The 121,896-nt window shown below is 44.7% G+C and overlaps 1 protein-coding gene across 2 annotated transcripts; it reads left to right on the plus strand.

Annotated features, from left to right (window-relative positions):
- The first annotated feature begins 39,438 nt into the window (after nt 1–39,438).
- FAM149A (family with sequence similarity 149 member A) lies at nt 39,439–116,901 on the plus strand. 2 transcript variants are annotated; one of them, XM_073578775.1, is made up of 14 exons: nt 39,440–40,047; nt 56,087–56,197; nt 57,282–57,414; nt 61,825–61,967; nt 66,232–66,366; nt 67,935–68,114; nt 68,565–68,752; nt 69,811–69,965; nt 70,075–70,169; nt 79,470–79,694; nt 87,394–87,517; nt 90,245–90,373; nt 107,417–107,495; nt 113,453–116,901. In XM_073578775.1, exons 1-14 carry the CDS (start codon nt 39,947–39,949, stop codon nt 113,524–113,526), a joined length of 1,872 nt encoding a protein of 623 aa, XP_073434876.1. In that variant the 5' UTR covers nt 39,440–39,946; the 3' UTR covers nt 113,527–116,901. The 2 variants fall into 2 exon arrangements, with proteins under 2 accessions (XP_073434884.1, XP_073434876.1); XM_073578783.1 differs by lacking the exon at nt 107,417–107,495 and having other exon boundaries at nt 39,439–40,047.
- Nucleotides 116,902–121,896: the final 4,995 nt, after the last annotated feature.

Raw genomic sequence — 121,896 nt, forward strand, 5'->3', positions numbered from 1 at the left:
TCATCAGCCGGAACAAAGTATATTGAAAGGCTGCAGGACAGCCAATCAACAATTGTTTCCAGTGTGGGCACTTCTGGCTCAATCACAGCAATGACAATTATTGGCATGGCTGTGACTGGCCTGCACACTGAATGTAAAAAAAAAAGAAAGAAAGATGTGTGGTCCCCTCTATTCTTGCTAATCAGAGCAGGTAAAGCTGACAGCTGTGGGCTGAAGCCCCTAGCTGTCAACTTTATCTTGGCTGGTTATAAAAAATAGAGGAGTCCCATGCTGATTTTCAAATTATTTACATAAATAATGTAAAAAAATGTCATGGACCACCCCCTTTTTTGATAACTAGCCAAACTAAAACCGACTGCTGGGGGCTGGCACTCTCGACTGAGATGTTGACCTTCATCAACTTTAAAGTAGCAGCCCACAGCCGCCCCAGAAAAGGTACATCCATTAGATGCGCTAATTCTAGAAGTTTGCTCGATTCTTCCCACTTGACCTGGTGCGGTGGAAAGTGAAGTAATAGTTTTCTGATTGATGTCAGCTGTTTATGCCCGCTAATACTAATCCCAGGGGTTAGTAATGGAGAAGCGTCCTTTAGACACCGACATTACCACCGTTGCTAAATCCGTTGTCAAAAGTAAGAAAGGCACAGACACGGGAAACAGTCCTTTAATTGAAATAAAATAATAATGTAAAAATAAAAAAAAAATCACAGTTTTCCCTCACCTGACTGCCAATAATCCATATGTCTCACAACATGCTCCAACTTTGCTACATCTGAAAGCATTGCTGAGCAGTGGCATGATGTGACCGCTGAGCCCTGTACCCAGAAAACACTAAGCTGAGCATGAAAATCACTGCCTGTGACCAGTGGTAATCTTAATGATATCCCCACCAGTCACACGCAACCGCGACAGCATCAGCATGAGACATCAGCAGTATGGATTATCGGTGGAAAGGTTAGGAATACTGTGATATTTAATTTTTTTTTTTGTTAATAAATAGGTAAAAGAGGATTATTGTAGTAGAGTGTTTTTTTCAAATAAAGGAATTTTCTTTGTATGTGTATTTATTACTTTTGACTAAGAGATTAGTAATGGGGGTATCATATACTGTAGATATTTCTCCATTACTTACCCCTGGTCTTGATGTCGGCTGAGGGAAGAGCTGAGTGTTATGCGCAAGCAAAGAGACCCAGCAAGACTGGCACCAAACCAGCAAAGGCACAGCCACAGACGCACTTGGAGCAAGGTGCTCAGTTAGGCGGGCCCTTGAGGGCCAGTAATGCTCTTCACCCTGCTCCATGAGATGGAAGTGGGACTTTGGAAGATCCCATCCCAGGCTCACTGTCACCTGTCAGCTGCCATCTGTGATGAAGCCGGTACCTAGTCAAGAACCAGGTGGGTACCTATACATGAACACCTTGGAATGAAGCGCAAAAGAGACAAGGAGAAGAACCCTAAGGAAAACTCAGAAAGGATAGATACCATTATTACCAGCAATATTCACCTCCAAAGCACATAGGAAATGCAATAAGCAGCAATAAATAGCAAATGCTTGAGCAGGGAGCAGGGTTACATAGTCCGCCTGATGCTGTAGAAGTTAATCAAGCTGTTGCCTACCTCCCAATCATCCCCAAATTCCCTGATAACTTGCACAGCAGAATGAAAACAATACCACCACTGCCTAGTCCCAGATACAGCAGCATTCTGCATTGCCTGGCAAACGGGGAACACAACTGGGCAGAGAAATCTGTGGGAGATAGTGTCCAGCATCCTCATACATCCAACTACTCCAGAATGCAACGCTTCAAGAGATTAGATTGCTTTCCCTGCACGCGTGGTAGCTCTGCTTCCAGGGTCAGGACAATGGTGGTGCTAGAGAATGTAGCAGCGTAGCACCATATCTGAATCATTCCCAGGTGGGTGCACAGAACCACAATTCCTAACACCAAGGCTAAGCGCCAAATTTTGCGCATCTAATGAATGCACTAATTTTAGGACTTGTGTTTTAAGTCTATGAGGGGACCAATATCTATGGCCTCACAGCCCTTTGAGTGGCAGTAACTATTTTACTGATGATCAGAACCAGTGTTTCCCGCACTGTCACACAGATGATAGCATGTGAAAAGCTGAATGTTCAAGCCCTTCATTCACTTGAATGGGGTCCGGGTTCTGGTTTAAGTTCAATTTCGAGTTTGCGCAGCGTTCTCGTACCTGAACCAAACTTTTTTCAAACTTTGTCTGAACTCGACAAACCCAAACGTCCACGAGTCCACCACTAATGTCAATTCTTTCTGCATTTTTACAGTGTTTTTTCACCCAGTGACTTCAATGAAGTCAGTCAAAATTGCTAAAAAATGCAGGTCAAAAAATGAGCAGGATTGCCGCATCACTTCAGCCTCTGGCCTCCTGAAGCAGCAACCCTGCACACGGTGACAGGCTCCCCTGCTGCTGTCTCACAGGTAAACTACCATTAAAATGGATATTTTAAGATGCACCACCATTTTATTTAAAAAATTTTATTGGTATTTTCCACCCCAATATCTTGGGTGCCTCTTTTAGTCCGATGTGTCTAATGTGCAAAATATGGTACATGGTTTATCTATTTACTTTCAAGTCTGCGGCCACCTCCGATTCTCCTTTGATTGCCGTCGATGATGTTACATAGTTTGGTCGCAGAAGAAACTTGTGAGAGTAGATTATATGGTGTAATTCAACTTTTATCTTCACAGAACATGAGGTACATGCATCAGCTTCTTAATACAGTATAACAGGAAGTCTGAAAGGCTTTTTTTTTTTACCAGAGAGAAAATGAAACCAAAAGTACAAGTATATGCATTACATTCAACTAAGCATAAAACAGTAACAACATCGCCATCTACTGTCAGAAAAGCATAAACTTCTCCTGCATACAAATAAGTTTGTATCTGTTCCATATCTGCCAACACCCTTTCTCAACAGTAAGGACTTATTCAGTTAAGCCTAATTTCTTCATTAGTCTCTGATGTCTTTCAGCATTCAATGCCTTTATGAAAATATCTGCTGTCATATCTTCAGTTGAGCAGTACTCCAAATTTAGGATTCCTTGTTCTTGGTGATCTCTCAAGAAGTGAAACTTCACATCAATGTGTTTAGTTCTTGGATTAACTCTTTCCATTCGAGCAAGAACTAGATATCCTTGATTGTCCTCATACATCTTTGCTGGTCCCAATTGTTCTTGTCCTAAGTCTGATATTGGTTGTCTTAACCATAGAACTTATTGACTGGCATGTGCTGCGGTGACATATTGTATTTCTGTCGACGACAGTGTTACTATAGATTGTTTCTTACTAGTCCAACTAATTGGTCTGCCTGAGAGCAAGAAAAGATAGCCACTGGGAGATTTCCTGTCAATTGGATCTCCAGCCCAGTCTGCATCAATGTATCTGGTTAAACTGCATATCTCAATTGCAGGTAGTTTCAGTTTAACACTGCTAGTCCCTTTCAAATAATGGATTACTCTCTTCACTGCATTCCAATTTATTTTGTTTGACTTTGACACCTTCTTGTTCAAAATTCCCACTGCTGCTGCAATGTCTGGCCTTGCAACAGTTGCAAGATATAATAATTTTCCCATTGCCTTTCTGTATTGTTCATTATTCGGTAACAGATTCTGTTCACTATTTATTTCCTTCAGATAGTTGGTTTCCATTGGAGACTTTACTGGTTTTGCATCTTTCAATCCAAATGTTTCGATTATGTCTTGAATCATGTGATTTTGATTAACCCCTTTATGACATGAGACGTACTAATCCGTCCATGTCACGGGGGAAGCGCGGCCGAGTGTCAGCTGATTAAGCCCCGAAATACTGCTATCTAACAAGATCGCAGCATTGGGGAGCCGGCACAGGGGCTGACAGCCCCTCTGCCTTTAGATCGGACACCCCGCAGTGTGATGCGTGGTCCTGATCATTACCATGGTGAGCCAGATGTTGTCATAATGACATCCAGGTCACCAGAGCTAAGTAAACATGCTGATAATGCACAGTGTATGATTAGCAAGTCTCTCTCTGTCAGTGCAGACAGCTTATATGACATGTAGGTGCTGCTTCATCTGCATGCAATAAAAGCGATCAGCCTGCAAAAAATGATTGTCCCATAGTGGGACTAAGGCTAGTTTCACACTAGTGTATTGCAATGGCAGAGCTGCGGAGAGATGCAGACTTCCTCCATGAAGCGCTCCCCACTGCCGCGCCTCCTCCGTTCAGCTCCGCCTACAGTGCGGCGACCGCAACAAAATCCAACACGTTGCATTTGGCGCAGGTCACCACACTGTCAAAACGACGCATGCGTAGGCATTCGCATACATCGGCATGGCGTGCGTACCCAATGCTAAAGATAGGGTATGCAGGCCGCATGCCGACGTAGGCGGAGCTGAATGGAGGAAATGCGGCAGTGGGCGAAGCTTCACGGAGGAAGTTTGCAGCTCTGCCATATGCTAGTGTGAAACTAGCCTAAATAAAAAAGTTAGGAAAAAGTAAAAAAAAAAAATTTTTTATAAATAATTGTAAAAGTATTTTTAAAAAAATAAAAAATAATAATAAAAAAAATCAATATATATTCTATCTCTAAATAAATATTTGAATGGAAAAAAAACACAATAAAAGTACACAATACATATTTGGACCCGACATATTATACTGTCCCATTAGTTAACTCCTTTAGTGAACACCATCAAAAAAGGCAAAAAACAATGCTTTATCATCATACTGCCGAAAAAAAGTGGAATAACACGCGATCAAAAAGACGGATATAAATAAACATGGTACCGTTGAAAACGTCATCTTGTCTCACAAAAAATAAACCCCCATACAGCACCATCAGTGGAAAATCAAAAAAGTTATAGCTCTCAGAATAAAGTGATGCAAAAACAATTATTTTTTCTATAAAATAGTTTTTATTGTATAAAGCGCCAAAATTTAAAAAATGATATAAATGATATATTGCTGTAATCGTACTGACCCGAAGAATAAAACTGCCTTATCAATTTTACCACACACCGAATGGTATCAAACCCCCAAAAAAGAAATTCATGAGTAGCAGGTTCTTGCTCATTCTGTCTCCCAAAAATCAGAATAGAAAGCGATCAAAAAAATATCATGTGCCCGAAAATGGTACCAATAAAAACGTCATCTTGTCCCGCAAAAAAAGACCTCCCATGACTCTGGGCCAAAATATGGAAAAATTATAACTCTCAAAATGTGGTGATGCAAAAACTATTTTTTGCAATAAAAAGCGTGTTTTTGTGACAGCAGCCAAACATAAAAACATTAGTTTTCAACCTGGACAGTGCCAAGATGCGACCATCCACGCTGAGAATGACTGGTGAATGAGCTGCTGGGAATACATCATCAGTAACCGGGAGCTGCGGTGAGATCCCCACTAGCTCACGGCTCACGGTGCTAGCGGGGATTTCACTGAAGTCACCGCAGTTACATTCTGTCACTGGGCTCTGTTCCCAGCCGTGCTGAGCTGCAGTGAGATACGGGATCACTTATAAAATTCACATACCTGGAAACAATAGATTAGCTCCAAAAAGGGGGCACTTGTTAAGCAGTGCCACTGTTAAGGAACATCTAGATAAGTTCCCTGTTGAGTCTAGTTTCCAAAATGGGGTGAAACGGAACATGACGCCCGCAGACTATCCTACCAAAGTCTGCCTTCCAAAACGTCACTACTTCCCTTCTGAGCCCCCACGTGTGCCCAAGCAGTAATTTTCTCCCACAAATGGGGTACCAGCGTACTCAGGACAAATTGGACAACTTTTGGGGTCCAATTTCTCCTGTTACCCTTGGGAAAATAAAAACTTGGGGAATAAAAAAATATTTTTGTGGAGAAAAAAAAGTTTGTTTTTTCAGGCTGGGCATTATAAACTTTAGTGAAACATTTGAGGGTTCGAAGTTCTCACCACACATAGATAAGTTCCTTAGCGGGTCTAGTTTCCCAAATGGAGTCACTTGTGGGGGGTTTCCACTGTTTAGGCATTTCAGGGGCTCTGCAAATGGAACATGACTCCCGCAGACCATTCCATCAAAGTCTGCATTCCAAAACGTCACTACTCCCCTTCCGAGCCCCGATGTGTGCCCAAACAGTAGTTTTCTCCCACATATGGGGTACCAGCATACTCAGGACAAATTGAACAACAACTTTTGGAGTCCATTTTCTCCTGTTACCCTTGGGAAAATAAGAAATTGGCGACTAAAACATAATTTTTGTGGAAAAAATGATTTTTTATTTTCACGCCCGGGTGTTATAAACTTTTGTGAAACACCTGGGGGTTCAAAGTTCTCAGCACACATCTACATAAGTTCCTTGGGGGGGTCTAGTTTCCAAAATTGGGTCACTTGTGGGGGGTTTCCTCTGTTTAGGCACATCAGGGGCTCTCCAAAGGCGACATGGCGTCTGATCTCAATTCCAGACAATTTTGCATTGAAAAGTCAAATGGCGCTCCTTCCCTTACAAGCTCTGCCATGTGCCCAACCAGTGGTTCCCCCCACATATGGGGTATCAGCGTACTCAGGACAAATTGCAAAATAACTTTTGGGGTCCAATTTCTTCTGTTTCCCTTGGGAAAATGAAAACAAATTTGTATCTGAAATAATTTTTTTGTGAAAAAAAAAGTTAAATGTTCATTTTTTTTTTAAACATTCCAAAAATTCCTGTGAAGCACCAGAAGGGATAATAAACTTCTTAAATGTAGTTTTGAGCCCATTGTGGGGTGCAGTTTTTAGAATGGTGTCACTTTTTGGTATTTTCTATCATATAGACCCCTCAAAGTGACTTCAAAATGTGTGATGTGGTCCCTAAAAATAAAATGGTGTTGTAAAAATGAGAAATCGCTGGTCAACTTTTAACCCTTATAACTTCCTTACAAAAAAAATTTTGGTTCCAAAATTGTGCTGATGTTAAGTAGACATGTGGGAAATGTTACTTATTAAGTATTTTGTGTGAAATATCTGTGTGATTTAAGGACATGAAAATTCAAAGTTGGAAAATTGTGAAATTTTCACAAATAAACAGAAGTCATATCAAAGAAATTTTATGACTATCATGAAATACAATATGTCACGAGAAAACAGTGTCAGAATCACCAGGATCCATGGAAGCTTTCCAGAGTTATTACCTCATAAAGGGACAGTGGTCAGAATTGTAAAAATTGGCCCGGTCATTAACAAGCAAACCACCTTCAGGGGTAAAGGGATTAAGAAGGAAACCCCCATCTTCTTCTCTTTCTATCTGTATTCCTAAGTACTGTTTCACATTTCCCAGATCTTTGATCTCGAAGTGTTGATCCAAAATTTTCACTATCTCCGCATCATCCCTTTATCAAAATAAACTAAAATATCGTCCACATATATCAGCACCTAGTTTCATTTGTCTGTCAGTCTCTTTGTATATAGACAAGGATCCGCTTTGCTTCTTTGAAAATGTTCATTTATGAGTTCTTCTGTGATTAAAACATTCCACGCTTTAGCGACTTGTTTTAAACCATATATACTTTTCTGTAGCTTATGTAGGTAGGGTGGCCGACAGGGGGGGTGGTCCGTTACTGGCCGCAGACAGACTCGAGACAGAGACAGGATTGTGTCCAACAGTTCTTTATTGATCGTAATCTTCCACGACCCACAGCTCCACACAGCAGCTGTAAAATATGCTCCACAGCTCTACACAACAGCTGCTCGACAGGCCCCGCAGCTTCACACAACAGCTGCTCAATTAGCGGCTTCACACAGCAGCTGCTCGACTATCTCCGCAGCTCCACACAGCAGCTGCTCGACTATCTCCGCAGCTTCACACAGCAGCTGCTCGACTATCTCCGCAGCTTCACACAGCAGCTGCTCGACTATCTCCGCAGCTTCACACAGCAGCTGCTCGACTATCTCCGCAGCTTCACACAGCAGCTGCTCGACTATCTCCGCAGCTTCACACAGCAGCTGCTCGACTATCTCCGCAGCTTCACACAGCAGCTGCTCGACTATCTCCGCAGCTTCACACAGCAGCTGCTCGACTATCTCCGCAGCTCCACACAGCAGCTGCTCGACTATGTCCGCAGCTTCACACAGCAGCTGCTCGACTATGTCCGCAGCTTCACACAGCAGCTGCTCGACTATGTCCGCAGCTTCACACAGCAGCTGCTTGACTATCTCCGCAGCTTCACACAGCAGCTACTCGACTATCTCCGCAGCTTCACACAGCAGCTGCTCGACTATCTCTGCAGCTTCACACAGCAGCTGCTCGACTATCTCCGCAGCTTCACACAGCAGCTGCTCGACTCCGCACACAGGCCTGGGTACCTTCACTCTCTTCCTTTAGTTACATAACGTCCCTCGCGGTTCTTCCACTTTGGCTGCCCTAAGCCCACCACCACAGTGGTTTACCAGTCCGAGTCCGTTCTTTTTATGGTACCCCAGTCTGTTCCTGTCTGTGTCCTCTCCTGTCCGGGGCACCCCCCGTGACCTATTTCAGCTATCAGTCCTCTCCGGAGGTTTGCCTTAGTCCTCTCTGCTCAGCGTAGTTCCTGTCTCATGGGCTCCCATCGCTGACTGACTTTTCCAGAACCTTCCATCTGACTTATCACCTTATGCTCTGATAACCCCGCCCTCCATGACTCAACGATTTTCTTAGCCAATGGCTGATGTTCCGTCCTAACCTACAACTCTCCACTGCCCTCTAATGGTCAAACTTCAAATCTACACCTTCCAGCTGTTTTCCCTCTTTCTCCACAACAGTCCACCCACAATACTCCAGACCTTTGCCTTTCCACTGCAGACAGGTCTATCCGTCCGTCCACCTTCCCTTCACTTACAAACCATGTTTGGTTTCCTTTTATCCTTGAATCCTGGGAGTTGTTCTGTGTAAATGTCTTCTGTTAAGTCTCCATACAGAAATGCTACTTTTACATCCAGATGTTTCAATTGCATTTATTTAATTGCTGCAACTGCAAACAAAGTTCTGATTGTGGTGTGTTTGACAACTGGAGCAAATGTCTCATCATAGTCTTATCCATATTTCTGAGAATAGCCTTTAGCTACGAGTCTTGCTCGGTATCGATCAGCTGTGCCTCCTGCTTGTTATTTTACTTTAAAAACCCATTTACATCCTATAACCTTTTTTTCTTTGAATCATGCATGGATTTTATTTCTGTTTCTGCAACCTTTATCCATTTGTTGGCCTATTCTTCTGAAATTTGAGATATAGTATGTCCTCCCAGGATGTAGGTTCATAAATTTTATTTGTACTTGCCTTATATGAAAGACGTTGAGGTGGTCTTCCCTTGTTTTCCCTTATTGAGCGTCTTGGTTCTGTGTCTGTATGGAGATGTATCTCTTGACTTTCAGTATTTTGATTTCCATTGATTTCCACTAGGGATGAGCGAGTACTGAAGTATTTGGACTCGCTATACTCGTACCGAGTATACCCTAATACTTGGGTATTCGGTACGAATAGCGAGTCCAATGATAGTCAATGGAAAATGCGAGTAATTGTCTGCTGGACCCTTCAAAGTGGTCTGGGGGCTGAGGAAAACGCTAAAAATGTGTAAATGTATGCTGTAAACAAATGTATATAACATGGGGGCACCTGGTCAGGGGCTACATGATTGTACATTCTAGTGAAGCAGTGGGGTAAAAACAAACACTAATTTTAAGTCCTTTTGTTTTTTTGCCGGAAGAGCGGGACTCGTACGCCACTTACGCAGTGCCAGTGATATATCAGAAGTGCCGTTAGAGCGAGTGATGATGGAGGCAATCTGCCCTAGGGGTAGGGGCTGTGTTATGGTTAACGCAGGAAGAAGCCACCCATCATCATCATCATCAATCGGGATTCACAATTATAAAGCTTGGACTACTGTCCTTGTTGTGCCACTGCCCAGTGTCCAGGCATAGCCATAGTGTCTCCAAAAATTAGCCCAAGGGGCTGTATCATGGTTGATAAAGGAAGCAAGGCAGGTCTGAAGGACCAAACAATTATGATGAAGCTAGGAGTCGGACTACTAGCATAGAGGTGGCCGTGCCCAGTGTCCAGGTATAGCAATAGTGTCTCCAAAAATTAGCCCAAGGGGCATGATAGCATGGTTGATGAAGGAAGAAGGGTCTCACTCTCATCACAAGTGCCTCCGATGGGAAATATTAACGTAACATTGTTTTTAGCTTATTGACCATGAGGTACATGTGTCAGAAGCAGGTTTTGAAAACATGTGTAAGAAGAAGAAAAGGGGCTTGTATGGGAATGGAATGGGATGGATGTGATCACCAATTTTTAAAAAAAACATGTTGGGTGACTTTAGGGTGGGATACTGTCATCTGGAGGGCTTAAATACTGTTGCGAAATCCAGTCCTAGTTAAATTTTATCAGAGTCAGCCTGTCTGCATTCTCTGTAGTCAACCGTGTGCGTGTATCTGTAATGATTGCCCCAGTGGCACTGAAAACATGCTCTGACATCACACTAGCAGCAGGGCAGGCCAGCACCTCCAAGGCATAGAAGGAGAGTTCGGGCCAACTATGCAGCTTGGATACCCAGTAATTAAACGGTACAGATGCGTCAGGAAGGACGCAGGTATGGTCACTTAGATAGTCGTTGACCATCTTGTTCAACTTCTCCCTCCTTGACATTGCTACTGTTGCAGCTAGTCCTTGGTGATGAGTCGGTTTATTGAAGATTGCCCAGTTTGTGGACATTTTACCACCACCTCTTTTGGACCTGCTTGGCGTACCTCTACCCATTAATGCATGCTATTGCCACCAAATTATCGACAACGGCCTTCTTGAAGGATTCCATTGTGAAACCCTTGGTGATTGCAACAGTAACGAAGGAAATTTGTCCTTGTACCGTGGGTCTAGAAAGGAGGCCAACCAATATAGGTTGCTATTAAAAATGTGAATTACGCGAGGGTCTTGGTACAGACAGTCAGATATGAAGTGTGCCATGTGTGCCAAGCTGCATCGAGGCAAATTTTCTGTGACCCCTGAAGGAGGAACAGTACCCATCCTCTCCTCACACTGACTCTCCTCCTCCACCTCCTCTTCAGCCCACCCATGATGGACAGACATGAAGCTGGGGTTTGGATTCCCCTTTGTAGCATGACGTGTCCCCTCGGTACCACTGAAAAAGAAGTCCTCTCCCTCCTCATTTTCATCATCATCTTCATCCCCCAATGTTACCTGATGATATTGGCTGGGCTGGGTAGGATCACCCATTGTGAAATCTTGCTCCATACTCAGCTGCTGGGCATGCAAAGATTCCATTTTTTGATTCTGCAGAGATTTTATCAGCAGACATAGCATAGGGATGGTTACACTGATAATAGTCTGATCACCGCTCACAAGCTTGGTGCAGTACTCAAAGTTATCAAGCACCTCACAAATATTAGCGATCCACACCCACTCGACAGTTGTTATGTGTCTTGGCTGAGTCTCAGTGTGACAGGCATGTTTAAGCTGGTATTCAGAAAGTGCCCTCTGCTGCTCACTTACACTTGCCAACATATGATATGTTGAGTTCCACCGTGTAGGCAGGTCACAAATCAGTCTGTGGTTTGGCAAATTAAGTTGCTTTTGAAGTGCTGCAAGACCGGCAACAGTGGTTGAGGAGTGGTGGAAATGGGTGCAAATATGGCGCACCTTCTCAAGTAGGTACAGCAAGTCAGAGTATGTTTTTATAAATTTCTGCACCACCAGGTTCAGCACGTGAGCCATGCATGGTCTGTTGTTTTATTCCTTGCCACAGCTCTGCTGCAGTGTGTGGCATTTCACCTAAGCAGATCAGTTTCAGCAGAGCATTTTTCCGCTTTGCCGATGTGCTGCTGCACAGCTCCCAACTTGGGAGTGATGTGGAGGGTAATTCAGCATAGGATGACAAGGCGGAGGAGGAGGAAGAGGGGAGACTGGACGTATATGATGAGGCGGAAACCCTGATTGAGGTTGGGCCCGCTATTCGTGGCATGGTAGGATATGTGTTGATAGTCCAGTTTGAGACTTTGTCCCAGCCTCCACCAGGTTCAGCCAGTGTGCCGCGACAGAGATGTATCATCCCTGGCCACAATTACTTGTCCACGTGTCTGTTGTAAGATGGACCTTCCCGGTTACGGCGTTAGTGAGAGCACGCTTTAGATTGTTTAAGACATGCTGGTGTAACGCGGGGACAGCATAGCGGGAAAAATAGTGCCGGATGGGAACTGAGTATCGTGGGGCAGCCACAGCCAAAAGATCGCGGAAAGACTGTGTTTCTGCATACTGGTGGTGCTTTGGTTGCCTTTCCCTGGCCTCTGCTCAGCTTCTTATGGCAGATGCTACAGATGACAACATTTGGTTCAGAAGGACTATCGAAAAAAATTTCCAGACAGCGGCTGAACGCACCCTTGCCTTGACGTGGGGCACAGAGGGATTGCTCTTGGCAACTGTTGAGACACTTCACACTCTGCTCAAACCAGTAGCCCTTGGTGCCTTTGTTAGTACTACGTATCCACCTTCATCCTCTGTGCTGCTGTGCTGGCTATGCATGCCAACGGCCCAGGTCGGATCAGTGGTCTCATCGACCACCTCGTCGTCCATGTCATCCTCCTTCCGTGTTGATATTGGCGACTGGAAAGATGGCCACTGTGTGTCATCACCATCAGCCTCCACCTCTTCACCCGGTATATCATGTGGATGAAAGTGGCTTTCTTCTGGACGTGGGGTTTCAAATAACTGGCAATCTTCAACAGACGATACCCCCTCACGTTCCTCTTCAATGTCGCGCGGTTAGAGGCCAGAGGCAACGAAAGAAAATGGACCAAAGAGATCCTCGGAGTGACCAAGGTTGGGGTCAAATGTTTGCTGTGACTCCTGACCAGGTGATGAATTAGGAACAGGTTGAGAAGAGGATGACCCAGCGTTATCTGTATGGACAGTAGACTGTTTTGTCATGGACGATTGGGTGCTGCTAGAACATTTCGTGGAGGCCTTGTCAGCCATCCAAGACAGTATCTGCTCTTGTTCTTCTGGCTTCCAGGCCCATATATGTTCCAGACTGGGAAATTTCGCCAGGAAACTAGATGCATCAACTTTCTTCGGTCTCCCAGATTCTGTACCTTGTTGGGCACCAATGACAACCCCACGTCCACATCCCTGTCCCTTCACAACAGCCTTTTTAGGAATTTTGGATTTTCCTGCCATAGTTGCTGATGTTCAGATGCAGATATTGGGGAACAAGGAGCAGTTAGTGCTTTGTGGAAGGTAGCACTACAGCCTAATACTGCTTTGTGTTTTACAAACAGCACCGCAGCAGCTGAAAAAAATTGCCCCGAGGTCTAAGGTGAGATCGCACACCCCAGTCACCACACAAGACAGCGGTGCTGCCACTAAAAAATTGCCCTGAGGTTTAATGCAAGAATACGCACCCCATACACCACACAAGACAGTGGTGCTGCCTGCGTGTCAATTGTGCAGTACCGTGCGTGCGTACTATTTGCTGTTATTATGTGAACGCAGCACAAAAAACTGCCCTGAGGTTTATGGCAAGAATACGCACCCCAGACATCACACAAGACAGTGGTGCTGTCTGCGTGTTAGTTGTGCAGTACCGTGTGTGCTATTTGCTGTGAATGCAGCACGGCAGCAGCACAAAAAACCTGCCCTGCAGGGGTAAATGTGAACTAAAAAAAGCTGGGAAAGCGGTCACTACTCGGTCCCTGACCTTATACGTTAGCTCTGAAAAGAGCTTTTGGGTTTCACAGAGGATTTCTGGCTGATTTGAACCAAAAAACACAACTCTCCCTAGCAGCTGCTCACACTCTCCCTACACTAGCTGTGTTCTGCATGCAATATGCAGATAATGGCGGCGGCAGGCAGGGCTTTGTGCCAGGCTATGAATGATGACTCATAGGAAGCTGGGCGGCCAGCCAATCATAGTAATGCCGCCCACAACCAAGAAGGTTGCGGCATTACTGTGATTGGCAAATGCTGGGCGGGAGAATCGAATAGCGAGGTGAGTAGTGAAATACTCGCTTTGGTTCGAGTACTGCGAGTACCGCAAAACTCACCGAGTACCGAATACCCACGAATATGCTCATCCCTAATTTCCACTTCTTTCTCACCTGATGTTCCTGCAGTTATATCACTGTCATTTCTCTCATTTTTCGTTTCTAGTGATGCCATTATGTCATCATTTAGATCTTCAATGAATGTTACACTGTTACTCACTGTGATTACAAGGACCTTATTATGGGTTGCAGTTTCATCTATCTGCCTTAGTAGTAGACTTTCCATGATTTCTGTTATTTGGGGGTTTGTAACAGACCCCAATGAGAATTTTGTTACTATTTTTCCCTCCATGTATTTTGACCCATATGGACTCGACATCCTCATTCCCTTCACTAATATCCTCCCTTAAAGTGGACTTTAGACAAGATTTTACATAAAGACAAACCCCGCCTCCCCTCCGATTTTTACGATCCTTTCTAAACAGACTGTAACCCTGTAAGTTAACTGCCCAGTAATAGCTTTCATCTAACCATGTCTCGGTTATTCCCACTATGTCATAGTTACCTGTAGATATTTCTACTTCTAGTTCTTCCATCTTCTTTGTTATAGTTACCTGTTGATATTTCTGCTTCTAGTTCTTCCATCTTGTTTGTCAGACTTCTGGCATTTGCGAGCATACTGTTTAGAGGATTCTGCTTTATTCCAATCTCCTCCATATGGATTGTTTTACAAATTTTTTTACCTCCCTTAGGAGTAGGTTGTCTTTGGTCTTCTTTGCCGCACCTCATATCCTTCATCAGTATATTTTCTGGCTTCATGTTTGAGTCTAATGTTTTTCTTCCCGTCCCCTCTTCTTCTAGTAAATATCTACAATCAACAAAATCAGAAAAGTATATTTATTTATGTTAGAATATGCTATATGTACAATGACCTTCAGTCTTGTTTTTCTGAAATCACTAAGGGCACAGGATATCCATGTTTGCTTGGTTAGCATCTGTTCCTTTTCTCTAGAGACTTCTACAGGACATTTCAGCAATTAGTTCCTTCTGTAAATGTCTCCAGACACATTCTGTATTCTCACTAGTGTAATTGAGGGTTACCCAGCATTTCAAGAAAACTGCAATCTCATCTCTTCCCACTACTAAGCCTAAAAAAAAAAAAAATCATCCAGGGCAATTTACAGTGGTAATTCTTAGTATTTGTACATAATACACATTAGATTGGTTGTTGGGAGTGCAAGAGCTGGGGAGATGTTATTGTAATTTGGGAAGATCCTAACATTTACTTAGTACAGTGTAGTAAAATGACCATTGGGTTGCACGCTTAAGTTGAGTCTTGCAGGGAATGTGTTGCAATTTTTACTTGAATAATTATTGATTATATATCAATTATTTTTTATAAAAAAGGAAACATTTTGTTTTAATATTTATTTACTATTTACTATTTTTTCCTGTAGCCATTGGGGGCTGCAATTTTTACTTTCTGGGGTGTAACTGTCTAAGGCCGGGATGAAACATGCGAGAAACACGGCCGAGTCTCGCATGTTAATACCCAAAGTGGAAAAAAAAAAAAAAAAAATCCAAAGTGGAAAAAAAGAGCCGGGCTGAATAAACCGCGCTGACCAGAAAAAAAAACGCACCTTCGGCAGTCATGCAACATGCCCTGATGAAGTGGCTGGTTTTGCCACGAAATGCGTAGGCTCATTAAAGAAGTTTTTTATTATATGGACTGCCGAAGGTGCGTTTTTTTCTGGTCAGCGCGGTTTATTCAGGACGGCTCTTTTTTTCCACTTTGGATTTGTTTCATTCACTACCAGCGGGATACCAGCGACGACTGGACTTTTATGAGTGATTCCCAGTTTGTTGTGACTCACACAACTTCAGCAGGTGAGTCTAACTGATTGGGCTTGCTTGCTATTGTGGTTCTTCTAGACGATACACCCTATGTGCGCTTTCCATCTTTGCTTTTTCTAGCATGTTAAAACCCGGCACTGCCGCCGGCACTCGGGAGTGGAGAGTGCGGCCGCTTAGCAATACATGGAGCCGCGCGCTCCGCTCCTGAATGTCGGCGGCAGTGCCGGGTATTAACATGCGAGACTTGGCCGTGTTTCTCGCATGTGTGATCTCGCCCAAAGCATGACACTATATGGCAGCCCCTGGCCATATGTGACTGCAGTCAGTATCCACCTCTCATATACTGTTGCTGCCTCAGGTGTAAACTGGGCACACCTGCTGGGCTGTTTAATTCACAGCTGTAGGGGGGGGCAGTCAGATGCCATTTTATTGTAGCCCAGAGTTTTGTTCTGAGCTACAGCTTTCATCTGTCACCTCTTGTGCTGTGTTCAGCATCGAGCAATGACAGATGGTCTGAGCAGTGGCGGTAGTATGAGCACCAGGGCGATAGCAGTGGGGCATAGCTCGACAGCCTAGCATTGTACTACTACTACTACCAATCTACCAAGCTGCAGTGAAATCATCACACTGGTGCTCTCAGCACTGACTCAGCTCTGTTTAGTCAATGTAATGCCTCCGCTGAGCCATGTATCTAATCCTATCATGTGCGATACAGTCTGCTGAGCCATGTATTTAATCCCATGTTACACTGTCCACTGAGCTGTTTAGCTAATCCCATCATATATGATACAGTCCACTGAATGATGTATCTAATCCCATCGCGAAATACAGCCACTGAGCCATGTATCTAATCACATTCCGCAGAATAGTCTGCTAAGACGTGTATCTAATTCCATCATGTGTGATACAGTGCACTGAGCTGTGTATCTAATCCAATCACATGTGATACAGTCTATGTACAGTATCTAATCCTATTATATGTGATACAGTCCATGTAGCTAATCGTACTCTGTGTGACAGTTTGTGTATCTAATCGTATACAGTGCACTGAACTATGTATCTAATCCTATTCTATAGGGGCTCTCCAATCACAACATGATGTCAGCTATCAATTTCAGCATTCCAAAAGTCAAAAAGTGCTCTTTTCCTTTTGTGCCCTGTCGTGCACCCAAATAGTAGCTTTCAACAACATATATGATATCAAAGTATTCAGGAGATATTGCACAACAAACTATCATACATTTTCTCTTTTTACCCTTGTCAAAATGAAAAAATTGCTGCTAAAACAACATTTTTGTGGGAAAAATATGATTTTAAGTTTCTCGGCTTAACGTTATAAATTCTGGGAAGCACCTCGGTATTCAAGGTGCTCATCACATATTTGGATAAATTCCTTGAAGTGTCTAGTTTCCAAAATGTGGGGGGGCTTACACTGTTTAGGTACCTCAGGGGATCTCCAAACGAAACATGGTATCCACTACCGATTCCAGACAATTTTGAGTTTGAAAAGTCAAATGGCGCTCCTTCCCTTCCAAGCTCTGCCATGCACCCAAAAAATAGAATTCCCCCAAATATGGGGTATCAGCATACTCAGGAGAAATCGCACAACATATTGTATAGTCCATTTTTTCCAGTTAACATTGTGAAAATGCAAAATTTGGGGCTAAAGTAAATTTTTTTGTGAGAAAAAATAAAATATTCATTTTTTGGGTTCATATTGAGTTTGTTTCTGTGAAGCAATTGAAGGGTTAATAAACTTCTTGAATGTGGTTTTGAGCAGTTTGAGGGATGCAGTTTTTAGAATGTCACTTTTAGGTATTTTCAGTCATATAGACCTCTCAAAGTCACTTCAAATGTGATGTGGTCCCAAAAAAATGCTTTTGTAAATTTTGTTGGAAATTGAGAAATTGCTGATCAACTTTAAATGCTTCTAACTTCCTAACAAAAAAAATTATGTTTAAAAAATTATGCTCTTGTAAAGTAGACTTGAGCTAAATGTTATTTTTTAACTATATTGTGTGGTATAACTATCTGATTTAAGGGCATAAAAATTCAAAATTTGAAAACTGACATTTTCTATTTGTTTTCCAAATTTTTGATATTTTCATAAACACAAATAATACTGACCAAACTTTACTACAGTCCTGAAGTACAGCATGTCATGAAAGAAAAAAATTCTCAGAATTACTGGGATATGTTGAAGCATTTCAGAGTTACTATCTCATAAAGTGACGCTGGTCAGATTTTAAAAATAAGGCTTGGTCATTACCGTACAAAGTGACTTGGTCCAATGTAAAACATCTTAAAAGAGAACCTGTCAGATTTATTCATGCTAACCAAACCGCATAAAATAAGCCAGGTATAGTAACACTGGAGCGTTTCACAGAAGATATAGCTTAATGATATTAAGACGAGGTGGGTGAGGGAGCGGTGTAAGCCTTCTTTGCTGGGAACTCCGATACCTCATAACAAGAGCGCAAACTGTTTTTTAAAAATATCAGCTTGGTGGAACACTAAAGTTGGAAAAATGTATGGATAGTAACACATGTAGTTACCTGAAAGTGTGCTGTTCCGTCTAAGTTATGCTTATATGGTTTGTATAATTGTCTTGCATTTGTTCTGCTGCCACCTGCTGGTCTTTTTTCTTTATGGCAGCCTGCAGCTAATTAATTCTTGTACATGCCTTTCACTTCCGGTTCAGAGGTTACACCTTCTCTTCCTCTTTCCAACCATTTGTTAGTTTCACTTTCTCTGGGAGAGACATGCTTGTACCAAGTGGTGAAAGGCATCAGTTTATCGACCACACTTCGTTGCTCACATCTTGTTGTTAAAACTCTGCATTTCTGGAGAACCTATTGTATTACCAATTGTACGCTGTGTGTCCAGATTTCCAATTAAACAAGTCTGGACTTCACAATCCCTGGTATGCATTGTCTCTCTGGACGCTGAGCAACATGGTCCTGTCTGCCCTGCATTAAGGAAACGAAGGTAGGACCTCTCCCAGCCCCTAGTCACCAGCCACATCTTCATTCGCCTCATGCGGGGACAGAACACTCGAAAAACTGCCTTGAGCCCGGCCAGAATTACCCTTATTTTCCTATCCACATGCCTGCACTCTGCCTGCTCACATACTGCAACCCTGCTCTGCTAAGAAATTGTCTACATTGTCACCCCAGACCGCATGGTGTATAGAGACTCTCTGTATATTATACCACATTGCTGCAGAATGTCGGACTGCAAAACCCTACAATTCTCCACCAAAAACACCTTGGGAATCTTGTCAGGACATCTTAACTAAGCTGCACTGCGATTTCCAGCTTCCAATTCAAAGGTTCAGTTTCTTAAAGAGACAGCACAGCTTAAATCAAAAATGGCCAAAAAAAACTCTGCATTGTTCCCCAGTGTCGAAACAGAGCAAGTACAACCCGATACTGTCCATTATGAAGAGCAGGAAACAGAGCCAGCTTCACAAACAGACCATGGCTCACGACCAGTACTCTCCCTTAAGCCAACGTTAAAGGTCCTCGAGAACTACCGTTCCACGAAGGATGAGTTCAATGACAACCTGGACGACCTATGGGAACGAGTCACCTCTCTCATGTCAAGCATCCAACGCTACAAAAATGATGTAGCAAGTCTACAGGACACTATAAAATGGCTAGACATGGCCCACAGAAGATACAAGAGACTGTTCGCAAGGTATGTTGCCTTCCTAAAAGACTCTAATATTGATGAAGCCTCATCAGAATTAAGCAAAGTGGATTCCACAGAAAGAGAATGGGCCGCCACCGTGCAAGACGCCAAAAATAAAATGGAGCTCCGTATTGCTCATCTGCAAGAATCAAGATCCCACAGGTCATGCTCATCCAGACACTCTTCTCGGTCCTACAAATCATCCTGCTCAAGGTCTTCAACCCTCAGCGACAAAATCCTAGAGGCCCGTTTAAACGCAGAGCGATCCAAACTAAGACGCTCCTACACAGAAAAGAAAGCAGAAGCAGGGGCAGAAGCCAAGAAAGCAGAAGCAGAGGCAGAAGCCAAGAAAGCAGAGGCAGAAAGCAAGAAAGCAGAGCCAGAGGTCCATGCAAAGATCCTTCAAACAGAAGCAGAGGCTCGGGCAAAGATTCTTCAAACAGAAATGGAGGGGGGGAAAAAAAAAAAAAAAAAAAATCGCATTAGCTGAAGTAAAAATACTCGCGCAAGCACTGAAGCAAAACCTCAACCCGATTTGCCTACCACCACTGGAAGAAGAGGACCCAGCTGTCCATACCAGTGATTATGTGCAGAAACAGATATCTGCAGCACACACCTTCTCCAGCGACGTTCAACCCAACAATGTGGAAACATCCAAGTCAGCCCAACTTACGGTGCCAGTGTTACCCACAGCATCTGCAGAGACCCAAGTCCAGCGCCATAATGTGTCCCCTCAGAAGCAGCAACCACCACAAGACGCACTCCAGTCCATCTCCACAGTTCAAGCCGCAGTCATCGAAATCTCCAGTGGTTAAACCACAGCTCAACCCTGCAGCAACATCATTCTACCCGGGAACAATTCACCCTTACACACCACACAGCTTATATGCCCGAGGGGCACCACAAGCTAACACGGTAGCAAGGAGTGTAGGATCAGACATGTCTGAGTTTGCCAGGTTTATGGTGAGCAAAGAGCTAATCAGCACCAGCCTCTCAAAGTTTGACGACTGTGCAGAGAACTACAGAGCCTGGAAAGCAACCTTCAAGGCCGCCATTGCTGACCTCAACCTATCCGTGGAACAGGAGCTCGACCTCATGGTTAAATGGTTGGATCCTGACTCCACAAACCGTATCAAGAGACTTCGGACTGTCTACGTGGGGAAAGCTGAAGCAGGCCTCGCTGCTGCCTGGCTGAGACTCGAAAGAACCTATGGCAGCGCTGAAGCCATAGAAAAGTCCCTATTCAAGAGACTGCAGAATGTTCCAAGGATCATCCTTAAGGAAGCCCACAAGCTTCTGGACTTAAGTGATCTGCTTATGGAGCTGGAACTTGCAAAAAGAGACCCTCGTCTGTCTGGATTATGCTACCTGGACACTGCCTATGGGGTGAACCCAATCATCTCAAAGCTGCCGCAAAGTCTGCAAGAGAAGTGGGCAGTATGTGTTTCCAGGTACAAAAGATCACATGATGTCACCTATCCTCCGGTCAATCAGTTCTGCAAGTTAGTTGACGAACAGGCCCAAATGAGGAATGACCCTACCATTTTACAACTCTGGACCTCACAAAAGTTTATTGGCAGGTACCCCTAACAGAGGCGGCGAAGGGAAAGACGGCGTTTATAACACCTGAGGGGCTGTTCCAGTAGAAGGTGTTACCCTTTGGGTTGCATGGCACTCCAGCAACGTTACAGCGGTTAATGGATATTGTTCTCCGTCCCCATCGCCGCTATGCCTCAGCCTATCTAGAAGATATTATTGGGAAAGCCACTTAGCAAAAGTACAGGCAGTGGTAGATTCCCTGCGACAAGCAGGACTAACTGCCAACCCAAACAAGTGTTTCATAGGGTTGGCGGAAGCCCGGTACTTGGGTTATGTCATTGGGAGGGGAGTTCTCAAGCCCCAAGTGAACAAGGTCGAGGCAATTCAGAACTGGCCCCGTCCCCTCACAACAAAGCAGGTAAAGGCCTTTTTGGGTTTGGTGGGATATTGGTGGGATATTACAGGCGATTCATTCCCAACCCTGTCCGCGCCTTTAACAGATTGTTTAAAAGGAAAAAAAATCTGTGATGGTCCACTGGAATGATCAGTTAGAGGAGGCCTTTACAAAATTAAAAGGGGTACTGTGTGGTACACCAGTCCTGATCACTCCAAATTTCAAAAAAAGAGTTCGTGGTGCAGACTGATGCCTCTAAGATAGGCCTCGGTGCCGTGCTGTCTCAGGAAGTTAACGGGAAAGAGCATCCCGTTAGTTTCCTAAGCTGGAAGCTTACCCCAGCTGAAACCCGGTACAGTATTGTGGAGAGAGAGTGCCTGGACATCAAGTGGGCACTGGAATCGTTGCGCTACTATTTGCTGGGGAGAACACTTTGGTTGGTGAGAGATCATTCCCCTCTTACGTGGATGAGTCAAGCTAAGGAGAGGAATACCCGAGTCACCAGGTGGTTCCTGTCCCTGCAAAACTTTAAATTTTCAGTAGAACATCGCGCAGGCAGACTAAAGGGGAATGCAGATGCCCTGTCCAGAGTTCACTGTATGTCACGTGTCCACCCCTCTAGGGTTGAACATAGGGGGGAGGTATGTGGTACAGTAAAGGGTGTTTTACTGGATGGAAGATATGTTTCTCCTAGCAGATTAATGTTTGGCCGGGTTTTTCCTTAAAGACGGGACCTGTGATGTCAGGGTCACGTGATCAGCCCATGTGATGTCTACCTCACTGGTGGGAGGGGTCAGGCCCTATGTAATGGAGGTTGGTAAATGCCACAGTGTGAGTGTGTTTCTGGAAACTACAGGGACTTGTGTGGACGCAGCCTGCAACTTGTATATAGGATTCCCGTGCTGCAGGACTGTTGCAGCAAGACTTGGAAGAACCCCGGGAATGGCACCATGCGGATGCCGCAGGACCTGGCAGACGCTTAGTTACACCCGTCCCGTGCAAGGGGGGAGTCTGGGACCAGTGGGTCTCCAAGCAGGAGTATGTGTTTTATTTCCCTTATGTTTTGTTAAGCTGCTGGTTACTGAGTGACATTAAAACCACTGAAATTGGACTTTATGCCTGTGTGTTGCCTCGTTACTGCCGCCCAGCTATTGCCTACCAGAGCGAATCCCTACAATATATATATATTAAAAAATGTATAGATATACAGTATATTATATATACACACAGAATGATACAGATAAGGAGAATTACCCCCAGTACACAGGACAGGAAAAATGGTACTGCGCAGTGTATATACAGAATAAGGTCTCTTTCACACGTCCGTTTATCTCCGGTACCAGAGATATCTGTGTCCATGTGTGGCAACTGTGTGCCACCCGTGTGCCGCATCAGTACCACACTGACAGCCGCCGGGGAAGAAGCACTACAGTAAGCGCTGTTACCCGGTGGCAGGTGCTGAAGCCGGCTTTCATCATTCTCCCCTGCTCTGCCAGCGAGCAGAGGAGAATGATGAGCGCTATATTAAAGTCCTAACGACAGCAGGTGGGGGCTGTTGAATACCCCAATCATCTGCATCTATTGTCACTGTTATTAGAGGCAGCAGGTGTCGGATGACGGGGGTAAGAGTCCCAAAAAACCCCACCTGCTGTCGTGTGGACTTAAATATAACGCTCATTATTGTCCTCTGCTCGCTGGCAGAGCAGGGGAGAATGAAGAGAGCCGGCTTCAGCACCTGCCACCGGGGAACAGCGCTTACTGTAGCGCTTCTTTCCCGGTGCCAATGCATGACACACGGAGAACATCAGTGTGTGTTCTCCGTGTGCGGGACGTTGTGCCATCCATGTTGACCGCAAAAAACGGACATGTCAGCATGTTTTGCCCATGGACACACGGTCCGTGGAAACACACTGACATGTGCAAAGACCCATTCATTTGAATAGGTCTACGTGAGTACGTGTCTCCGGTAAGTGTGAAAACTGTCACCACACGTACCGAAGACACAGATGTGTGAAAGAGGCCTAATACAGATACTGAGAATTACATCCAGTATACAGGACAGGAAGAGTGGTACTGTGCAGTGTATATATACAGAATAATACAGATACTAATAATTATACCCAGTATAGAGAACAGGAGAAGTGATATTGTGCAGAGTATATACAGAACATACGTGGATAGTGAGGGCATGGCCAAATTGCCCACATTATAACGTCTTGTGTAACCCGACAGGGAAGTTTCCTGGAGCTCTGCTACTGACTATACAGAATGGCAGCGTAGCTCCAGGGGAGCTCCCGTCGCCTTTGCTGTGATGTGCCAGCCTGATGATGTACGTGCTGGCCACAAGTAGCTTGCCCTCCTGCGGGAGGAGGTGGTGGTCCCAGCGGAAGAGGTGGAAGAAGAGTAGGAAGCCGAAGGGATAATAATATCTCTAAGTTCCGGACTGTCGTCGCACAGGCGCGTGCCATGGGAGGGTGGATTATAGTGATCAAGGGGTAGCTCTAGCTCATAGTACCAGACAAACTGTAACTAAAGGTGAAGGAGCCGAGGAACAAATGGAGGAGGATGAGGAGGAAGAGGTGATGGGCTCACAACAGTGAGGAGATGAAGAGGATAATCTCCGCTATGTTGTCCGTGGTTGGCGGGAGGGGATTGAGGAAGCAACCTTGACTGTTACCCCGCCACCAACAAACCATGGACTTGGACCTCATGGAAGTGTCCAACACATGAGCGTCTTCTTGCTGCACTATCTTTAACATGATGGCCGTATTCTTAGGGTTAGAAATAGTGCCGACTACTGGGTTTCCACTCTGTTAGATCCATGGTACAAGAGTGAATTTTGCCAGAAAGGAACGTGTTAATGTTGGAATATCGAAACCCGCTTGTAGACAATCTTAAGAGTGGTTTTCCCCAAGATAGCAGTGAGGCACACAGTGTGCATCACAGTTATAAGGCTCATTCCCACTTGCGATGAAATCGGACCAATGCAATCCGATTAAAAATCAGATTGCATTCAGACCAATGTTATTCTATCATTGTGTGTTCATCTGCCTTTTTTTTCCAGCTCGGATTGAATCACGATGGGACTCTAAAAAACTCGCAGCATGCAGAGATTGTAATGGGAAATCGGATTGCATCCTGCAATAGAAGTCAATGGGTGTGAGAAAAAAATTTCACAACACTCAACCATGTGAGTGCTGTCCGATTTTTACACATCTCCTTGAAAAAGCCAGCAATTCATGTGCCGTGTACAGTAAAATAACAGAGTGACAGGTTAGAATAGAATAGATAGAATAGATATATACACATATGATAGGTAGATATATAGATGTCAGTGACACACACACACATATGTATATATATTGCACAGAAGAAAAGTCGGCAATTCATCTGCCGCGTACAGTATAGTCACAGCGTAACAGGTTAGTATATATATATATATATATACACACACACACACACACCCACACAGAGTATATAGATGTCAGTGGCACACATATATATATATATATATATATATATATATATATATATACACTCACTGGCCACTTTATTAGGTACACCTGTCCAACTGTGTGTTAAGACTTAATTTCTAATCAGCCAATCACATGGCGGCAACTCAGTGCATTTAGGCATGTAGACATGGTCAAGACAATCTCCTGCAGTTCAACCCGAGCATCAGTATGGGGAAGAAAGGTGATTTGAGTGCCTTTGAACGTGGCATGATTGTTGGTGCCAGAAGGGCTGGTCTGAGAATTTCAGAAACTGCTGATCTACTGGGATTTTCACGCACAACCATCTCTAGGGTTTACAGAAAATGGTCCGAAAAAGAAAAAAAATCCAGTGAGCGGCAGTTCTGTGGCCGGAAATGCCATGTTGATGCCAGAGGTCAGAGGAGAATGGGCAGACTGGTTCGAGCTGATAGAAAGGCAACAGTGACTCAAATTGCCACCCGTTACAACCAAGGTAGGCAGAAGAGCATCTCTGAACGCACAGTGCGTCGAACTTTGAGGCAGATGGGCTACAGCAGCAGAAGACCACACTGGGTACCACTCCTCTCAGCTAAGAACAGGAAACTGAGGCTACAATTTGCACAAGCTCATCGAAATTGGACAGTAGAAGATTGGAAAAACGTTGCCTGGTCTGATGAGTCTCGATTTCTGCTGCGACATTCGGATGGTAGGGCCAGAATTTGGCGTAAACAACATGAAAGCATGGATCCATCCTGCCTTGTATCAACGGTTCAGGCTGGTGGTGGTGGTGTCATGGTGTGGGGAATTTTTTCTGGGCACTCTTTGGGCCCCTTGGTACCAATTGAGCATCGTTGCAACGCCACAGCCTACCTGAGTATTGTTGCTGACCATGTCCATCCCTTTATGACCACAATGTACCCAACATCTGATGGCTACTTTCAGCAGGATAATGCGCCATGTCATAAAGCTTGAATCATCTCAGATTGGTTTCTTGAACATGACAATGAGTTTACTGTACTCAAATGGCCTCCTCAGTCACCAGATCTCAATCCAATAGAGCATCTTTGGGATGTGGTGGAACGGGAGATTCGCATCAGGGATGTGCAGCCGACAAATCTGCGCCAACTGTGTGATGCCATCATGTCAATATGGTCCAAAATCTCTGAGGAATGCTTCCAGCACCTTGTTGAATCTCTGCCACGAAGAATTGAGGCAGTTCTGAAGGCAAAAGGGGGTCCAACCCCTTACTAGCATGGTGTACCTAATAAAGTGGCCAGTGAGTGTATATATATATATATATATATTACATACTGTGCGTAGAAGAAAAGATGGCAATTCATCCGCCGTATACTGTGAAATCCCTGCAGGAGCCGACAAGATAGAAGAGATGGATTACATACAGTAAATACACATAGAATAGATAGTTATACAGATGTGAGGGACATACACATTTAGTACATTGTGTGCAGCTTACTGTGCATGTATTTAATTAATAAAAGATTATTTTTCTGAGAAAAATGGAATGGGCTCCCTCGTAATTTTTTTAACCAGTAGAGGGAAAGCCGACGACTGGAGGGCAGATGTTTATAGTCTGGGAAAGGAGTAATACCCATGGAGCTTCCCAGGCTATTAATATCAGCTCACAGCTGTATAATTAGCCTTTACTAGCTATTAAAATGGGGGATCCCCAAAAAAGATGACGTGGGGTCCTCCTATAATTAATAACCAGCAAGGCTATGCAGACAGCTGCGGGCTGATATTAATAGCCTAGGAAGGGGCCATGGATACTGCCCCCATACAGTAAATGATGGGCCCCATATATTGCTCCATACAGAATAAGATGAATATAATGCTCCATACAGAATAGGCCCCATATAATTCTCCATATGTAATTAGCCCCATATACTGCTCCATATATAATGGGCCACATGTACTGCTACATATGCAATTGGCCCCATATACTGCTCCATTTATAATTGATCCCATATATTGCTCCAAACATAATAAGAAAAAATTGAAATACCTGTCCTCGCTGGCCCCTGCACTGCTCTGGACTCCTCGGAGTCTTCTGGCTCTCTGTGGTGTGACTACTCAGTCAGAGGGTGCACACTAGTCACACCATCGCGCCCTCTGCGTGAATGTCACAGAGGACAGAAGACGCCGCAGCGGTGGAACAGGGAGAGGTGAGTATCTCAAGCACTGGGGCCCGGACCAAGCGGGGGGAGGGCCACTTGGGGCCCCCATAGTGCGCCAGTGTCTCCGGCGGTAAGTGAGCCCCCCTCCTGCTCAGGGCCCCGGCACTTGCCCAGGTTCTGACACCGGCCCTGCCTGCAGCTAGCATTCTCTCAGAACGGGTCATCAGCGCTGTTGGTGGTGTCCTGACGGTTAAGCGCATTCGACTGTCCCCTGAAAGTGTAGACTGTCTAACTTTCATCATAATGAACAAGTCATGGATCTCCAATGACTTTTGCAACCCAGTCCCAGACTGGGCACACTAGGCGATATAGTTTTTAGTGTCATGCATTGATCTTGTGATATTGCAGACTGTGCCAACTTTGTTGTGGCTTCTGTGCCTGCTGTTGCTATGGCTGCTGATGTTGCAAACAATTTTTTGAAATGTGGAGACTCAAAGTTGGGTCTCCATCTGTTGAGTTGACTGCAGTGGAATGTGTGGCAGAGACCAATTATACAGTTTCGACTCAAGGGAAAATTGATGTCACATTAGTAGTGTATGACAATGATTTTTTTTAAATGTGGAGACTCCAAGTTGGGTTTCCATCTGGTGGGTTGCATGTGGTGGAAGGAGTGTCAGAGCCCCATTATACTATTTCTACTGTGGGGTAATTGATACCACTTTAGTGGTGCGTGACAATAATTTTTTTGAAATGTGGAGACTCCAAGTTGGGTCTCCATCTGGTGGGTTGCCTGTTGTGGAAGGGGTGTCAGAGATACAATTGTACTGTTTCTACTCTGTGGAACTGATGCCACTTTACTAGAGTGTGGCAATATTTTTTTTTAAATGTTTGCACTCCAAGTTGGGTCTCCTTCATGTGTGTGTTGCCTGTAGAAGTAGGGCTCCCAGATGGCAGGCCTGCACTTACTTTCTTTTCTGTCCCTGCATGAGGCGAATGAAGATGTGGCTGGTGACTAGGGGCTTGTTCTACCTTTGTTTCCTTAATGCAGGGCAGACAGGACCATGTTGCTCAGCATCCGGAGAGATATTGCACACCAGGGATCGTGAAGTCCAGACTTGTTTAATTGGAAATCTGGACATACAGCGTATGATTGGTAATACAATAGGTTCTCCAGAAATGCAGAGTCTTAACAACAAGGTGTGAGCATCGAAGTGTGGTCGAAAAACTGATGCCTTTCACAGCTCGGTACAAGCATGTCTTTCCCAGAGAAAGTGAAACGAACAAATGGCTGGAAAGAGGAAGAGAAGGAGTAACCTCTGAACCGGAAGTGAAAGGCATGTACAAGACTTAATTAGCTGCAGGCTGCCATACAGAAAAAAGACCAGCAGGTGGCAGCAGAGCAAATGCAAGGCAATTATACAAACCATAAGCATAACTTAGACAGAACAGCACACTCCTTGTCTGAAATTCCATAAGGGATTTCACTATATTGATGTTTTTTTGTTTGGTTTTTTTAAATAAAGTTCAATAACCTAGAAACAAACACAAATATGCATGCAATAACAACTTCAAAAACGATGTAGATGACAGACAGTTTCCTGGGACGAGCCAAAGATTCCCGTCTTCGGATCGGAGGAGCCGCACTAGGCCAAACTGTCTCCGACCCAACGGTAATCCAATGGACGAAGTACTAGGGCAGTGTTCTGTTCATGGTTCATCCTACCGGAATGTCCTCAATTAGTAGTATCAATACGAGCTTGTGGATTGGCCTCTGAAATGTCTTAGGCTCACCTTTCCTAAAGACTTTCAGCTCCACCTTCCGGACCTTACCGTCTTGACTAGGGAAAGTCTTTGTAACGATTCCCATAGGCCAGTCGATCCTTTGGGCTTGTTGTTCTTTCATTAGCACCTTGTCTCCTTCTTTCAAGTTCGGTTTCCTCTGTCGCCATTTTCTTCTTCCTTGGAGAATCAAAACATATTCCTTTCTCCACTGGTTCCAGAAGTAATCAGCGAGGTACTGCACACGTTTCCACTGTTTCTGGTAGGTGATTGCATGAGTAAACTCTCCACTGACTGTTAGTGGGTTCCCGGTCTTTTGGGTGAGAAGAGTAGCTGGCGTAAGAATTGTCGGCATTTGAGGATACATTGACACTGGGACAAGTGGTCTTTAGTTGATTATGGCAGAAACTTCGGCCAGAAGAGTAACCAAGGTCTCATGCGTAAGCCTTGAAGAGTTTATGTCCATAAACATAGAGTTCAGGATGTTGCATGAGATCCCGATCATCCTTTCCCAGGAACCTCCCATGTGAGAACTATGCGGAGGATTGAAGATCCAGGTGCAACCTCTTTCTACCAGTTGATCCTGAATTGGCTTGATGTTGATATCCAGATCTCGACATGCACCAATGAAGTTGCTTCCGCGGTCGGACCTTAACTGTCTCACTGGTCTTCTGGTAGCTAGAAAACGCCAGAGAGCGTTGATCAGACTGGATGTGTCCATAGATTCTATCACCTCGATGTGGACGGCACGGACACTCATGCAAGTGAATAGTACGGCCAAACGTTTGCTGCTGGCATAGCCACCTCGAGTTTTGCGTGCAGATATCATCCTTGGACCAAAGACGTCTAGGCCAACGTAGGTGAAAGGCAGTTCGGCACTCAGTCTGTCAGGGGACAGGTCAGCCATTTGTTGATGCACCTGTTTTTCCCTTGTTTTGCGACATTGCACACAGCTATGTAGTGATCCTGCTACACGTCTTTTCATACCTATGATCCAAAGTCCTGCAGACCGTAACTTGCCTTCTGTGATCTGCCTGCCTTGGTATTCAGTTTTTTCATGAAAGTGCCGGATCAGTAGATCAGTGATGTGATGTTTACTGGGAATGATGCAAGGATGTGGCTCTGAAACCACAATCTTGGCTCGATCTAAACGACCACCGACTCTCAGCAAACCAAAGCTGTCCATTACTGGATTCAAATGGGCAATGGGGCTTTTCAGGGGGATCTGCTGTTTGTGGTATAGGCATTCCCATTCAGTACTGAATACGCTCTGCTGGACGTAACGTATTATAAGGGACTCACAGTGAGAAATGTCCTCAGCAGAGAGTGGTTTATGGCAGACGTGCCAACCGTGACAGTCTTTGTCTTCACGTGAGCTGTGATAAGATCTCGCAATGTGGACTAACCTTGCTATAGTCTTGACAAGTTTCATCCAATTGGAGAAGCGCTCGAAGCGCTGGGAACCGAGGCTGGAGGTTGGTTTAGTGTTTGTGGCCTAAGCACTGACCTCGGAGCGGACTTCTGGATCGCCATCCGGATCCTGGATGCTGAAAACTTCCTGGACAGGACATATTCACCCATTGTGTTCCACCAGAAACTTAGGACCTGAAAGCCAAGAAGAGTTAGCAAAGGACCTTATAGACATAGGTCTAGTGGCATGGTCAGCTGGATTAAGTTCAGACGGGATATAGTGCCATTGTTCAGGCTTGGAAGACCTCCTTATTCTCTCGATGCGGTTACTGACGTACACGTAGAAGCGCCTTGTTTGGTTGTAGATGTAACCTAAGACAACCTTACTGTCACTGTAGTATTGTATGTTGGTGTCCAGCTCGTGCTGTATAAAGTCTGCGAGTTCTACTGCAAGCACGGTCCCACAGAGTTCAAGCCTGGGAATAGTGTGATCAGGCTTGGGAGCCAACTTAGCCTTGCCGAAGACGAACCCAACGTGATCTTGATTGTCGGGTCCCGTCACCTACAAGTAGGCAACAGCTGCAATGGCTTCTGTGGATGCGTCTGAGAACACATGGAGTTCCTTCCTAGTGCTAGCAGCAAGTGAGGTTCTGGTGTAGCATCTTGGTATGTGGATCTCATCCAAGGCACACAAGGACTGCTTCCAGGTTTCCCATTTTGGTTCCTTATCAGGAGGGAGTGGGGCATCGCAGTCCTTGACGATTTCGGAAAGCTGTCTCAGAAGGGATTTACCTTGTATGGTTATTGGTGCTACAAATCCCAGTGGGTCGTATAAGCTAGTGACCACTGACAGGACACCACGTTTAGTGAATCGTTTGTCTTCACAGTTGATTTGGAAACTGAAGGTGTTGACTGACAGGTTCCATCTCAAGCCTAAGCTTCTCTGCACAGGCGGACAGTCTGGTTCCAGGTCTATTAACTTGAATCCTGGTGCGAGGTCACTTGACTCAAAGGCTCTCATGACAGCCTGGCTGTTTGAAGCAATTTTGTGCATTCTAAGCTTAGCTCGGTACAGCATACCTTGGGTCATCTTGAGTAGGTCGATCGCCGCTTCTTTTGTGGGCAGAGATTTTAGTCCATCATCTACGTAGAAGTCTTTCTCTACAAAGTCTCTGGCGTCTGTTCCATATTCGGACTCTCCTTCTTGAGCGGTTCCCCACAGGCCATAGGTTGACACAGCGGGAGAAGGGCTGTTCCCGAATACGTGCACCCTCATGCGATACTCCACCATCTCTTTGCTGGGGTCATTGTCCTTGTACCACAGGAACCTGAGGAAATTCCTATGGTCCTAACTGACTAAGAAACAGTGGAACATCTGTTCAATTTCGGCGGTGATGGCGATGGGCTCTTTCCAGAACCTCATCAACACTCCTACTAGGTTGTTTGTAAGATTAGGACCGGTGAGGAGGACATCGTTGAGAGATACGCCTTGATGTTTGGCGCTTGAATCAAAGACAACTCTAATTTGCTTAGGTTTCCATGGGTGATATACTCCGAATGAGGGTAGGTACCAGCACTCCTCGTTTTCATTTAAGGGAGGCGCTGGCTCCGCATGGTTATTATGGAATATCTTGCTCATAAAAAGGTGACAATGTGTTCTTTCATCTCCGGTTTGTTGCTAAGTGTGCGCTGGAGAGAGTTGAATCTGGACAAAAGTTTGTTCACGATTGTTCGGGAGTCTTACCCTGGTAGGGTAAAGGAAAAACCCAGTGATTAGTCTCGTCCTTAAGGAACTCATTGTCCATTATCCTGACAAATTCCTTGTCTTCCATTGACAGGGCTACCTTGTTGTCATCCTTAGTTGTATGAAACACTAATCTTCCCAAGTCGTCTTCATAGGGAGAAGGAATTACATCAGGCAGCTGTACGGGATCTGGAGGCTTCTCTTTCACCTCATAGTGATGAGGGCATGGTTTGCAGAAATTAGTTTGTCCGTCTCGGCGTACGTAGGTCTTAAAGGAATCGACTCTTGTTCAGTCCAAGCACACATTTCGTATGATTACCCACCCCAAGTCGAGTCTCTGTGCGTAGGGGGCATAGTCAGGACCATTGCACAGTTGGCGGACCTTATGTATCCTTAAATTGTCCCTGCCGAGCAGAAGTAGGATTTCAGCATCTGTGTCCATAGGTGGGATAACGCTGACTAGGTGCCTTAGGTGTGGTTGATGGGACGCAGCTTCTGGGGTAGGAGTCTCATCCCTTTGGCTGGGTATTTGATCGCATTTGATTAGCGTAGGTAGGGGTATTTCTACGCCTCCGTTGACAGGCGAAGCAATGAAACCTTGCCGCTAGTCTCCATGCGACCTGAGCAAGTATTCAGAGTATAGGGCGTTGCTGGTTCCTTGATTCCAAAGACTTCAAAGAACTTAGGTCCAGCTTGGGATCGATTGCTTGCCCAAAGCACTCTATCAACTCGTCAACCCGGGGCATGGGGTAGGCGTCAAACTTTGAAATGTCATTGAGTTTTCTAAAATCATTACAGAATCTTAGAGACCCATCAGGCTTGGGTATTAGAACTATTGGGCTGGCCCACTCACTCTGAGACTCTTCTATGACCCCTAACTGTAGCATCATTTTTACCTCTTCCAAGATGGTTTGTCGCTGGGCCTCAGGCACTCGATATGGCTTTAATCAGACCTTGGCCTGTGGCTCTGCGACAATGTCATGTTGGATTAGGGAGGTGCGTCCAGGGAGCTCCGAAAAAACATCTGTATTTCGGCTGATGAACTCCCGGACCTCCTGAACCTGTTTAGGAGACAAAGTATCTGCAATTTTGACCGCGGGTTGGGCTTCTCCTGCCTCGCACCAAGGTAACGGAGCCTTTTCCATCTGAAACGCTGGCAGCAGACTATCCCCACCAAGGTGCTCTCTATCTTTCCAGGGTTTAAGCAAATTAATATGGTAAACCTGTTCTGGCTTTCTCCGACCTGGTTGGTGTACCTTGTAGTCTACTGGTCCCACCTTCTCCATGATCTCGTAGGGTCCCTGTCACCTTGCGAGAAATTTGCTATCTACGGTAGGCACAAGCACCAAAACTCAATCCCCAGGGCTAAAGGTTCTTACCCGAGCCTCCCGGTTATAGACCTGACTCTGTGACCATTGTGCTGCCTCCATATGTTCCCGGACCAAAGGTAGGACTGTCTCCATTCTCTCTTGCATTTTTGCAACATGTTCTATCACACTTTTGTGGGGAGTAGGTTGGTTCTCCCAGGCCTCTTTGGCTATATCTAGTAAGCCCCTTGGATGTCTGCCGTACAATAGTTCAAAGGGCGAGAACCCCGTAGATGCCTGAGGTACCTCCCGCACTGCAAATAACAGATATGGCAATAACAGATCCCAGTCCTTCCCATCTTTGGAAACTGCCTTTTTTAACATGCTCTTGAGTGTCTTATTGAATCTTTCTATCAGACCATCTGTTTGGGGATGATAGACAGAGGTACGCAACTGTTTAACATTTAACAACCGGCAGAGTTCCTTCATAATTTTTGACATAAAGGGGGTTCCCTGGTCTGTTAAAATCTCTTGCGGAATTCCCACCCGTGAAAACATACCCATGAGTTCCTTTGCTATAAGCTTAGCTGATGTGTGGCGCAGAGGAATGGTCTCAGGATATCGGGTAGCATAGTCTAGAACTACAAGAATGTGTTGTGTCCCCTTGATGACTTATTAAAAGGCCCCACCAGGTCCATAGCCACTCTTTCCGAAAGTGAGGCTGGGGACTGGTTACCTGGCATACTGGACAGGAGCTACAGTACCGTTTAACTTCTTCATGAACCCCTGGCCAGTAAAATCGCTGCAGAATTCGGCCGAGGGTCTTCTTTTGGCCCAAATGCCCCCCAAGTACATGCGCATGCGCTAAATCCATTACCAGCCTTCGATATGTCTGAGATACCAGTAACTGTTCTACCATTTCCCCACTCGGTACAACAAATCCTGATTCAACTCAAAGCGTGGGAACACCGTATCTGCCCCAGGTTGTTGGGGTTCCCCATTGACAAACAGTACATTTTCTCTGGCCCTGGCTAAAGTGAGGTCTCGGAGTTGCGCTGTACCAAAATTATCACCTGATACATTCAAGTCTGACAACTCGGGTCCCAGCGGCAAGTCTTCCACCTCTCCAGCCAATACTTCTAGGGGAGAACTCTCCCCCTCCTCCACCGAAGGGAAGGTTATTCCTACCGCCAGCACTTCTTCCTCCGGGCCACCAGGCTCATGCCCCCCTTCCGGAGAATGTAACCTGGTTGCCTCCGGTGCCGGCAGTTGCTCAGTGGACGGGACAAGCAACGGCCACAGCACAGAAAACAACGGAAAGTCTCTTCCAATTATCACTTCATAATGTAAATTAGTCACCACCCCCACCTCATGGCACCGCCTCCCTGCTGGCGTGCCGATTACCACTAGTGCTGTGGGATAGTCTTTTAAGTCTCCATGTATACACAACACCCAAATTTTCCGACCCGTATACTCGCTGGTGTGTATCCAGCTGGCTCGTACCAGGTTTACAAGACTCCCTGAGTCCAATAGGGCCACAGCCAGGGTGCCCTCCACTTCCACCTGACACAAATATTCCATATTGGGGCCTTTCGGGGTGCCCACTGCACACATTGGTTCGGCATAATGGGACTGGCGGTACCCAAAATTGGTGTCCATGGGCTCAGTCATGTGGGGGCAATCAGCTCTCATATGACCTGGTTCCTGGCACCGCCAGCAGATTATTGGGCTCCTTACTTCCCCAGATAAGTCCTGAGCGGCCTTCCTGGGCTCCGCTCGCTGAACCAGGGGCGGGAACTTGGGAACCTTCCGGTTACCTTTCGAGGGGTCCCTCCCTGTAACTCTTTGGTAGCCCCATACCTTTCTATGAGGTCTATCATCTGCATGGCTTTAGTAATGGATGCCTGACCGACCCATGCCTGGAGGGAGTGGGGCAAAGCTCTCCAAAATTTATCAGTCACTATGCGGTCCAGCATGGCTGTGGGGGACAACACCTCAGGCTGCAACCACTTTTGTAACAGGTGCAACAGGTCGTAATACTGGGACCGGGCCGGCTTGGAGGGGGTAAACTCCCACTGGTGTACCCGCTGGGTCCGCACTAACACATTTACCCCAAGACGAGCCAGTATCTCACCCTTGACGACCGTGTAGCCCGCCCTTTGCTCGGTGGGTATGTCCTGATACGCCTTCAAAGGTCCTGGGGTCAGAAACGGAGCGAAGGCATCCGCCCAATGGTCCCGGGGTAGCTTCTCTCTCTCAGCGACTCCTTTGAACATCTCCAGGTATGCCTCCACATCGTCCGATTTCTCCATCTTGGGAATCGCTATACGAACTGCTTTCCGCACCTCATGGATTCCCCAGTCAGCTCCTTTTGTCTGCGCTGCCGTGATATGCTGTATCAACAGCTGATTGGTTTCCTGCTGCTGCATAGCCTGCTGCTGCATAGCCTGCTGTCGCATGGCCTCCTGTTGCTGCTGCCGCATGGCCTCCTGTTGCTGCTGCATAGCCTGCTGCTGCTGTGTAGCTTGCTACTGCATAGCCTGCTACTGCTGTCGCATGGCCTCTATGAGCGTTTTTACCGTGGCCTCCATTTCTGGAAAGTTCCCCGCCTGGGTCTCTGCCACTCGTTTCACCCAGGACACAGGCTGGGGTGCAAATCAAAAATAACAACAGCCTGGCCTCACTGCTTGTGCCCGCATTCAGTCCACCAATTGTAGGGATTCGCTCTGGTAGGCAATAGCAGGGCGGCAGTAATGAGGCAACACACAGGCATAAAGTCCAATTTCTGTGGTTTTAATGTCACTCAGTAACCAGCAGCTTAACAAAACATAAGGGAAATAAAACACATACTCCTGCTTGGAGAACCACTGGTCCCAGACTCCCCCCTTGCACAGGATGGGTGTAACTAAGCGGCTGCCAGATCCTGCGGCATCCGCCAGGTGCCATTCCCAGGGTTCTTCCGAGTCTTGCTGCAACAGTCCTGCAGCATAGGGATCCTATATACAAGTGTCAGGCTGCATCCACACAAGTTCCTGTAGCTTCCAGAAACACACTCACACTGTGGCATTTACCAACCTCCATTACATAGGGCCCAACCCCTCCCACCAGTGAGGTAGACATCACATGGGCTGATCACGTGACCCTGACATCATCGCAGGTCCCGTCTTTAAGGAAAAACCCAGTCAAACATTAATCTGCTAGGAGAAACATATCTTCCATCCAATAAAACACCCTTTAGTCACACCACTCTATGTATATATATATATATATATATATATATATTACCACTACCTGTATATCTGGGATAATATTATCATTACTTGTATATCTGGGATATTATCATTCCCAGTATATATGGGATAATATTATTACCTGTATATCTGGGATAATTTTACCGAGCCCTATATATACAGGATAATATTATTGTTACATGTATATGTGGGTTAATATTATTATTACCTGTATATGTACAATAATATTATATTTCCTGTGTATATGGGATAATATAATCATGCCCTGTATATATAGGATATTATCATTACATGTATATAAGGGATTATATTATTATGTCTTGTCCCTGTAAGATTCATCTTTCTCGTAGGATACTAGCCATCTTTTACCTTTTGTACAGGAACCACCGCATCTTGCACAGTAAATACTTCCCTCCCCAGTAGATCCATGTGCACAGCCTGCAGTGCATCTAGTAGATGCATGTGCACACCCTGCAGTGTATTTAGTAGATCCATGTGCACACCCTGCAGTGTATCTAGTAGATCCATGTGCACACCCTGCAGTGTATCCGGTAGACCCTTGTGCACACCCTGCAATGTATCTAGTAGATCCATATGCACACCCTGCAGTGTATCCAGTAGACCCTTGTGCACACCCTGCAATGTATCAAGTAGACCCTTGTGCACACCCTGCAGTGTATCAAGTAGACCCTTGTGCACACCCTGCAGTGTATCTAGTAGACCCTTGTGCACACCCTGCAGTGTATCTAGTAGACCCATGCTCACACCCTGCAGTGTATCCAGTAGACCCTTGTGCACACCCTGCAGTGTATCTAGTAGACTCTTGTGCACACCCTGCAGTGTATCCAGTAGACCCGTGTGCACACCCTGCAGTGTATCAAGTAGACCCTTGTGCACACCCTGCAGTGTATCCATTAGACCCTTGTGCACACCCTGCAGTGCATCTAGTAGATCCATGTGCACACCCTGCAGTGTATCTAGTAGATCCATGTGCACACCCTGCAGTGTATCTAGTAGATCCATGTGCACACCCTGCAGTGTATCCAGTAGATCAAGTGCACAACCTGCAGTATATCTAGTAGATCCATGTGCACACCCTGCAGTGTATCTAGCAGATCAAGTGCACACCCTGCAGTGTATCTAGTAGATCCATGTGCACACCCTGCAGCGTATCCAGTAGACCCTTGTGCACACACTGCAGTGTATCTAGTAGATCCATCTGCACACCCTGCAGTGTATCCAGTAGACCCTTGTGCACACCCTGCAGTGTATCTAGTAGATCATTGTGCACACCCTGCAGTGTATCTAGTAGATGAAGTGCACACTCTGCAGTGTATCCAGTACACCCTTGTGCACACCCTGCAGTATATCTAGTAGTGCCATGTGCACACCCTGTAGTGTATCCAGTATACCCTTGTGCACACCCTGCAGTGTATCTAGTAGATCATTGTGCACACCCTGCAGTGTATCTAGTAGATGAAGTGCACACTCTGCAGTGTATCCAGTACACCCTTGTGCACACCCTGCAGTATATCTAGTAGTGCCATGTGCACACCCTGCAGTGTATCCAGTAGACCCTTGTGCACACCCTGCAGTTTATCTAGTAGATCCTTGTGCACACCCTGCAGTGTATCTAGTAGATCCATGTGCACACCCTGCAGTGTATCTAGTAGATCATTGTGCACACCCTGTAGTGTATCCAGTATACCCTTGTGCACACCCTGCAGTGTATCTAGTAGATCCATGTGCACACCCTGCAGTGTATCTAGTAGATCCATGTGCACACCCTGCAGTGTATCCGGTAGACCCTTGTGCACACCCTGCAATGTATCTAGTAGATCCATATGCACACCCTGCAGTGTATCCAGTAGACCCTTGTGCACACCCTGCAGTGTATCAAGTAGACCCATGTGCACACCCTGCAGTGTATCTAGTAGATCCATGTGCACACCCTGCAGTGTATCTAGTAGATCCATGTGCACACCCTGCAGTGTATCCAGTAGATCAAGTGCACAACCTGCAGTATATCTAGTAGATCCATGTGCACACCCTGCAGTGTATCTAGCAGATCAAGTGCACACCCTGCAGTGTATCTAGTAGATGAAGTGCACACTCTGCAGTGTATCCAGTACACCCTTGTGCACACCCTGCAGTATATCTAGTAGTGCCATGTGCACACCCTGTAGTGTATCCAGTATACCCTTGTGCACACCCTGCAGTGTATCTAGTAGATCCATCTGCACACCCTGCAGTGTATCCAGTAGACCCTTGTGCACACCCTGCAGTTTATCTAGTAGATCCTTGTGCACACCCTGCAGTGTATCTAGTAGATCCATGTGCACACCCTGCAGTGTATCTAGTAGATCATTGTGCACACCCTGTAGTGTATCCAGTATACCCTTGTGCACACACTGCAGTGTATCTAGTAGATCCATGTGCACATCCTACAGTGTATCCTGTAGATCTGTGTGCACACCCTGCAGTGTATCAAGTAGACTCTTGTGAACACCCTGCAGTGTATCTAGTAGATCCATGTGCACACCCTGCAGTGTATCTAGTAGATCCATGTGCACACCCTGCAGTGTACCTAGTAGATCCTTGTGCACACCCTGCAGTGTATCTAGTAGATCCTTGTGCACACCCTGCAGTGTATCCTGTAGATCCGTGTGCACACCCTGCAGTGTATCTAGTAGATCCATGTGCACACCCTGCACTGTATCTAGTCGATCCTTGTGCACACCCTGCAGTGTATCCAGTAGATCCATGTGCACACCCTGCAGTGTATCTAGTAGATCCTTGTGCACACCCTGCAGTGTATCCTGTAGACCCTTGTGCACACCCTGCAGTGTATCCTGTAGATCCATGTGCACACCCTGCAGTGTATCCTGTAGATCCTTGTGCACACCCTGCAGTGTATCTAATAGATCCATGTGCACACCCTGCAGTGTATCTAGTAGACCCTTGTGCACACCCTGCAGTGTATCCTGTAGATCCATGTGCACACCCTGCAGTGTATCCATACGGTCTGTCAGACACTGTCACCCGGGCCTGGTCTGTCATCCACAGACTGAGGGTGGGACCAGCTAACACCCCGGTGCGTTCTGCGTCCATGTTGGCTCTGGCACACTCCCTGTGGATGGGTGGTGCAGGAGGGGGCTGCTGCTGATGCCTGAGTGCCCGGAGAGAACCTCAGCACAGGTAACCACCTCCTTCCTGACGGGGGGATCCAGAGGACCATCAGCCTCTGTCATCACAGGCGGCATTAACCCCTTCCCCCCTGCAGCCCTGGCTCCGGGAGTGGCAGCCGATCACATCACATAGAGGGACATGAGCGCTGCCTTCCATTGTGCCCGGGCGGGGACCTGTGTGTATCAATGCCCTCAGCTGCCCACGGCTCATCCTCCGGCAGAGTGAAGGGGGCACATCGCCAGCGGCCGCACAATCTCAGTCCTGACACTCAGCTGGTGGTCATTGGGTAAGTGACGGCACCGTGTGCACAGCGCCCGAGGGCTGAGCTCTGCGCCTTGTGCTCCTGGATTACAAGTGTATTGCTGTTATCTATGAGCAGACATTGCCTGGCATTGCTCCTGGTGTCAGATCTCTGCCATATTCATATCATGGAGCCATGTACAGTGGGAGAAAGAGAAATCACCTGATTGCTTATTATTCGTTACAATAGTTTTTTTCATGCATAAAATCCGCATTCCCACAGATCAATGGGAATTGTTGGCATTTGGGGTTTTTCCTATGCAGATGCATTGGCACATGCACGCCAAGTGTAAGGGCTTGTTCACACGGCTTGGGTTGCAGCTTTTCCATCGTGATGTTCTGCATGAAGGATTCCCTGCGCATTGTGGTGCCAGCTGTGTGAAAGAGACGTCTGCAGATTTAGGATATTTCCCGACATTCGCACTGCGGATCGGCTGTGGAAATTGTATATCCTATACGCCCGGTGTGAACACGAGATTTACACATGCAGTTTTTCAGCCCAACACTGCGTAATGTGCATTAGAGACCGATTTTGTCTGCAATGTGTGTGAGCAGGGCTGAATGCTGCTGGCTTCTGTTCTCCAGGAAAATAAAGGACACCGTGACGCAAAACACAGGGATTCCGTAATGGCCGTCAGGTGTCACCGCCGTCAGTCTGATGATGGATTTTTATTTTTAACACTTCTTGCGCATCAAGCTCTGTGTAACGTCATTTTTACTTCTATTTATGACAGGAAAATACCGAAAAATACCCATGTGAATTAAACATGCCAAAAAGCTTACCAAAACATAGGTGACGTGTCTGTTTCCGAGGTTCTTTGACAGTGGCTTCTATGAGACCAGTAATATTGCCACAATAGTCTATAAAATCAGGGCACCGTATAGCACGATTGTCTGAGAAATGTAAATGCCCCCCATGACTATTATTATTATTGCACGCCGTGTTATTGTATCATTGAGTCTTCCACGTGCTGACGGCAGTGGTTAGTGGAACGATTCGGCCACTAATCTCTTATTGTTCCTCTCATTTTACGTTATATAGTAAGATACATGAGGTTCAACATAAAGGGGTTTTCTTGTCTAGGGCAATATTGGGCCAGGACTGAATCCTAAGGCCAGTTTCACACCTCAGTGGCTCCGGTACGTGTAGTGACAGTTTCCTCACATACTGGAGACACTGACACACATAGACACATTCTAATGAATGTGTCTATGCAGATGTCAGCGTGTTTTCATGGACCGTGTGTCCGTGTGCAAAACACGCTGACATGTCCGTTTTTGTGCAACGGCACGGATCACACGGACCCATACAAGTCAATGGGTCCGTGTAAACACGTACCGCACACGGATGCTGTCCGTGTGCGATCCGTGTGCATTTTTAAAAGTCAAAGGGTTAACATTGAAACAAAATTTTCAAATACACGGACACACGGACAGCACACGGAGAGCACACGGACAGGGATGGCCTCCGTATGCACACGGACACGGATAGCTCCGGCACCGGTTTTTCCGTTACCGGAATTGTCTGGACGTATGAAACTGCCCTAACAGTGTGTGTTCCACACACCATTAGGATGCAGCTCCGCACCCTGGACTGAGTGGTCTTCGATTTGTAAATTTGAGGTTGATGTACATTGAGAGAAGCAGGAAGGAAAGCTCGCAGGCAAATGACAAGAAGCATGCAAATCTCATACTTGCGCTCATGTAACGACCACTCAATCTGGCAAGCACAGCCCAATCCTAACATTGTGTATGTCTGTTACGTACTGCTAGGATTCGGCGTACTGCAGTGCTTGCTTTACCCCCTTCAAGACCTTGCCCTTTTTCATTTTTGCGTTTCTGTTTGTCACTCCCCTTTTTCCTCGAGCCATAACTTTTTTATTTTTTCATTAATATGGCCGTGTGAGGGCTTGTTTTTTTTTTTGCAGGACAAGTTGTACTTTTGAACGACACCATTGTTTTTTTACCATAGTGTGTGCTCAAAAATGGGAAAAAAATTCCAAGTGCGGTGAAATTTTTGCCATGTTCACCAAATGCTAAAACTGACCTCCCATTATGATTCTCCAGGTCTTTACTAGTTCATAAACACCAAACATGTCTAGGTTCTTTTTTATTTAAGTGGTGAATAAAAAATCCAAAGTTTGTTAAAAGAAAAAAAAAAGCCATTTTTCGAGACCCTTAGTGTCTTCATTTTTCGTGATCTTGGGATAGGTGAGGGATTATTTTTTGCGTGTCGGGCTGATGTTTTTATTGATACCATTTTGGTGCAGATCTTTTGATCACCCGTTATTGCATTTTAATGCAATGTCGCAGCGACCAAAGAAACGTAATTGTTGCGTTTTGATTTTTTTTCTCGCTACGCCGTTTAGTGATCATTTTAATCCTTTTTTTTATTGATAGATCGGGCGATTCTGAATGCAGCGATACTAAATATGTGTATGTCTGATTTTTTTATTGTTTTATTTTGAATGGGGTGAAGGGGGGGGTGATTTAAACTTTTATGTTTTTTTATTTTTTTTAATATTTAAAAAAATTTTTTTTTACTTTTGGCATGCTTCAATAGTCTCCATGAGAGACTAGAAGCTGCATTTGTCCGATCGACTCTGCTACCTACAGGCAATGGTCAGATCGCCTCTATGTAGCAGAATTGCTGACTTGTTATGAGCGCCGACCACTGAGTGGCGCTCATAGCAATCTGGCACTGACAACCATAGAGGTCTCCAGGAGACTTCTGTCTGGTTGTTATGCCAACCCAATTAAAATGGTCTCCTCAGTGCTCCCAAACAGTAACATTTCACACTTGCGAGAAACTTGCACGAGTTTTGCGTCTCAATACCCGGTACTGCCGCCGGCACTTGGGACTGGAGTGTTCGGCTGCATTTATTTCTAGACAGCTGAGCGCTCCGGTCCCGAGTGCTGGTGGTAGTGCCGGATATTGAGACGCGAGACTCGTGCGAGTTTCTCCCAAGTGTGACCCTGGCCTAACAAAGGTGCTCCTCACTCTTTTAGCTAATTAAGGCTGTGTGCCCACGTAGCGATTTTTAAGCGGTTTTGCCACGATTTTCAGCGCGAAAACGTTTAAAAATCGTGTACAGAACGCCCCCCATGCATTCCTATGGCATTCCGCACATGCTGTGCTAATGCTGCGCTTTTTTCTGCGGCGGAATCGCATCGCGGAAAAATCGCAAAAAATCGCAGCATGCTCATTCTTTTGTGCAGAATCGCAAAGAATTGCCGCGATTCCGCACCCATAGGAATGCTTGAGAATCGCTTACTTCCCGCATGTGGCTATGCCCACCATGCGGGAAGTTAAGCGTCTCATGTGCGGTTGGTACCCACGGTGTGGAGGAGAGGAGACTGTCCTCCAGGCCCTGGGTACCATCCCCCTGTAAGAAAAGAATAAAAAATAAAAAATCGGGGTATATTTACCTTCCGACGTCCCGCACTGCATTCTCGGCCTAGCGTTCCCAGTAATGCCTTGCGGCACGGTCCTGTGAGACGTAGTCTCACTTGACTCTAGCAGTCTCGCAAGATCGCTATAGCAACGCGAGACCAACGTCATCACAGGTCTCGCAAGGCATTACTGGGAACGCTGAGGCCCGGGATGGCAGCGCGGGACGCCGGAAGGTAAATATACCCCGATTTTTTTATTTTTTTTTAGCATTTTAACTATGTTTGACGAGTGTGACCAACCTGTCAATCACTTCCCATGCGATGCTTCAAATCGCTTGGAAAGTGCTTGAATATCGCACGTGAAAATCGCTGCAAAATCGCGAACATAATCGCAGTGAAATCGCGCGGAAAAAACGCGCGATTTCTGGGAAGGAGTCCGGTTTTTAGTGTCCGGAATAAAACGCTACGTGGGTACATAGCCTTAGACCATTAGTGTTGCGCTGTTGTTCATCAGTGTTTCGCTCCGATGGAGCTCGAGTTGAGGCCACACTTTTCTCTCTGCTCCATATGCCAAGAAGCTTGGTTTTCCTAGGAATTGAGGATGTCCTGCTGCAAGAGACCCAAGTACATCTCATCATAGCGATACTGCTCCAATGGAGAGCAGCACAATGGTCGTATTGGTTGGTGGGCATACCAAGGAGCCAATGTCTCCCTGCTTCTTCGATGTATTCAGCTGTATCGACATCCTGAAGATGTGGATACAGTTGAAATGGACCCAAGAAGTTGTTGTATCTGGATCCTATATACGACCAAGGAACATGATTAAACTTGATGAGTTATTTAGTGCCACAGCTCAGTGTCAAATTGTCCAGGACTGGTGCTTTTGATTTTCATGACTATACCAACCAACACATTCATCATATGTGTTCATTAGTTTTACATCACAATGGACGGCGGTCTTTCATCTTCAAGTTGTTATTTAATACACCTTTATTGTAGACATCTGTAACTTTTTCAAGTTCCAAGTTCTTCTTACAGGATTTCCTTAATTAATATAACCTTCATTATTTATTAACGCTAAGGATCCTGGCAGCTATTGACATGTAGGACATCTGTCTAACAACAAGATACTGCCCTTGGGCAATTTAGGACAATGGGGGACTAACTGTAACATGAATACACATATGTAGTTATTTATTACCATCCAATTTTTTTTCCAAATTGTGTCCGATCTGTGAATTTTAGGGATTCCATGAGTCATAATGTGACAGTAACATTGGGAAAAAACACTAAAACACAGCTCTGAGTCACAGAAGTTGTTATAGAAACTAGTGATATCATTAATGAAATCATAGGAGGGGAGGTCAAGAGGTAAACTGGGAAAATATGACCGGTGGACTTCTCAGCTTGCTCACTGGTCTGTATTCCGCTACTCTGAACATTGGTGTAAAACTTTAAAGAACAAATGAAAAGAAGAAAAAAATCAATAACAAAATGTCACTTCTCTCATTCCATACATACCAATGTTCACTTGAATAAAATGGAGAAAAAACTAAAGACACAGTCACATATTTAAACGCACCAGGTTAAAGGGAACCTGTCACCATAAAAATGGCGTCTAATCTGTAGGCTCCATGTTATAGAGCAGGAGGAGCTTGCCACACTGATCTATAGTTTTGTGAGAACAGATTCAGTAAAACCTGTGTTTTAATCGTTTAAACTTCTGCTTTCTTGGGGGGAGATTTTCAGTCCAGCTGGCGGTCCTATCAGTGACTGACAGCTTTGTCTTTGTATAAGTGTGCATGCAGATATAGCTGTTAGGCCGGAGTCACACACAATGATAAAAAAATCGGTACGATTTTTACGGACCAAAATCGCACAAAGGTTTCTTGACCAGGGATCCGTCTGTCATCCGAATTTCCTGCGATTATCCAATTTTATTCGCATCTAAGCATCCGTTTGTCATCCATCTGCCGATATTTTCTCGGAGGCTTGCAAAATGGACAAATAACGGTTTTTAGGCCTGAAACTAATTTAAATCATCATCCCGCCCTATATTTATGGGCTGTCCAGCAGGTGTGAGCCTGCTACCTTTGCCATACAGTCAGTGCTTGGATTTGGTTATCTCTGCTTTGTGGTAAACATGACAGACAGGCTGACTTTTAACACCACTGAGCATGTTCTTTTCTGTTGGGTTATATCCTGACGTTTTGGTGAGCCATACCTTGTGATTGTCGATCCGAGGAGGAGTAGACGAATGTGGGTCCATCCGCTTTTGTTGCGCAGGATATCTAAAGGCCATTTCCACCATCTCTATACATCTCTGCGTAGCCATCCGAAGAAGTTCTTTCAATATTATCGGATGAGCCTTGATACATTTGATCTTTAGCTGGAGATTGTGCGCCCTGGGATCACGTTTCAGGACACGAGGATGCGCAAAGCTATTTCTGCAGAGGAGCGGCTTCTCCTCACCTTACGGTATGTCTTAAAACAATATGTTGATGATGTGTGAAGCAGCGTATTTCATTTCCAGACCTTGAATCTTATAGTTTTTTGGCATGTAATATTATATATTTACAAGCACATTTCCCAAGATACATGATATGCTTGTGTATTACTGAACCAAGCCATGGCATGTAATTTAATGTTGACCATGCATACTTTAAAATTGATAAACTATAAATTTGATTTAAGCTTTATCTGTTGTTTGTTGGGCTGTGTACTCATTGGTTTTTTTTTTTAGCTTCCTTTCAACTGGCCTTTCATATGTTGGTCTGGTCAGGAAATCAACAATCTCTGGCACTGTCCGGTCTACATGCTCAGAAATCTGGTCCAGACTCCATCATGTGGTAATGCCGGATCACAAAATGGCAGACTGGTTGCATATCTCCCATGGATTTGAGGCCACGTGCCAGTTTCCACAATGTTGTGGAGCCCTGGATGGGAAGCACATCCGTGTGCGTAAGCCGCCGAACTCAGGGTCCCAGTTCTATAATTACAAACAATATTTTTCTGTAGTATTGTTGTCACTGGTCGACACTCACTACAGGTTTATAATTGTAGATATTGGGGCCTATGGAAGAACTGGAGACTCCAGAGTCTTCAATTCTTCCATTATGGGTCGGCGGCTGCGTAATAATCAGCTGGACCTACCACCACCACGTCAGCTTCCAGACTCAAATCTTAACCGGTGCCTTATGTTCTTGTACCAGATGAGGTGTTTCAATTGAGTCGACATGTCATGAGGCCATATCCAAGAAGAAACCTTGACCACGGGCTTCGAATATTTAACTTGCGCCTATCACGTGCTCGGCGACTGGTGGAGTGCGCCTATGGTATTCTTTCGGCCAAATGGAGGGTCCTACAGTCCGCCATTCAGCTGAGTGAAGCTAATGTAAATGAAGTTATTAAAGCCTGTGTGGTCCTACATAACTTCACACGAATTCATGATTGCCCCTCACATGATGATGCTGAAGTTGAGTCTGGCAATGTGTCTAGGCCTAGGACACATGTAATCCCACCCCGTCGTCCAATCTCGGGACTCAAAGTACGTGATGTGTTCACTACTTATTTTCTTACACCTCAGGGTGCTGCTCCCTGGCAAGATGATGCCTTATCTAAGTAGTGTTTTGGTTGTGTTGTGTTGTCATAAAGATTTTTTGCTTGCCCTTTTGTGTGTTTTTGTGACCAGTTTAGTGTTATAGATGTATCTAACACAGTACAGAACATATCCGAACATGAACAAGCACACATTGTGATTTAACAAGTTTATTACTTGTTTTTTTTTTTGGTAATGCCAAAAGAAAATAACCATATAAGTAACATATGGCATAATGTTAGCAGCATATTATGATGTCAAAATTTTTGCAAATAATATACATACTGTATAAAAAAACAATGAGGACCAAAGGCAAACCTACAAGTCATGGTAGGTTGGGGGTGGTGAAGGTGGGGGTCCTGCTTGGACATTTGGCCTTGGTTGCTGGGCCAAATAACTGTCCCCCTGTGCGCTGCCAGTTGGCTCTGGCATCTGTTGCATCCTGGCAGGATCAATTTGGGGGTTTGGGTAGGGGTAATTAGGAAATTGCTAGGGGTAGTCCTGATGGTAGGGCTGCCCAAATTGCCCATATCCCCCAATATTGCCATGTCTAACATACCCAAGTTGGGGCCACCCTCCAACATTGGGTAAGTTAAAGTGGCCATATTGTGCATGTGCGCTCTGGCCCATACATTGGACCTGTGGAGCCACATTCTGGATGTGTGCAGGCTGAGGCGGAGGCACCCGTGGTGGAGGTGTTGGCACCCGTGGCGCAGGAGGAGGAGGAAGAGGTTCCAAGGATGGTTGACTTGCCACTTCAAGTCCAACTAGCCTATCTATTTGATTTTCCTCCGACAGCTGCCACCATTCCAAAAATTGAAACACAGTGCGAGGATTATTGGGTGGTGTGCTGGCATCCAGAACTATTTGTAGAGCTCCTCTGGTACGCAGCCTGTACCCATGGGGAATTGCCCTCAAGTACTGTGCCAGACTGCACCCATAAGCCTCCTCCCCATCATCATGAGCAGCTGTGGACAAGTAGTCCAAGACACCTCAGTCAACCTGCCTCCTTGTTCCCAAAGCTGCTCCTTCTCTCCTGCGCCGGCCTCGTCGTGGCAGGGCAGAAGGCTGTGGAGAGGTATCCAGTGGCATGGTGGGGCTGCCACTATTGCCCTGGTCGTCATGTTGTGCTGCCTGGCTACCAGATTCTGGTGGTGGTGATCATTGTGGTGGGGATGTGGCTCTGGGAAGTTCTGCAGATGGGCCTGACCCTGCAGCAACATCAGACACTGGATCTATCACGACCTCAGAGTCTGAACCCGTCTCCCTCTCTGTAACGTTTGACTCAGTGCTACAATGTTAAAAATAAAAAAAAAACATTAATATTTTGCATTGAAAAAACACAAATTCCAAAATTTAACCCTGCACTTACAGTCTCAGATCCATCACAGGAGCAAGGAAATCTAGGCGGTCGAAGTAGAGGTTTTTCCTCTTCGTGGTTCCGGCTGCTCTACTACGGGTCCTCAGCTGTCTCTCCCTCCTATATGTGTCCCTACAGCTGCGCCAACGCCTCGTCACATCAGTCACTACAATGTAAAACAAAACACAGGATTTAATAAGACCACACATATGGCTATGTTATCAATGGTTTAAATATGCTTAGGCAACCATATTTAAAATTATATGAATTCGATTTCTGATGGCTCTACACCAATACTCCAAAAATGAGTAACGGGTTCAGGCCTACTACAAAGAACCTTCTAACCAACCTACTTTAAACCAAAATGTAGAAAAACATGAGGTAATGATGTATGGATGCGAACATCTTTTATTTTTGGAATTAAAACAAAAAAATATATACTGTCTAAGATATGGACCAAAAAACAAGGAGAGCACTGCATTTGGTGGAAGAAAAATTAGCTAAGGATTGCAATATTTGTCCGAAAATATTAATGGGGCCACCAGTCAGGGATGTGTACCGTATTTTTCCGGACTATAAGACGCACCGGACCATAAGACGCACCCCTATTTTCAGAAGGAAAATAGGGAAAAAAAATAATAATGTGTCAAATGGGGGTCTGTCTTACAGTCCGAATTCAGCTTACCTGGGGAGGGATCTGGCACAGGTGGAGAAGTAGTCACAGGGGTCATTCAGTGGTCCAGGCTCGTGCGGTGGCGGCGGCTCTGTGCTGGGGCAGCTGCGCTGGGGCTGGGGTGGGTGGGCTGTGCTGGGGTAGGGGCAGCTGTGCTGGGGCAGCTGTGGCAGGGGCAGCTGTGCTGGGGCAGGGGCAGCTGTGCTGGGGCAGGTGGGCTGGGGCAAGGGCAGCTGTGCTGGGGCAGGGGCAGCTGTGCTGGGGCAGGGGCAGCTGTGCTGGGGCAGGTGGGCTCTGTGGTGGCGGCAGCGGGCGGCGCTCTGCGGTGCGGTGGTGGCAGCGGGCTGTGCTCCGGTGCAGGGGTCGGCGGCTCCGCTGGAGTTTCTTCGCAGCCCGGAGGCCCCCGCACACCCCTTGCTGGGCGCCGCCATGTTGCGGTGGACTCCGGGAGCATGGACGCCGGCAAGATGGCCGCTGGTCCGGGGACGGCGCATGCGCAGCTTCACATCTCGTGCCGAGATCTCGGGGGACGAGATTCAAATCTCGGCAACATTTGGCCAAGGAGGCCACATATTGTAACTTACATTGAGCATATTACATTTGCCTTTTTAATTATGTGGCCACATTTTTACAGTGCAATTGAATTTTTGGGGGTATATTTAACTTACTAATTTGCTCCTGCTCCTCCCGAGGTCTGGCCGCATAACCACAGAACATCTGGGAACATATTCTTCTCCACGCTGCCTCCTTGCGTGCCCGGTCAGCATAGTGGTTATCTCTCTGGTCCCATAGTTCGGGCCTCTCCTGGACCAGAACTATCAGCATTTCTACATTCACTTGCGTGGACATGATGGAGGACTCCGTGGAAGCGTTCTTCCTGTTTTTTTTATGGTGCAAGTGAAATTTGCATGCCAAAGCTTCCTGCCAATGCCTGATGCTATATTCTGTGACCTGGAGAAGTATTGCGATTTTATAGCAAGTCACACGTGTGGTCCGTTTGTAATCCGATTTTTTTATAGCACCCATAGAGCTTGCATTGGCGATTCCGATCCGAAAATCAGTGACAATCGCAGCATGCTGCGATTGTCTCGGTCCGAGGAAAAGATCCGACAAAAAATCGGATGATGGGAGCTACAACATAGAATAACATTGGGACGAATGCAATGCCATTTTTTTTAATCGCATTGCATTCGTCCGATTTATTCGCTAGTGTGACGCCGACCTTTGTCACTGATAGGACCGGCCTCTGGACTGAAAGTCCCAGAAAGAGCAGAGGTTTAGATGGTCAAAACACAGGTTATACTGGATCTTTTCTCATAAAACTATATATCAGTCTGCTCAGCTCCTCTATGCTCTATGACATGATGCCTGCAGATTAAACGGCATTTTCATGGTGACAGGTTCCCCTTAAGCACGGAAAGGACCTAGTGTATCAGCCTTATCCCTTGTGTTCTGCTGATTTGTGAGAAGAGAATCTTTCTATATTCCACTAACTGTCCATAGGACTGGTGGAGATAGTTTTCAGATTTTAGCTTTCTCTGCCAGTGTAAAAAACAATTGCCCTTATTCATCACTGTGTTTGTGGCTGTTTTTTGTGTCTATTTTTTTGGTACTTTTCTTTGTTTTGCTTGCACCTAGTTTGAAGTCTATTTTATGTTCTCGCCTGTCTTTTTTCGCACTTTATGGGTGGAATATTGATTGCAAATGTTTTCACCTGATTCATCCGTTTGGCACAACTTTACTTGTAGGAACATTTATCAAACAGTCACATCTTTTTCTTCATTTTAAAAATATACAATTTTTTACTAAAAAAAGTTGGAAAAAAGAGTTAATAGAGGAACAAAGCCCTTTTTTGACTTTGTGGCTAATTCATGAACAGTATGCGCAATGTTGATGATTTCAGCACAATAAATATCAGCGAATACTTCAAGACAAAAAAAAATGATAACTTTAAAAACCCCACAAATGATGAGTCAGAGCTGAAGAATTTAACAGAAGCCATAATTGCCAACAGTGTCAATTTGTGGGAACTTTGAGGGACTTCCCATGTACATGGCATAATTGTCCCTAATTAGGGTTAGGGTTACCCTAATGTAACAGTACATGGGGTGTGACCACCAAGCTATTCTGTTGTGGGACACAGAACCCATGTTCTAATGATCGATTTGGCCCTCAGTGAATAGATACTTGGGGTATGTGCACACGGTTCGGATTCTGCTGCGGATCCGCAGCGTTTCTGGCCCTGCGGGTCCGCAGCAGTTTCTGCTGCATTGTACAGTACCATTCTTTGCAATGGTAAAACCAAAAACGCTGTGCACATGCTGCAGATTTTTACGCGCGGATTTGCTGCGGGTTACAATCCGCAGCATGTCAATTCTTTTTGCGGATTCCGCTGCAGTTTCACACCTTCACCATTGTGATGTGTGAAACCGCAGGCTAATCCGCAGCTAAACCACAATTATTTTGACCTGCGGATTTACCTGCGCAATTTTCAAAATCCGCGCGGAAAAATCCGCAGCACTTCCAACAACGTGTGCACATAGCCTTATGGGTTGGGTTAGAATAATCACCTAAGGCTATGTGCGCACGTTGCGGATTTGCTTGTGTAAAATTCTGTGCGGCTTTTGCCTCTCTTGGCAGAAAATGCAGTTGAAAATCCGCGTGGTTTTTATGCGGATTTGATGCGTTTTTGATGTGGATTTTCATGCGGATTTTCTTGCGTTTTTGTAAATCCATAGAGCTAAATAAAGATATATTATAAAAAAAAAAAAAATTGTGATGTAATTTCCTTGTTCAACTTCTTCAGCCAGATACCCTCATTAATATTAAATAAAGACACACACACACAACCAGCCTATGTAGGAGCATTAGCATAATTAACCTACGTATGCTGTAACACAAAAGCAATTGTCGGAAATCTGCGTGAAATGCAATATCTGTTTATTTTTCAAAAAATTTTTAAAAAAGTGTGGGTTCCCGCATAATTTTAATAACCAGCAGAGGGAAATCCGGGGATGATGTTAATATTCTGGGAAGGAGCCAATAGCCATAAAGGTTCCCAGGCTATTAATATCAGCTCACAACTGTTTGCTTAGCCTTTAGGCTATGTACCCATGTATGCAGAAAATTCCTGACTAAAAACCGGACTCCATCCCAGGAAACACGCGTTTTTTTCTGCGGGTTTTTTTGCCCGATTTTTGCGCGTTTTTTATGCGTTTTTTTTCCGGAGCATCCCCAGTCTCATAGAATATAGTTAGAAATGCGGATTTTTCCGCAAAATTAATGAGCACGCTGCGTTTTTTACCGCGATGCGTTTTTTAGCGGAAAAAAACGCATCAATATGCACAAGAAGTGCAGAATTCATTAAAATGAATGGGATACTTGTTGTAAGCAGTTTTTAAGTGTTTTTGCAGGTAAAAACGCTTAAAAAACACAAAAAAAACTTACATGTGCACACACCTTTACTGGCTAGTTTACAGGTGAACCCCAGAAAAAAATTGACATGGTGTCTGCCTATAAAATCAAACCAGCAAAGGCTAGGCAGACAGCTGTGGGCTGATATTAATAGCCTGCGAAGGGGCCATGGATATTGGTACCCCCCAAGGCTAAAAACAGCAGCTTTCAGCCATCCCAGAAATGGCACATCTTATAGATGCGCCAATTCTGGCATTTAGCCTCGCTCTTCCCACTTATCCGGTAGCGGTGGCAAGTCGGGTTATATTTGTGGGGTTGATGTCACCTTTGTATTGTCAGGTGATGTCAAGCTCACGGCTTAGTAAAAGAGAGGCATCTATAAGACACATATCCATTACTAATCCTACAGTTATATGGTAAATAAAGACAGCCAGAATAAAGTCCTGTATTTGAAATAATCACACAAACTCCTTTATTGAATCTTAATTCATCATACTTAATGAACGCCTAATTCCACCGAAGCCCTCAATCTCATGCAACAAAAATAAAATAATAAACCAACATATAATACTCCCTGTCCAACGTAGTCCATTTACCGAGTGTCGCACGACCATCTCACGTGTAGAACAGTCGCACCAGGAGATGTGACTGCTCTACCCGGCCTCCAGTGATACACTGCGGGAGCGACTACCTCCTGTCAGTGTATCACTGAAAGTTCACCGGAGTTCGTGCTCTCACGGCACCTCTGCATGAGAATTTTCTCACGCAGCGGTGCCGTAAGTGAGAGCACCGGAGCTGATCAGCTGATGTACACCAGTGAACTCTCACGGCGGCGCCGTGATACACTGGAGGGGACACTCGTTATTAAATGGACTACGGCAGACAGGGAGTATATGTTGTTTTATTTTATTTTTGTTGCAGGAGACAAGGGCGTCAGGGATTAGTTGTTTGGTGAGTATATGTATTGTATGTAATTATGTAAATGTTTTTTTTTTTTTTTTTACAATTGAACACAGGTGCCGGATGATGGTACTACTCCCCCATCATCGGCTCATGCTGTCACTGTTATGTGACAGCAGACATAGCCAGATGGGAGTAGTAGTCCCATCAGACGATGCCTGGGTGCACACACACCCCCGCAGACACACACACAAAACCTGTAGACAGACGCAGACACCCGCAGACAGATGCACACACAGACACCCGCAGACAGCCACGCACATAATCTCCACTCGCACATAGTCTCCGCCCACACACATATTCTTCGCCCACACACTCTTTCTCCTTCTGACATAATTTCCTTTCTGCAGCGTTTTTGGCACGCAAATCCGCAAACCTTTTTACACCTGCGGTTTGGCTGCGGATTTGACTGACTCAATGGAACTCAATGGGTGCAGAAATGCTGCAGATCCGCGAAAAGAATTGACATGCTACCGAAAATAAAACGCTGGGAATCAGGATGGAATTTTCCGCAGCATGTGCACACCAATTCTGGATTCCCATTGATTATCATTGCTTGAGCAATCCTTTGCGGTTTTGTGCAATTCCGTGCAGAAAAAACCCTGCGGATCTGCAACGTGTGTACATAGCCTTGGACCACGTTCACACGTTCAGTATTTGGTCAGTATTTTACATCAGTATTTCAAAGCCAAAACCAGGAGGGGAACAATCATAGGAAAAGTATAATAGAAACACGTCACCTCTTCTGTATTTATCACCCACTCCTGGTTTTGGCTTACAAATTCTGATGTAAAATTCTGACCAAATGCTGACTGTGTGAAAAGGCCTAAGTTGTGTGCTCCCAGGGGATAGAAGTTCATCTTGGATCAGATAATCAGTGGACAGTTATGATCAAGGCTCTGTTAGGTCTAGGGTTACACCATGTTTTTGCATCCCTCTGAAAGGTAGTGTGTCTTATGTCGAGAAAAAGGAGAATGGGACAGTATTTATATTGTTTCTGTTGACATCTGTTGTTCAAAGAACATGCAGGATTTCGTTCAGCAGTACAGATAAAGGAGCCGCGTTGGTTTTGGTGTTCTGCTGCGTTCCGTTTTATGAATATAAATTTGTTTTATAAATTAATTTGTCCAAAAAGAAAATTAGTGCCTTTCGGCTGGATGCAAAGACGTGTCGTGAACAGGACCTCATCTCTGATATTGCACTATGAGAAGTCAGACACGTGTATCCATCACATAACCAGTAGAGACTATCATCCAGTGGTGTTGTGTGGGTATTGCGTCTCCTAACTCATGGACCTTCCTGCATGGTGTGGCTCTGTGTAGACCCCGGCCAAAACACGCCGACTTCTTCCCCAAATTGTAGTCTTCTAATATGGTCCTGAAGGAACCTCAATAACCTCCCCCTACCCAGATTGTAATATTGGTCCTTTGCAAAGCGCATCAGCTAAGATAATGTTGTCATTGGCTGCTGTTCTCTGCACAGGCTGCGTCCAAAGTGACAGAGCTCAGTTAAATGAAGTATTGAATGTGAACAGCGTGCGCACATCTAATACTTCATGATACTGTCTTCTTCTTCGCCATATGTGCAGGGCACAATAGTCAATGACAAAGTCATCTCGACTGCTGTGCTCTGCATGGAAAGTGACTGAGATGATAAAAAAAAGTGCTCGCCAGCCACCGGGAAAACTAGACATTAACTTCGCCCCTCACAGTGGGAGAAGTCTGAGCGTAAGTTCATTTGACAGAAATTTTGCACCTTCACCATCACACTATGCTGCGTATTTCATTTAATGGAAATAAAAACGGAAAGTTACGACTGAATTACTGCAATGCAGAGACCTTGCAGACTGTAAGGCATTGATAAGGTAAGAATATAGAGAAATGTATTATCTTTTCACTATACAAAGAATAATACTTGTTTACTGAAATCATATATGCTCTGGATATCATTACATTTATGGCTCGCATTAACCACAGGCAAGGGCGGACACAGTCAGAAGAGGGCCCCTGTTAAAGAACAATGAATGGGCTCTATGCAGTACAATAAGTCACCATATTACACAATTACACCTGCTTTAGTGGTAAAAGTGGGCTCCATTAGTTCTTGTGCCCCTTTGCAGCTGCTTGCACAGATGGTATGTCCACCTGACCCCTGCCAACATTACCATTCAGGATATTATACATAGTAGGTTGAAAGGACTTTGAACAATCATTTTGTTAAATTTTTGAAGGACACAGCAGCTGTAAGCAGTTAATAATTCCTATTCTGGCTGAATTGATAAGCTTCTAGTAATGTTAATGATTGAACCGAAGTATTCAGCGCTGCTGTTTACTTGGAGTAAATGACTGTTTCCCAGGCCAAAAAGTAGTTATCCTTAATGTTATGCTAAAAGCTGTAAAATTGAAGTATTTTTGATTATACATGTGGAAACTGAAAATAATCTGTGCTGCCAGAATTGCCTTGGCAGTGTTCACGCATGATAGTTTCCAGCAGTAATCCGAATCACCGGCAATGTTACCGTGAAGGACAAATAATGACGTGGGTTGCTTTACAATTAATGGGAATATATAGTTTATGAGCAACATATTTCTTAGGAGCCCACCTTTATCTTGTCTTCTCTTTTTCAGAAGGGGATTGTCACGAGGAAACACAGACCGTCGGCTATCAGACAAAGGAGGTGATCCTCTACCGGTACATTTTACTCGGCCTGTACAGGAAGCCATCCATAACCTCACCTGGTACAGTATAGGCTTTATTTTTCTTGTTTTTAGATATCAAGTGAGTTGTGATAATAAATATTAGAACAATTCTATTAAAGAAAATTAAAATTTAAACATTGAGAGTGATATGTAGAAGATACTAATGCTCACATGCAGTACTAGCAATGTTCCTAAAAGACATGTCCCTTTAAAGTGGCAAAACTACACATTGTGAGGCAGCGACTGGTGTTATTTGTGAGGGTCACTATGCGTCCCCCACGATGCGCTCAGAAGCCTATTAGATCCACTGGAGTGCCTTGTGCTCACAGCAGGACACCTGTGAGTCACAAGGCATAATAAAAGTAAGCATGAGCCTGGTCAAGTCATTTGGCCAAGGAATTGTTCAGGAAAACCTGGTATGGGCTTTTAGTTTTGAAATGGACTGCAGGAAGGTACTGGGCCTGATCCGTTTTCTCCAGGCCGGATCTTGCATGTGGCCCATGGCTACAGATTCCAGTTTAGAGGAAAAAACCCTGCAGAAAGGGTTTGGGTGTGTCTGTTTGGATTTTGCAACCTGTGGAGCAGTCGGCTCCGCACAAACTCCGTCTGTGTGAGGTAGCACAGAACCAACAGTGAGCGAACTCCTGGCACCCTGCAGCGTGATACGGTGGTGCAGTTGCCCTCAGCAACCAGACACATTTATGAACTGTCTTGCTTCCCGTCTGCGTCCCGGAGGATACAGTATGCTGTACACTGCGTGTACAATTAAACACATTTTGCTTTGAACTTTGCTGGGTCACTGCCTCATCACTGCACAGTGTGCTACCGCTACACTACAAATCCTTAATTATTTCTTTACATGGCTTCACCTATTTATATAGAATGAATCTGTATTAAAACACAAGTCAGATCAGATTGTGTGATGTTTGGCCCGTCATGTGGCCAGACTGGTAAACGTGGATGTTGTTATTAGTACTGGCGCCATTGATAAGCAGTCCATGATAGTGGTGCTGATAGCTTCTCCTGCCGTATCTTTGGTATCATTCTGCTGTGAACCTTTCACAATGAGTATACTGGCCGATATCCAGGCTGCAATATTTTTACTTTTTTTATGTTTCCACAGTGAATCAGTCTCGTCGTTGTCGTCCAGTGGACAAACTACTCCGACAGACTTAAATCAGTCCTGGTCAGGAATACAAAGCTATACTACTGGACTGTCCACAGAAAGGAGCTCGGTCTACTCCTGGAGAGATGATGTATGATCCTTCTCATTACCGACCGTTAGTTTCTCAATCAATATCCTCCCCACCCCCTCCCTGAAACTCGAGTGCAAACAGCTCTTAATGCCTGATGCTATAGGTCTTTATGGGAGAACCACAGGAAAACATTTCTTACAGTTCTTATGTGAATGACCCTGTCAAGCATATTGATCTACATTGTTTTAAAAGTACATTTATGGCATATTTATCAGATATGTATGATACATATGGGGCCCATGTCTGGAGAATGCGATCCTGATGGGTCCTCTCTTTTCCCTTGTATTTGAGTTCACAAAATTACCAAGTGTGCCCTGTAATCAGTGCATATGCCATAAACGTAAGAGATGGGAAAATCTATCAGTTTATGGTATCATTTTATGATTAATGTGGGATTCACCTGTTATTTCCTGCACCGTGGCACCTCTGACCACCGGGTTATACAGATCCCAATCAGCTGGAAAGAGCTGCCCTGTGGTTCCCAGCACGACCAGTGTCTTGGGCACCACTGAGCAGGAAAAGATTGAACGGGCTGTGGCTCTGAATCATCTGTGTGGCCTCTTCATTTCCACGAATGCTGAAGAGTCCCAGAGGAAGGAGCACTACCAATTATAAAGTGATGGCATAGCCAAGGGACTGAAACACCACTTTCAAATGATTCATTATTTTTGGTTCTCTACTTTCCTTATTTCCCTAAAGAGAGACTAATGCAAATATTGATATTGTATTGCGATGGTAGCATCAACAGACTAATGTCCTATTTAGATGAGTCAATGATCTGCTTGTCTAAACAAGATGGTAATCGCCAGGCAAACAAGCAAAATGCTAGATCGTCCAAGGCAATGATTTTATGCCAGCATATTAATGATTATCGCCTGCACATCTTCCTATGTTAAAGGGTGATATGCTGCCAATAACATATTATAAGTGCACAGTACAACTGTATTAATGATCATTCTGTGTGCATTGAAATGTGGATTAAATGATCACCAATCGGCTTATATACAGCAATTTCACATTTAGGTGTTTAGTAAAGACTCATATAGATGTCCATACAGATCGGTCCAAGATTGGACCGCTATTCACGTACTGGATGCAGCTCTCCTGACCGGAGCGTGACAGCATCTGCTATATAAAAAAAAGAAACAGCCAACAGCACACGAACTTGATGGAATGCATGCTCCAAAGATCCCAGGACCCAATAGGATCAAAAGGCAACCAAGTAGCAAAAAGGGGAGCAGCATCCGTTCCGGGTGAAAAAATAGCATGATTAAGACCTTTTTGGTAGAAACGTTGTATCTCTGATTGGCAAATAAAGCTATTTCTTCACCTGGAACGGATGCTGCTCCCCTTTTTGCTACTTAGCATCTACTATATAATCGTCTAATTCTGTCTGTCTGTTAGTAACGGAAAGCCCGCATCGCTGATTGGTCGCGGCCGGCCGGGGGCGACCAATCACCGACAGGCGCAGGTCGGCCGTGAATTGGTGCGGAATTCGAACAACACACGCCACCGCTACCATTGGGAGATCTGCGGCGGGTCATCTCCTGCCGCACGGATTTGCCACAATCAGCGATATTGGCGTGGAATTTAAAGGGGATCTGTCACCTCATTTTTGGCCTATCAGCTGCAGCCACCGCCATCAGGGGCTTATCTACAGCATTCTGTAATGCTGTAGATAAGCCCCCAATGTAACCTGAAAGATAAGAAAAAAGAGTTAGATTATACTCACCCTGGCGTTTGGTCCGGTCCGATGAGTGTTGCCGTCCCGTCCGACGCCTCCAATCTTCATACGATGATGTCCTCCTCCTTGCTTCTCCCTCGGCTCCTGCGCATGCGTACTTTATCGGCCGTGTTGAGGGCAGAGCAGAGAACTGCAGTGTGCAGGCGCCGGACCTCTCTGGCCTTTCCTGGTGCCTGCGCACTGCAGTACTTTACTCTGCCCTCAACAGGGCAGATAAAGTACGCGTGCGCAGGAGCCAAGGGAGAAGCAAGGAGGAGGACATCATCATATGAAGATGGGAAGCGCCGGACCGTGACACCCCCCGCCCCTGCCCCCAAGTGAGTATAATCTAATGTGTTTTTCTTATTTTTCAGGTTTCATCGGGGGCTTATCTACAGCATTACAGAATGCTGTAGATAAGCCCCTGCTGGCGGAAGCCCCAGCTTATGGGGTAAAAATGGGGTGATAGATTCCCTTTAAATAAACTACATACATATTCTAGAATACCTGATGCTTTAGAATCGGGCCACCATCTAGTGAATAAGGCTGGTTTCACATTAGCGCATTTTCAGCGCGCGCACGGCCGGGGGTAGCTCCGCCCCCGATCCGGCTCTCTGCCCGGCGTGCCCGCCCCTTGCTTGTAGCGCCGCCTACTAGCGGACAGCGGCGCCTGCGATCGGCGCACCCTATCTTTAGCATAGGGTGCGCAGATCGTGCGCAAGCCGTGCGCTAGTTGCGCTTTGACCTGTGCTGCGCACTTTTGACGGTGCGCCGTGCGCGCCAAAATCCGAAAAGTTTGATTTTGGCGCGCACGGCGCACCGTCAAAAGTGCGCAGCACAGGTCAAAGCGCAACTAGCGCACGGCCTGCGCACGATCTGCGCACCCTATGCTAAAGATAGGGTGCGCCGATCGCAGGCGCCGCTGTCCGCTAGTAGGCGGCGCTACAAGCAAGGGGCGGGCACGCCGGGCAGAGAGCCGGATCGGGGGCGGAGCTACCCCCGGCCGTGCGCGCGCTGAAAATGCGCTAATGTGAAACCAGCCTTACTATTACCCCGTGCCACTTTATGTGACACAAACCATAATTTGTGTTTAATTGTGTGTAAATAGCTGTCGTAAATCAGCTGATTAATATTCTAAACGGAATGTGTTCTGCCCTTTAGCGTTTTGCTTGGTGATGTGGCTGATGAGGCTTTGTACTAGAACATTAGTCTGTATTTGTCCTCCCCTAATGTTGCACACTAGTGATAAAAAGGGTCTCAGCAGCGCTGATTGTCGGGGGATTTACACTGTGGGTTCAGGTTGTTTCATATTCTGTTTAGGATATGTGCACACGTTAAGTATTTGATTCTGACATTTCTGCACCATCTCTTGGCAGGAAAAATGCTACCGAAAATAGGTGCATTTTACATTTATATCTGCCCCAAATCTGCACGGAAAAATAAGCATCATGTGCATGAGACAATTAGGAATCTCATTCATTTTGTTGGAGCCAGAAAACCCTTCAGGTGTTATGACAAATCGGTGTAGAAAAAAAAGCTATGTGTGCACAGGCTGTCTTTATTGTTTTATTGTGCTCGTTTATATAGCACCACAATATTACAGTGATATTTATATGATTATCCTACTGGGGCTCAATTCCCTATCAGTATGTCTTCGGAATATGGGAGGAAACCGGAGTGCCTGGTGGAAACCCACGCCAACATACAAACTCTTTCCAGATGTTTTCCTTGATGGGCATTGAAGCCAAGAACCCGATGCTGCAAGGCTACAGTGCTAACCACTGAGCCACTATAACTCTTTTGGGAAGCTGATCCTAGGGCAAATTTGTCTGCCACAGTTTTGCCCGACACAAACTGGCAGTGTATTTTACTGCAAATATGTGTCAAATCCTTAGCTAAATCAGTATGAATGTGATGTGGATTTGCTCTGGACTTCACCCCAGTGTATTGAAAGAGAAATCCATAGCAGAAATTGACATTATGAAGACTTAAAGGGGTAGTCCCATCTCCAAGATCCTATCCCAATATGTTATAGATATAATAATAATAATAGTTGCAAGTACCTCCAATTAGAGATGTAGTATAGTTCTTCTGATTTGCCTTGCCGCTTCCCCATGTGCAGGCCATTGCATTAGATTAGGTATCCATTCTTGGACATGAATACTTGTCTTCAGACAGTGCCGCTCTTATGGGGAGGTAGACTAGGCAAACTAAGTCATCTATTTTCTAGGAAACCTTGAACCCTGAGAGAAAGCTGAAACCACCCAAGTCTTATTTAGCGATTTCTGGTTGTATTGTTTGGAAGCTGAATTGCAATCATACAGTATTTGGCCACTATATGTTTGAATTATATTGTACCATAAGGCGTTATTTTCTTTGGCAGTATATATCAATATGACTGTCTTACACGGGCTGAAATTATGAGTAGCTGAAATGAAGAAGACCTTGAGATTGTAGATATATTATATGGATAGAACTGACAATTAATAAAGTAATTAAAATGCATAGTTAATAATATGAATACATTGCTGCATACAAGCTATAAACGATGATAAGATAATTGACTCCGCTCTTCGTTGTGAAGTAGAATAACAAAGCGAGACATTTCTCTTCCACACAAGATGCCATTCACACGTGTCTGGTGGTGATGTCTGTAAACATTTTCCCATTGTAACTACATCTGGCAGGAGTTTGATAAAGCCAACGCGCAGAGAGTGCACCAGTTATTCTGGGATGTGGATGAGATGCTTTTTGAAGGCAACGTCACTTCTCAAAACAAGAATTTACAAGCAGAATGCAAAGACTGGACCAAGAGGTCTCTTCATCTTAGGTAACATGCTCTAATAACATCGTGCCGGGTCTTGAGCTAAATGTTGTTTCTTTCTTTGTTACAATGGTCACTACATATAATAGGCATCTCCTGTTATCTGGTTCCTTTTTGGGTTGCATGTGGTTATGAGCTCTTTCATTGTGAGACACTTTGTATGTTGTTGTGTTAAGTGTTTTATATATGTTTATTATCCACTCACCTCTCACCTCTAACCTTGGTGCCTGAGGAGGCACAAAGTCTCCTGTCACATAAGAAGATGCTAGTATTAGGCTGCTGTGTGACCGATATATCTGAAACCCCTTTTAGCTGCATTATGTCTTTTTCATTTTTCACTGTATAAGGCTGCCCTCACTTGTCCTGGTGATTCCTGTATTGGCAAAACCAGTACTGGTCAGATCCGTGGCCTGTGTCCGTATGACATCCATGTGACATCCAGGTGTCCATGTGCTGTCAGTGTGACACATATGGGATGAAATGCAGCATATAAATTAAAGAGTTTTATCTATTAAAGTTGTTTAAAGATAGAGATAGATAGAGATGAGGAACATGATAGATCCAGTAGACAGATACAGTAGATAGAGAGATAGATAGAAATAAATATGTCAATGTGATTTCTAATCACTGCTCTGCATGTTTATTTTTATTCTCTACTTGTATTTATTGTTTAAATAAATAAAATGGCATGGGGTTCCCCTTAATATTTATAACCAGCTGAGGGAAAGCTAACAGCTGGGGGCTGGTGTTAATGTTCTGGGAGTGGGTCAGTAGCCATATAGGTTCTCAGGCTATTAATATCAGCTCACAGCTGTTTGCTTAGCCTTTACTTGTTATTATAGGGGGACCCCGCAAAACAATTACATGGGATAACCCCTATATTTACTAACCAGCGAAGGCTGAAAAGACAGCTGTAGGCTGATATTAATAGCTTTGGAGGGGGCCATGGATATAAGGCCCTCTGCCAGACTAAGATCATCAACCCTCAGCCACCCTAGAAATGGCACATCCATTAGAATCGCCAAATCTGAATGCACCATTTCTAGGGTGGCTGAGGGCTGATGTTCTTAGTTTGGGAGGGAACCAATATTCATGACCCCTTCATAGGCTATTAATATCATCCTGCAGCTGTCTATTTAGCCTTTGCTGGTTAGTAATTTTACTGGAGTCCCCACGTCATTTTTTGGGGGCCTCTCCAATAATAATCAGTAAAGGCTAAGCAAACAGATGTGAGCTGTTATTGATAGCCTGTGAACCTTTATGGCTATTGGCTCCTTCCCAGAATATTAACCTCAGTCCCCAGCTGCCATCTTTCTCTCAGCTGGTTAGGAAAATGAAGGGGTATTCCAAGCCGTTCTTTTATTTATTTATTTAATACGCGCTTTACAGTGGGTGCTGACTACAAGTCTCATCAGCGTATCCTGGTCTCGCTGATCACAGGGAGACCAGGCGACAATGATGAGACTTGTAGCGCTGATCCCAGGCGTCGGGTGCTGACTACAAGTCTCATCAGCGTCGCCTGTTCTCTTTGATTACAGGGACCAGGCAACAATAATTAATTCAGCACCCAGCACCTGGGAACAACGACAACTGTATTGCTTTTCCCTGATGTGGGAGCATGCCGCTGGAGTTTTTCATTCTGGTATATTTCAAACTGATGATACACAGATGTCATCAGTGTCCACGTGTGCGACACACACGTTTGTGGTGCATGAAAATAATGTATATGTTTGCGGGTTTTTAACAAGAACACATGGTCCATTTGAGAAGCGTGACGTGCACATCACCATGGAATACAATGGGTGTGTGTGCGTCCATATTTGCGGCTTTTAAAAAACGGACTGCATACAGACATAAAAATCGGACGTGTAAAGAAGGCCTAAGATGTTCTTAAATTTACAGTCACCCTACCTGACAATAGTCATTTAATAACAGAAATATAGAATGTATTTGTTATCCATCACTCCTCTGACTCTGTGCCAGAGTATTAGTACTGTCAAAATTTTCTGTTAGAGCTCTGTTCACACCTCCCCAACATAAGCTCTCCCATATTTATGGCAAACATTCAACAAAGTGTTAACAGAGTCTCAATTTGTCTCAATGCAGTAGATACATACACACGTGGTCAAAATTGTTGGTACCTCTCGTTAATAAAAGAAAAACCCAAAATGGTCACAGAAATAACTTGAATCTGACAAAAGTAATAATAAATCAAAATTCTATGAAAATGAACAAATGAAAGTCAGACATTGCTTTTCAACCATGTTTCCACTGAATTAAAAAAAAAAATAAAGCTCATGAAATAGACATGGACAGAAATGATGGTAGCCTTCACTTAATATTCTGTTGCACAACCTTTTGAGGCAATTACTGCAATCAAACAATTCCTGTAACTGTCAGTGAGACTTCTGCACCTCTCGACAGGTATTTTGGGCCACTCCTCAAGAGCAAACTGCTCCACTTGTCTCGTGTTTGAAGGTTGCCTTTTCCAGACGGCATGTTTCAGCTCTTTCCAAAGATGCTCAATAGGATTCAGGTCAGGCCTCATAGAAGGCCACTTCAGAATAGTGCGATTTTTTCCTCTTAGCCATTCTTGGGTGTTTTTAGCTGTGTGTTTTGGGTCATTTTCCTGTTGCAAGACCCATGACCTGTGACTGAGACTAAGCTTTCTGACACTGGGCAGCACATTTTTCTGTAGAATGCATTAATAGTCTTGAGATTTCATTGTACCCTGCACAGATTCTAGACACCCTGTGCCAGATGCAGCAAAACAACCCCAGACGATATCAGAGCCTCCTCCATGTTTCACAGTAGGGACTGTGCTCTTTTCTTGATATGCTTCATTCTTCCATTTGTGAACATAGAGCTTATGTGCCTTGCCCAAAAATTCCATTTTTGTCTCATCTGTCCATAGGACAGTCTTCCAGACGCTTTGTGGCTTGTCAACATGTAGTTTGGCAAATTGCAGTCTGGCTTTTTATGATTTTTTTTCAACAATGGTGTTCTTCTTGGTCGTCTCCCATGAAGTCCACTTTGGCTCATACAACAACGGATAGTGCTACCTGGCACTGATGTTCCTTGAGCTTGAAGTTCACCTTTAATCTGTTTAGAAGTTTTTCTGAGCTCTTTTGTTACCATTCGTATTTTCCGTCTCTTTGATTTGTCCTCAATTTTCCTCCTGCGGCCACGTCCAAGGAGGTTGGCTACAGTTCCATGGAGCTTAAATTTCTGAATAATATGTGCAACTGTAGTCACAGGAACACCAAGCTGCTTGGAGATGGTCTTATAACTTTTACCTTTTAACATATTTATAATTTTCTTTCTAATCTCCTGAGAAAACTTTCCTTCACTTCCTCTGCTCCATGTTGAGTGTGATACACACCATGTCACCAAACAGCACAGCGAGTATCTGTAGCCCTCTATACAGGCCACAGTACAGGAACACAAAAACCAGAAAGGGGTGACCTAATTGCATAAGGTACTTCCAAAATACCATTAAACCTATAAATTACAAGAAGTGTATGCCAAATAAATTTAAATTTCAATCTTTATTAGCATTATTGACAAACAATTGGTAAAAATTGATTCTAATAATATAGTGGGTAGACACACAAATGGACCTGAAAAACCAGATCAGTAATACCCAATTAATGAGCTAATCATCAAAGTAAATAAAAAAAGAAAAAACATGAAAAAATAAATACTAGTACAGAAAAGTACTGTCTGGTACAATTGGTGCTTATCTGGTTCAATGTATATGAAAACAGTTATTTTCCAATCAATGTGTGAATAATGGATTAATCCTAACGTTCAAACTGAACTAGAAAGCATCTATAAAATGTCAGGACATTATATCCATAATATAGGAGCACTAATGCTAAATTACACTATAGATACTTAAATGAACCATAAGGATGATAAATTTATTTTCTCATGAAAAAGCTGTAATTTTTGTTATACAGAGCTCATAACAACGTAGAAAATTGAATAGTGTATTTATATATACCACTCCTCAAATAAATTACAAAAAAAAATATATATATAACAGATAAACAAATTAATAAAATGCAATAGTGCTCAAAGTGTCCTAGTGTATTCCTGTCATTAAACGAGGGGTGCCAACAATTTTGACCATGTGTGTCTGTCAGTTTTTTATTATGATCTCTACTTATTTTGGATACATTTTTCATTTAAATTGTTTGTAATATTGAAAACTATAAAGAATAAGTTTATCCTAATTTTTTTCTTTTCTCTTTCTTCTGTATTTTAGAATATTAGGAAAACAACTTATATTTCCAAAGGATGAAGGTTTCCAGCATTTTCAGGGTGGGACGTCAAGTTCCTCTTCTTCAAGTTTTCCTAGAGGTTCGCAAAGTATTACTGAGAGCTCCAGCTCCTTGAGGCAGTAAGTAGAGCAATATTTCATTCTTCATCTCTTCCTTCCCCTTGTTCTCCTGGTGTCCATTCACACACTGTTTATTAATCTTCATACTTCTGTCTGTTAGGAGTGTGACCTTGAGAAAAACAAACTGGCCCCATAATTCTGCCTGGGGTGACAGATCACTTGCAATGAAGCATCAAATATGAGTTATAGATACATACTGTAGATGGGTCATATAGTGCACTACCTGGTACCTTACAAATGTGGCGCAAGTATACTGGCAGCTTATTGACGTGAAAAGACAGATGCCTGCGCTCACACAGCACAGTAGCTTAATAAAAGCAGTTTTTAACGATTTATCTTTATTATGTTCTTCTGCTTCAATAGTTACTCCAGGAGTAGAAGGCACATCGCTCTTAATTTATGAAGCAACTTTTCTTATTTCAATGACTTGACTACTTATGGTAATCCTTACTTGTAAGAGCCTCCTGATCAGAGTGTCCTGATTCTGGTGACCCCAATGGTCATTTGTAAAGTGCAGGGATACCTGACAGCATGTGCCGTGCAGTGACACAGGGGAAGATGAAGGGTTACATTAATGGTCTAACTGTCCAACACATGACTCTCCCCAGTGATCCAGATTTGTGATGTTCTCTTCTCTCCATTTTGATGACATTATGTATGATGGATTTTCCTTCTAATAAAAGGGTTTACAGAGATCAACAAAAAATTAACCAAAGGCAGCGAATGGCGCAGGATAAAAAAAAGTACCATTACCTGATTAGTCACCAATCTCAAATGGTATCACTCTTATTCTCCCCACCAGTCTCTTTTTACTTTCCTTCACTTGGTGCCAATCACTGATCTCAGGGATGATGCTTAGGTAGATGGTAACAAGACTGCTGAAACCACTGATTGACTGCAGTGGTCACATAGATAGACAGCATATGATTGCTGCAGAGAAATAAAAAGAGTAGCAAATTCATCAGGTAAGTAATGGGTCTTTTTTTCTGCCATTTACTGCTTGGTTTTGTCATAAAAAGAGCACAGTTCTATTACTCTGCCAACTGCAGCTTCAGAGTAATGTGAATTTGTGAACTTTCACGACAATGGACAATTTGTTTTGAAAATACAAGTAGTAATGAGAATGTGGCTAAACCTTTTCAAAAATCTTCTGCACTTTAATGCTAGACCCTTAAAAAAGAGAGAATTTTTTTTTTTTTTACCTTTCCAGCTCTGGTATTTGGGAAACTTCCCTATACTTTAGTGTTTTGGTCAGTTGAGATTAGGAGCCAGATCCTTGAGATTCCCATTGATTCAGGGATTGTACAAGATATATTTTGTTGGTCACAATTGCTTAAAGAAACATAGTCCATGAAAAAAACTGCCGAAAGGTGTGGGTTCCGGAATTGAGAACCTTACTCATGTATGGAACATCCAGTAGATTTGCTAGAAATGTACAGTAAATGGTAGGAATATCTCTTTAACATATGATTTCTAAGTTTCCCGCAGTGACCAGTACTTTATTTGTGCTTTATTATACTATATTGAGAAAGCATTAACACTTCAATCTGATATCTAATTTATTTCAGACTCTGTGTATCTGGGTCGCGACTTGTGCCTACCGTATCACCTTTACAAAGAACTGAGGAGTCCACATCTAGCACCAGTTCTTTGGGTTCTGATTCATCAGTTTATTCCTTCCTGGAGGAAGAGATCTACGATGTGGAAGGCACTATTGAGGAGTACCTTGCCTATGACAGCAGAGAGCAGTAAATAGCACATTTTCTTACATTAGTCAGTTAGACTGTGACTATTAGCAAACAGTACATATAAAAGATCAGTTTAAATTGAACAGTCTTCAGATTGCTGATAACAGTCGGCTAAAGGCCACCATACAGACTAGACTAATGTAAGATGAACATGTCTATATCAACAGGTTACGCTGACGCTATAACGTGTCCAATTTCGGACTGTCAGCCACTTTCTTCTCTTTGAAATAAGCCTACCGTAAAGATGTCTCCTATAGAGGAGAGCTTAGCTGAGTCCTCTTTATAGACGGCCAAAGTGTCTGTTGGCCAAAGCATCGTTCTGCCGACAGCCATCTAATATGTATGGACATTTTAAACCGCCAACACATAAACTTCATCTTTAAATCTTAATCTGCATATGAAAATATTGATGTTTAAGGATTGTAAAATTAAGTCTTCTTCAACCATTAGTGATGATGAAGGCATGGATCAAAAGAAAACGCAGCTTCATCAAAAGAGGACTAAGCAGGGCATTCCTCCTGTCTCCCCCAATGACTGCATGAAGGACACTGTTGCTGCAGAAGTTTTTGACGATACTTGGAGGACTATTGTGGAATCAGTGCAAGAGCTCCTCATTAAAACATGGGAAGTCGCCTCAGGTACACGAATGAAGACAGAATGGGACATTACTCTGTTGTTGGAGTGCAGATTGTAACACATGTTTTGTTGGGACGACTGTGTACCCACTTCTGATATTTTCGTGCTTATGTTTTGCATATGATGAAGGTACCACGATAGTATAGGGGACAGTAAACCTACAACTCAGAGTTCATGAACACAAATTAAAAGTTATTTTCTACAGGGAACACAGGTTTTCTCTTCTCCAGATTTAATGCACAGTCTACATACAGTATAGCAGGGCTTTAGCAGCTTGGTTGGGATAAAGCTTAGTTACTTATAGTTTTCTGGGCCAGGCATTTTTTTCTGCAGTCAATCTGAAGGCAGCTTGCCAATTCCTAAGAGTGCAATGTGATATAATAGAACACTGAGAGAAGCAGGAAAAGAGAGTTGGCACCTGACCGCCGTTCCAGCAGGAAAACAGAGCGAACTCCTGACTGTGCATATTGCACGCTGTTAAGATTTGGCAAGCTGCAGAAAAAAACGTCTGTCCTGGAAACCCCTCTAATCTAGTCTTTTACGCAGCAGTAATAACGTCCAGTAAAAATGTATCTGTGTGCAGAATGTCATTGTCAATGTAATACATATCATTAGCCAATGTAAGTGCTGATCTCCTTCTAGTTGACAGATAAAATGGAATTTACATTTTTTTCCACGTTATTTAGCCATTTCTAAGTATGGTAAAGCATTAAACATGTCAGTAAAAAAATGGAAAAATAAAAAAAAAACAAAAACAGCACATCCATGTCCTGTAGGTTGGATATTTCTTGTTGAGCTCATTATTCTTGCAGCATTGAGAATCTCAATGATTTCACCCAACCTTAACTTACTTATTTAGGGGTAAGATTGATGCCATTTTAGCCTTACCATGTATGAGACAGTATTTTCAGCATGTTTGGACCAGTTCGGCAACACAGGATTTGTCAGGCAGGATTCCTTGATTTCAGGAGGTCCAGCATTGCCATATTCTTTTAACAGGGCTATAGTTGAAAAAACATTTTAGTTTTCATTGTAACCAATGTGAAATCTCGAATTTCAGTAGAAATAAAGAAAGCAGGAAAGATCCATAATTCTACTAACCACTACCTTCAGCTTCCGCTTCCACGGATAACATCAGGATCAGCAGGTGTTCCTCCATCACGAGGCTCGGAGGCACGGAGCATTTCCTTTGGTGCTTATGTTTTCTCATCACAGGTACAATCTATGATAACGCAGCGGTTCCTCCAACTGCCCCAATCTTTATCTGTCATTGCATCTAATACTATGTCAAATATCGTTTTGATCATTTCCTACTGTTTTGTAGACAAGTCGTAACTTAAATAGTGACTTGAATGGAGTGATGACAATACAAGCTAAACCTCTTCAGCACCGCCATGCTGGCCTAGTAGAGAAGACACAGTATGTATGCTTCATTACTTGGGACATTACCATGAAAACGTTAGACACACTGGAATAGCTAGGCTGAGTCTGCCAACTGCATTCTTCTGTTGCGTGATAACTCACAGGATCAAAAAATGTCAGTAGATTTTGGCAGTGGGTCAGAACTTGTGTGTGCTCATTTGACTCTTATGTTTTCCTAAAGTCAAGGAAAATAATTTTAGTGGTTATAGTCTATCGGTGAGGCACAGTCTTAATAGTTTAGTTACATATAAAAATTGAGGCACTGTTGCGCCCTAGGAAGGGCTTGAAGCTTACATTTGCAGTTATACTAAGAGGCCCAGAGTTTGAGTATACTACCAAGAAGGATGGAGCTTGGTGGTTGTATTACTGCTAAGAAGCATGAAGGCTAGTGGATATGCATCTATGAGGCAGTCTTGGCGCTTACATTTATCTGAAGCACAAAGCTTGGTGGTTATACTAAGAGGCATAGAGCTTGGGCATTATACTAATAAGAGACATAGAGCTTGGGAGTTACACTACTAAGGATGGAGCTTGGTGGTTATACTACTTAGAAGCATGAAGGTTAGTGGTTATTGTCATGTCTCTGGATTCGAGCACTTGGTTCTGTGGTTGGTGTCTCATTCTTCTGAGCCACAGCAGCTTTACCTTTTCTTTGGGTGTTTCAGTTGTGTTATCTTTGTTTCTGTCGGTTTTGGGTAACAGGTGTTATTCATTTACGATGTTTGTCTACCCTATCACCTTTCATGTGCAGTTTTAAATACCTACCGCTAGTGATGTTTCTTGCTGGTGATAGACTTTGTTGGATTCATTCACTTAGCTGTAGTTTGTGTTGATTGCAGTTGTTTTCTGTGTGTGATTTCTTTATTCCTTAGGGCTTTTTCCTAGTATGAACAGGTATTTTTACATTACCTGTGTGAATGTGCTTTGGCAGTCATAACAGTTATCCTTCTAAGAGGCACAGAGCTTGGACGTTGCAGAATAACAGTAATCTTCTCCACTGTCTCAGCCAAGCTACCTGGGGCTAACAGGAAATTATCATAGCACACCTTGCACTGCTTCACTAGTTCATTGTATAACTCATTCAGGAAACAAACTCTCTCTCAGCCCAGGTCTCCAAAAAAGACCACAGTTTCTGGTGCATTTAATTTTTTTCCACTTTTTTTTTTATAAAATAACTATAGTGTAACCATATTTTTAAAAGGAAGAAACAAGCCCTACTTATCACTGTAGTCCTCCTGCTGCTCTGACAGTCTCTGATGGACCAGAGATGTTGACATCTCTACCACTAGTCACCTGCACACAGTCCGTAGCCTCAGTGGTCAACTCTAGTAGTCACTTCCAGTCTGGTGGAGACTGTTGGATCAGCAGCACTGGAGCAGAGGAGGATCTCAGTGGTAAGTATGACTTGTCTTTTTTCTTTTATAGGCATCCCTACACTAAAATGGGCAGAAACCTTCCTTTAACTACAATGTTGCACTGTAAATAATTATGTATGCTGAGTATGCAACTTATCGATAGCTGTAAAAAAATTGCCTTTATGAAGACCACCATGATCTATACTCCAGAACAGTCACACTTTGCTTACCAGTCATTTACAAGAAAAGTGTACACTGTAATTTCCCTGTTAAATGAAGTCTTGGTATTTGCATGTATTAGAGAGCTATGTTGTACAAAGCATATACAGTGCCTTGCGAAAGTATTCGGCCCCTTGGAACTTTTCAATCTTGACCGACATATCATGCTTCAAACATAAAGTTACCAAATGTAAATTTTTGGTGAAGAATCAGCAACAAGTGGGACACAATTCTGAAGTTGAACAAAATTTATTGGTTATTTTAAATTTTTGTAGAAAGTCAAAAACTGAAAAGGGGGGCGTGCAATATTATTCGGCCCCTTTAACTTAATACTTTGTTGCGCCACCTTTTGCTGCGATTACAGCTGCAAGTCGCTTGGGGTATATCTCTATCAGTTTTGTACATCGAGAGACTGAAATTCTTGCCTATTTTTCCTTGGCAAACAGCTCGAGCTCAGTGAGGTTTGATGGAGATTGTTTGTGAACATCAGTTTTCAGCTCTTTCCACAGATTCTCGATTGGATTCAGGTCTGGACTTTGCTTTGGCCATTCTAACACCTGGATACGCTTATTTGTAAACCATTCCATTGTAGATTTTGTTTTATGTTTTGGGATCACTGTCTTGTTGGAAGACAAATCTCCGTCCCAGTCTCAGGTCTTTTGCAGATTCCAACAGGTTTCCTTCAAGAATGGTCTTGTATTTGGCTCCATCCATCTTCCCATCAATTTTAACCATCTTCCCTTGTTAGGAGTCGGATTTCTGCGTTTACTCAGCAGGGATCCAGATCCTCACATTCTGCACAGAAGGCTAAGTCCTTCTGTTCTCTTACTGGGCATGCTCATGGGACGATCTCCCATTGGATATCGGGAGTCATGTGCTCAGGTCCCGCTCCAGTTCTCATTGGTCCATCTCAGAGATCTGGAAGCATGCAGAAGGTCCCGGCTGCTATAAAAGGCGCGCATGGCTGTTCCGCCATGCGCTAGTATAGACTTACTTGCTGCTGTGTGTATGAGGACGGATGCATGATTCTGGTGACTGACTCATTTGAAACCCCTTCCCTCTTATATTACGCTTGTGGATAGGGACTGAGTTAGAATCAGCGCCAGCGCTCCTCTGCTGCAAGACCCACAGCTGCTAGCGTCCAACATTGCGCTTACGCCTTGCCTTTGTCGTTTAGCGCCAGTGTCCACGCCGCGCTGCAGTAGCAGCCTCCTTTGCGTTCACAGTGGCAACGCCGTGCACACGGCAGGTCTAGACGGACGTAGGGCCGCCGTCTTGGGCTACTCCTGTGACTGTATACCGTGTGTGCGTTTTTTACTGAGTACTGTGACTACAACAGGCTCAGTTATTTGTGTTTGTACTTTTTGCATCTCTGTGAGTTAACTGAGATTGCTCTGCGCACCTGGGTGAAGTTTAACCCTGTGTGCATTTCCGCCATATTGCTCCTGCCACCACTTAGCAGCGGTTATATCACCTACTGCACGGTGGACCCCGAGCAGCAAACGCACTTTATTATTATTTTTATTTAGTGCGTTCCGCCGTTCCTAACATCCCTGTCCCTGCTGAAGAAAAGCAGGCCCAAACCATGATGGTGCCACCACCATGTTTGACAGTGGGAATGGTGTGTTCAGGGTGATGAGTAAAAATCGAGGCCGCGGCTTCAGCCGATGCTAGGCCGTGGCCGGAAGTCCCAGCCCCCGGTGTCGCGTCACGATGGCCCCGCCCCACGTGGCCGGGGCGGACGCCGAAGAAATTTAGGCCCCGGCTTCAGGCCGAAGCTAGGTCGCACACGGAAGTACCGCCCCCAGGATTCCTTTTTTCTTCCGGGGGGCCTGCCCGCAGTTGTGGCGTGCAGAATGAAGCGACGCCTCGCACGCTGAGGACACAGGGGACACAGGACTGGGGTAAGTGCTGCCGCCTAGCCCCACAGAGAGGCCACACTAAGAGAAGCGAAGAGCTCCCTCCCCGGCGTTTTTTTTCAGCGCGGATGCCTGACAGGTACAGCATGTCAGGAAAACCTAAGGCGCATACGTTTTTATATGTTGCATGCATCTCCTGTTGGTCCGCGGGTGCAGACCAAGCGAGTATGCGAAGCCTGCGAGTCTGAACGCGCTCAGGAGCCCTCCCCTGCGACCAAGCCCAGTGTACCAAGTCCCCCGGAATGGGCGTTATCATTGTCGTAATCTATGGCGTCACTTATGAGAGCAATCGTGTCCCTTCGGGCCCCAGATAGGGGCAGGGACAGTGGCTCTCCTGTCTTAGAGGGGTCCTCTACCTCACAGGAGCCTCCGGCCTGTTGGGGCCGCTCTCACTCCAGGCAGACCCGGGGGAAACGGACCCACACGGCGTCTCCCGGTCCATCCGATGCCTCGGCATCCATGAGCTCTGCTTCTCGCTGCTCCCTGCCACCAGCAGTCGATAGCGAGCAAGGCTCGGACTACGACTCGGACGAACCTCTTGACCTAGATACGCCGGGTGGTCAGGAAACGGTTGACAGTCTCATAGAAGCCGTCAACCAGAGGATTGAGGATGATTCCACTCTGGCTTTGGGCCATAAGGTGTCATTTAAGCGAGTCAAGCGTCCCCATAGAGTATTTTGCACTCACCCTGAATTTGAGGACACAGTGCAACGACACAGAGAATGGCCGGACAGGCGTTTCTCGGGCCAGAAGGCACTCGAGGCGAAGTATCCTTTTGCCCCTGATCTCCGTAAAAAGTGGACGGAATCCCCAATGGTGGATCCACCTGTCTCGCGCTTGGCTACAAAAACTCTACTATCCGTACCTAGTGGTTCTTCTATTAAGGAACCCACTGATCGTCTCATAGAGAACTTGGCTCGCTCAGTGTTTGAGGTATCCGAATCAGCACTCTCTCCTTCGTTCGCAGCAACGTGGGTAGCCAAGGCCATGATTTCTTGGTCAGAATCATTGAATAGAGCCTTGCAAGATATAGATCTACCAGCTGAAGTATCAGAAATCACAAATCAGATAGCCATGGCGGTGGACTACTTTATCAATGCATCTTTAGATGCAGCCAACTGCACGGCAATTGCGGCCGCAAATGCAATCTCCATTAGGAGAGCGCTGTGGTTAAGGACATGGCGGGTTGATTCAGCCTCAAAAAAGTCCTTGACAGCGCTACCATACCAGTGTGGCCACCTGTTCGGAGAGAAGTTAGATCAGCTCATCTCCGACTCCACAGGAGGCAAGAACGGTTTTCTTCCTCAGCAAAAGGTCAAACCGCCGTTTCGTCACCAGTTTCAGGCGCATTTTCGGGCCTTTCGCAACCCCGGGTGGACGACAGCGGCTAATTCTGCTGCGTCAGGGTGCCCCAACCAGAATAGGGACCGCAGGTCTCATATACAGTAGAGCCAACCCATTGGGGAGGATGCGTACTAACCAGTCCAGGTCAAGGGGATCCAGGTCTCAAAGATCTTCAGCCAAATGATTCGGGGCATTTGTCAGGCGGCACCAGCAAGGTAGGTGGTTTCACCACACCTGGTTCAATGTCGCACACGACACATGGGTGAGAGAGCTGGTGTCCACAGGGTACAATATAGAATTTGTCAGGTACCCCCCAAGATGGTTTTTTCTTTCCTGTCTTCCCAAAGTGGATGCCCCGGGCAAAGGCTCTACTAGGAGCCATCGATTCGCTCAGCCACAAAGGAATCATCATTCCAGTACCGGAAAACGAGAAGACTCAGGGCTTCTATTCCAACCTATTTGCAGTCCCCAAAAAGGACGGGATTGTCAGGCTCGTTTTGGATCTAAAGCTCCTGAACAAATTTATCAGGATCAGACATTTCCGGATGGAGTCTCTCCGTTCAGTCATATCGGCAATGGGGCAGGGAGAGTACTTGGCCTCTATCGATATCCAGGACGCTTATCTACATATCCCCATTTTCCCTCTGCATCAAAGGTTTCTGCGCTTCGCCATCAACGGTCTGCATGTTCTGATTGCAGCACTGCCCTTCGGGCTAGCCACTGCCCCCAGAGTGTTCACAAAGGTCATGGCAGTCCCCATGGCCATCCTGCACTCCCGGGGCATAGTCGTATTCCCCTACTTAGACGACCTCTTGGTCAAGGGCCCTTCAAGGTGGGCATGCGAGGAAAGTGTCAGCATCACGCTAGATACTCTTGCCTGGTTAAGGTGTTTGGTCAATGTAAAGAAGTCATCCCTTGTTCCAGCTCAGAGAATTTCCTTTTTAGGGATGACCTTCGACACTTACCGAGGATTGGTAATTCTCCCTCGAGACAAGGCTCTAGCCCTCCGGCAGGGAGTGCGAGTACTGCGCCAACCAGTCCCTCACACCATCCGTTTCTCCATGTGGATTCTAGGAAAAATGATGGCGGCAATGGAAGTGATCCCGTTTGCCCAGTTCCATCTTCGCCCCCTGCAGCACGCCCTCTTGTCATCCTGGGACAAGAACCCATTCACGCTCGATCATCGATGCCGGTTGTCCTCTCAGGTCAGACAGTCACTAGAGTGGTGGACAATCAGTTCCTCCCTTCTTCAGGGAAAACCCCTTCCCCCAGATCAGTGGCTGGTGGTCACAACCGACGCCAGCCTCCTCAGCTGGGGAGCGGTTTTTCGTCACCACACAACCCAGGGACGGTGGTCACCGCAGGAGGCACATCTCCCGTTCAACTTGTTGGAGATACGGGCGATCCGGCTTACTCTGCAACAGTTTCATCACCTTTACCAGGCCGCCCCGTCCGGATTCAGTCGGACAATGCCACGGCAGTGGCTTACATAAATCACCAAGGGGGCACCCGCAGCAGGGCAACCATGCGCGAGGTAGGGCACGTGCTTCACTGGGCCTAGAGGAACCACTCCGTGATATCGGTGGTCCACATCCCAAGGGTAGAGAGCTGGGCGGCAGACTTCCTCAGCCGGCAGGGGCTTGCATCCGGGGAATGGTCACTACACCCAGAGGTCTTTCAGCAGATTTTCCAACGGTGGGGAACACCGGATGTGGATCTGATGGCTTCCAGGATGAACACCAAGGTGTCCGTATTTGTCGCTCGGTCCCAGGAGCCGCAGGCAATCGCCATGGATGCGCTGGTTCTGCCATGGAATCAGTTTCGCCTCCCATACCTATTTCCCCCGCTGCCATTACTTCCGAGGGTCATCAAGAAGATCAAGGCAGAAGGGGTGCCAGTGATTTTGCTGGCCCCAGACTGGCCTCGTCGGGCGTGGTACGCAGATCTAGTGCAGCTGCTCGTCGATGTGCCATGGCGACTGCCAGAGCGCCCAGATCTACTTTCTCAGGGGCCGATCTGCCACCTGAACTCAGGGGCTCTGTATTTGACGGCTTGGCCGTTGAATCTTGGATTCTGACGCAGGCGGGGGTTGGACGCAAAATGGTTGCTACGATGGTTAGCGCCTGTAAGCCTGCCTCAGCACGAATTTACCACCACACCTGGAAGGTTTTCTTTGTATGGTGTCGAGGCAGCGGTTGTTCTCCAATGAGATTCTCCATCCCTAATATCTTAGCTTTTCTCCAGTCTGGCCTAGACTCAGGCTTGGCCCCCAGTTCTCTCAGGAGACAGATATCGGCTTTATACGTCCTTTTTCAGCTCAGGATTGCTACCAACTTGCAGGTAAAGACTTTCATCTAGGGGTCTCCCACTTGGTGCCTCCCTATAAGGCACCTATGGACGCCTGGGACCTTAACCTGGTCCTAAGTGTTCTGCAGGAAGCTCCATTTGAGCCGCTACAGGAAGTCTCTTTGTCATACCTTCCCTGGAAGGTGGTGTTCCTGGTAACTATAACATCAGTCAGGCAGGTCTCTGAGCTGGCAGCGTTATCTTGCCGAGCCCCGTTTCTGACCTTTCACAAAGACAAGGTGGTTCTTAGACCAGCTCCTCCTTTTTTGCCAAAAGTCGTTTCCTCGTTTCACATTAATGAGGATATTGTCTTGCCCTCTTTTTGTCCAGCACCGGTACACCGTGTGGAAAAAGCCCTGCATACGTTAGACCTGGTGAGAGCACTCAGGAGGTACGTGTCGCGGACGGCACCCTTTTGTCAGTCAGTCGCACTGTTCGTGCTCCCTGTAGGTCGCAGGAAGGGACTCACTGCCTCAAAATCAACCATAGCCAGATGGATTTGTTTTGCTATTCAGGATTCCTACTGCATCAGAGGCGAGCCGATTCCAGCAGGGATCAGAGCACACTCTACTCGGGCAGTGGGTGCCTATTGGGCGCTTCGGCACCAGGCTTCGACGGAACAGGTTTGCAAGGCAGCAACCTAGTCCAGCCTGCACACGTTTACTAAACATTACAATATCCATACTCAGGCTTCAGCGGATGCGAGCCTGGGCAGAAGGATTCTCCAAGCAGCGGTGTCGCATCTTTAGACAGGAGGTGCAGGTTGCTTGGATCGGTGAGTCAACTTCCCACCCAGGGACTGCTTTAGGACGTCCCAAAGTACCTGTGTCCCCAATTGAGGTGAAGGAGAAACATGGATTTTTGTGATAACTCACCGTAAAATCCTTTTCTCCGAGACGCTCATTGGGGGACACAGCACCCACCCTGTTAGCCAAGTTGGCTTCTGTTTGTTTAATTAATATGCTCTTTGTATGAGATTAGGGTGGTTATCTTCTAGACATGTTCTTACCAGTATTAAGGTTGATGTTGTCTGATTTTTGTTTGATCTCCTACTGCTTTTGCAACAAACTGGTTTCCGCCCGCAATCGGGGCGAGGGTGTATACGGCGGAGGAGGAGCTAACCTCTTTTTTTTCACTTAGTGTTAGCCTCCAGGCAGCAATAGCATACACCCACAGTACCTGTGTCCCCAATGAGCGTCTCGAAGAAAAGGATTTTACGGTGAGTTATCACAAAAATCCATGTTTCTTCTTGCCACTCTTCCATAAAGGCCAGATTTGTGCAGTGTACGACTGATTGTTGTCCTATGGACAGACTGTCCCACCACAGCTGTAGATCTCTGCAGTTCATCCAGAGTGATCATGGGCCTCTTGGCTGCATCTCTCATCAGTCTTCTCCTTGTTTGAGATGAAAGTTTAGAGGGACAGCCGGGTCTTGGTAGATTTGAAGTGGTATGATACTCCTTCCATTTCAATATGATCGCTTGCACAGTGCTCCTTGGGATGTTTAAAGTTTTGGAAATCATTTTGTATCCAAATCCGGCTTTAAACTTCTCCACAACAGTATCACGGACCTGCCTGTTGTGTTCCTTGGTCTTCATGATGCTCTCTGTGCATCAAATAGAACCCCTGCATTTATACGGAGACTTGATTACACACAGGTGGAGTATATTTATCATCACTAATCATTTAGGACAACATTGGATCATTCAGCGATCCACAATGAACTTCTGGAGTGAGTTTGCTGTACTGAAAGTAAAGGGGCTGAATAATATTGCATGCCCCACTTTTCAGTTTTTGAATTTCCATAAAAATGTAAAATAACCAATACATTTCGTTCAACTTCACAATTGTGTCCCACTTGTTGTTGATTCTTCACCAAAAATTTACATTTGGTATCTTTATGTTTGAAGCATGATATGTGGGAAAAGGTTGAAAAGTTCCAGGGGGTCGAATACTTTCGCAAGGCACTGTAATTCCAAATTATGTGTATACACGAGAAGCGATGTGCAGTTTACACACATGCATCATAAATGTAATAGTTAAAAAATGATTTGCTGATGTTTTTATGAATTACTATCCAGGAAAAATAATTGTCTATTTCCTTTTATTTCAAGTGATCAAGAAGATAAAAGTTTATCTGTTATGCCGAGGGTTTTAAACTCTGCACGAAATCGACTTGGAAGATTGAGTGACAACAGTATTTTTTCATCCTCTCGGATTCTGCACACTCCTTCTAGGAAAACAGCCACTCAGCGAAGACTGCCTTCTCTTACATTAGATCCAACACAGGCAAAAACACCCAATGTTTACAGTGATGAAGTCCTCAGGGGTACAAAGCTGTGAGTATGTGCAGGGAACATGCAGTTCTTGTTATTGCTGCGCGGTACATTTCTAGATGGTTTGTTTACCACCAGTTTTGCACTGGGGAACAAGGCATATTACTGCAGGTACAACAAAAGTCCTTTCTTTATCGCCTTATTGGGGGACACAGATTACCATGGGTGTATGCTGCTGCTTCTAGGAGGCTGACACTATGCAAATCAAGAAAATTAGCTCCTCCCCGGCAGTATACACCCACCGTCAGGCACCAAGTACCTCAGTTTGTGCTTAGTGTCTGTAGGAGGCGGACCGTGATCTCCCCAGATCCTCAGTTAACGTTTCCCTTAGGTTTTTAGTTGATTTCTCATTTCTCATTTATTTTTCAGATTCACGTCGGGAAACAGGGTGTGAGTCTCACCCTGTTTTCCCATATCAGGCGGCTGAGCGAGCAGTGTGGTGTCTCCCACATCGCAACTCTCTGTACCGCAGGCAGGACTTTTTCCCTATCACCTTCCGGTGCTATGGGCTGTGGACAGGTGGCCAGTCCTTGCCAATCCTCCTCCTCACCCCTCTCTCGGGACAGGGCTGAGAGGAAGACGGCGGTTGCAGGAGGTTTACGCCGTCTTCTGCAGGATGCGGGTGCAGAGGACCTTCCCCAGCGGCTTGCCTTCTGCTTGTGGGCCCCTGTGGTCATCCTCTTCAGGGACGTCAGGTAAGTACCTGTACGATCCCTCCAGCCCCACATTATCACCAGAGAAGCCATCGGCAGTAGCAAGCGTTCCCTGTTTGAATCTCCCGCCCTTTTTCCCCCTGCCTGCCGCGCGCCGATCTCCTCAGCCGCGCACCTCTCTCTCTATTCAGGGGGACACAGGACAATGCTTTCATTACTCCAGCCACAGCGGGGGAATCAACGGGCATAGTACCTTGAATATCGGCGTTATTATTCTTCTGAATAGATATCAGGCACGGGGCTGCAGCGCCTTTCACTTTCATTTTCAGCTCCCGCTCTCAGTGCTCTCCCTCCTCCCTCTCTGAGCGCGCTTCTCTTCGTGCCTTTACTAGCCCATCACAGGGCTTCTTTCTCTTTTGCTATGCCAGTCCCCCTCTTTACCGCGCCCCCCCCCGTTGCCTTTTTATCCAATCGCGGCTCAGCCGCTAAGCTCCGCCCTCCGCCTTCATCATCCAGTATTTCCTGGATTTCACTTCTCTTCCTGCGCTGCTTGGGGGACACTTCGGCGTCCTGCTGCTTGTCTGAAACTCGGTAGGCTCTGCTCTGAGGCTCAAATTAGCTCCCCTCTGCAGTTTCCTTCCTAATTCGTGCGGCCATTCAGCGCAGTTTACTTATGCCCAACCCTTCAAATGATCTCTGCTTCAGGCCCACCACTACCCACTACGCCTGTGCACGCTGTAAAAAGAAGTGGGCATCAGGTCAGTCGTCCCCCTTCTGCCCGTCCTGCAGTCCTTCAACTATGTCTGCCTCTCATGAGCACACCGAGTCCCGGGATGAGGACACTCTACCTCCCCCAGAGTGGACCGCTGTAATATCTCAGTCGGTCTCTGATCTGACTAAAGTCTCTCAGTCCCTGGTCCAGATCTTGGAACATTTACCTCAGCTATCTACAGCCACCTGTGCACCGACCGCCTCTCAAGGTGAGTCGTCCACACCTGACCGCGACCTTCAGAGGGACAGACCGGGCAGGAGTTCTAGGAAGCGAGCTCTGTCTAGTTCGTCCTCCAGCTCGCAGGGTCCTTCTGCTTCTCCCAGGTCTCCTTCTCCTTCCTCAGAAGATTACCTTAGGTCAGACGAGGACTCTCAATCGGGATCTAGTTCAGAAGCAGACAACGTATCAAAAACACGGGACATGGTCGATAGTCTCATTTCGGCTATCTTCCAAACCCTTAAAATTAAGCAAGATAAGGCTCCCCCTCAGGAATGCTCTGTTCTTTTTAAACGAGTAAGACCTCCATCTCGAACCTTTCCCAATCACAAAGCGTTCGATACTACCTTGTCCAAACACTGGGAGCACCCTGAGCAACGTTTCTCAGGCTGCAGGTATTTAGACGTGCTGTACCCCTTTGATGCGGACCTGCTCACAAAGTTGACCAAGGCTCCCGAGGTGGATCCCCCAGTTTCTCGGATAGCCTCTAAAACGGTTCTATCCCTTCCAGACGGGGCATCGCTTAAAGTTCCAACAGACAGACAGAATCGATGGCCAAATCAATTTTTGAAGCTTCCGATGCCTCCCTTTGTCCTATTTTCGCATCCGCCTGGGTGGCGAAAGTCATTTCGGCTTGGGCAAAAATTTGTCGCAAGGGCATCTTAGCAGCAGCCCCGCAAGATGAGCTGGCAGATCTAGCAGATCAAATTAATCATGCAGGTAAATACCTGTTGGCCGCCTCCTTGGAAGCGGCCGGGTGCGTAGCAAGGGCTAACAGCAACATAGTAGCCATACGTCGGGTCCTTTGGCTTAGGTCATGGAATGCGGATACCACCTCTAAGAAGTCGCTTACCAACCTGGCATTCCATGGTTCCAGGCTCTTTGGAGCCAAGCTGGATCAGATAATTTCCGATGCCACTGGTGGTAAAAGCACTTCTCTTCCCCAGTCCCGGCCTAAACGCTTTTTTAACAGAAAAGGTCTTCGGCCGTTTAGGCCCATTCGTTCCTTTTCTTCCGCAGACAGATCCGCCCAGCAAGACCGGCCCTCCGCCTCTAGGGAGCGGGAGCAGAAAAAACCTTCGTACAAACCTGCTCCCCGCTGGAGGTCTAGAGGACAGTATTCCAGGTCTTCAGGCTCCCGTGCCGGTAGACTTTCCTCCAAGTGACGGGTCACCCCCACCTGGAAGTTCTTCCAGGGTGGGAGGCAGACTTTCCTTTTTCAGGGACGCTTGGCTGTCTGTTGTCGATGACGCTTGGGTCAGGGAAATCGTTGCATCCGGATACAAAATCGAATTTGCATCCTCACCAAACAGATGGTTTTGCCTGTCTTGTCTTCCAAGACAGCGGTCCCAAATTCCAGGGTTCCTCCAGGCCGTCTCATCCCTTCTTTCCGCCGGAGTTATCGTTCCCGTTCCTCCAAACGAACGGTTTTCAGGGTTTTCGTAGTTCCGAAGAAAGACGGTTCCCTTCACCCAATCCTGGACCTCAAATTGCTCAATCGCCACGTGAAGATTCTCCATTTCAAAATGGAGTCCCTTCGGTCAGTGATAGCCTCAATGAAATCCGGAGAATTCCTCTGCTCTGTGGACATACGGGATGCCTATCTTCACATCCCTGTTTGTTTGCAACATCAGAAATATCTACGCTTTGCGATTCAGGAAAATCACTATCAGTTCACGGCCCTACCCTTCGGCCTAGCTTCTGCTCCCTGTGTTTTCACGAAGGTGATGGCATCAGTCATGGCCATTCTCCGTTCCAGGGGGATTCTCATTATCCCTTACCTGGACGATCTGTTGATCAAGGGGTCATCCCGCCGAGACTGCCTTCAAAGTCTTCACATAACTCGCTCGTCTCGGATGGATAGTCAACAAGGAGAAGTCCATTCTGAGCCCCTCTCAGCGTCTGACCTTTCTGGGCATGAAATTCGACACGAATCTGGCCCGGGTGTTTCTTCCGAGGGAAAAATTTGCGGCTCTTCCCAAGGGAATCCGAACCCTAAAGCGGCCAACGCCCTTTCCCCTTCGATCCTGCATGAAGGTTCTGGGGAAGATGGTAGCCTCCATGGAAGCAGTGCCCTTTGCACAATTTCACCTTCGGCCCCTCCAGCTGTCCCTTCTTTCAGCCTGGGACAAGACCACGTTGTCTCTGGACTACCCCATTCTCCTCCCTCTCAGAGTGAGGCAATCCCTGACTTGGTGGGCAATGCCAGCATCAGTTCTACAAGGGAGGTCCTTTCTTCCGCTTCGGTGGCAAGTCATCACCACCGATGCCAGCCTTCTAGGATGGGGAGCGGTTTTCCATCAAAAAACGGCCCAAGGAGGCTGGAATTCACAGGAAGCTCTCCTCCCCATCAATCTTCTGGAGATCAGAGCAATCTTCCTTGCCCTTCTCCGCTGGCAGCCTCTCCTCGTAGGCAAGCCGGTCCGCATTCAATCAGACAATGCCACGGCTGTGGCGTACATAAACCATCAGGGGGGCACGCGCAGCAGGCAAGTAATGTCAGAAGTTGCAAAGATATTGCGCTGGGCAGAACGTTACATTCCGGCGATCTCTGCCGTTCACATTCCAGGGGTGGAAAATTGGGCAGCCGACTTCCTCAGTCGTCAAGGCCTAGCTTCAGGCGAATGGGCTCTTCATCCCACAGTCTTCAATCAGATATGCCAGCGCTGGGGCTCACCAGATGTCGATCTCATGGCATCTCGGATGAACCACAAGGTTCCGCGCTTCGTAGCCAGGTCCAGGAACCCTCTAGCCGTCGCTTGCGACCCAGTTCCAGTTCCAACTTCCTTATCTGTTTCCGCCTCTTGCCTTGATCCCAAGAGTGGTCAAGAAGATAAAATCGGAAGGCATCCCAGTGATTCTAGTGGCTCCGGACTGGCCAAGACGGCCTTGGTACGCGGAGCTGGTGAACATGCTCGCGGACGTTCCGTGGAGGCTTCCAGACCGTCCAGACCTTCTCTCGCAAAGCCCCCTTTACTACGAGAATTCTCAGTCTCTGAGTTTAACGGCATGGCCGTTGAGGCTGTGATCCTGAGAGAATCAGGTTTGTCCATCCAGGTGATTCAGACTATGATCAGAGCCAGAAAACCAGCCTCTTCCCATAGGTACTGGAAGGCTTTTTTCCGTTGGTGTGATGATAAAAAAGTCTTTCCAATGTCTTTTTCCATTCCATCTATACTTGGTTTTCTCCAGTCTGGCTTAGATGCGGGTCTGTCCCTCAGTACTCTCAAGGGCCAGGTCTCCGCTCTGTCTATCCTCTTCCAAAGAGAGCTCGCTTCCTTACCGCAGGTTAAGACCTTTCTCCAAGGGGTCGCCCATGTGGCTCCTCCTCATCATTCGCCGATAGACCCATGGGATCTCAATCTCGTTCTTAGCGCTCTCCAGAAGGCGCTGTTTGAGCCTATCCAGGACATTCCTTTAACCCCTTCTCTCATGGAAGGTAACCTTTTTGATTGCAATTACATTCATCAGAAGTGTTTCGGAGTTGGCGGCCTTATCATGTCGTTCCCCTTACCTGATTCTCCATCAGGATAAGGTCGTCCTCAGGCCCGTTCCTTCTTTTCTTCCAAAGGTGGTATCCTCTTTCCACGTTAATGAGGATATCGTTCTCCCATCTTTTTGTCCTGCTCCTTCTCACCCTCTTGAGAAGTCACTCCACAAACTGGATGTAGTTAGAGCCTTGCGTGTCTATCTCGCCAGGACCGCTTCACTTCGCCAGTCCGATTCCTTGCTGGTCATTTCTGAAGGTCGCCGGAAAGGGCTTCCGGCATCCAAATCCACGATCGCTCCCTGGATTCGTTCTACCATTCTGGAAGCGTACCGACTTCAGGAAAAACGTCCCCCTCCGGGAGTGAGAGCTCACTCCACCCGGGCTGTGGCAGCCTCGTGGGCCGTTCGACACCAGGCTTCGGCTTTACAAATTTGCAGGGCCGTGACCTGGTCGTCTTTGCACACATTTGCGAGGTTCTACAGGGTTCATACCCAGGCCTCGTGTGATGCAGTTGTTGGTAGGAAGGTTCTGCAGGCGGCGGTGGCGCACCGGCCAACCGAAGCCCTTCCTGTTCTTTCATTCCTTATTGCTGTTCCCGCCCTTGGGACTGCTTTGGAACGTCCCATGGTAATCTGTGTCCCCCAATAAGGCGATAAAGAAAGATGGGTTTTTGGTTCTTACCGTAAAATCTCTTTCTTGGAGCCTTCATTGGGGGACACAGCACCCTCCCTGTTTAAGTTGTACCATGTTGGGTTTTTGAGTCCCTTGTTGGGTTGGTACATATGTTCAGAGTTTTTCGTTGCTTTTCCTACTGCTTTCTCTCCAACTGAGGTACTTGGTGCCTGTCGGTGGGTGTATACTGCCGGGGAGGAGCTAATTTTCTTGTTTTGCATAGTGTCAGCCTCCTAGCAGCAGCAGCATACACCTATGGTAATCTGTGTCCCCCAATGAAGGCTCCAAGAAAGAGATTTTACGGTAAGAACCAAAAATCCATCTATTCTTACTACTCACTAACCACTTTAGCATGTAGCATGTATCAGACACTGGCTGTATGATCTCAGCATGGTATATTTGACTCTGAAATACTTCAGCGTTTCAGGAAAAAAAAACATCCTTTAAGGCTAAGTGCACACGTACCGGAACTCTCGCGGAAATTACCGCGAGAATTCCGGAATTCCAGTCCACGGGAAAATCGCATTTTAAATTCCCGCGATTTTCCAGCGGAAAAACTAGCATTTTGCAAGCGTAATTAGCTTGCAAAATGCTAGCGTTCTCCAAGCAATCTGTAGCATCGCTTGGAGAACTGATTGACAGGTTGGTCACACTCGTCAAACATAGTGTTTGACGAGTGTGACCAACTTTTTACTACTGAGGCTGCTTATGCGGCATCAGTAGTAAAAGATAGAATGTAAAAAAAAAATAAAAAATAGTGTTATTCTCACCCTCCGACGTCCCGCGCAGCCTTTCCCAGTAGTCCTTTGCGAAAATGCCCGCGATGACGTCAGTTCTCGCGGGAACGCGACGTCTCGCGGTAATTCGTGATGACGTCGCGCGAATTACCGCGAGACTTCGCGATCCCGCGAGATCGGACGCCATCGCGGGCATTTTCGCAAAGGACTACTGGGAACGGGAGCGTGGAGAGAGGCGGGAAGGCTGCGCGGGACGTCGGAGGGTGAGAATAGCAATATTTTTTATTTTAAATTCTATTTTTTACAGGGATATGGTACCCAAAGCCCGGAGGACAGTCTCCTCTCCTCCGGACCGTGGGTACCATCCGCAAATGTTCTGCTTACTTTCCGCATGGTGTGCACAGCCACATGCGGGAAGTAAGCGGAACAATGCATTCCTATGGGTGCGGGATCGCCGCGATTCCGCAAAATAATGAGCATGCTGCGGTTTTTACCGCAAAGCGATTCCGCCGCGGTAAAAACCGCAGCATTAGCACAGCATTGCGGAATCCCATAGGAATGCATGGGATGCTTATTTTTCGCGTTTTCGCGGCAAAATCGCGCAGTTAAAACTGCCGCGGAAACGCGAAAAAAACGCCACGTGTGAACTCAGCCTAAAAGCCGCCGAACAAGCAGGTTCTCGGCAGCTTCTCCCCATTTGCTGATCTCAGTTGACAAGTCTCTTATGTACTTATGCATCCGATTCTGTCAGTGTCAGGGCGCCGTTACAGCTGCGGTGACTGAAGTCGCCTCGGCTACACCTCTATGACTGAAAGTCGGAAGCTGCCGGAAAGAATAAACTTAATTTCCTCCTGGCATTTAGGCCTTTAGTGCGATGGCTGCACTGCTCTAGAACACGATTAAACTGAAGATTAACCCCATATCTGCATGTTAATAGTGGTTTTTGACATGACATTCCCTTTAAGTCCAACCAATAAACCATTAGATTATATATAGAAAGTGTGCATGTCTTTGTTTAACTATATCTTAAAATATGATGTAATTATAGTACCTGCAGATCATATGATTAATACAGACCTGTTATCTGTGACTCAGCTCTAGAAGAGTTTGCTTTAAATCCCTATTGCAAGTGCACAAGTAATTTTTTGATTTTCTATTTCAGACACACTGGACTAGACAGGCTATCTTCACCATCCATCCAGGCCAGCAGGAGTAAATTACCACCTATTAGCTCATTGGAAACAGTGGATCAGCAATTATTAGTGCCTGGATCTCGGCATTCTGCTGTACGATTAATATGTTCTCTTGTTCTAAAACTTTTATTTAAAACATGCCTTTACCTACAAAAAAAAATGCTAGCATTGTAAAGTACCCAAGCGAGGTAGTCGTGGGCGAGCTGCTGCTCCCACTCACTCTGGCACTCTAAGGACAACACTTGTGTCCGTCCCAGTGTGCTTCTGCATGTGGGGTGCATCACGCTTATTTCTAGCCCGCAGGCTTCCACTGGCTCCAGGTTTTCCTAAGCTGGAACCTTGGCAGCAATCATTCCAGGGGACACAGGATTTGTAAAACCAATCAATCTTTTACTTGACAACTGGCAGTCTTTGGAAACGGCAAACAGAATAAGGCCCAATGGGTTGTCGTTTTTCTCACAGGTACTGGACACAAATTCAGCCCTGGCTCTTGGTATGGGTATCCTTGTTGCTATTTTCTTTAGCACTAGGAACTCTTCTCCACCACAAGCAGTACACCCAGATTGCATCACCTCCGGCATCTTACAGTTTGAGTTCATCTTCTCTTGTAACTTCACACTCTGAGTGCGCCCAAGGGCCCCGACGTCTTTCTCGAGGTTCTCTAACCCGGCAGACAGAATCACATGGAAGTGTATATTTGACAATCCACTGCCCCGAGTATTAGGCCCATGTTGTCCCTGGCAGCCTATGGCGTACGACTGCTGTTGCCACTTCACACTACTGTCCTCCAATGAACTTTCACTTCCTGAACTTGGCACTAACTCTCAGTTTCTCCTCCCCAAACTGGGCCGGCCATTACAGTTAACCTTGCCTAAGGTAAACTGCAGCCTCAGTGGGTGTTACCGATGACAACAAGCATGAATATAAAATACAGTTAACCCCTTAGCGTGTCAGGGAGCAGACCATCATCTCCATGGAGTTTAGCACCGGACACTTATCCGGTACGAGCCGCGAACTTTTAAGTTCAGGTTCACTCATCTCTACCTGTCAATTGTGTTATAGCAGAACAATTTTCTTCCAGTACTCGGCCTTTATCAGCGCTGCAGGCTAGATGGCAATCTGCCATCACCTGCTGAACACCCCAAGGAACTTCCTGGAGGCAAAATGTACGCTCTGCTATAACACGTTGAAGAAATATCAGAAATTGTATTCAAGTGTACCACGTGAGTGATTTCTTTTACAATGATTGAATAATTGAAGGCGGAAGCCTTTTCCACATGCACCGCGGTATAGAGAAGTGCTGACTGAGCATTATAGTATTTATCAATACCATTAACATCACTAATGCTGTGCTCACATCTTGTGGATATATAGCGATTCTTTCATTGATTTTTGCAAAATAAGGGCACAGTCTTTGGAGGAAAATTATGGTCAAAAGGAGATCAATATAAGTTTCCATGTTTTAGCAATAATTTAGCCAATTTTTCTCAGTGATCGACCTGTACAGTAAATACAACAACCAATACACAATATATGTTGCACTTAAATCTACTTGATCTGCCTATTATCTGGTGTCTTAGTAGAGCCCATTGAAAGCCCTTATCTTAGAGTTTGGTGAGAAGAGTATGGTGTTTTTTTGGTTCTTGTGTTGTCGTCGATATATGCAAGGGATCACAATGACTAATTCTAGCTTATGTGCTAGTGCACATAGACCTCAGATCTGTGTGGAACAAATTGCAGCATGTGATAGGTCCATTCCATCCCAAAAATGATATTCTTCTTTTCAGTAAATATATAGTAAAATAAATGGTGTCATTTAAAACTTCTTCAGATCATAAAGCTATGTACAGTAGGTTGAAGAAACAGGTAGTGCAATTGGCAGGTGTGGATAAAAAACTGACAGCAAAATTGGTGTGGGACAGGGATAATATGCCCCGATATAAGACAGACAACTTGTTTTATAAGGGGCATTTATCAGGCTTTGTTTGCAAGGCTGTATATTCTGCCCATTTGGGGTCTGTGATTTGCACACTAAGGCCATGGTCCCACGTTCATTACTTGGTAATTTTTTTTACCTCAGTATTTGTAAGCCAAGGCTAAGAGTGGATGAAAATTGCTGGCTTGTGGTGACGTGTTTTTATTATACTTTTCCTCTGATTGTTCCTCTCCTGTTTTATTTCTTACAAATACTGATGTAAAATACTGACCAAATACTGAACGTGTAAATGTGGCCTAAAGATATGTCCCATCACAGGAAAGCCAACCCTTAAAGTCCTGAATGTGACCTGTTTTTATCCTTATGTTTAATAAAGATTAAAGTGGTTTTCCACTTTTAAAGAATTGGTCTCCAAACCCTCCCCTTGATTTAGCGCCGGCTGCACTCAGCTGTAATACAGTATATACTGCAGGGATTATGTCACTGCTGAAGCCAAACACAGAGACCGAAGCAGCGACAGGCAACAGGCAGTAGACCGGGGGAAGGTGAATACTATGTCTTATTTTGCGTGACTGCAATCTTTTGGGCACCAGTTTTTTGAAAGTGGAAAGCCCCTTTAATTTAACCAATGTATATCCATTGTATTGGATGACAGACACATCACACATGACCATTTCTCCCTCAGTATTTGTCTAATATGTGCATAGATTGAAAAGCCTAATTACATAACACTGTGAGGTTCTCAGTTTTCAGTGGGAGCCCATGGCCGGCTTAGGCTGCTAGTCTGGGCATATGCTCGGCGTTACCAAACTTTACATGAACTTAGTTATATTTGTTTCCTTCTGTTACAGGAAATCTCTAATGGTTTATTTTCCATCCAACAGAACAGAGCAAAGCAACCGCACAGCCGGGTATCCAGTGCCGTGCCTGACACCACGGGACGGCGACCCCTGCGTGAGAGAACGGTGGTAATGGAACAGTTCTCACGACCCAACACCACACATACCTTCAGAGTAAGTACAAAATTGGTTGCACAGATATGGTAATAGGATAATACTATTGGGCCATGTGCACACATTGAGTATTTGGTCAGTATTTTACCTCAGTATTTGTAAGCCAAAACCAGGAGTAGGACAGTCAGAGGAGAAGTATAATAGAACCACGTCACCACTTCTGTATTTCTCACCCACTCCTGGTTTTAGGCTTGCCTGTTTCACACTTCAGTTTTTTCTGTCAGTCAAAATCCGCCAAAATAGCGGAAAACGGATCCGCAGGCGGACTGACAGAAACGGGGGTCAGTGGATCGGCGGATGTACGGATCCGCCGATGGTAAAATTTAAAGGAACCGCGCCTGGGGGGAAAAAAAAATTATTACCTGGATGTATTGGTATCGGGAAGATGCGGTGAGTGATCATCGCGGGAAGTGGGCGAGTAGCGATCGTGAAGTGGAGGAGATCGCGCGAGAATTGTAGGAGATCGCGCGATGCTCGGCCGGAGATCGGGCGAGAAGTGGAGGACATGGCGGCTGGAGATCGGGCGAGAAGTGGAGGAGGCCGGAGAGAGAGAGAGCAAAAAAACGTTACAGGATCCGTTCGGTGATCTCAGTGGACGCCCAAATTTTGGCGGATCCACACAAATACGGACACAATGGACCATCATCAGTCAAAATCCGCCGACAATGCAAGTCAATAGGTAAAAAAACGGATCCGCAAAGAAAAATGGCGGATCCGTTTTTTTAACAAAACGGCGGATTTTGACTGATGGTGACAAACGGAAGTGTGAAACAGGCCTTACTGATACTGAGGTAAAATACGTGTGAATTTGGCCTTATACTGACCATATCAATTGTAGCTCAGATATATCATATATGAACAACTATATACTGCAAAGTAGGAAAAGACCAAATGCATATAGTCCTACAAAAAACTCCATCCAGAGCATCATAAAAAAATCACAAAAATGCACAATGATTTATTATAAAATTAATGCCTTTGATAAAATCTATTCAAAAGAACACAATAAAAAAAATCAGTTACAAAGTTCCAATAAGCAGAGGAGGAAGGCTGAAGTCCACAAAGTGCACATTATTACAAGGATCTAAATTATGATGGACAGACATTGCACCAATAGACCACTAGGTGGTGCACAAGAATTCTATACATTGTAGAATACACATCAGCTGGGCCAGTCTGATGCCAGAATATATGACAATGCAGTAAGTCATACAGTGAGAGTTACAGAGACAACAGGACTGAAGAAGTAATGAATGAAATGAACAATAATATCACCTGCTAGTGTGGACATCCTAGGAACGTTTGCCTCCGTCTCAGACCCAGACACATGCTCACGTGCTTCGCCTCCCGGCATTGTGTGGAGGATACTCTATTATTATATATTATAGTTTTTTACTCTATTGAATAATTGCTCATGTGACATAAATGTGATATCCAGCTGTCATGTGAAACTGCTTTTTAGAAAAACAGAAATAGCAGATGGCAGCGTGGCATAATGTTACTGCATTACTGGCACATATCATGATCCTGTGGCGCCACCTAATGTGCAATCTGTGTATTGCTGAAGTTACCGAGCTTCATCTTACACTGTAATGTTTTTCTGTATCATGACTCATTGTAATATTGTTGTACATTATGTTAGATCTCATCTCTCATACATCATTACTTGCCGATGAATATTTGACAAATATTTCATAAAAAATAGATATTTCACCACTAACATTCTTAATGGGGTATTCACACAAGTAAGTTATCCACCATCCATTGATACGGAATAAGTTATCTGATCCTCAGTGATCTAGAGAAAAGGCTCTGGAACCCGAAAATCGGGAATCCAGATCCTGTCTTTAATGGAGTGGAGGTGCGCGTGCTCGATCTGTGCCCTATTCATTGTCATTGTGGCGATGGAGCAGAGGTCGAGTATGTGCCCCTCCACTCCATTCAAGAAGGGGTCTGCATTCCTGGTTTCTGGGTTCTAGAGCCCCTGTATTAGGACCGCTGGAAGTCCCAGTATTCAGACCCTCCGCGATCAGTAAGTTATTCCCTATATAACGTGTATGGCAGAACTTCGTATTTTGGGAATAACTCCTTAATTCTGTTTTGAAATAAATTTACTTAATCAGGATCTGTCACTAGATTCATGGTGTCTGAACCACAGGTGGCATGAGTAAGTGACTGGAAGCACAATTGCAGTCAGGTATGTTTGTCTCTGAAATGCCGGAGCATGTCTACATACGGTGAGGCCTGTCAATCAACTAGAGCAGTGTAGAGAATATGCGACTCTTTAAACTTTGTTTCAAGGAAAAACGTACCTGTCTGTAATCGTGCCACCAGGCTATGATCTAGAGTATGCTGTCCGTGGTTTTGGCTGCATTAATCCAGTGACTGGTTTAATTTAATGTAGCACTAGATGCTGGCCATTGAGATGAATGCATGGGTAAACTGGGTTGTCAACGTTGGGGACACTCTTACAAACAGAGAGAGACCTGGCAGGGAATATGGACGAGGGCTATCGTGAGGAGACCTCACTGCTTCTACAGCAGCGAATAAGGATGTTTCAGGGCACTTCCTTCAGAGGACAGTTAACCCAGTTTTGAATAAGAGGGGTATATAGCCAAAAAAACAAGTATCTCCGATGTTGAATCAGATCATATTTTATTGGCTATGTATAGCAAATACAAAATGTTATAAAAGACAATAAAAACTGTATGCCTTCATCAGGTGTATAATAAAATGATTTTGTAAGCTATTTATACCCCATTTCCATTGCGAATGGGTGTGGTTATACTACCTGAGGAACCAATCATGGGCGGACACACCGAAAGTGCAGTTGATGCGGCTGCACTAGGCCCAGAGGCTCCAGGGGGCCCCGGCATGGTGACTAATAATCAGGGCAATCTGGCCTGTTCATCCAGCCCTGAGGCTCCTGGCCAGATTGCCCACATGTGCGGCAGGCAGGGAGAGATCCCTGCAGCTCCACTGCCTACAAGAGAAAATGGCAGCGGAGCTGCAGCGATCTGTCCTGCTTGTTGGCCGCGCTTACTGTCTCTCACAGCAGTCAGTGGCGCGGCTATATGACGTTATCATTCAGCGCGCGGCTGACGGCTGTGCCAGAGAGAGGAAGCTGCCGGCGAAGGTGACGCTGCGAGAGAACGTGCAGAGAGGTGAGAGAGTGTGTATGTGTGCATGTAGGAGAGGGGAATGATGTGGGTGATTGTGCAGAAGGCAATGATGGGGTGGTGGGAGAGAAAGCAATGATACAGGTTGTGGAAAGGACAATGTTTGGGGTGGTGATTGCAGAGAAGGCAATGATGGGGGTGGGGGGAGACAGCAATGATGCAGGTGGTGGAAAGGACAATGTTTGGGGTGGTGATTGCAGGGAAGGCAATGATGGGGGTGGTGGGGGAGAAAGCAATGATGCAGGTGGTGGAACGGGCAATTATGGGGTGGTGATAGCAGGGAAGGCTATGATGGGGGTGGTGTGGGAGAAAGCAGTGATGCAGGTGGTGGAAAGGACAATGATTGAGGTGATCGAAAGGGCAATAATGGGGATGGTGGGGAGGAGGAAATGATGGAGATGGTGGAATGTGCAATAATGGGGTGGTGGGGAAAAGACAATGATGAGGTAGTGGAAAGGACAATCATGGTGGAAAGGGCAATGCTGGGGTAATAGGGGAGGAGGAAACGATGGAGGTGGTGGAATGGGCAATGATGGGAGTGGGTGAGAGGACAATAATGGGATGTGGGGGGAGAAGGACAATCAGGGGTTTGGGGGATTGGGAAAGGAGGAAGGGGGAGTTTATTATTTTTAAAGGGAACCTGTCACTTGTTTTGTAAAATGCTGTAGACAAGCCCCCGATCCGACCTGCAAGTGAAGAAAAATACATTTTATTATACTCACCCGGGGAAGGTCCGGTGCATTCTGGTCCGATGGGTGTCGCAGGTCTGGGTCCGGCACCTCCCATCGACTTGAGATGCTGCCCTCCTGCTTGGTTCTTGGCTCCCCAGCATCATTCTCCTGCGCAGACGTACTTATCTTCCCTGTTGAGGGCAGAGCAACGCACTGCAGTGAGCAGTTGCTGGGTCTCTCTGACCTGTCCCGGCACCTGCGCACTGCTGTACTTTGCTCTGCACTCAACAGGGCAGAAAAGTACGCCTGCACAGGAGCGCAATGCCGGGGAGCCATTATAGAATTCTGTAGATAAGCCCTGAAAGGCAGTGGCTGCATCTTATAGCGGCCAAAAAATGTGACAGGTTCCCTTCATCACAGTCCCTTAGTGTACTCACTTAGGCTACTTTCACACTTCAGGTTTTCGGCGTCAGGCGCGATCCGGCGTCGTGCCGGAACGCCGGATCCGGCAAATGTTTAGTAAAACCAGATGTGACGGATCCGGTTTTCTGCCGGATCCGTCTTTTTCTTGACAGACAAAACCGGATCCGTCTCATCCGGTTCATCCGTTTTTCTATCCGTTTTTCGACGGATTACGCCGGATCCGGTTTTTAAAATTGACCCTTGTGGCCTTCCGAACGGGATTGGCTACTGGAAAACTATATATAGCATGTTCCTACAGCCCTTCTTTGACAGGTTGTAGAGGAGAAAGTGCAGGTTGGAGAGAAGAGCAAGTTACTGGCGAAGATGGATGTTGTCATTGGAAATATTTTGAAGAATTTGGCGGATTTTATAGCGGAGGCGAATCGTTTGAGGGTGATTGTTCTGGAGAAGGAGAGAGCGAGACAGCAGCGCATCAGGCATCGTAGACGACGTTTGTGGATCCACCCCATCACAGCCAAGAGAATGACGCGTGGGGTCTATTCTACACTCTGCATGGACCTTCGACGAAACCCGGATAAATTTTTTGGATATGTTAGGATGAAAATGGAGAATTTTGATTACTTGGTGGAGCGCATTGCACACCTCATAAGAAAAGCGGACACCTATTGCCGCTTCTCTGTTTCACCCGCAGAGCGTCTGATGGTGACTTTAAGGTAAGCCACATTTATTGGATGTGATCGCATCAGAGCACACTTTCACTGCAATCTTGTTGGTGGTAGTTTGCAGCTCCAAGTGTTATAGCTCAGTTTTGGTATGTAATGCTGTGATTTAAAACTAATTTATTTTTTTTTAATTCCCCACAGATTTCTTGCAACTGGAGAATCCCTTTCGTCACTGCATTTCCAGTACAGACTCGGGATTCCCACCATATCTGGAATAGTGAAGTACACATGCCGTGCACTGTGGGACTCCTTAGCTGAAGAGTTTTTACCAGAGCCCACAACAGAGAGGTGGATTGAAATTGCTGACAAGTTTCAACAGATATGTCAGTTTCCCAACTGCTTGGGCGCTGTGGACGGGAAACATATCCGCATTGTAAAGCCAGCTGGATCGGGATCGGAATATTTCAATTACAAGAAATATTTTTCAATTGTCCTCATGGCCATCGCTGACGCGGAATACAAATTTATTGCGGTTGATATTGGGGCCTATGGCCGCTCCAATGACTCTCAAGTTTTCAAACTGTCTGCCATGGGGCGTAAACTGTATGGAAACACCTTCCAGTTCCCACCACCTAGACCGCTGCTGCAAACATCTGGTCCACCTATGCCATTTGTCTGTGTAGGGGATGAAGCCTTCCAGCTGTCAGAACACCTTTTGAAACCGTACTCTAGCAGAGGATTGACAAGACCAAAACGCATTTTTAATTGCCGCCTCACAAGAGCAAGAAGAATGGTTGAATGTACCTTTGGTATTCTGACAGCCAAATGGCGGGTCCTATTGACTGCGATCAACCTCAAGACAGAAACTGTGGACGAGGTGATCAAAGCGTGCGTGGTACTCCACAATTTTGTTATCTGCAAGGAACACATTTCCATTGAGGACACCTCTGAAGAAACCACCTTGCAAGATTACCATGACATTACCACTAGAAGTTCTGTGACGGTTTCAGTAATGAGGGACAATTTTGCACTATACTTTATGTCACCTCAAGGCAGAGTACACTGGCAGGATGACAGAGTGTGAAAGATTTGTGCCCAACCAAACTTGTGTACCTTCTGTACCAACAGTATATACCTTTGCCAACCAAAGTTGGCTATCTTGTCATGGTCTCTATTTTTAGCTTTAGGCCACAGGTGTGTACCTGGTTGTGTTTTATGCAAAGTATTTCACCTTTTAACAAAAGTTGTGTACATTGTTATGAAATCACCAACAATAAACACAACTTTTTAGGTGAAATACTTTGCTTCAAACACAACCAGGAACACAACTGTGGCAAAAAGCTAAAATTTACCCACAGTTATATACCTAGTTTTGAATACCATTTCACCTTTTAAATACCCTGTATTTAATCTTTTTCGCCGCAGAAAGAAATGACAGACAACCAGTGTAAAATAATTTAACTTTTATTGAAAAATGTTTTTTTTAGTAAACTTTTTTAAAATTTTAATAAACTTGTTTAATAAAGCTTTGAAACCATAAAACTGGTCATTTTTATTTAAATACACACATTATAAATCTGTGTAGTGTGTGGTGGAAATACTGCTGGAGGGGCTGCGGGACACTTCGACACTGGGAGTGTGGAGAGAGGACTGGGATCGTGGTGGGGAAGGAACAGTTAGAGGTGAAGGTGTGGAAAAAACTACAGAATGGGTGGACATGTGGGAAGCAGAAGAGGTGGTGGGTGGTGGAGTGGAGGGTTGGGCAGGGACTGTAGGAGCAGATGATGTTGATGGCAAGTTGTATGGGGAAGGAGTTTGGTACGGGGCAGGTTGCTGGAAGTGGGGAGATGTCTGGTACGGGGCAGGTTGCTGGAAGTGGGGAGATGTCTGGTACGGGGCAGGTTGCTGGAAGTGGGGAGATGTCTGGTACGGGGCAGGTTGCTGGAAGTGGGGAGATGTCTGGTACTGGGGAGGTTGCTGGTACTGGGGAGTTTGCAGGTACTGTGGAGGTTGCTGGTACTGGGGAGGTTGCTGGTACTGGGGAGGTTGCTGGTGCTGGGGAGGTTGCTGGTGCTGGGGAGGTGGATGGTGCTGGGGAGGTGGATGGTGCTGGGGAGGTGGATGGTATGTAATAGGAGGGGGAGGATGGAAAGTGGCTGGAGGGTGTGTAGATGTAATAGGAGGGGGAGGATGGAAAGTGGCTGGAGGGGGTGTAGATGTAATAGGAGGGGGAGGATGGAAAGTGGCTGGAGGGGGTGCAGGTGGAGGAACTACTGTGGTGGGAGGAGGAGGTTGGGAGATAACTTGCTGGAGAGCAGCGTGGCATGAATGCATTACATGCATCTGCTGGGCAGGAGAGAGCGTTTCCATGCGCTCCACAACAGACCTGAAAAAGGTGTGGTTTGGCGAAGATCTTGCTTCTGAATGCATGGTTTGCAGAAGTGTCTTCACCTCCAGAATGCTGGAGTTGATCTGCTGATAGCCTGTGGAGATTTGCTCTGACAAGACTTTTAGACAGTTCTGGAAAGATGCATTCAGATGCAAGAACTCTGGCGCATAAGTCTTTTCCTGACCCCTCTGCCGCTGCCGCCCAGTACCCGCAGGTGTACTAGAGGTGGCAGGGGCAGAAGGGTGGGGTAAAGGGAAAGTGATCTCCTCACCAGCAGCTTCATGTAATGTAGGCGGCCACGATGCTCCTGTGCTGGTGGATGGGACAAATGAGTTGAATGTGTGGGAAGGCTGGGAAGGTGCATGTGTACCGGGGCGGTCGAAGTGTCCCTCGGTGCCGTTCTCCTCAGGGATCGCCTCAGAAGGGTCCAATCGTGCAGGCTCCCGAGTGCTGCTCACCGTGCTGTGGAATAAAGAGAAAAAAAAACAATTAAAATAGTGACATGGTATGGCCCTGGCTGAAAAAAAAAAGTTACATCTAAACATTTTTTTGTCACATGTGGTGTGTAATATTTACCTTCTGGTGAGCATTGTCTCCCGGAGGAACGACAGGGCTCGTGCGTACTTGTACTTGCTCCTGCGTCCTCCAGATCCACTCGGGGCCCGCATCTCTTTATTGAACTCCTTCTTGAAACGATCCCTCACAGACCGCCACCGCTTCACAATTCTCTCCCCTGAAACGAGAAAGGACAAAGTGGTTAGTATACAACATCAGTGTTTCCCAAACTCCAGTCCTCATGGTCCCCAGGGGTCATGTTTTCAGGATTTCCAAAGTAAATAGAAATCCTGAACACATGATCCGTGGGGACCACGAGGACTGGAGTTCGGGAAACACTGGTTTAAATCAAGCAACCGGTACTGTATATACTTACGCTCTTTAATCTGGGCCCAAGCTTCGAGGTCCTCCCAGCGGTCCACAAGGAGCGAACAGATTTCCTCCCAGAGTCGTCGGTGTAACGATCAGGTCAGCGTGGCGTCGGTCAGCCATATTCCAGAGCGGCTCCCTTTCTCTGACGAGATCGATGAGGCGGTCCACATCAATCCCTCCATCCTCACCGTCAGAGTCGGGAGCACGCTGTCAAGGCTGTTAAAGAAAAAGACAAAAATAACATAATTAGCCTCCACAAAAGAAATGAAATAAAAAGTGCAAAAAAAACAAAGCAAAAATATTTATACTTACACGCTGGTGACCGCCGCGTTGCTGTCGCCGACGACCCTGGGAGGCACTGCGAGGACCTCTTGGCCGAGCACCAGATTGGGAAGACTAGAGAAGAAAACAAAAAATGTTATGTCTTTGGATGTAGGCATTTGTTTGCTGTGTGTGGTCTGCAGAACATTGTTTTCTATGTGTTGTGTGTAGTGTGATGTTGTGTTTCTGCGTTTGATGCAAAAAACTTACCAATTGTGAGCCCACTCCAAGTGTCTGTCCACCCCTTCCTTCTTCTTCTGGGAGCTCCTCTTCATCTTGTGATTCCTGTTTTGAAATAAAAGGCAATGAATACACATATATTACAGAGATGATGGATTTTGGAAATAAAAACTTACCGTCAAATGCTGACGATGCGAGGGAGGGCTCCCAGAAGATGTGCTGTCTTCCTCATGGCCAGACTCCATGGCTGTGGGTGGTGTTTCTGCTGCTGCCATTGCTGCTGCTGCTGCATCTATTGGGCGGCTGTTGAATAAAGAGAAACAAAGGGCCAATGAATATCTTGATATTCCATAGCCCTAGTTTGGACGAATGGGGGATTTGATAATTACCGTCTCTCATCTGCTGCTGGACTCCCCTCCCGTTGTTCAGCATGCTGCTCCATTTGGGGTGGTGCTGATGGTGCTGCTGCTGCAGATGTCTGCTGCCTTCTCCTGCTCCTGGTTCTTGGCTTGGGTGGCATGTTGGGTGTGGCTGAGGGTCCCATTGTCTTGCTTTTATATATGTCCTGTGGGCAGAGCTACTGAGCATGCTCAGACCAAAGAAACCGGATCCGGCCGCTGGATCCGGCTGCCGCCGGATCCGGCGCATTGCAGCGCTCATAGGCTTTCATTGTATGAAAAAGCCGGACACGCCGGATCCGGCGTGTCCGGCTTTTTCGACGGATACAAAAAACGTTACAGTCTCCGTTTTTTCCAGATGCCGGATCCGGCTCGATCCGGCTCTAATGCAAGTCAATGGGGGGGGAAACCGGATCCGGCATTGCATTTCGACGGATCCGGTTTTAGTCAAAAGCGCCGGATCGCGCCTGAAGCCGAAAACCTGATGTGTGAAAGAGGCCTTAGGCTAGTTTCACACTTGCTTTTTTTTGCAGCGCGTTTTTCCCGCAAAAAAACGCATTGAAAAAACGCATACAAAAGCATACAACTGCTGCGTTTTTTTCAAGCATTTTTATGAGCATGCATGAAAAAAACGCAGCGTTTTTATGCGTTTGTATGCGTTTTTAGTGCGTTTTTACCGCGTTTGCGTTTTTTCCAAACATTAGGTGGCCCTCACACTAACCCAAACCATGACTTTACTAACCCTAACCCTGACCCTAACCCTAACCCTGACCCTAACCCTAACCCTGACCCTAACCCTTAACCAAACCATACTTAACCCTAACCCAAACCCTAAACCCTAACTAACCCTGACCCTAAACCTAACCCTGTCCCTAACCCTGACCCTAACCCTAACCCTTAACCAAACCATACCCTGATCCTAACCCTAACCTTGACCCTGACCCTGACCCTAACCCTAACCCTTAACCAAACCATACCCTAACCCTGACCCTAACCCTAACCCTTAACCAAACCATACCCTGATCCTAACCCTAACCCTGACCCTAACCCTTAACCAAACCATACCCTGATCCTAACCCTGACCCTAACCCTAACCCTTAACCAAACCATACCCTGATCCTAACCCTAATCCTGACCCTAACCCTAACCCTTAACCAAACCATACCCTGATCCTAACCCTGACCCTAACCCTAACCCTAAACCCCCTTAACTAACCCTAACTTTAACCCAAACCCCTAAATTCCATTGTCTAAACTAATGGTAAAAAAAAAGCGCATGTGCAAAAAAACGCATACATAAGCATGCCAATGCGCACATATGCTCACCATAGACTTATAATGGGTGTCTTGCTGTAAAAAAACGCATTGCGCGCGCATGCGTTTTTTTGAGGCAAGTCGGACGCACAAAAAATGCAACAGGTTGCATTTTGTGCGCCCGAGCGCATACCGCAAAAAAACGCATGCGTGGAAAAACGCGTACAAACGCATGTGTATGCGCACATAAGCGCATCCCATGCAAAGTATAGGAAAAAAACGCATGCGCTATTTAGCGCTAAAATACCGCGAAAAAAACGCAAATGTGAAACCAGTCTTATACATATCACAGCCCCTTAGTATATAGTGTACTCACTTATTACGTATAGCACAGTCCCTTAGTACATAGTATACTCGCTTATTATGTATAGCACCATGCCTCAGTATATAGTGTAGTCACTTTTTATGTATAACACAGTCCCTTAGTATATAGTGTACTCACTTATTATGTATAACACCATCCTTAGTTACATAGTTTCCTCTTTTGTTATGTATAACACTGTCCCTTATTACGCACCATCCTCTCTAGTTATATATGGTGCCGTCCCTTATTATATAGCTTCCTCTGCTGTTATGTGCAGTGCTGTCTCTTACATAGTGTATTCTTGTTATTTTGTTATTCACAGCACCCTCTTTTATTACATAGTCCGCTCTCTTGTTACATATAAAATGACTGCTGATGGAGGAGTCGGTGACCAGACTACCAGTCCATTATCTCCTCCATTATTGTTATTATTATTATTATTATTTATTTATTTATATAGCACCATTGATTCCATGGTGCTGTACATGAGAAGGGGTTACAAACACATTACAGATATCACTTACAATAAGCAAACTAACAATGACAGACTGATACAGAGGGGAGAGGACCCTGCCCTTTCAGGCTTACATTCTACAGGATGGTGAGGAAGGAGACAGTTGGTGGTTGCAGCAGTTCCGGTGTTGGTTGAAGCGATATCTCCGGTAGTGGTGAGGAAGTAGCGGGGTCATTTCAGGCTGTAAGCTTTCTTGAAGAGGTGGGTTTTCAGGTTCCGTCTGAAGGATCCGAATGTGGTTGATAGTCGGACATGTTGGGGTAAAGAATTCCAGAGGATGGGCGATAATTGGGCGAAGTCTTGGATGCGGTTGATTGAGGAGCGAATAAGTGGGGAGGAGGAGAGAAGGGGGTCTTGGGAGGACTGGAAATTACGTGAGGGAAGATATCGGGAGATTACTTCAGAGACATATGGGGGAGACAGGTTATAGATGGCCTTGTAGGTCAGTATTAGTAATTTGAACTGGATACGCTGAGGGAATGGGAGCCAGTGAAGAGATTTGAAGAGGGGAGAAGTGGAGGAGTAGCGAGGAGAGAGATGAATTAGTCGGGCAGCAGAGTTAAGGATGGACTGGAGAGGTGCGAGGGTGTTAGAAGGGAGGCCACAGAAAAGGATGTTGCAGTAGTCGAGGCGGGAGATGATGAGGGAATGCACAAGCATTTTAGTAGATTGAGGGTTGAGGAAAGGACGGATTCTAGAAATATTTTTGAACTGGAGGCGACAGGAGGTAGAAAGAGTTTGGATGTGCGGTTTGAAGGACAGGGCAGAGTCAAAGGTTACTCCGAGGCAGCGGACTTCCTGTATGGGGGAAAGCGTGATGTTGTTAATTCTGATAGATAGGTCAGGTAAGGAAGAACTGTGAGATGGAGGAAAGATGATGAGTTCAGATTTGTCCACATTGAACTTAAGGAAGCGAGAGGAGAAGGAGGATATGGCTGATAGACACTCGGGGATTCTGGACAGCAGAGAGGTGACGTCTGGGCCAGAGAGGTAGATCTGAGTGTCATCAGCATAAAGGTGGTACTGGAATCCGTGGGACTTTATGAGTTGCCCCAGGCCAGGTGTATAGATTGAGAAGAGTAGGGGTCCTAGAACAGAGCTTTGGGGGACTCCAACAGAGAGAGAGTGGGATGAGGAGGTAGTGTGGGAGTGGGAGACACTGAATGTGCGGTTGGAAAGGTATGAGGAGATCCAGGATAGGGCGAGGTCTTTGATGCCAAAGGAGGAGAGGATCTGTAGTAGGAGTATTGTCCGTTTGCTTTGGCTGTAAGTAGGTCGTTAGTCATTTTGGTCAGTGCTGTCTCAGTTTAGTGATGGGGGCGGAAACCAGATTGTAGATTGTCAAAGAGCAAGTTAGATTGGGAGGAAAGCTCAGCGTGGACGTGCAGCTCCAGGAGTTTGGAAGCGAATGGGAGCAGCGATATCGGGTGATAGCTGGACATAGCGGTTGGGTTGAGGGTTGTTTTTTTAATGATCGGCGTGATTGTGGCATGTTTGAAAGCAGAAGGGAAGGTACCGGAAGTTAGTGATAGGTTGAAGAGGTGGGTTAGGGATGGGATAAGTGTGGTGGAGGTTGGGAAGGAGGTGGGATGGGATGGGGTCGAGTGCACATTAGAAAAGAAGCTTTCCCATGCTCCATCAGCCATCATTGCATTATATATCTAACAAGAGAGGACGGTATGTAATAAAAAACAGGGCTCTATATAATCCAATTTGTAAGGACAGTGCTGTACAAAGCAAGAGAGGGCACTGCATAAGGGACTGCTGTCCTCGAATCCCATAAGGCACCACGGCAGTGTCACTTGTGCAGGCGCAGTTCGTGGCTGCAAGGCCACAAACTGTGCCTGCGCAAGTGACATACACGTCTCCCCTATTCCCCCACAGGCGCAGTAACAGCCGCGTCGTTACTACGCATGCGCGGTAATAGTGGTGACATGTATGTCACTTGCGCAGGTGCAGTGTGTGACTGTGCCTGCACAAGTGACATTTACGTCACCGCTATTCCCGCGCATGAGCAGTTACAGCCACAACTGCGTGCTCTCCCCACAAATGCGCAGTAATGACGCAGCTGTTACTGCGCAATGCCGATGCAATAGCATCGGGCCTATTTCTAGTACATAATAAAGGAGACTATGAAATATATATATATATATATACGTGTATGTGTGTGGCTATATATATTTACAGGGTGGGCCATTTATATGGATACACCTGCTGGTTGGGCCTTTTATATGGATAAGCCTAAATTAAACGGGAATGGCAGGTGATGTCAACTTCCTGTTTGTGGCACATTAGTATAAGGGAGGGGGAAAACTTTTCAAGATGGGTGGTGACCATGGCGGCCATTTTGAAGTAGGCCATTTTGGATTCCAACTTTATAAATGGCCGACCCAGGTGTATCCATATAAATGTGGCCCACCCTGTGTGTGTGTCTGTGTATGTATGTATATATATATATATATATATATATATATTATTATAATTTTTATTATTATTATTATTATTATGCATTTATATAGCGCCATTCATTCCATGGCGCTTTACATGTGAAAAGGGGAAATATAGACAAGTATAGTAAACATGTGTAAGACAAGGGACACACAAGTACATAAGGAGAGGGGACCCTGCCCGCGAGGGCTCACAGTCTACAGGGATGGGTGAGGATACAGTAGGAGAGGGTAGAGCAGGTCATGCTGTGGTTCAGTAGACCGAGGATCATTGAAGGCTGTAGGCTTGTCGGAACAGGTGGGTCTTCAGGTTCTTCTTGAAGGTTTCCGTTGATGGTGAGAGTCTGATGTGTTGCGGCAGGAAGTTCCAGAGTATGGGGGAAGGACGGGAGAAGTTTTGTATGCGGTTGTGGGAAGAAGAGATAAGGGGGAGTAGAGAAGGAGATCTTGAGATGATCGAAGGTTGCGTGCAGGTAGGTACCTAGAGACCATGTCACAGATGTATGGAGGAGACAGGTTGTGGATGGCTTTGTATGTCATGGTTAGGGTTAGGGTATATATATATATATATATATATATATATATATATGAGCTTTGTCGCCATAAGAGGAAGGGGGCCCAGACATATATCTTACACAGGGGCCCCAAGCTGTCAGTGTCCGCCCCTGGAAACAATCACTATCTATCAAACGCTTTAGCAGTATATTATAACTTCATTTCCAAGCAAAGAATATTGTAAACGCATATTATATAACATCACCCCTCTTTCATCTATCCTAGGATTAAAATCATATGTCTGTAAAGTCTAGGTAATCACACATGTTCACAAAAAAAAAAAAAAGATCACGCACCTGTACATATGTCCGATTAAACACCCCTTCCTCTTGGTGCAAGTGGTCAAGCGGTGAACTAGAAGAACTGCAAGCACTTATGGTAATAATAATAATAAAAAATGTAATTGATATTTGTAATAATACAATTTTTGTTTTAATTTATATTAATATATATATATACATATATATATATATATACAGTCATATGTAAAAGTTTGGGCACCCCTATTAATGTTAACCTTTTTTCTTTATAACAATTTTGGTTTTTGCAACAGCTATTTCAGTTTCATATATCTAATAACTGATGGACTCAGTTATATTTCTGGATTCAAATGAAGTTTATTGTGCTAACAGAAAATGTGAAATCTGCATTTTAATAAAATTTGACCGGTGCAAAAGTATGGGCACCTCAACATAAAAGTGACATTAATATTTCGTAGATCCTCCTTTTGCAAAAATAACAGCCTCTAGTCGCTTCCTGTAGCTATTAATGAGTTCCTGGATCCTGGATGAAGGTATTTGTGACCATTCCTGTTTACAAAACAATTCCAGTTCAGTTAAGTTTGATGGTTGCCGAGCATGGACAGCCCGCTTCAAATCATCCCACAGATGTTCAATGATATTCAGGTCTGGGGACTGGGATGGCCATTCCAGGACATTGTAATTGTTCCTCTGCATGAATGCCTGAGTAGATTTGGAGCGGTGTTTTGGATCATTGTCTTGCTGAAATATCCATCCCCTGCGTAACTTCAACTTCGTCACTGATTCTTGCACATTATTGTCAAGAATCTGCTGATACTGAGTTGAATCCATGCGACTCTCAACTTTAACAAGATTCCCGGTGCCGGCATTGGCCACACAGCCCCAAAGCATGATGGAACCTCCACCAAATTTTACTGTGGGTAGCAAGTGTTTTTCTTGGAATGCTGTGTTTTTTAGCCTCCATGCATAACGCCTTTTTGTATGACCAAACAACTCAATCTTTGTTTCATCAGTCCACAGGACCTTCTTCCAAAATGTAACTGGCTTGTCCAAATGTGCTTTTGCATACCTCAGGCGACTCTGTTTGTGGCGTGCTTGCAGAAACTGCTTCTTTCGCATCACTCTCCCATACAGCTTCTCCTTATGCAAAGTGCGCTGTATTGTTGACCGATGCACAGTGACACCATCTGCAGCAAGATGATGCTGCAGGTCTTTGGAGTTGGTCTGTGGATTGTCATTGACTGTTCTCACCATTCTTCTTCTCAGCCTTTCTGATATTTTTCTTGGCCTGCCACTTCTGGGCTTAACAAGAACTGTACCTGTGTTCTTCCATTTCCTTACTATGTTCCTCACAGTGGAAACTGACAGGTTAAATCTCTGAGACAACTTTTTGTATCCTTCCCCTGAAAAGCTATGTTGAATAATCTTTGTTTTCAGATCATTTGAGAGCTGTTTTGAGGAGCCCATGATGCCACTCTTCATAGGAGAATCAAATAGGAGAACTACTTGCAAGTGGCCACCTTAAATACCTTTTCTCATGATTTGGTGCACCTGGCTATGAAGTTCAAAGCTCAATGAGGTTACAAAACCAATTTAGTGCTTCAGGAAGTCAGTAAAAAGTAGTTAGGAGTGTTCAAATCAAGAAAATGATAAGGGTGCCCATACTTTTGCACCGGTCAAATTTTGTTTAAATGCAGATTGCACATTTTCTGTTAGTACAATAAACCTCATTTGAATCCAGAAATATAACTGAGTCCATCAGTTATTAGATATATGAAACTGAAATAGCTGTTGCAAAAACCAAAATTGTTATAAAGAAAAAAGGTTAACATTAATAGGGGTGCCCAAACTTTTACATATGACTGTGTATATATATATATATATATATTTAAAAAAAAACTAAAGCAAAAACGAAACAAACAAGGACTCTATTGATTGATCTATACGAGATAAGAGATCTCATTCAGTCCATCGGGGTACAGACTGCCATGTCTGTATATCCAATAGGACTCTTTGGCATTAAGAACTGATTTTCTGTTTCTTGTAGATGCAGGGATTTCTTCTATTGGCATGACTTTTATACATTCAAAGTTTTTGTTATGTATAAGAGTGATGTGCTTAGATAAACTTTGTTTCAAAAACCCTATTTTCACTTTATGCCTATGACCATTCATACGATTTTGTAGTGACTGTGTGGGATGGCCGACATATAAAAGTCCACACACACAGGTCACCACATACACAGCAAAATCAGAACCACAGGTTAATTCTTGGGTAAAATTATATGTCGTGTTGCTGTTTTTTATATTAATTGATCTAAGCTCAAACCTTTTACAGCAGGTTTTAGCTTAGATCATCCTTGTACTGTAGCTTATTTTTGTATCGTCTATGAGAGATGGAGTTTACTATAAGTGCAGGGCGTAATATCAATGTTATCAGTCAATTATTAACAATAAGAAGTGTCTACATGTAACTCCATTATTGTCATATTTTACCCCAGTCAGAGACATCGCACAGAAGATCCTTTACTCCATTGGATTTTGCTAACCACATGTGGACAGGACATTCTTTCCTGACAAGTAAGAAGCTTTTTCGCTATAGGGGTCCATGAGCAATGTCAATCTTTTTAGTCCCATGTAGTAGAAAAGAAAAAAAGAAAGTTCTATAAAACATATTGCTTAACATGTTTCTAACTTCGTCATGATCTAATCCATGGGGATAACCGTAACTTGAAATCACGTACATGTAAGAAAGACCAAAGATAACTCAGCTTTTTTTCTGGAAGCATCCATAATAACATTGTGCATATACAAAGTTAAGGTCTACATTGTAAACTGAGTAGTAAAGTGCAAGTTATGTGTTTCTGAGCCAGGAGCCACGTGGCACTGAGATGGTCCTTTGCTGCATCCCATAGCAAAGATCACCCAGTTCCTTGCCAATACCAAGTCTTCTAATTAATCTTAAAGGGAATCTGTCACCAAGTTTTTGCCACCTAATCTAAGAGCAGCATCCTGTACAGACAGAGACCCTGATTCCAGAGATGTGTCACGTACTGGGCTGCTTGCTGCAGATTTGATACAATCATTGTTTATCACCAGGAGATTTTTACTGGAGGAAAAGTAATAGTCCTTCTGCCAGTAAGGACCAGTAATCATCCTTCTTCGGTTTTTTGACGTCAGTCCAAATCCGCAGTACGCAGGTGCCGGGAAAGGTCAGAGAGGTCCGGCGCCTGCACACTGCAGTACTATGCTCTGCCCTCAACAAGGCAGAAAAAGTACGCCTGCGCAGGAACCGAGGGAGAAGCATGGAGGAGGACATCATCGTATGAAGATGGGAGGCGCCGGACAGGACGGCGACAGCCATCGGACCGGACCGAACGCCAGGGTGAGTATAATCTAACTCTTTTTTCTTATCTTTCAGGTGACATCTGGGGCTTATCTACAGCATTACAGAGTGCTGTATATAGGCCCCTGATGGAGGTGTCGGCTCCCTTTAATTCTTTCATTGAAATAATTCCTTACAGCCATCATATTGATGATTATATTGCAGAGTTCTCTAGTGTATTAGCCCTATATCTTATCTTAGTCAGTGTTCCAGTAGATTTTTTTTACCTTTAATGACATTTTGCGCCATGAATTATCAGTGTGAACTTTATACTGTGGTTCTTGTTCTTCGTACAGATAGGTAAGAGTTCTATTTTAGTGCTAGTCATTTTCTTATAAACACAAACTTTCCTTTCATTAAAGCCTTAGGGTTAAAGTTCCACTTTGGAGATAATTGAATATTTCCAGTTTCTAGCGTGAATAATCTCACAAGAAGCAATGTGTAGAAGTAAACTAGTATATGGCAATATTGTAAACTAATACGACTTCAATTTGTATTTTCCAAAGTGACGGGATAATATTTTCCCTTGGTAAAAACAGCAAAGTGTAGCATGTATGTAAAAGTATGTGGATATAGAGTCTTTTTTGAGGTTGTCAAAGTGGAGTTTTCTTCACACACAGAGAAACCACTTCAGCTAACTCTCCTTCATTGTTGTATGTGCACACAAAGTCTTTTTTTTAAGCTTCTTCCACTTGGAATCGCCTTGAAAAACGGTTGCAAAAAGAGAAACTTCATGCACATAGTAACATAGTTAGCAAGGCCGAAAAAAGATATTTGTCCATCCAATTCTGCCTATATTTTGTCAGAATAAATCTCCAGATCTACGTCCTTCTGATCACTGTAAGATACAATATTGTTACGCTGCAGGAAGACATCTCGGCCTCTCTTGAACATCTCGACTTAGTTCGCCATCACCACCTCCTTAGGCAAGGAATTCCAGATTCTCACTGCCCTAACAGTAAAGAATGCTCTTCTATGTTGGTGGAAAAACCTTCTCTCCTCCAGACGCAGAGAATGCCCCTTGTGACCGTCAGATTCCTTGGTATAAACAGATCATCAGAGAGATATTTGTATTGCCCTCTTATATACTTGTGGTAGGGGCCGGGATTGGGGGGTGGACCACTGCTTACCACGACAGGACGACACAGGCACCAGGCGAAGCAAGGACAAGACAGAGGCAGAGTTCAGTTGTAACAGTTCCGGATTTATTCGTCGTCTCCCTGACGACCACAACCATGCACCGCAGTCTCTTTACAGTTTCTGTCTCCAGGCCCGGGTACCTGCACCTTCCTTCCAGTCGAAGTAACGTCCCTCGCGGATCTTTCGCTGGGGCTGTCCTAGACCAATCTACCGCCAGCGCTTCACCTGCCCGAGGTCGTCGTCCAATCGGTACCCCCCGGGGCCTCGTCTGTCCTGCGGTCCGTCGGGTCAGGGCCACCCCCCTGACTGTCTCTTTGCTGTCAGTCCCCTGGTGGAGCTCTTCTCTGTTCACCGTCATCTACCGAGCTCCTCCTGGGACCAGCCTGCCTGGAACCCTAACCAGTCCTATTTATCCCCTCTCTCACTGGGAATTCCCCTCCTGGGTTCCTATCTCCCCACCCCCCATGACTAAGCGTTTCTCAAGCCCTAAGCTGCTGTTGAGTCCTGAACTACTCCCCCCTGCCATCTTGTGGTCATTTCTAGGTACTGCACTCTCCTGTCGGTCTTTCCCAGCTATCACCCTACTGTCCTTGTCAATCTTCGTCCATAGTGCACCATCCGTCCCCTCCTACTACCAGTCACGTCTGTCCATCAAGTCACCTTCCCCACATACTTATACATGGCTATCAGTCGTCTTCTTTCTAGACTAAATAATCCTAATTTTGCTAATCTCTCTGGGTATTGTAGTTCCCCTATCCCCTTTATTAATTTTGTTGCCCTACTTTGTACTCGCTGTAGTTCCATTATATCCAAGCATGACTGCATTAATTCATATTTACCTTTTCCAAAGTTGAGTGCCAAGTTTAATTTACTGATCTCTTATTGTGTGGGAACCTACTTGTGCACCCTCCATAGTAGTGCATACGGTGTTTTTTCTCATATGACCAGCAAGACATTTTACAATAGGACTGAAAAGGAAGACTCTTTCAATCATTTTATTAGCAAAATTTCAGGCATTTTTCAGTGGGGGACCCAATTCAGAAAAGTACTTAAAAAACTCTGTGCATATCCCCAAACTCCAAATGCTTAGCGCTAAATGCTTAGAACTCTACTTTTGAATTTATTCAGCACATAGAACCTTCAAAAAATATAAGAATGAATGGGGAGCCCTAGCCATGTACTGCAGCTGACAAAAAAGATACAGAACTATTTAGAGCAGCAGTGTCAAAAAAGCAGAACAAAACAATTTTTAGTAGTATGACAGATCAATGAACTATGATATTAATTCCAGCATGTGGCATGTAGTGACCCCCAGCAGGGAGTTCAGTCCTTGCATAACCTTTACTGCTGCACTTTGGGCTCGTCGGACTAACTACTAGGAAACATAAAGGTTTCATGGAGTGGTTCCACACAACTACATCAGAGCTCCATTAACATAAGACAGTTTGGAATTCTCATTCTCGATGTTGGTGCACCACTACTGTGAAGAAGTGATAATGTTTTTTATAGGACTACCTCTATAATTAAAGGCCTCTCATTGGGCAAATACTCTTCTCTCAATACCAATGTGATAATGAATTAACAGGTGTCTGGGAAATCAGAAAGACTTGGCGATCTGCCAGTCTGCCTGTTCATGTGATCCAGTAATTCCAGGTCAGCAGGTGAAATAATGGCTGGCCTTCACAACCTTTAAAAAAATGCTTTAAAGGTAAAATAACACTACTGGCCTGCAGATATGTGGTTAATCTGCATGTTAATAGTGTTCTGACACTGAACGGGGAGCCTCGCTGTCGGGAGGAAATAAACTTTATTCTACCCCAGCTACGTTCAGCTTCCAGTCATAGGGTTGGTACCGCCATAATTTCAGTCACCGCTCTGTGTGTAGAGAACGGTGGCTGTAACAATGCCTCCTGCAGTGGCTGGCAGCTGACTCAGCATTAAAGCTCCACATTAGAGCCGATTGTCAGTCAGTGCCAAGGTGCGGTTACAGCTGCCGTTCTCTATACAGTAAGCGGTGACTGAAACCATGCCGGACTCACCTCTATGACTGGAAGCCAAATTCTGCTGGGGGTAATAAAATTAATTTCTTGCCGGCAGCAGGGCTCTTGGTAGCAATGATACATGGTGTCAGAACGCTGTCAGATTAACCCCATATCTGCAGGTTAATAGCGCTTTTTTACATGACAGTTTTCCTTTAAATAACTAGTCACAAGTCTAGAGCCCTTTTGTAACCTCATGGCTCTCTTTGAATTTGGTTCTTTAGACTCATACCATGGCAAAAAAAGCAAGGAAGGACGTTTCACATACAGTCATGCCTGAAAGTGTTGGCACCCTTGAAATTGTTCCAAAAAATTAGACATTTCTCCCACCAAATGAATGCAATTACACATTTCTTGTTATAGACTTGTTTACTTCCTTTGCGTGTATTGAAAAAAACACAAAAAAACAGAAAAAAAGGAAAATTAGATGTAATTTCACACACAACTCAAAGATGGGCCAAACAAAATTGTTGGCACCTTTCCAAATTTGTGGGTAAACAACTTTGCATCAAGTATGTGATGCTCGTTCAAACTAACCTGTGGCAAGTAACAGGTATGGACAATATGAAAATCATACCTTAAACAAGGCAAAAACGGAGAGAATTTGACTCAATCTTTGCATTGTGTGTCTGTATGTGCCACACTAAGCATGAGGAACAGAAAGAGGAGAAGATAATTGTCTGAGGACTTGAGAATCAAAATTGTTGAAAGATATCAACAATCTCAAAGTTACAGGTCCATCTCCAGAAATCTTGATGTTCGTTTGTCCATGGTGCCCAACATAATCAAGAAGTTTACAACCCATGGAACTGTAGCTAATCTCCTTGGACATGGACAGCAGAGAAAAATTGCTGATGGGTTTTCAATGCAAGATAGTCTGGATGATGGATAAGCAGCTCCAATCAAGTTCCAAATAAATTCAAGCTATCCTGCAGGCTGAGGGTGCAGCAGTGTCATTGCTAATTATGCGTCGACATTTGAGTGAAATGAAATGCTAAGACCCAGGAGGACCCCACTGGTGACACAAAGGCATAAAAAAGCTAAACTGCAGTTTGCCAAAATGTATGTGAATAAGCCAAAATCTTTCTGGGAAAGTGTCTCAAACACAGATGAGCTCAAGATAAAGCTTTTTGGTAAAGCAAATCATTCTACTGCTTACCAAAAACAGAATGAGGCCTACAAAGAAAAGAGCACAGTACCTACAGTCAAATATGGTGGAGATTCAAAGATGTTTTGTGATTTTTTTTCTGCCTCTGGCACTAGGTGCCTTGATAGTGTGCAAGGCATCATGAAATCTGAAGATTACCACAGGATTTTTAGAAAGCTGAGTTTGCATACTAGATCATTGGTTTTCCAGCATGACTATTAATCCAAACATACTTCAAGAGGCAACCAGAAATGGATGAAATCAAAACGCTAAAGAGTTCTGAAGTGGCCAACAATGAGTTTGGATGTACACCTGTGGAGAGATCTTAAAATTGCTGTTGGGAGAAATCACTGTTCAAATATCAGAGACCTTGAGAGAAGAGTTGTCCAAAATTCCATTGAAAGGTGTAAGAAGCTTGACTTTTGCATTGACCCATTTTTCTTATTGTAATTTTTAAAATGTAAAAAAAGACATTTTTTTTGCCTAAAATACAAAGGAAATGTGTCATCTTTTACTTTAGGCCTTTTAGGGATCATTTCATTTTGCTTTACTTCTCACAGTAACAATTATTTTGACCAGGGGTGGCCAAACTTTCACATGCCACTGTATGTAGTGGGTAATCCTGTAGAAATTGGCAAGTAGACATCACCACACACACACACCTTTCCCATTAATTGTTCTTCATCAGGCCCACTGACTTTGCATACTAATAAAATCTATTTTTACTTAGTAATTTTTAAATATAAAATATTACCGTAATCGCAAAGAAATGAGTGATGATTGTTCGTATTGCTTGCTTGAATAATTTCTTTTTTTCTTTACAAAGGTTCACAGTATCAACCAAAATCCTTTCAGAAGAATCCACCAAATACAAGGCGAAAATTCACAGTGCCATCTTAATTGGGAATGATGAAGGACAATAGGATGTGTTGTTTTTTATATCTTTAGTCATGTTTACACTCATGCTCCTTTTTTATTCAAATAATTTTGCAGATTTGTTTCATAGCATGGGGAGCATTTTTTTGTGGCAAAATCAGGAGGATACTGCTGTAAAAAAAAAATCTGCTGTATGTGGACTTCCACAATATTCCCACCTGGTGAGCCCAAACTTTTTGCAACTCAACAAATCACGTCTGAGTTTTAAATTATATATACCTCATATAATATCATGCTGAATAACTGCTTATCCTATTTCCCAGCATCTGTTCTGCCTACATGCCAGGTTACATCATCCCAGATGAGTGTGCTATTATTCAGTGCCCTACGGGCTAAAGAGCATTTATGGAGAAGGAATAAGGTGTTTCACCCGGTCTTACCGGTCTTAGTTCCTTGACTTAGTGAATATCACTTCATTTGACTAAATAGCTGGCTACAATATACAGGTTATAGGTTCACATTAAATATTGATTTACTGATATACCACTAAGGAGTTGTCTCCAGTCCTTGAAGATATGATGGTGGTCCTAGTAAAAGAATAACAGACTCTTTGCGGAAAAAAGTGTTTTACTATTTTTTTTCATCTTCCAAACTTTTTGATATAAATCCCGTTTGCTGATAGAACTGACAATGGCCCCATTTGTCCTATACATTTTGTTTTACAGGGTGACGTCAAGCAGATGAAAAGACATCTAATAATAATGATAAATATGGGTGATGTGAATCATGTAATGGAGAAGTGAACCTAGTTTTGCTTGTATCTGAATGAACCCTAACTATTTATGGAAAGTAAAGCTTATTATGTGGGATGATGCACTTTAAAATGATGCACAAAGCACAAAAATACACACAATTTATGGTGTCCTATCCAGTTATGTGTGAGGATAATTTATAGTGTTTAAAATCAGAGTATATTTTTATATCAGGACAGTGATGTAATATAACCAAACATGATCGTTATTGGGACATTACTAAAGAAATTGTCTTGTGCAGGCACACTACGTAATCCGTTTCTGATTGAAGCCAGTTTAGGAATGACGTAAGGAATTTTTTGACAGTCTTACCTTACCTGGTAATTTTGAAGTGTACCCATCATTTAAAAAAAATTCGTCATATATGGTGGGGACGTACGGTAATAGCGTTGCATGCACAGAATGGTGTACGGGCTCGAGTCTGTAAGTCTCTGCTGGAGTTTTTCAAGTTGAGGAAGAGTTGTCATAGATGCTTAATTGAAATTTTTCTTACCTTAAGTATGCAATCAGACGGCCATATTAATCAGACACAGATTGAACCACAATGCACAGACTGGCCGTGGCTCTTCGGAGCTGATCAGCTGCTTAGAAATATATGAAGCTGTCATGCTCGGGATGGCAGAGCCGCAGGTCAGTCCAATGTCGGTCGTCTGACTTCGTCCTTCTAACAAGCCATTATTAGATCCAATAATTGAACAGACATTGAGGAATATTTTTTATGGCATTTCCAGTTTTCCAAGATTATGTTTCCTTGAACAGTCAGACTTTCAAATTTCTCCAAAGTTTCCTATGTGTTGTCACAGAATATTTTTAGATGAAAACTATTAATATTTCAAATAGCGGCATAACAAATATCCCAGTTTATTTTGCTTATTTGGTTTATTCTGTTTACACTGTACAGATTTTCTAATATCCCATGTCGATCCCTATAAACTTGTAAAGGTAATATATCCAGTAATATGGTGGACTACACTATATAAATGTCTGTATCATCACATAAATGTTATCCAATGCCAATGTCCTATGCTGCAGCTAATAGCCAGATATTCATTCCATTTGTTTTATACAATAAAAGGTGGTGAATTCACTCATAAAAAAGCAAAAAAAGAAGCAATTAATTATGAATTACAAAGAAAAGCAGTGCAAAACCAGCACATGATCATTGTCTAAAAAGGGTATAAAGTCATAGGAAATCAGCAAGACATGCCATCTCTTTCTGATCAGCGTGGGTCTGACCTCTAGAATCTCCAACAATCCTGAGAATGAAGGGGTCGCCACACTTGTGTAGCACTGCATCCCCTTTCAGGTTTTTCTGTACGGTCGCACTTCTGGACACCTGGGTTTACAGGAAACTAGTCAATCCCATTTATTTGATTGGGGCCAATCTGCAGCTTCCTGAAGTGTGGGTGGCCTGCGTACGATTTGCAAGAAATAACTGTTAAAGTTGTGACCCCATCATTCTTATGATAGGTTTCAGGGTCTCGAAATTTAGACCCCATTAAATATAAGGTTATGGCATATCGAGATTTTATACCATTCATTTATAAGATGGGAAGACATTTTCAGACAAGAATAATATACATGCATTTTTTGCCAATGTAGCCATACAAATCCTGACATTGCAAATAGTGGTAATCTGATTTTACAGAGTTTATTAGAAACAAGTCCTTCTGGCTTCCATAACCCCTTATGTTAGCTCTGGATCATGGGTTATTTTGATATGTTAGAAAATCATACACTTAAGGTACTGTCACACTTAGCGATGTACCAGCGATCCCGACCAGCGATATGACGCGGTCAGGATCGCTGGTACATCGCTAAGTGGTCGCTAGTGAGCTGCCACACAGGCAGATCTCACCAGCGACATTGCTGGGGACGGGGATCGCTACTTACCTGTCACACCAGGCGATCCTGCGTCCTCCCGCCCGGCTCCACGCGTCGCTCGTCCTCACAGCAGGAAGCGCCACAGGAAGCTGACGACGAGAAACAGTCCTGAACGTTCTCGCGCGATCAGCGATAACCAGCGGGGGAGCGGTCGGAGGTAAGTATCAGACACAGAGATATCGCTAGCAATATCGCTATAACGTCACAAGTTATAGCGATATTGCTAGCGATATCTCTTAGTGTGACATGCCTTTACTGTACTCTGCTACTTCAGCACTTTCTGCAGAAAAAAAAACTAGGATCAATGAAAATGGAACCGGATGTCAAGTTACCGTAGATATATATACAGTTTGTCATTTTATGGCTCATGGACCATATTTTCATGCATGCATGAGAGATGTTAAATGGGTTCAGTATAGCAGTATTCACACTACGCAGTTAGGACGTTCCCCTATAATCCTAATTTTGCTATGATTTTTATACAAATGAAATCCTTCACGTGCATTCATTCTCACTACCTAATCATTGTGTGTATACAAAATGTCTATCCTTGTAGTTACTTGCCAAATGATATTTTTATACCCAGATATGGAAAATATTCATTTTTTTATATTATACCTTACGGTCAGTTATGTATTTAGTTGAGAATGTTTCCAATACTACTCTGTATTACTTTATCTGAATAAACTGAAAATAAATTGTTGAGTTTGCTTTATTTTTCCACTAGATGTTGGTTTCTTTCTATTACCAAGGAAATATATATATTTTTTTCCAAAGAATTGAAAATGAATAATTGTTCAATGCTGCAGCTATACAGATGCAAAGGTAGTTATCACAACCAGAACCGCCATGCAAATGGTCTCAGTAGAATCTGGAATTATTATTATGCATTGCTTATAAAGTGCCATCATATTCGACAGCACTTTACAGCCATCATCAGCATTGTCCCCAATGGGGCTCACAATCTACAGTGGGGAAAAAAAAATTTAGTCAGCCACCAATTATGCAAGTTCTCCCACTTAAAAAGATGAGAGAGGCCTGTAATTTACATCCTAGGTAGACAACTATGACAGTCAAAAAGAGAAAACAACTCCAGAAAATCACCTCGTCTGATTTGGCAAGATTTATTTTGCAATTTTGTAATTATCCATAAGAGATTTCTCTTGAAAAATACATCAAACATCTGTTTTCCCATGGTAACATAGGTCCTTAGTTCATCGTATTCAAAAGTATTCATTAATAGGAGAGGAGGAGTTGTCACTGGCTTGGCCAAGGCGAGTTTCAATTGATAGCCATGGAGGCTCAATAGAGTTATGTGGAATGGGGATTTCAGCCATCCCCATCCACTTATAGTTCTCCAGTAGATCAGAAGTGATGTTACCAATGCTGGAACTGACACCTGAAGAAGGGGGAGAAAAAAAAAAAAAGGGGAAGAACAACAATAAGAAGATGATACTTGCACACATGGTGCACAAAAGAGACTGAACCTAGGTTAAGTCCTTTGGTAAAACCCAGTGTACAGCAATTCTTCATTTAAACCCCCCGGAGCCAGACTTTTCAGATCATAGATCCATCTAGCTTCACACCTCAATAACTCATCCGTGACTGTGCCACCCCTGATATTAGTCACAACTCCATCCAAACCCATGGCCCGAAAAGTCCCCGGGCGGCCCTCATGGCAATCCAAAATGTGTGCAGCTACCGAGGTAATCTGTTTACCTTTTGGATCTATCCTTCCTCGCCGTAGCTATATTTGTTAGATCCTGTTGGACTCTCTGACGTAACTCTTGGGTGGTTGGTCCCAGATATACCTTATCGCACCCACAAATCAGTGCGTAAACCAAATTGCTCTCATAGACTTTTATTATGTTGTGACTTCCGGCCCACCCAGTAAACACTGGAGCGAACTGGTAAATTACAAACTGCTGTAGTGCGGGCAAAGCAGCGTTAAGTATAGGAATAGGTGCGGTAAAATAAAAAAAATGCTGGAGTGGTGCTTTTACAAAGTTGGTTCTCGATGACCTTGCAGTGTAAATGCCCTTTACTCAGTGAACATGGCTTTCCCACTGGCATGGGCCATTACTGTACCTTATCTTACAATGCCGATTGAACACTTAGTTACATTATGTGCATTACATTATGTATTTGTACCCATGAATATTTTTTTCATTAATTACTGTATATGCTGCTCAGAAATAAGAAACACTGGAAGCATATAAGGGCCATTCCAGTTACGGATGTTACATTCACACAGCTTAAAATGTATAAATAAATGATAAGAAAATATGCTACATTTCTATTATCGTAGAAACAGAGATGTCTTCATACATATCTTCAACTTATGTGATGAAGTTTCAGTTTTTATTTAAATAGCAGTGATTTTTTTTTTAAACTTGGTGTTAACAAAAATAGACCTAGAGTCCAGTACAGCGTAACGAAAGCTTCAAGTTCTGTGAACTGGACAATGATTATGACTTGTTTTTCTGGTTGTAGTTTAGATCCCATGCTATAATATTAGATATTTTCTTATTATTTCATACGGTAATTATTTTTTTTTTATTCTATTTTTTACAAAATCATAATTTGACTGTTGCGGGGGTCTTTAGTTTCCTGAGCTTTCTAAAAGCAATTTCTTATATTTTATACACATTTAACCCCTTTACACCCCTAAGTCTATATTCACCTTCATGACCAGACCAAATTTTGAAATTCTGACCAGTGTCACTTTATGGCTGAAGTCACACTAGAGTGAAATACGGACGAGTGCTATGTGAGAAAAAATCGCATAGCAATCGTACCAATGTTAACCTATGGGGCAGCTTCCATCATCTGTTTTATTCTCGCCCATATTATACGTGTGGGTGAAATCGCAGCATGCTGCGATTTGCACCGTATTATGCCTGAGACTCGCCAATTCAAGTCTATGGGTGCAAGAAAAAAACGGATTCTACACGGACCATGCATGTGACTTGCAAGAAATGTGCACCGGTGTCCTTTAGAAAAGCTGGAAATTCAATGCACTATACTGTAAAATCACACTGACAGGTTAAAATAGAATAGTTATAATACAAGACATCAACAAACTGGAGCAAGTTCAGAAAAGAGCGACCAGAATGGTGACCGGTCTGCAAACCCTGTCTTATGAGGAAAGGTTGCAGGATTTGGGAATGTTTAGTTTGCAAAAGAGAAGACTGAGAGGAGACTTAATAGCTGTCTACAAATATCTAAAGGGCTGTCACATTGTAGAAGGATCATATTTATTCTCATTTGCACAAGGAAAGACTAGAAGCAATGGGATGAAACTGAATGGGAGGAGACACAGATTAGATATTAGAAAAAACTTTTTGACAGTTAGAGTGATCAATGAGTGGAACAGGCTGCCACGAGAAGTGGTGAGTTCTCCTTCAATGGAAGTCTTCAAACAGAGGCTGGACAGACATCTGACTGGGATGATTTAGCGAATCCTGCTTTGAGCAGGGGGTTGGACCAGATGGCCCAGGAGGTCCCTTCCAACTCTACGATTCTATGATTCTATGTATACACATAGTATAGGTATATATACATGTCATTGACACACATATATATATTTATATTTCATAGAGATAAAGATGGCAGAATAGAAAAGTAAAATCATTACAGAACCTGACAGGATATGAGACATGGTTTTCATATCCGTTAGATTTATTTATTTCTCTCACTAATAATGTTAGCTGTAGGTGTTAAAGTATTAATTCGCGGAAAAAACTGGTGTGGGCTCACGCGCAAATAAATAAACACATTTTTTCCCCTCTTTATTTCACTCCCAATCCATCCGAAGCCATCACTTTCCTGTTAAAAATCCAAAATAAAAAAGCAACAATATCCCATACCTGTCCGCCGTACAGTCAAATCCGATGCCGCAATCCATCTGAAGGGGTTAAATAGTTTACAACTGGGACCGGTGCTAATGCAACTGGTCCAGCTGTAAACCACCGAGGAATGAAGGAAAAGCTGCCTGCGCAGCCTCCCCACCTGACCGGAGATGAACTGATTAGCATGGGAAATTTTCTGAATACTTTCCCACACTGTTAGTTCACCGCGGGTCAGGCGGGGAGTCTGCACAGCCTAAGTGACATCAGCAGTAGTCACTGAGGCTGCGCAGACTCCACTTCAGATGGATTGTGGCGTGGGACTTCACTGTACGGTGGACAGATATGGGATATTGTTGCTTTTTTATTTTGGATTTTTTACAAGAGAACGATGGTTTTGATTGAATTGGGAGTGAAATAAAGATGGAAAAAAATGTTTTATTCCATTAAAAGTTTTTTTCTTAATGTGTGTTTGCTTTTTTTAACCCTTTCAGACTAGTGGATGAATAATGGATAGGTGTCTTATTGACACCTACAGAGTAACAGTAACATCGTTATTAAGGTTGAAGCAAGACTTTAAGTCCATCTAGTTTAACCCATATCCTATCCTAACCTGCCCTAACATGTTGATCCAGAGGAATGCAAAAAAAAAACAACCCATGTGGAAAACAGTAAGCTTCACACTGGGGAAAAAAAAAATTACTTCCCAACTCCACATACGGCAATCAGGCTAGCTCCCTGGATCAACGCAATATCAAGAAAATTAGTTTATATAACCTGTAATATTATACTTTTCGAGAAAGGCATCCATGCCCTTCTCAAATTTTAGTAGAGTATCACTCATTACAACATCATATGGCAGAGAGTTCCATAGTCTCACTGCTCTTACAGTAAAGAATCTGCATCAGTGAGTATGCTTAAACCTTCTTTCTTCCAGACATAGAGGGTGCCCCCTTGTCCCCGTCACAGGTCTAAGAGTAAAAAGATCATTAGGTCTTTGTACTGTCCCCGCATATATTTATACATTGTAATAAGATCACCCCTAAGCCTTCATTTTTCCAAACTAAATAACCCCAAGTGTAATAACCTGTCTTGGTATTGCAGACCCCCCAGTTCCCTAATAACCTTGGCCGCTCTTCTCTGCACCAGCTCCAGTTCAACTAAGTCTTTCTTATACACCGGAGACCAGAACTGTACACAGTATTCCAAGTGTGGTCGCACTAGTGATTTATATAGAGGTAAAATTATGTTCTCCTTATGAGCATCTATGCCTCTTTTAATGTATCCCATTATTTTATTTGCCTTTGCAGCAGCTGCCTGACACTGGCCACTAAATGTGAGTTTGTCATCCACCCATACACCCAGGTCTTTTTCATTGACAGTTTTGCCCAGTGTTTTACAAATAAGCACATAATTATACATCTTGTTCATTCTACCCAAGTGCATGACCTTACATTTATACCCATTAAAGCTCATTTGCCATTTATCAGCCCAAGCATCTAGTTTATATAAATCCTCCTGTAATATAAAATTGTCCTCCTCTGTATTGATTACCCTGCAGAGTTTAGTGTCATCTACAAATATTGAAATTCTACTCTCTATGCCCCCTACATGGTCATTAATAAATATGTTAAAAGAAGCTGGCCCAATACTGACCCCTGTGGCACCCCACTGCTAACCGTGACCCAGTCGGAGTGTGTTCCATTAATAACCACCCTTTGTTTCCTATCCCTGAGGCAGCTCTTAACCCACTTACACATATTTTCCCCTATCCCCATTGTTCTAATTTTATGTATCAACCTTTTGCGTGGTATCGTATCAAATGCTTTTGAAAAGTCCATGTACACTAC

This window comes from Dendrobates tinctorius, unplaced genomic scaffold, assembly GCF_039654945.1.
Source record: "Dendrobates tinctorius isolate UK_male_01 unplaced genomic scaffold, ASM3965494v1 ptg000008l, whole genome shotgun sequence".
Lineage (NCBI taxonomy): Eukaryota > Metazoa > Chordata > Amphibia > Anura > Dendrobatidae > Dendrobates > Dendrobates tinctorius.

Coding starts and splice junctions, on each gene's coding strand:
- FAM149A (XM_073578775.1), top strand. CDS start 39,947: ATGCCCTCAGCTGCCCACGGCTCATCCTCCGGCAGAGTGAAGGGGGCA. Junction 87,518..90,244: donor CTGGATCTCGGCATTCTGCT/GTACGATTAATA, acceptor TCCATCCAACAG/AACAGAGCAAAGCAACCGCA. Junction 107,496..113,452: donor AGGACATTCTTTCCTGACAA/GTAAGAAGCTTT, acceptor TTCTTTACAAAG/GTTCACAGTATCAACCAAAA.